The 144,179-nt window shown below is 40.8% G+C and overlaps 2 protein-coding genes and 5 non-coding genes across 7 annotated transcripts; 5 read left to right on the top strand and 2 right to left on the bottom strand.

Moving 5' to 3' along the window:
• Positions 1-21,362: 21,362 nt before the first annotated feature.
• Positions 21,363-21,434, bottom strand: TRNAC-GCA. The gene has a single exon. It is a non-coding gene; the product is annotated as a tRNA-Cys (tRNA).
• A 37,513-nt stretch (positions 21,435-58,947) lies between these two features.
• LOC120106132 lies at positions 58,948-60,112 on the top strand. The gene is made up of 2 exons (XM_039119030.1): positions 58,948-59,310; positions 59,703-60,112. Exons 1-2 carry the CDS (start codon positions 59,184-59,186, stop codon positions 59,843-59,845), a joined length of 270 nt encoding a protein of 89 aa, XP_038974958.1. The 5' UTR covers positions 58,948-59,183; the 3' UTR covers positions 59,846-60,112.
• A 13,202-nt stretch (positions 60,113-73,314) lies between these two features.
• Positions 73,315-90,189, bottom strand: LOC120106130. The gene is made up of 4 exons (XM_039119020.1): positions 87,359-90,189; positions 85,031-85,063; positions 80,218-82,536; positions 73,315-76,822 (listed from the first exon to the last, which is right to left on the bottom strand). The coding sequence occupies exons 1-4, from the start codon at positions 90,187-90,189 to the stop codon at positions 73,315-73,317; spliced, it is 8,691 nt and encodes a 2,896-aa protein (XP_038974948.1).
• Positions 76,238-76,345, top strand: LOC120106134. The gene has a single exon (XR_005508361.1). It is a non-coding gene; the product is annotated as a small nucleolar RNA R71 (small nucleolar RNA).
• LOC120106135 lies at positions 83,137-83,244 on the top strand. The gene has a single exon (XR_005508362.1). It is a non-coding gene; the product is annotated as a small nucleolar RNA R71 (small nucleolar RNA).
• On the top strand, positions 90,035-90,142 carry LOC120106136. The gene has a single exon (XR_005508363.1). It is a non-coding gene; the product is annotated as a small nucleolar RNA R71 (small nucleolar RNA).
• Positions 90,190-96,934: 6,745 nt separating the features above from the next.
• Positions 96,935-97,042, top strand: LOC120106137. Its single transcript, XR_005508364.1, has one exon. It is a non-coding gene; the product is annotated as a small nucleolar RNA R71 (small nucleolar RNA).
• The last annotated feature ends 47,137 nt before the right edge of the window (positions 97,043-144,179 follow it).

Here is a 144,179-nt window from a genome sequence, read left to right on the forward strand (position 1 = left end):
GAATAGCCTTCTAGTTTCAATTCTGATCCTCCATAAATCAGAAAAACATCTCTAGTCCTTCTCAAGTATTTGAGAATGCTTTTCACAATTTTCCAATGATCCTCCCCGGGATCTGCCTGAAATCTACTTACCATACCTAAGGCATAAGCTACATCAGGCCTGGTACATAACATAGCATACATGATCGACCCTACTGCTGAAGCATAGGGAATAGAACTCATTCTATTCCTCTCTTCAGATGTCTTAGGAGACATCTTCCTAGAGAGTTGTATGCCATGTCCTATGGGTAAGAAACCTTTCTTACTTCCATCCATGCTGAATCTCTTCAGCACATTATCTATGTACCTAGACTGGGACAAACCTAGCATCCTTTTAGATCTATCTCTATAGATCCTTATACCAAGTATATAGGATGCTTCACCCAAGTCTTTCATGGAAAATTTCTTTGATAGCCAAGTCTTGACCGATTGCATCATTGGAACATCATTTCCAATGACCAATATATCGTCCACATATAATATCAAGAAGACAATAGCACTCCCACTAGTCTTCTTGTACACACAAGGTTCATCTATATTTTTAATGAAGCCAAACTCTTTGACTATCATGTCAAAATGGATGTTCCAACTTCTAGATGCCTGCTTTAATCCATAAATGGATTTCTTAAGCCTACATACTTGATTTGCTCTCCCTCTTGAGACAAATCCCTCTGGCTGTGTCATATAGACCTCTTCCTCAAGGTGACCATTAAGGAAGGCGGTTTTGACATCCATCTGCCAGATCTCATAATCATAGTATGCAGCTATAGCAAGCATAATCCGAATAGATTTGAGCATAGCTACTGGCGAAAAAGTTTCATCATAATCAATGCCTTGTTTTTGCCTGAAACCTTTTGCCACTAGCCTGGCCTTGTAGGTTTCTACTTGGCCATCAGCTCCTATCTTCTTCTTGTATACCCATTTGCACCCTATTGGAATCACTCCCTCAGGTGCATCAACCAAAGTCCACACTTGGTTTGTATACATAGAATCTATCTCGGATTTCATGGCGTCCAACCATTTGTCAGAGTCCCTACTCTTGACAGCTTCCGAATAGGTCAGAGGGTCATCGTTATCAACGATGTGGGCTTCAGCATTCTCAATAATAAATTCATACCTCTCAGGTGCATTTCGCACTCTTTCTGACCTTCGAAAAGGAGTAGTGTGTAGTGGCTGTACCTCTTTCATGGGTACATCTGGTTGAGGATTATTATGTGTCTCACCTTGTAGGTCTTGAACTTCATCAAGTTCAATTCTTCTATCCTTGCCCTTTTCTAAAAAAAACTCTTTTTCCAAGAAAGTGGCATGCCTAGCAACAAATACCTTTTGTTCGGTAGGATTATAGAAGATATATCCTAAACTATCTTTAGGATAACCTACAAATATACATTTGTCCGATCTAGCACTTAGCTTATGTCCAAAATTTCTTTTGACATAAGCATGACAACCCCATATCTTAAGATACTTAAGATTAGGTTTCTTTCCTTTCCATATCTCATATGGAGTGCTAGATACAGACTTAGATGGTACTCTATTTAATACTAATGCAACAGTTTCTAGGGCATGTCCCCAGAAGGAAATTGGAAGATTTGTGAAGCACATCATGGACCGTACCATATCTAATAAGGTACGATTCCTTCTTTCAGCTACACCATTTAATTGTGGCGTATATGGAGGTGTCCATTCAGAGAGTATACCCTTTAATTTAAGATAGTCTAAAAATTCACTAGAAAGGTATTCTCCTCCTCGATCAGATCGAAGGATTTTAATACACTTTCCAGTTTGTTTTTCGACCATACTTTGATACTCTTTAAATTTATCAAAGGCTTCGGATTTATGTTTTATTAGATACACAAAACCGAACCTTGATAAGTCATCAGTAAATGTGATGAAGTAAGAGTATCCATCTCTAGCTTGAGTTGACATAGGACCGCACACATCAGTGGTACGAGTTCTAACAACTCACTTGCCCTTTCTCCATGTCCCGAGAATGGAGACTTGGTCATTTTACCCATAAGACAAGATTCACAAGTTCCTAATGATTCAAAATCATAAGGGTCAAAGAATTAATCTTTATACAACTTATGTAACCTTGTCTCACTAATATGACCTAATCGGTAATGCCAGAGGAGGGTATTATTAATATTTTCTCTTTTTCTTTTATTATCTTTGCCAATATGAAACATAACATTATTAAGACATAATACTAAAAGACCATTTTCCATAGTGCCATGACAATAATACTCATTAGATAAAGAAATAGAGCAACCATTGCTCTTTCCATTCATTTCGAATCCTTTCTTAAGCAACAAAGGAATTGAAATTACATTTCTAATGATTTTTGGCATAAAATAACAGTCTTCTAGCTTCAAGAACTTTCCGGAGGGTAGCTCCAGTATGTAGGTGCCAACAGCTGGATGGATTCTCCTCCAGCGCCATATAGCTCGAAGTCACCTTTCTTCAGTCTTCTAATTTTCTGCAGTCCATGCAAAGATTTGCATATGTGAGAACCACAACCGGTATCCAATACCCATGCATTAGAATCAGAAGAACTTAATGTCATATTGGCATGTAATAAAAACATACCTTTTGATGCAACACTTGCATCAGGCTTCACACTTGCAAGAATGCTCTTGCAGTTCCTTTTCCAATGCCCCGTCTTGCCACAGTGGAAACAGGTACCGGGTCCAGAGATTTTCTTTCCCTTCTTCTTTTTGATGCGACTCTTAGGGTTTAGTTTTTTCTTTGAACCCTTGTTGCCCGACTTCTTCTTTGAGCTCTCACCAACAAGAAGGATCGGACCCTTGTCCTTCTTGATGTGAGACTCTGCTGTTTTCAGCATATTTAGAAGCTCAGGCAGGGAGGAATTCAGTTTGTTCATGTGATAATTCACGACAAACTGTGAGAATGAGTCGGGTAGTGATTGCAGGATCAAATCCTGACTGAGCTCACTGTCCATAGCAAAACCAAGTTGACTTAATCGAGTGATTAAGTCTATAACCTTTAAACAGTGGTCTTGCACAGATGATCCCTCGATCATTCTAGCACGGAACAACTGTTTAGATATCTCATATCTAGCAGTTCTGCTCTGCTCACCATATAACTCCTTTAAGTTAAGGAGTATGGAGTGAGTATCCATGCTATCATGCTGCCTCTGCAATTCATTATTCATAGAAGCAAGCATGATACATTTGACAGTCAAACTATCATTTTTCCACATACGATATGTGGCCAATTCCTCCTCAGTTGCATCTTCCCCTGCTGACCCTAGGTCAGGGGTTTCAAGAATGTAGGAAAGTTTTTCTTGTGTGAGAATAATCTTTAAATTTCTCAACCAATCCACATAGTTGGGACCAGTCAATTTGTTTGTATCTAAGATACCTCTAAGTGAGAGTGAAGATGCCATTTTTGCAGAATTAATCTATAATTACAAAGAACACTAATATAAGCAGACCAATCATGATGACATGTATTCAATCAGACAAGGACTTTTATCTAATTGTTACTCCCACTATTTTTGTCGAATATCATAATCCTCAAGTATGATGAACGAGAAAATACTAATTTTCTTAGTGGGGTTGAGATCCAAATTCCTTATAAAAGACCTTGTGGGAATCACAACAAGCCCTTATAAGTTCAAAGGTAGGAAACTTTTTCCAATTGCATCCCATGCAATTCCCAACTTTATTCTGTCCTCTAGCACACATATAGTCTTGTGGGAATCACAACAAACTATTGTGTCTAGTTAAGTCAAACCCTTCATTTTTATACAGTCATATTTGAATAATGCTGCCCTTGTGGGAATCACAACAAGGCAACATATTAAAATATGCCATATGCATCATATGCACCAAGATATTACAATATCAATCCCTAATACTAGCCTTGTGGGAATCACAACAAGCTAGCGTAGATATTGACATAATAATATCTAAGCATGAAGGAAGGACCTTTATAGTGTTATATCAGCAATTAGCTTTTCCATGGAGGTCAATCAAATAGTTGGCCAAGTAAGCAGATGGGAGGCTCTCCTTACTTAGTAAGGTCCTAATTAAATAACCACCTGTAGCCTCTTTCCTAGACACCAACTTAGTCAATTGATTCAGAATGGCTCAGCTTAAAGCAATTAACACTACGACTTAATTATGAATTTAGTGAGGGCTTTCAAATAGTAGTATCTTACTAACATTAAGCTCAACCATAAAGGACAATCAAATAATTGGCCAGGAAAGCAGGTGGGAGGCACCCCTCACTCAGAGAGTGAGGTCCTAATTAAGTAACCACCTGTGGCTTCCTTCCTAGACACCAACTGAGTCGATTGTTCCAGAATGGGTCAGCCCAAAGTTTTCATACTATTATATTGGTCTCATTGCACATTCTATAATTTAGTACTAGCAATTATACTGTGCTACAACATGAATATAACACTATCTCATAGCATAAACTAATCATGCATACAAACAACCTAGCTATCTCATAGCATCAAGATAATAGCATGTATTTGTTGGGAATTGTATCCTAAATGTCAATCGTCAGCATATTGATGATTGAATATTGTAAATAAATTGACAAATTAATAAAGTATTATTTGGCATTATTCATCATTTCATCTTCAAATGAACTCTTATATGATGAAGTCTTTAGGACTTATGTTATGATAAAGGAGGATTTATCTTTGAGTCCTTAAACTTGTTCGCGACCAAATGATATGTTGTTATTAGGACGACAACATTATCGAGATTAGGTCGTTGTGTGACATATACGTTGGTTGTCCTCTTAACCAAGGAGTGTGGAGACACTGGTATGCCATACAGGTGAAGTGTAGGAGTACATTTCACTGAACGTGACCAATTCCGGAACGCTCTACTGTCGAGAGATGTTCCGAGTGGATATGGGTATAAGTTTGGCCCTCTGACCTGAGACCGCAACCTGTGACTAGCAAGCAACTCACTGTACTTTGGTACCGGACTACCTGAATTTCTAATTCAGTGACGGAAGGTCACTGGGTGCAGTCAAGTACTTGCGTAGTCAGTTGTGAGTCAAGATGGAATTGACCCCTCCTGCAAACAGGAGATAATGTCTTGTGACTAATTTAGCAAAACCTTGGCCAGGGTAATCTCAGTGAGAGTCACGGGATATCTAAAGTTAATCACATAATGGATGTACTAATTATAGGGTTGACAGTGAGCTCTAAGTCATCCTGGCATTAAGAGTCAAAGGGATTGAATTATACAGTAACCATAGTTCAGGGTTCCAGAATATTTGCTTCGCATATATTCGGCCTATTCGGACGTCGGGTACCATTGCTAGATGGTCACATCGATTAGTGTAGGAAGTCGTTCCTATACTACCGGCTTAGGTTCGAACCTATGAGGTCACACGCATAGAAGATTCCTGATTGATCAAGAAGGCTGATGAATGATTAAGAATCATTCAGGGGTAATTTGGTCAATTCGATTGGCAAATTATCTTATAAAATAATTAAAGTAATTATCGGAGGATTAATTAGTAATTAGATTGCTAATGAACTCAATTGGATTGAGTAATTAGACTAAGGATGTGCCAAATTGAATTAGATTCAATTCTGGGCTCAATCAGGGTTTTTGACCTGATTGGATTAGGTCTGAATCAAGAGGACTTAGGTTGACCAAATTAAATTAGATTAAATTTGTGCTTAATTAGGGATTGACCTAATTGGATTAGGTTCAACCCATGGTAATTGAATCATTCTAATTGTTAGGATTTAATTAAATTAAATGGGTTTGATCTGAAACTATTCGGATCTTGAAATCCACTTGTCACATATCCATGCATGGCGCCATAAATTAATTTTTAATATGATTAAAAATTAATTTAATTTATTTAATGGTGCCATGGGACACTTGGCAACATCAGGGACCTCTTTCATCATTAGATGGGTCGAAATGGAGAGATAAATTCATGAAAAGAATTGGATAAGATCAAATTCTCTCTCTTCATGACATATGCCATCCTTATCTTTATCTCACTTCTAATTAAGGTTGAATTTCGAATTTAATCACCACAAAATCACCACGTGACCCTCTAATCTGATTAGGGGCATGGGAATTTCGAAATTGAAAGAGGAAAGTGGCAACATGATGAATGGTTTAGATTAGATCAAGCTTCATCATGTAATGGCACATGAACTTGAATTTTGAATTCAAAATTCAAAACCCCACAAAATCCTCCACAAATATGGGATGGTTGGCATGAAGTTAGGTAGGAGAGCAACATTAAAAGGACCTCCATCATCTGGTGGTCGAATTCAAGGAAAAAAGAGAGAAAAAGAAGAAGAAAAAAGGGAAAAGAAAAGAGAGGAACCCTAGTTCATGCATGGAAAAATTCTGCATTCAATCTAGCTGACTTCTTCCTCCTCTAAGTCCACCGCGCCATTAGTGTTAGGGGTCCCTGATAAGAGTCTTTAGATCAGATCTAAGTCCTCTTCAATCCCTTTAAACCTTTCCTCCAAGTTCTTCCAAGAAGGCGGATCAAAAGTTGATAGTGTTTGGAAGATCAAATTTCAGCCTCAAGAAATTCTGCGCAAGCTAGCACTTCCGCAGGATTGGATCTCTTCAGGAACTTCGCGTGGACTTCTCGTAGAGGCCATTCGTGTGCGTGGCTGCGAAGTCGAGGATCAGATCCACAAGTTTCATCCATCATAAAAGGTATTAATCCTACATTAATCTTTTATTATGGTGTCAAGATCTAGGTTTGATTCCCCGAGGTTTTACCCTCTTTTGGGGCTCCTCACGGAGATATCTCCAGAATCCATTCAATGGATATTCGGAGATTAATCGGAATAGAGTTCTTAAGTTTCAGATCTGATAGTTAATCATGCATGAAAGTTTTAGCATAATTGTTTAAACGATTCCGGCATAATCCTATGTGTTCTTAAGGTGCTGATTTCTAGATTTGATCTTGTAAGCATGCATGAATTAAATTGTTTGATTCGATTTTTTCGCTGCGTTTTAAAACTTAAAAAGAACTACGTATGGCTTGATCCCCCTTATGAAGGGGTACGTAGGCAACCCGATCAGGTTCAGCCATGGTTTTAAAAAAAAAAAAAATCCGCATGCTTAACACCGAAGAACCTAGGATTTACTTTCAGTGGTATCAGAGCCAGGTTCATGTTTAAACTTTTTTGTTTTAATTCTTGTAATTAAATCTTAAATCATGAGCATGCTTAGATTAGATCTAAAGTATTTTTATGATTGATTTAATTGCTGATTATGCATGATTAACTAGATCTGAAATTTTGAATGCATATGATGCATGTTTGTGTTAAGATTTGTAACATAAATAAATCTGAAATCATAATATTGTTTAGATTAGATCTAAATAAAATTTATGATTCATATGATCTCTGATTTTAATGAACAAATCAGATCTGAAAATAAAAGTGAAAAAACAAATACATAAGATGTATGTTGTTTGTATTAATTCATGTTGTTATGTATATGTGATGCATGAACATTAAATATAATGACTTAAACATGAATTTAATCTGATTACATGTGATTAATTACAAAAACTCAGATCTGAAAATATGTTTTAAGAACTGAAAGATTGTAATTAATATGTAATTAAAAAGAAATATGCAATGATCAAAACTTTCATAAGTCTAAACTTAATTGAGAATTAAGTGTTATGAAATAGAATTGTAACTCAATTAATTGACATTGCATAATTCTTTGGGCATATGGGTTAGCTTGAATCAAGTTCCTAGGATTGGGTTAGACCTAAGGTTAGAATCATACATGGACAAATAGAATTAATTGATCAAATCTAATTAAGTAGTAACTAGATTAGGTCAAGAAAATTCTAGATCAATTTACAATAGTTGTAGATGGATCAAGTCCATGTCTTTGATTAGACCAAGATGGAACTTGATTTAGGCTCAGAGGTGTAGCCCGAGTCATTTGAGTAATCAAATCGAAATTGATTAACCAGTCGGTGTCTAAGGTAAGTTTGGCAGTTTTGACCGGTGGTTTTTAATTGGGAGCTACTCGCACTGATTCGTCTTTGCCGAGTTAATGGCATATCCCTTCCACCGATCTCACTTACCTGGCCGACATGGTCAATCACATTTTGATTGGATCACTTAATGATTCGAGTTAGCCCATGCCTATAAGGAAAATCAGTTTGACTGATTTAGGTGTCTCCTTAACCGGTTTGAGTCTAATCTGATTTGGTGAAGTCAGTGGGAGAAATTAGACTAACCGGATCTTCTCATCTATCCTAATTATGAAATTCTCTAAAATTATTAGGTCCTTAAAATGAAATGGTTATGGGGATAACTAGGTCATAGCCTCCCATTAAGTTGGGTGATAATGGGTCCAATGTTTTGATAATTATTGGAGGCGCGACACGCCTGGTACTTATCAAGCATTGGAATTGTCATTCAATATATGATGAGTTAAGTGTACCTTCAATAGGCGGTCAGGTGAGCCGAGCCACACTCGGGCTTGGTCGTCTATTAGTTGATTAGACTTAACCCTATCATTTAATGGTTGGACCTGACTAGGGTATTCGGTGGAGGCGCCACACGCCTGCCGAAGAACCTAGGGCAAAATTATCACTAGAAGTTGCTTGGTGAAGCAACTGGTTTAGAACCTACCAATAGGTGCATATGGGTTAGCCGAGCCACACTCGGGCCTATATGCGATCTATTGGGTTCTAGTGCCCACTAAAGAATTAGGAGTAATTTTTCGAATTGGAGGTAGAGGCTACCAATTTGTATAAAATAGTGGGAGTATCTTTAGACTAAAGTCCAAGTCTACTGTGTTTAGTCAATTCATATACTAATAGCCAAATTTTCTTTTATATAGAAATGGCCACAAGTTTGTCACTTCGCTCATTATTGGATAATGACAAGTTGACTAGTCCCAACTTCAATAATTGGTATAGAAAGCTGAAAACTCAGCATAGTCAGACCAAAAGGATTAAGGATGACCAAAGTCAGGCAGAATGCTTCTATTGTAAGAAGCAGGGGCATTGGAAGAGGAATTGTCCTCAGTACCTTACCTCACTTGACCCGAACAGGCTAAGCAAGAGAAAAGGGCAATCAGTTGCTGATCAAGGTATTTATATGATAACACCTTGTAATTTCTCTATATGTGATAATTCAACCTGGGTATTAGATACTGGAAGTCCGTTTAATATATGCAATTCATTGCAAGGACTTCAGGTCAATAAGAGATTTGAAAACAGCGAGAGATTCCTGAATGTTGGAGATGGAAGATCTGTTCCAGTTCTAGCTTTAGGAAATCTCAAACTTGTTTTCAATTCTCATGTAGTTGTCTTGAGTGATTGTCACTATTGTCCTGCATTCTTATTGAATGTAATTTCCGTAGGCCTTTTGGCCATGAACGGTTATGAAATTTCAATAAAGAAATATTCTTGTGATATCATTATGAATGGTGTTACTGTAATGAATGGACAATTGAGCAATGGCATCTACTTGTTATCACAACCTGTTAATGTAATGTACACGTCAAGTAAGCGTCCTAGAATAGATAATGTCACGGATGTCTACCTTTGGCATCATAGGCTAGGTCATATTAACAACAACAGGATGAACAGGTTAAGTAAAGAGGGAATCCTCAATATTAATGATTGTGAATCATTGACAACCTGTGAGTCATGTCTTCTTGGTAAGATGACCAAATCACCTTTTACCGGAAAAGGTGAACGAGCCAGTGATTTATTGACCCTTGTACATTCTGATGTATGTGGGCCAATAAGCACAGATGCTAGAGGTGGGTATTCATATTTCATTACGTTTACAGACGACCTTTCTAGGTATGGTTATGTCTATTTAATGAGACATAAATCTGAAGCATTTGAAATGTTCAAATTGTATCGTAATGAAGTAGAAAAACAAACTGGAAAGAGTATTAAAACTCTTCGATCAGATCGAGGAGGCGAATACCTTTCCAATGAGTTTTTGACATATTTAGGAGAGAATGGGATTCTCTCCCAATGGACTCCTCCTGGTACACCACAGTATAACGGTGTATCAGAAAGAAGAAATCGAACTCTGTTAGACATGGTTCGATCCATGATGGGGTTTGCAAGTCTGCCCATATCCTTTTGGGATATGCACTTGAGTCAGCCTGCTACATTCTAAATAAGGTTCCAAGTAAGTCTGTAAATAAAACACCACATGAGATGTGGACTGGACGTAAGCCAATGCTGTCTCACCTTAGGGTTTGGGGGTGTCCAGCATATGTCAAACGTTTGAAGACAGACAAACTTGAACCCAAGTCTGACAAATGTTTCTTTGTTGGTTATCCTAAAGAAACTAAAGGATATTACTTCTACTTTGCTGAAGAACAAAAGTTATTCGTAAGCAATAGAGCTGTTTTCTTAGAGAAAGAATTCCTTAGTGAAGGAACTAAAAGCTCTAATGTTGAGCTTAGGGAAGTTCAACATGTAGAAGATCCGACACCATCTACTGAACTAGTTGAGTCAGATTTGATTAGATCAGATCCAGAACCCATCTTAGATGCACCATTAAGGCGATCAGGTAGAGTACCACGTCCGCCGGACAGATACTACGGTTTCTTGGTCCAGGACGGGGATCCTGTCGAACTTGATGAAAACAATGAGGATCCGATCACCTATATGGATGCTATGCAGAGGCATGACTCTGATGCATGGCTTGGAGCCATGCAATCCGAAATGGAATCCATGAAGGTCAATGATGTATGGACATTAGTTGACCCACCCGAAGGGATTAAACCCATAGGGTGTAAGTGGATTTTCAAAAGAAAACGGGGCACAGACGGAAAAGTAGAGACCTATAAAGCCCGTCTGGTTGCCAAGGGATATCGTCAACGTTATGGTATTGACTATGACGAGACGTTTTCTCCTGTGGCAATGCTCAAATCCATTCGGATTATGCTTGCGATAGCAGCACACTTAGATTATGAAATCTGGCAGATGGATGTTAAAACCGCTTTTCTAAATGGAGATTTAGAAGAAGAGGTGTATATGATGCAACCTGAAGGTTTTATATCTGCAGATGAGTCTAAGGTGTGCAAGCTTCAAAAATCCATTTATGGATTAAAGCAAGCTTCACGGAGTTGGAACATACGATTTGATAAGGTGATCAAATCATATGGCTTCATTAAGAATGAAGAGGAACCTTGCATTTATAAATGGGCAAATGGTTCAGTTATTATATTTCTTGTTTTGTATGTGGATGACATTCTTTTAATCGGGAATGACATTCCTGCATTACAAGGAATAAAGGTTTGGCTATCATCTCAATTTGCCATGAAGGATTTGGGAGAAGCATCTTACATCCTAGGGATGAAGATCTATGGAGATAGATCTAGAAGATTGCTTGGATTATCCCAATCCACATACATTGATACTATACTGAAAAGGTTCAGTATGATTAATTCCAAGAAAGGCTATCTTCCAATGGGCCATGGAATTAACCTCTCTAAAAGGGATTGTCCGACAACCTCTCAAGAAAGAGAGACTATGGATAGAATTCCATATGCTTCGGCAGTGGGATCTATAATGTATGCCATGACATGTACTAGACCAGACGTGGCATACTCACTAGGAGTAGTGAGTAGATACCAGTCTGATCCAGGTAGCAACCACTGGAAGGTTGTCAAAACCATCCTTAAGTATTTGAGAAATACTAAAGATCAGTGGCTTGTCTACGGTGATTCTGACTTAAAACTTGAGGGATATACCGATTCAATTTTTCAGTCAGATCAAGATGATAGCAAGAGCGTGTCGGGATATATCTTCACTCTTAAGGGTGGGGTCATCTGCTGGAAGAGTTCCAAGCAGCATACAGTGGCAGATTCTACATGTGAAGCAGAATACATTGCAGCATCTGATGCAGCCAAGGAAGCCGTATGGTTGCGCAAGTTCATCACCGAGCTGGGAGTGGCACCTTCCATTGATGGTCCAGTTCCTATATTTTGTGATAACACTGGAGCCATAGCTCAGGCAAAGGAACCTAAAGCACATCAGCGGACCAAGCATATTCTGCGACGTTATCACCTGGTTCGAGAGATTATAGAACGAGGTGATATTGATCTTCAGAAGATTGACACAAAAGAAAATCTGGCTGACCCATTTACCAAAGTCCTCGGCATCAAAGAGTTCAACGAACACAAGTCGAAGATGGGTATTAGATACTGTGCCGATTGGCTTTAGGCTAAGTGGGAGTTGTTGGGAATTGTATCCTAAATGTCAATCGTCAGCATATTGATGATTGAATATTGTAAATAAATTGACAAATTAATAAAGTATTATTTGGCATTATTCATCATTTCATCTTCAAATGAACTCTTATATGATGAAGTCTTTAGGACTTATGTTATGATAAAGGAGGATTTATCTTTGAGTCCTTAAACTTGTTCGCGACCAAATGATATGTTGTTATTAGGACGACAACATTATCGAGATTAGGTCGTTGTGTGACATATACGTTGGTTGTCCTCTTAACCAAGGAGTGTGGAGACACTGGTATGCCATACAGGTGAAGTGTAGGAGTACATTTCACTGAACGTGACCAATTCCGGAACGCTCTACTGTCGAGAGATGTTCCGAGTGGATATGGGTATAAGTTTGGCCCTCTGACCTGAGACCGCAACCTGTGACTAGCAAGCAACTCACTGTACTTTGGTACCGGACTACCTGAATTTCTAATTCAGTGACGGAAGGTCACTGGGTGCAGTCAAGTACTTGCGTAGTCAGTTGTGAGTCAAGATGGAATTGACCCCTCCTGCAAACAGGAGATAATGTCTTGTGACTAATTTAGCAAAACCTTGGCCAGGGTAATCTCAGTGAGAGTCACGGGATATCTAAAGTTAATCACATAATGGATGTACTAATTATAGGGTTGACAGTGAGCTCTAAGTCATCCTGGCATTAAGAGTCAAAGGGATTGAATTATACAGTAACCATAGTTCAGGGTTCCAGAATATTTGCTTCGCATATATTCGGCCTATTCGGACGTCGGGTACCATTGCTAGATGGTCACATCGATTAGTGTAGGAAGTCGTTCCTATACTACCGGCTTAGGTTCGAACCTATGAGGTCACACGCATAGAAGATTCCTGATTGATCAAGAAGGCTGATGAATGATTAAGAATCATTCAGGGGTAATTTGGTCAATTCGATTGGCAAATTATCTTATAAAATAATTAAAGTAATTATCGGAGGATTAATTAGTAATTAGATTGCTAATGAACTCAATTGGATTGAGTAATTAGACTAAGGATGTGCCAAATTGAATTAGATTCAATTCTGGGCTCAATCAGGGTTTTTGACCTGATTGGATTAGGTCTGAATCAAGAGGACTTAGGTTGACCAAATTAAATTAGATTAAATTTGTGCTTAATTAGGGATTGACCTAATTGGATTAGGTTCAACCCATGGTAATTGAATCATTCTAATTGTTAGGATTTAATTAAATTAAATGGGTTTGATCTGAAACTATTCGGATCTTGAAATCCACTTGTCACATATCCATGCATGGCGCCATAAATTAATTTTTAATATGATTAAAAATTAATTTAATTTATTTAATGGTGCCATGGGACACTTGGCAACATCAGGGACCTCTTTCATCATTAGATGGGTCGAAATGGAGAGATAAATTCATGAAAAGAATTGGATAAGATCAAATTCTCTCTCTTCATGACATATGCCATCCTTATCTTTATCTCACTTCTAATTAAGGTTGAATTTCGAATTTAATCACCACAAAATCACCACGTGACCCTCTAATCTGATTAGGGGCATGGGAATTTCGAAATTGAAAGAGGGAAGTGGCAACATGATGAATGGTTTAGATTAGATCAAGCTTCATCATGTAATGGCACATGAACTTGAATTTTGAATTCAAAATTCAAAACCCCACAAAATCCTCCACAAATATGGGATGGTTGGCATGAAGTTAGGTAGGAGAGCAACATTAAAAGGACCTCCATCATCTGGTGGTCGAATTCAAGGAAAAAAGAGAGAAAAAGAAGAAGAAAAAAGGGAAAAGAAAAGAGAGGAACCCTAGTTCATGCATGGAAAAATTCTGCATTCAATCTAGCTGACTTCTTCCTCCTCTAAGTCCACCGCGCCATTAGTGTTAGGGGTCCCTGATAAGAGTCTTTAGATCAGATCTAAGTCCTCTTCAATCCCTTTAAACCTTTCCTCCAAGTTCTTCCAAGAAGGCGGATCAAAAGTTGATAGTGTTTGGAAGATCAAATTTCAGCCTCAAGAAATTCTGCGCAAGCTAGCACTTCCGCAGGATTGGATCTCTTCAGGAACTTCGCGTGGACTTCTCGTAGAGGCCATTCGTGTGCGTGGCTGCGAAGTCGAGGATCAGATCCACAAGTTTCATCCATCATAAAAGGTATTAATCCTACATTAATCTTTTATTATGGTGTCAAGATCTAGGTTTGATTCCCCGAGGTTTTACCCTCTTTTGGGGCTCCTCACGGAGATATCTCCAGAATCCATTCAATGGATATTCGGAGATTAATCGGAATAGAGTTCTTAAGTTTCAGATCTGATAGTTAATCATGCATGAAAGTTTTAGCATAATTGTTTAAACGATTCCGGCATAATCCTATGTGTTCTTAAGGTGCTGATTTCTAGATTTGATCTTGTAAGCATGCATGAATTAAATTATTTGATTCGATTTTTTCGCTGCGTTTTAAAACTTAAAAAGAACTACGTATGGCTTGATCCCCCTTATGAAGGGGTACGTAGGCAACCCGATCAGGTTCAGCCATGGTTTTAAAAAAAAAAAAAATCCGCATGCTTAACACCGAAGAACCTAGGATTTACTTTCAGTATTATCATTTGGTTAAACTGATTAAGGGTGGCTCTGATACCACTGTTAGGGTTTCCCAGTGCCCTAGGGCGCAGCGGAAGATACGGAATTATAAAATTTTCTTATAAAACCCATTATATGAAACCCTAATAAGCCAAGATCGCCTTAATAGTATAACCAAATAATGTAGAAAATATAATCTTGGTATAGAAGAATACCTATCACGCTATATCCAATATATCTGAAGATGTCCTAAGGTGCCCAAATGTTCACCCTCCGATGTTGATGCACACAGGAATGGGTTCAAGACTCTAGCTCCACCAAAACTTGATTCTAATTGTTCAATCCTTCTAAAGAATTTAATTGGCTAATTTTCCTTCACTTCCTTCTTCCTTTCTACCTCTAAAACATTCACTAGCCTTTTTGTCCTAAAGAAGACCCTCTTGTCTTGGGTTAGGACAAAAGAGAGAGGCTTGTAAGAAGAAGGGATAAGGGAGAGAGAAGGACAAGCTTTTTCTTGGATGATCTTTAGAACCCCAAGGCACCTCCTTATTTATAAGAGATGGAGGGATGCATCATAAAGGGATGCATCCCATCCACACACCTCATCATGATGAGGCATGTGCCAAGAGATGCATCCCATCATGATGGGGTGCTAAGGAGAAGGGTGTATCAACTTCTTTCTCACATCTCCCTCTTAAATCATGATGATCCAAGGGCCCAAATGCAGTGAACCAAAGCCAATGGTCCAGATCTAGGTGCCATCTAATGGTCCAGATCAAGACATCATCATCCAGGGTGCCATCCAATGGTCCAGAAGTAAGATGCCATCACCGATGGTCCAGATTCAGGCGCTGAGCAACGGTCCAGATCTTTCATCCAGAGAGCCATCCAGTGGTCCAGATTCAGGCGCTGAGCAACGGTCCAGATCTTTCATCCAGAGAGCCATCCAATGGTCCAGATTCAGGCGCTAACCAGTGGACCAGATCCTTCATCCAGGAAGCCATCCAATGGTCCAGATGAAGGCGCCAACCAGTGGACCAGATTCTTCATCCAGGAAGCGAACCAATGGTCCAGAAGTGAAGGCCCTATCAAACCCAATCCAATTGGGTTTAAGCAACTTAAAGAAAACATTAAACCTAATCAAATCAGGTCTAATTAAAGCCAAATGGGTTTCAACTCTTGGCTAACCCATATTAGGTCATGATCTAATCATATTAGATCAACCAAATCTAAGAATCATATTCGAATTTAATTTGAATCAGGAGCTAGGGTTTGCAACACGTGCTAGCATGTTCATCTTGCAAACATGATCTAATCCAATTAGACCCTTGATCAATTCCCTTGTGTGTGACCCATTGGGTTCCTTATCTTAGCCAGCAGTAGGTGCAGGTGCAAGTTGACCTAACCTGATTAGAATACCTCTAATCCAATTTAGGTTCAATTTAGTGCTAAACCTGACTTAGCAATCAGAACCTTTCTGATGCTTTGATCTAATCAAACTCTTTGATCCGATCAACCCACAAGACATGATTGACGTCTAGCAACGTATCATGTCTACCCGGAAGATGAGGAATGTATTGGACAAATCCAAACATACCCTTCAGTGGAAAGTTACTGTGCAATTCAATCCCTCAGTCATACTACATCCTGAATAAGTGCTCGAGTATGGATCAATATCAAACTCAATCACTTATTCATGTCTCTCTCAATCTTTTATATGATAATTCAAACAATGAAACATTAGAAACTCTTTCTAATATTCATTTTGCTTTGATCAAAGGCTTCGTGAATCATCATAAGATTAGAGTAAGTAGGATGTTACCTTCTCTTACTAGAAGTGACTGATTCCTTGTTGACCTACTCACAACCTTCGTACAAAATCCACCATATCCAGAATATCCCGTACACAACGCAATGTCGTGAATGAGGATAAACCAAAATATAGCTTCAAGTGCACAAGGTACCATGGTGATCTCAGGTCTAAGGATCACTTGCACAACTCCCACTATGAGAACCATCTTTTGATAATTAAGTAAGAATCCATAAGATGTTCTCATGGCTGGTCATTTCAGTGAACTCATTCCTCTAATGAGCACCCACATCTTTGTATTAGTGTCTCACACAAGTGATTGTGAGATCAATCACCCTCTACATTGAGCATACATAAGATGTGCCAGTCTTTCCGGTAATATTGATCCCCGACTCAATATACCAATTTGACTGGAAATATTCTAAATTAGGATTTTAGGATTTTAGGTCTCACTGGTATGATCTCATCATAACCCTTAAAACCAATGTCCTAATTTATGGGGTTCATCATCCAATAATAAAATAGATAAGCAGCAAATGATGAAACACAATGCCTTTATTGATATATATCGAGTGTCAAAGTACATGATTTGGAGGATTACAAAGAGAAACCCATCAAATGATTGGCTTATAGGGCATCTACTCTTTCATAGCAATGATGCCTTTCACTTTCAGATAGTTTCTTGAACAATAACATCACCAATATGAGCATATGAGCATCCTCGAAGACTTCATCAATTCTTGAGCCTCGTTGATATCTGCTACATCTTAAAGGGTCTGAGTGAGATGGTGGATCAATCTAAAGTCTAGGACACTTCCTTGGCTAGCCTGGTTGAATCGCTCTCTATTGTCAATTTAGAGGGTGTCGTAGCTATTCAAAATGCATATGCTGGCACAATAGTTCTTCAACTAGCTCGTTTTAGAACAACATCACCATCTCACTGTCACTGTCTCTGCAATTGCTAATGCCACATCTACCACACATGCCTCCATCACTACCTTTGCCACACCGCAACTATCGTCGCCATTGCCTCCATTTCATCCCTACTACTATCAAATTGTAGCCACTATTGCCATCAGTGCCACAACCACCAGTATGACTACCACTACCATTGTCATTGTCACTTTTGTCAATATTGATACAACTACCGCCTCCATTGAGTTTCCATTAATCTCGCCATATCAGCCACCATCATCATATTAATATTTTTAAAAATAATTAACTATTCAAAATATATTTATATTAAAAATAGAATTATAATTTTTATTATTTTAATTCTAAAATTAATTATATAAAGAGTAAAATATACTTTGATCCCTTCAAGATTCCACGAGAAACACTTGCATCACAAAGCTTTAAAGATTTCAATTAACACAACAAAGTTAATTTAGCATAGCACTGTGTCCCAGTCGTTCATCCACTCCTTCACATCGTTGATGGGCAGATGCCAAAAAAAAAAAAAACAAGAATGCCCTGTTTAAGATCTCTCTGAAATTCCATGAGAATTATAAACAAGATGAAGGCTATCTGGATCCATCTCAGCAGCATGTTTGGAGCTACATCTCCTTTCTACTGTAATACTGGGGGAACAAATAAACCATATGATTAGAAGAAAGAATGAGGACACTGTAAGCTAGGAAGAGAGTTACTAATTTATTTAACATAGAAAACAAGGTTAAAAAAAAAAGAGCAAAGAAAGACTAATAGTAAACTTGAGATGCTCAAAGACAGAAAAATTGTTGTTTTATAGAAAAGGAGTCTCCTTTGCGGTGAAAAGATGGGAACAAAATTAAAGAAACAAAGCATGCAGCTAATTTCTACTTGATTTGTTTTGACCATAGTAGGGTAATGATTAAGGAAGATTGAAAAGCTATCACATCCCCAAAAAAAAGTATTAATGATGGGAATCATCCAAAAAAAAAAAAAAACAAAAGAGTAGAGGTGGTAATTTATGATCTTATCCGCCAATTCGATCTACAAATGATCCGCTTTAAATAAATTTAGATTTGATGAAAACGAATTTAATTCAAAATCAATCCGTGTAGACCTGTTTATTAAATAAATTTGGTTCAGATTTAGACTTAACTTTTTTTGATCTATCTAAAAATTAGGATGGATCATAATCTAATCTATTTATTACCTCTTTAATCCGACATGCTGAATCTGTTTAAATCCATTTAATCTAATAAAAACATGCGTAACCTGAATTGAGTTATTTAATAAATAGATAATATGGGTTGAGTCAGGTTATCTGTTTAATAAATATGTCAGATTCAGATTTAAAATTTTGACCTATTTAATAAATGGGTCAAGTTCGATTTGATGAATTTTTGATCTGATCTACATCCAATCTGCATATGACTCGACCCAATTTTTACCTATCAAAAAGTATTATTTGAGTTTCATAATTCTCTATAAATATTCAGAATTTATACATTGTAAGGCTAAAAATGTATTTATATAATTTTTTACATATTGATAAAGGAAAAAGAAGGAAAGAAAACAAAATAAAAATAATAAAAATAAGAAAAAAAGAAAGGCAAGTAATGCTGGTTCTTGAAGCGGCTCACAGGTAGCATCAGATTTCAGACACATAGACACCGCTACGACCAAAAAGCCCTGTTCCAACAAAATACCAAGACACGCCAAGAGGCCAAGCCGTCCACAACCATGAACGGAACAAACAGAGCTCCGCTTGGAAGTGACGGCTGAGGCAAGGAACCATCCAAGATTGGGTTCTTTTTTTCCCCTCCATTTATTACTCTCTTTTTAAGGATACGAAGATGACAAAAATCACAGCCAGCGCGAAAAGGTTGATGTGGTTGAAGCCCTTGCAGAGGCCAGAGAAGGTAATCTGCCACCGCATTGGAAAACAGACACTCCATTATTAGATCGCCTCTTGTCAAAAAGACAAAAATTCCCCTGGGAAAAAAAGAGTAAAAGAGTGGATAAATTTGGATTAGTTTGGTTCCAGCAGGTTCTCTCAACCGTTCAATGAAATATCTCTAAGAAACTATATCGACTCGTTTGGTTTTTAGCATTTTGTTAAAAACTAAATATATAATATCTAAAAAAATAATTTTTATATATTTAGTTATCATAAAAAAATAATATTTTTTGAAGTGATTTATATTTGATTGAGCACCTACTTTTTTTTAAAAAATTATATAAAATATGTATTATTTTTTTAATAAAAAAATAAAATTTTACTCGGCCCTATCTAAGAGTTTATAGGGTACTTTTTTTAAAAAATAAAATATCTTAATTCTCAGCCGATGGGAATTGGGCTTTTGCATATGCTATATGTATTTTTGTGCCCATAAAATGTGAGAATTTTTTTTCCATAAAAATGCTATTTTTCTAATTTTTTTATAAAAAAACTTGTATTAAACATGAGATTTTTGTTTTTTTACCATATTTTTTCACATCATCTTTCCACGAACGAAACTGAGTCCTTTATAATTTCAAATGGTATAAGCCAAGAGTACTTTGGAAATAGAAATGATTATTTATTAATTTACTTGACAGAAATGAATGGCTGAACAATTGTTCATCTAAATTAACTACATGATGCTAATTAAAAGTTTTAAAGTTTTGGGGTCCAAATGTTTCTCAGAAACTTAAAAGGACCAATGTGTACTTTTCTCACATCTTTAGATTATTCTGTTTTTCAAGGATAGAAAAAAAAGGACAATCATATAATCATACAAATATAAAACATTTTCTTTCCAAAAATTTAAAAATATAAAATAACTCGATAACCGCAATACTTTATATTATTATTGTAGCGTGACCTTTGATTATAATCCATAATCTTGATTATAGATGAATAATCACAAACATCTAGCCGTATACTTAAACCCTAATCAATGGTATTCTATATAACTTGTATTCGTGCAAAAACCATAGATTATTCTATTTTCTTGGAGATAGATAGTCAGATAATCATAATTATGCAGTCATTTACCAAAAAAATCTCACCAATGAAATCTATGAACAAGTCAAAACTAAATTGAATGGTGGCACAATCAGAATAATCATATCTATGTAATCATATGCCAAAATTCTAAACTACGATAACTGCAGAAAAATCAAAACAAAAATAAAAGTAAAATGACTACAAAAAATTGAAAAATATAAAAATAGCTCTATTTACCAAATATATAAATAATTGCAATGCTATAGTTGCATGATCATATTAATTATGCAAAAAAATGTGCCAATCACTTAACAAAATTCTATTACCGCAAAATCCTTAGATTATTCTATTTTCTAGGATAAAAATCTAACCAACAAAATTTGGCAAAACAAAATTAAAATAACAAGATAATTGTGTATTGCAATGCTATAGTTGCACGATCATATTAATTATGCAAAAAAATGCGCCAATCACTTAACAAAATTCTATTACCGCAAAATCCTTAGATTATTCTATTTTCTAGGATAAAAATCTAACCAACAAAATTTGGCAAAACAAAATTAAAATAACCACTTAACAAGATAATTGTGTATTGCAATGCTATAGTTGCACGATCATATTAATTATGCAAAAAAATGCGCCAATCACTTAACAAAATTCTATTACCGCAAAATCCTTAGATTATTCTATTTTCTAGGATAAAAATCTAACCAACAAAATTTGGCAAAACAAAATTAAAATAACCACTTAATAAGATAATTGTGTAGGGCCTAACCGGGTTCGAACCGGTGACCTATTGATCTGCAGTCAATTGCTCTACCACTGAGCTATAGACCCATGTTGTAGCTACTCAAATTAGTAATGCTAAAGACGAATATACATTCATTAGGTGTGGCACTTCACTCTCTCGTCCAACTCTTGGAGACCAGTTACATGTCTCTCTCACATACCTTTATCTACCAGGTGGGATGGCGAAGGAGATCTATGCAGCAGCTTTCCAGGCGCCTGAAACACAAGATAGGAACACCAGATCATGCACCATCCAAAGAGCCATGAGAGAGATGAAATATATATATATTAGGGTTTCTCATAAAGATTGGCTTCTATTGATTATAGATTAATTTTAATTTAATTTATTACGTGATACAAGCTAAATTGCCGTCTGACTGAATATTAAAAAGAACATAATTAATTTGTGTTCATATAGTTATTTTGGGCTATATTGCTTTCTTTTTTTTTTTGGTAAAACAGTCGCTCATGGTAATCTGGCGTGAGTACAACCAACTGAGTCAATATCCAAAATGTGGCCTAAAGGAGGCGGTACAACATCTGCCCATATCCATAAAATCTCTCCAGAGTGATATGATGAGAGCACAAAAGCGCAATCTACATACTGCTTAAATTAGTATTATTGCTAACAAGATAATGATAATATCGCTGAATTAATATTATATTTTTATTGGATACAGGTGATCGTAAATCAAAGCTAAAATGCGCATTGGGTCTAAAAAGATGCATTACTGTAGGCCAACTGCAGAGCACCTGGATCAGGCCATGGCGCAGAAGGATATAGCCGGCTTAGCTCAACCAGATTAGAGAGGACCCAACCGCATGGGTCAGCCCCAGTTGCACACTAGAAGAAGGCTAAGTTCAGCTGCATGAAAGATCAGCCGTGAACCATGCGAAAACAGGGGAGGGGTCCGCGTTTCCAGCCTTCCTGAGTTTGTGGTTCATCCTTCCTTCCGCATCAGTTTCTCCCGCATGCGATCTTCCAGCATCCTAGCTTCCTCCCGCATTCTTCCTCGCATTCCACGCGTCTGTTCGAGTTCGCGATCAAATCTCCCGCGATGCATGCCAAAGATCCCATGGTTGCCTTCTTCTTCAGCCGTTCCAGCATCCAGCTGCGTCCACCTCTTCCAGATTCGCAATCATCCGAGTCCCAGGTCCCCGCATCCACGCCCCATTCTCCACGTGCGATCCAGCCCCATCTTCTGCGTGCGATCCAGCCATCCATTCTAGTCATCCGCGTCAGAGTCCCATCATCCCATGCGTCCATTTGAAGGACTTCGTCTCAGCCTTCTGCCCTTCTTAGAGTCCACGTCCCTCCTCTTCTCCTAAGCATGTCTACGTTCATCCATCCGTGCGTCCAGCTCATCCGGGTGTGATCCCACGCATCCACCTGATCTGTCCGCTCATCCTGCCCGCTTCGTCCGCTCATCCCACGCGTCCACCCGCTCCATCCGCTCATCCCGCGCGTCTCACATGTTCCAGCTTTCGGAGATCGAGTCCCAGCAATCCTCAGCATTCGAGCCTTCCACATCTCATCTCAAGCATCCACTGGAAGGGGTCTTCAGTTTGGATATGAAAGCAAGGGTGTTGCCCAAGGTGACAAGCCCAGAGGGGGAGGGGGGGGGGGTGAATTGGTTTCTCTTAATTTTTACTATCTTACTTATGTCAATTGATGAGTTAGTGAAATAGAACAAAGCACAATACAAACATACAGGAAGTATAGTGGTTCGGTGCTCTCCTAAGCACCTACGTCCACTCCCCAAGCGACCCCTTGGAAATTCACTATAATCCCACGGATTACAGTTGGATTGTTTTCCGGGCTCACAATCCAAAAACCTTTACACTTTGGTTTTCCGGAATCACCAAGAACCTATATTGGTTTTACGGGCTCACCAACGAACCTTCACAATTGGTTTTATGGATTCACCAATAAACCTACACCGTTGGTTTTACGGGCTCACCAACAAACCTTTACAAGGTGATTAATAAAAGAAAGAAGAAACTTGAAGCTCCTAGTTGAGCAAATGTAACATTTATAAGCTACAAGGAAGAGTTTAGAGAATAGTTATCGCTTGATGAGACTTCTCTCTTCTTTGTCAAGAATGCTTCACTCTTCAAGGGTGGATGGAGCTTTTGATATCTCTTAGAGTCTGCTCAACCACTTCCTTTTTGACTCTTGAATGAAGCACTTGGATGAAGAAGATTAGGGCACTTGTCTTTCTTGTGTAAGCTTTGATATTTTGCAAAAGTATGTTTTCTCTGATGAATAGTGTCACTTTAAATAGTTTCCTTCATCCATTGGACAAGCCCCAATGGTTAGAATTCAAAAACTAGCCGTTACTCACTGTTGGAAGGTCAAAAAGTACTTCTGCAGAACTAGCCGTTATGCTTCTGCCCGTGCTTGGGTCGACTCAACTTTTACTGGGGTCGACCCAACTTTCACTTGGGTCGACTCAACATTTACTAGGGTCGACCCTCTCAGAACCACAGAACCTTGCATTTCAGCCTTCCTTCACTTAGGTCGACTCAACATTTTTTTGGGTCGACTCAAGGTTTAGTTGGGTCGACTCAACTTTCACTTGGGTCGACCCTCTCAGGGTTTCCAGAGAACCTATTTTTGAATGTCATTGCCTTTGGGTCGACTCATGTTAACTTGGGGTCGACTCAAGTTTCATTTGGGTCGACCCTCTCAGGGTTTCCAGAGAACTGTTTTCTTGAGGCTTGAGGATTGGGTCGACTCATTCTTTACTTGGGTCGACCCAACTACTGTTCATCCGTGCCATTTTTGCAAAAGTGTGACAGATGGTTTCTTGATGTGCCGGGGTCGACTCAATCAATCTTGGGGTCGACTCAATCCACACTTTGCTGCAACTTAAGGTTAGATTCATCCATATAAACAATGAAATGCATCTTTATCTTATTATACTAATGTACTGAGAGTGACAGACTTATAAATGATGTATCGAATTAACTTGTAACATACTCTTGATTATTGTATTAATCATCAAAATACCACTATCATCCTCAATCTCTCCCTTTTTGATGATTACAAAATATAGAGTATGAGCCTATTGATACTTATCTTAAAATTAGTTTTAAAAAGGGCTCAAGTTGCTGAATTTCAGCTTTTCAAATTTGAGAGTGAAGTCTCCCCCTATTTCATCCAAATGTTTCCAATCTGACCTTTTGAATTACTCTCCCTTTCTTTTATATTTCATTAAGGATGAAACTTCAAAAATTTGAGATAAAGCATGAGTTTCAGATTATGTATCGAGGTGTGAAAGGTATGTGCCAAATTCTGAAACTCTATGTGCCAAATTCTGAAATTCGATTTAAATTTTAGACTTTAACATTTTCATTGTTACAAATTGCTTCCCCTTAAATGTATATCCTTTCCTATTATAATTTTCAACTTGTTTGTCAACTTATTTCTCTTTTCTTGCTTCTCCCCCTTTTTATTATCATCAAATAGGTGTATGGAAATAGACACAATAATTAACAAACATTTCAGTTTCATTGATCAAAATGGAACATTGTAGTACAATAATGCCAAAACAAAACAAATACAATGTTCCTCAATCAAGGTACAAAGTACATGATCAACACAAAATACATATGAGAACTAGATACATATCCTAGGCTCTAATCAGAATGCTAATATCAGCCTAGGGGGTATCTAATGGCTGTGATCTAGTCCTCATCCTTCTAGCATAAGTGGCGAGGGGAGGTCGAGCCTGATGGGACTGAGTCTGGCGTAGAGCTCGGTGAGCTGGATAACTCTGTGCCGAAATATCTGACTCAGCTGCCTGGGGCACAGATGGTCCATGAACCTCTCTCTCTCCATAGAGCTCCTATCTGCTCTCTAAGATCGCTGATCTCAGCAGTCATAATATCCAGTCTGCTCGTCAGTCCATCAGTGATAGTTCTCGCCTGAGCTGACATAAGCTCAGTCATCCTACTCCAAAACTCATTTGTGTATCCCGCCGGAACAGATGACGAAGGTCCAGCCTCTGAAGGTGCTGTAGGATGATCCGTAGGCTCCTCATCCTCAGGGATGGGGTCTCCAATCTCTGGTGCATCACCCTCTGGTGCATCACCCTGAATCCCAGCTCCAGCACGTACCCACTGCCCGTTCATCTTCTCATAACCCATGCGAATAAGGGATCGTGCAGTGTATGTGTCAGTGAATAGTAGATGCCTGGAGATCTCTCCCTCTACAGATATATCATGCTGTCGGAAGATCAGGGTGAGTATCATACCATAAGGCAGGGAGACTCTGAAGTTGCATATAACCTTTCTCATCTGCCTGAGTATCATAGCCGAGAGATTCAGGGAAATGCCCTGAATAATGTGCTCCATGACAACCAGATCTCGCTCAGAAATGAGATCAAATCTCCCGCTCTTCGGAAATAAAATCCGACCTATGAAGTTGTGCAACAACCTCATTTCAGCTGAAAGAGAGCTTGCTATTACATTTTCAGAATAATCGAAGTCTTCATTCTCAAGAATCAACTGCAAGGCTCTCAACTTGTTTTCGGGCTTTTCTGGAGTTGCTCCTTTACAGGGGAGATGAAGCAACTCACTTAAACTTTCTTCGGAAACCCTAACCCTTACTCCTCGAACTTCAGATATAAGCCCTCCCATTCCAGTTTTGAGGAAGGCATAGAACTCACGGACCAATCCTGGGTAGATCACCACATCTAGGGAGCAAAGATACTCCCATCCTTGCCTTCGGATCCATTCTCCCAAACGGAACCCTTCTTGATCCAAAAACTCGGAGTGGATCCTTCTCCCCGTGGTAACCGGTCTCCCCGCAAATTTCGCAAGTTGGACTGAAGGGGAGGGAGGAGGAGGAGGCTCTACACGTGTCTCACCTTGTGGAGACATTGTAGAAGGCTCTGTAGCAGCCCTATCCGCACGGGTGATCCGTGAAACCCTTCCGGATCGCTTGGCTACGGCTCTCTTGGGTCCCATTTCTTCAAGATCTTGATGTAATCTACTGTTTGGAGATGATTGGAGGAGATTTGAGAGTGGGGAATAGGGTTTTCGGAAGAGGACAAAGTGAAAACAGTGCCCTAGAATGCTCACGGGTCCCCCTTTTTAACAGTGGGGTCCCATCGTTGGGTCGACCCTGGATTTTTCTTGAGTCGACTCAACATTGGGTCGACCCTATTCTGGGTTGGGTCAACCCAAGTTCAGAAATCTTTCTTTCTCTTCCTTTTCCCTTTTAAAAATTTTTCTTTCTTCCAATCCTTACAAATTCTTACTGGGACAATGATACATGAGTAAGGAATCTATAGATGACTAGTTTGACTAATGTTTCATGGGTTTTTAGAAATGGGAGGAGTGTATCATGAGACTGCTTGCTCCCTTTTATATCTCCTCAATAAAAAGGATCACATATGCCTAATTCCCTCCTAAGCGTGCAAAATCTATCTTCACTCAAAGGTTTTGTGAATATGTCAGCTAATTGTTTCTCAGTACATACATGCTCAATACATATATTTCCATTTTGCACATGATCTCTAATAAAATGATATCTTATTTCAATATGTTTGGCTTTAGAGTGCTGAACCGAATTTTTAGTAAGGTTGATGGCACTAGTATTATCACACTTTATAGGAATGTTATCTAGTTTAACTCCATAGTCCTCTAGTTGTTGCTTAAGCCATAGTACTTGAGCACAGCAACTGCCGGCAGCTATATATTCAGCTTCAGCCGTCGACAGTGCTACTGAATTCTGCTTTTTGCTAAACCATGATACTAAGTTATTTCCTAAAAATTGACATGTTCCACTAGTGCTCTTCCTATCTAATTTGCATCCAGCAAAATCAGCATCTGAGTAGGCAAGCAAATCTAGACAGGAGTCTCTCGAGTACCATAATCCTATGTTTGTAGTTCCTCTTAAATATCTAAGGATTCTTTTAACAGCACTTAAATGTGACTCCTTAGGATCTGATTGGTATTTAGCACATATTCCTATACTAAACACGATGTCTGGTCTACTAGCAGTAAGGTAGAGCAAGGATCCAATTAATCCTCTATAAAGCTTAATATCAATACTCTTTCCTTTCTCATCTTTGTCTAGCTTACTAGTAGGATTCATTGGAGTGCCTACTCCCTTGTGATTTTCATTTTCAAACTTCTTTAATATTTCCTTTGTATACTTAGTTTGATGAATGAAGATACCTTCTTTAGTTTGTTTGATTTGTAATCCGAGAAAGAAACTTAGTTCTCCCATCAAACTCATCTCGAATTCTCCGTGCATTAAATTAGCAAATTCTTTGCAAAGATTATCATTTGTGGCACCAAAGATTATGTCATCTACATATATTTGTACCACTAGCAGATTTTCGTCTTTTCTTTTGAGAAAAAATGTTTTATCTACATTTCCTCTACTAAAGTCATTATTTAGTAGAAATTTGCTTAATCGATCATACCAAGCCCTAGGTGCTTGCTTCAATTCATATAATGCCTTATGTAGTCTAAACACATGATTTGGCAATTCATGATTCTCAAAACCAGGAGGTTGCTCTACATATACTTCTTCCTCTATAAAACCGTTTAAGAATGCACTTTTTACATCCATTTGATACAATTTGAAATCCATAAAACATGCAAAAGCTAGAAGTAATCTAATAGCCTCTAATCTAGCTACGGGAGCAAATATTTCATCAAAATCTATCCCTTCTTCTTGATTGTATCCCTTAGCTACAAGTCTAGCTTTATTTCTTATAACTATCCCATTTTCATCTAATTTATTTCTAAAGATCCATTTTGTTCCAATTACAGAGTTATGCTTTGGTCTCTCAGTTAATATCCATACATTACTTCTTTTGAATTGATTTAATTCTTCTTGCATAGCATTTATCTGTTGGGAACCCGCCCATGCCGCTGATATTTCAAAAATTAAATCAGATGGCAGCGGAAGAGGCATGTGCGGGATCGACGTTCATCGCATGAACGTTGTTTCATGAACCGTTCGTAGTTAGGCAAGAATTAAAACTTTTAAAACCTTTAGAAGATCAGATCTTCACCTTGTGCGGGTAGATGATCACCGCAAACTGATGATCGTGGTTTTAGGATGAAGGTTCGTTTGAAGCCGTTCAAACGTCCGGCCTCTACGGGTATCCACACGAAGCAGGAACCGATCCAAGCTCTCTATCTCACCGGGGTGCTAGCTCCCTTGCAGAGATAGCTTTTGATGGCTGATCTCCTCTCTTTCAATCAACCCTTGATTGTGCTTGAGAGGAGGAGGAAGAAGAAGGGATCTTGAAGAAGAACAAGAAGGCTAGATGCAGCCTTTGCTTTTCCCTTGCGTCGAATCCCAAACGAAGGAGGAAGAAGAGGACCGCCAAGAGATCTTTCTTGCTCCCTTGCTTTCGGTTGAAGACCAAGGAGGAAGAGGAGGAGGCCACGGCTGCAAGGAGAGGGATGGATCCATCTAGGGCACCGGCCCTAGCCTCCTTTTATAAGCATGAAGGGCTCCTACAAGTTAGGAGCCCTTGACTACTTTCCAAGAGGGGGCGCCGGCCCCCTCTCTTCATGCCGCACCTAATCAAGTATGAGAGGGGCTTATGCCCCTCTTACTTGGTTAACCCAATCCTCTTCCAAAGAGGATTAGGTGCCCTTCTCATGGTTTAGTCCTAATCTAATTAGGATTGACCAAATCATGAATCAATTGGGTTCAATCTATGCTAGTCCTAATCCAATTAGAACTTGAATGAACCATGACTCAATTGAACTCTTCAATCCTAATCCAATTAGGAGTCATGTTGATTCATTAGATTAATAATTAATTAGGACTTAAGGAATCCTAATCCAAATTAGGACATATTTAATTTTAGTCCTAATCCAATTAGGACTCTATTTGAATCCGAAGTCCTAATCCGATTAGGACTCTAGGAATCCTACTCCAAGTAGGAATCCAATTTTGATTCAAAACTCCTAATCTCATTAGGATTGCAGGAATCCTATTCCAAGTAGGAATCCCAGTCCTACTCCAACTAGGATTCCCAGTTCTAATCCAATTAGGACTCTAGGAATCCTACTCGAAGTAGGACTCTTGTTTCAAGTCCAATTAATTAATTCCCTTTCCTTCTTCAACTTCTTATCAATCGAATTGATTATTCGTGATTCATAATTACTTTTTCAACCATCGGATCGGTCAATACTTCTAGTGTGTGTGACCCCATATGTTCTACTCTGACTGGTAGTGAGATATATTATGATCTCTATCATAATATCATTGAAAACTCCTTTCAATGGATTGGAACGATTCCAACTCTACTCATTAGGGTTTATCGATCATCGAGATAATCCCTGTGAGTCCCACCATCCACCAGCGACACCTAGCAGCATGTAGTGGCTACCCAGCAGAATGGAATGATGAACCTCTAGGTGCAGTTAACGTGTGATACAATCCTACTATCGTGGATCCCTACGGGACGGAGGTCATGGATAACTCGTCAAACCCCTTCGTCTGTCATATGTCAAGATTTATTCGACTCGAGTTCGTTAGTGAAAAACTCTTTCTCCACTTTATATTACTGCCCTGGCCAAGGTCTTAGAACTCAGTCTAACAAATCACATAGGATCACTCCTCTTCTATCAAGGTCGATAGATTCCATGTGAGTGCATACCCTACTCCTACAGTGAACTTACTGCAGCCAATCTACACTACAAGGACCCATATGACTAGAGATCATGTATACGTGTAGTCAAACTACAATAACCTCACTGTGAGTAGCTGAAGCACCGCAGGTCAAAGGACCAGTCATACTACTGCAACATCAAGCAAGTCACTAACGAGTGGATAGACATCCAAGTGACTTCTTGTCCTGGTCACGCTCAGTACCCTTGTTCTCTAACAAGCACCTGCACTATCACTTCAGTGTCCCTACACTGTGGACTCAAGTCTCGTCCATCCAGAAGGAAAGTGATCTGTGCACTGATCGGATCGATCACCGTCCTCGTGATGATCCATTGATCAGGAGCATTTAGAAATTAATCACCAATGATACATGGCTCAAATTCTCAACTCTTGAGAATATGCATCATCATCTTATTAATTTCTTGGACGATTCATAGACACATAAATAATATGAATGAAAAAATGCCTTTTATTTATTCAATAATAAATAGTCAAGTACAAAATTATGTCCCTAGAATTAACAATGTGTCAGCCAGATTGGCTTCTAGGGCATACATCTAACATTATCCAATTGGTATCTTTTTCAGCTTCTTCATAAGTCTTAGGTTCTAACTGTGAAACAAAAGTAAGATAATCATTTAAATTTCTAAGAGAGGATCGAGTTCTTACCCCTTGAGTTGGATCACCAATGATTAAGTCTTTAGGGTGTCCATATGCATACCTCCATTCCTTTGGCAAGTCTTGAGATTGTGGTAGCATGCGATCATTTTCCTTATCTTGAATTGGCACGTCATCAAGATTTAATTTTTTAAAGTTAATAATTCCTGCATCATCATCAAGAATATTTTCTTTCGTAGCAGACTTACTATCAGACTCATCAAATATGATATTAACTGACTCTTTGACTACAAGAGTTCTTTTATTGAACACTCTGTATGCCCTGCTAGATGTGGAGTATCCTAAGAAGATACCTTCATCTGACTTGGCATCAAATTTACTTAGATCCTCCTTGCCATTGTTTAAGATGAAACATTTACATCCAAATACTCTAAGATATTTAGCGGTTGGTTTCTTATTCTTCCAAAGTTCATAAGGAGTTTTCTTGGTTATAGGTCGTATTAAAACCCGATTTAGAATATGGCAAGCAGTGCTTATAGCTTCAGCCCAAAAGTACTTTGGAAGATTTGACTCGCACAACATCGTGCGTGCCATTTCTGCCAAGGTCCTATTTTTTCTTTCAACAACCCCATTTTGTTGAGGCGTTCTAGGTGCTGAAAATTGATGTGAGATACCATTTTTATTACAAAATTCTTCAAAGTGTTGATATTCAAATTCAGTTCCATGATTACTTCGAATTGCTATTAAGGTGAGCTTCTTTTCATTTATGATATAATTATAATGTTTCAAGAATGCTGAAAATGCTTCATTCTTATGTGCCAAAAATGAAACCCATGTATATCTTGAAAAATCATCTACTATAACTAGTCCATACTTCTTCCCTCCTAGACTCACAGTTCTAGTGGGTCCAAATAGATCCCTATGTATGAGTTCAAAAGGCCTAGTTGTTGATACTATATTCTTTGATTTGAAGGATGATTTTGTTTGTTTTCCTAATGAGCATGGTCCACAAATTTTGTCCTTTTCAAAGATCAATTTTGGCACATCTTTTATTAATTCCTTCTTGACTAGTTTTGATATCAATTCCATACTAGCATGTCCTAGTCTACGATGCCAAAGCCAACTTGTTTCATTTTTTTTTTCTTCATTGGTAATTAAACATAATCCATTTTTCTTGCCTAATTCATGAAGATCTACCATGTAGATATTTCTTTGCCTTTGTCCTATAAGTACAATGCTATTATTTTTAGAATTTGTGATTATGCATACTGATGCTTCAAATGCGACTTTAAACCCTTTATCACAAAATTGACTTATGCTAAGTAGGTTATGTTTCAAACCATTAACTAATAAGACATTTTCTATGAAGGTAGATGGAGTAATGAAAATTTTACCCTTTCCAATGATATACCCTTTTCCATTGTCTCCATAGGTTACTACTCCACCCTTCTTAGACTCCAAGGTGACAAATTGGTCTACGTCACCGGTCATGTATCTTGAACAGCCGCTATCTAGATACCATCGTTTATCCACCTTATTAGCTGCAAGACACCCCTGCAATCAAGATCAAGAATGAGCTTTAGGTACCCAAACTATGTTGGGTCCTTTAGGGTTAGTACTTGATGTTCCTTTTGGAATCCAAACTTTCTTGAATTTAAGCTTATAATTATTACTCAATTTGTTGTGGCTAAACTTTCTATAGTTACATTCATATGCTTTATGTCCTAATTTATTGCAACAATGACAAGTAATATTTTCATTTTTAGCTTTTACAAATATGTTCTTTAAGTATTTTTGTTTTCTATTTATTTTATATCCTAATCCAGCCTTATCATATACAGCTTTTTGACTATCAAGAATCATATTTAATTTGGTTGAGCTAAGTGTAAACTTGTCTACTAAGGATTTATATTTTTCAGCATCTTCTTTTAACTTGACATTTTTAGCAATTAGATTCTTGGTTTCATTTGTGAGTCTCCTACTTAATGTTTCATAGTTATGAGATAGTTTCAGCTTATTTTTGATAAGAGATTGATTTTCTTCTTTTAGAACTTTATTTTTATTGATGAGTTTTTTGTGTTCTTCCATGAGTTCTAAAAATGCATCATGTAATTCATCAACAGTAAAATCACATTCAAGTTCAGAATCTACCTTATCGTCATTGGCCATATGGCATATTTGGGCCGTCTCTTGATGATCTTCCTCTTCCGAACTTGACTCCTCACTTTCACTCCATTCAGCCATGAAATTCTTCTTTTTAAGTTTTCTTGCCATCCACTTTAATTCCGGGCAATCTATCTTATAATGCCCGGGCTTGTTATACTCATAACAAATAGGTGTTTTCTTTTTCTTTTCTTTGTCCTTACCCTTTTCTTTGCTTGAGCTACCTTTGAAGAAGGGTTACTTTTTATGAAATCTCTTCTTACCTCTCATAAATTTTCTGAATTTTCTTCCAAGCATAGCCATTCCTTCTTCATCAAATTCATCATCATCATCAGATTCTTCCGACTCAGTTTATTGTTTTGGAGTGGTAGACTTTAGGGCAATGGTCTTTCTTCTCTTGACCTCATCTTCTGAATTTTGCCTCATGGTCAACTCATGGGTCATGAGTGATCCTAGAAGTTCCTCCAATTGCAGTGTATTGAGGTCCTTTGCTTCATGAATTGCTGTTACCTTGGCCTCCCAAACTCTTGGTAGAGACCTGAGAATTTTTCGCACCAATTCAGAGTTAGTATAAGACTTTCCTAAACTCTTTAGCCCATTTATGATTTCAGTGAAACGAGTAAACATTTCAGTTATGGACTCAGTGGATTCCATTTTAAACAATTCATACTTATGTACTAATATGTTTATTTTTGACTCCTTAACTTGATTAGTTCCTTCATGTGTGACCTCAAGTTTATTCCAAATTTCTTTTGCAGAGATGCATGTAGATATTCTATTGAATTCACTTACATCTAGTGAACAGTAAAGTACGTTAATCGCTTTAGCATTTAATTGTGCTAGTCTTCTATCACTTTCATTCCAATCCATTTCTGGTTTGGGTATGATAGTGCCCTCTATACTAATTGTGGGTGTGTGAGGTCCTCTAGTTATAATATACCACAATTCATAGTCTAGAGCTTGAATGAATATCCTCATCCTAGCTTTCTAGTATGTGTAATTTGTGCTATTAAATAGAGGAGGTCTATTTGTGGATTGCCCCTCACTCATAGAACATCCCACTTGGGTTGTCATGATCTTTCACTCTTGATTGTGAGATTAACAAATACTATAGGAGCACCTTGCTCTGATACCACTTGTTGCCCAAGGTGACAAACCAAGAGAGGGGGGGGGGGTGAATTGGTTTCTCTTAATTTTTACTATCTTACTTATGTTAATTGATGAGTTAGTGAAATAGAACAAAGCATAATACAAACACACAGGAAGTATAGTGGTTCGGTGCTCTCCTAAGCACCTACGTCCACTCCCCAAGCGACCCCTTGGGAATTCACTATAATCCCGCGGATTACAGTTGGATTGTTTTCCGGGCTCACAATCCAAAAACCTTTACACTTTGGTTTTCCGGGATCACCAAGAACCTATGTTGGTTTTACGGGCTCACCAACGAACCTTCACAATTGGTTTTACGGGTTCACCAATAAACCTACACTGTTGGTTTTACGGGCTCACCAACAAACCTTTACAAGGTGATTAATAAAAGAAAGAAGAAACTTGAAGCTCCTAGTTGAGCAAATGTAACATTTATAAGCTACAAGAGTTTAGAGATTAGTTATCGCTTGATGAGACTTCTCTCTTCTTTGTCAAGAATGCTTCACTCTTCAAGAGTAGATGGAGCTTTTGATATCTCTTGGAGTCTGCTCAACCACTTCCTTTTTGACTCTTGAATGAAGCACTTGGATGAAGAAGATTAGGGCACTTGTCTTTCTTGTGTAAGCTTTGATATTTTGCAAAAGTATGTTTTCTCTGATGAATAGTGTCACTTTAAATAGTTTCCTTCATCTATTGGACAAGCCCCAATGGTTAGAATTCAAAAACTAGCCGTTACTCACTGTTGGAAGGTCAAAAAGTACTTTTGCAGAACTAGCCGTTATGCTTCTGCCCGTGCTTGGGTCGACTCAACTTTTACTGGGGTCGACCCAACTTTCACTTGGGTCGACTCAACATTTACTAGGGTCGACCCTCTCAGAACCACAGAATCTTGCATTTCAGCCTTCCTTCACTTGGGTCGACTCAACATCTTTTTGGGTCGACTCAAGGTTCAGTTGGGTCGACTCGACTTTCACTTGGGTCGACCCTCTCAGGGTTTCCAGAGAACCTATTTTTGAATGTCATTGCCTTTGGGTCGACTCATGTTAACTTGGGGTCGACTCAAGTTTGGGTCGACTCAAGTTTCATTTGGGTCGACCCTCTCAGGATTTCCAGAGAACTGTTTTCTTGAGGCTTGAGGATTGGGTCGACTCATTCTTTACTTGGGTCGACCCAACTACTGTTCATCCGTGCCATTTTTGCAGAAGTGTGCCAGATGGTTTCTTGATGTGCCGGGGTCGACTCAATCAATCTTGGGGTCGACTCAATCCACATTTTGCTGCAACTTAAGGTTAGATTCATCCATATAAACAATGAAATGCATCTTTATCTTATTATACTAATGTACTGAGAGTGACAGACTTATAAATGATGTATCGAATTAACTTGTAACATACTCTTGATTACTGTATTAATCATCAAAATACCACTATCATCCTCAAAGGGGTCCTGGAGATATATATCAGGCCCTATCTTGGGCTGAGAGGCTGGCCGGCCACAGAACGAAAAACAAAAAAAAAAAGAAAAAAATAGGGGATGCTCTATTTTCGAAAAGAAAAAAGTGGGTGAGGCTGATGTTTGTAAGGAGAGGCTGATTTCTTATGTGAAGGATGATGGAGGAACCTTTGATGTATTGCTTCTTTAAAGTAAACTCTGAACTTTTGTTTTAAATGATTTATATTTACTGATATGTTCTTGATCCATGCATAGTTATTTTGTAGATAGTTCTTTAATAGCTTATGTCTGTTAATACATGGATTGCTTTAGTATTTAATTCATCGTAGACGTAACAAGCATAATGAATGCTTAGAAGTTGAGTTCATATGTTCATGAAACATATACCATGATTAGATCTATCCTACTATTAATCTTTAATCAGAAACCATAGAGTTTATTTCTTGGATGTGATATCATCAAGGAGGATTCCAGATCCCTAACCATCTCTATTTCATTGAACTTTGTTTATCTATCTATTATTCTCTGCTTTTATTTTCTGAAAATCATCTAAAATTACATATGAAATTATGCTAATAATACATAGATCGCTCCCTGAGGAATCGACCTCGGACTTCCGAGTTATACTACTTGTGCAATTCTCCTGCACTTGGGAGAGCAGTTTTGCAAACGCACCAAATTTTTATGGTGCGTCTGGGCAACAAAAGAGGCAACTTAATCAGCTGCTTTGTTCGCCTCTCGGTATATATGAGTAGCCAGAAAGGAGTCAATCTCGCACCATCCGCTATATATCGATAAGGAGAGAATGAGCATCAGCCTATTGCACAACATCCCGAATTCAGTCAATCACCATAGCAGAGTCTTCTTTCAGGGTGATCTTCACCTCCTCCTCCTCCTCTTCTCATCGGGGTGGCGGAATCGGCCCTCGACAACCACCTGGACGGACCGATAGAGAATCCCTCCGAGCTGCTGCGCCGAACAGTCGTGCTTCCCGGTCCCTGTTTGGAACCATTGGATCCCATTTTACCGGTAGTTTTTCAGATCAATCGCCAGAAAATCGGCGGCAGGTGGATGGGAAGAAGGCGGTGGTCCACCAATGGAAGTTTTCCGGCGGCCGCCGGACCAGGTTTAGGCTAAAGGGGTCACCGATTTTGGCCCCTTCTCCGCTCGATTGTAGGGAGCAAGAAGGGATTAATAGGTTTCAGGTTTTGGGTTTTGACAGAAAACCCAAATTCGGTTGGTCAATAAAAGAAAAATTTTTAATTGAGCCCCTTAAAAGTATATTATTTTACGGAGGTCCTTATGAAATTTTACTTTAATTCCTAGGTGAAATTTTATAACAAAAAGGTCCCTGAATATTTATTTTGTCCTTCTACTAAAGTTTTATTACGAAATGATACTTTCATAATTATGCTGTGGTTCCCGCAATATATTTTTATTGCATAAAGATTCTTAAATATTGTTGTTGCAAATTTTATTTAGTCTTATAATTGGACTGAATAATGATATATTTTGTGTAGATCCCTAATTTGGAGGGTTGTAGGTTTTAGTAGATGTTGACCACCAAAGTGACCTATTCATTGAGATTTGCAGGATCCCTCTATTTAGTGTTTCAAGAGATTGAAAATCATGTTAATTTTTATAAATTGCATTGTATTGGCGCGTTAAGGTTAATAAATGGATTTATGGGCATGGCTTGTTGATCCCTATTTTTCTTTGGAGGGTTGTGAATTTCAATGGATGGTGACCACCAAAGTGGCCCATTCATTTAAATTTGCCGGATCCTTCTGTTTGATATTTTAAAAGGAATTGGGAAGTGTTGTGGAATTATTGCACACAATCATCTCTCCAAAGGGAGTTTTCTGCATGCTATAATTCTGAAGAGGAATTTTTTTTTTGACTAGTGAGTGTGCATGGTCTAGGGATTCATTCTATCAAAGTAGATGAAGCTCCAAAATTTGATGATACCTTATTAGTTGATTCTACTATACATTGGAGAGGGTACCTTATATGGGTCGCTCTCTTTTCAAAGAAAGTTTGTGGCATTGCTCCAAGGGCTCTCATTGTAGTAGTGCTTATAAATATTTTCAAGCATACGGGTTACCCATATCTATCCATTAATTAACTGCATAAAGGTTGTCTAATAGTTAGCACCTTTGTTGTGAATAACACTAATGCTCCCATTGAAACTCTAACTGGAACAAACTATAAAATATGAAAAAGTGATATTGAGCTAGCTCCGGGTTTGATGGATTTGGATATCGTGCTCGGGGATGACCCTCCATCTAAGGTTACTAGTGGAAGTACCGTAGAACAAAAGGCTGTCTATGAAAAGTGAGAGAGAGTTTAGCCTAATTATCATGGAGAGGTCCATATTGGATTCCATTCTAGATGCTATACCTAACAATGATAATGCTAGGCAATTCTTTGATGCCATAAGTAAGAGGTATGTAGAATATGATAAGTCTGAGGCTAGAAAGCTAATAGATAAATTAATCAATATAAGGTATGATGGTACTGATGATGTTAGGTCTTGCATCATGAAATTAGAAGGTATTGCATCCAAGCTCAATAGTCTTGGCATCCCTATTCCTAATATTTTTCTTGTGCATCAACCTTTTAATTCTCTCCTTGTGCAATTTAGTCAGCTTAAAACTACATATAATATGCAGAACTATAAATGGAATGTGAATGAATTCATTTCTGTTTGTGTTCAACAGAAAGGAAAAATATCTTAGGAAAAAGGGTGAGAGTGATAATGTGGTGTATAATAATGCCATAAGGGTCCCCAACATAATAAAAAAATGGTAATGGTTTCAAAAGGAATGGTTAGACTCACAATTTTGGAGTAAAAATTAGAATCCCGGAGGCCCACAAGCTGCTATTATAAAAGCTCTCAAGTGCTTCTTCTATAAAAGAGGGTCATGAAGAAAAAAAAAAAACTATGCATGCAAATGGTATTGTTTCTAAAATGCGGTTGGCTAAGGATAAATTCTTTATATTGTGGCATAAGCGATTGGGTCACATTTTTTTAAAAAGAGAGGATTCAAAGGTTAATTGATGATGAAATTCTGCCTTCGCTTGACTTTGGTAATTTTTATATTTATGTTGACTATCTTATGGACAAATTTACCAAATCTGAAAGAAAGGAGTCCACATGTAGTAATGAACTTTTAGAACTCATTCATACAAATATAAGAAGACCCCTAGATCTTGCTATTTATGGTAGTAGGTATTTCATTACTTTTATTGATAATTTTTTCTCGCTATGGATGTGGGACAACCTTCTCAAGTAAAAAATTCAAAGCACTAGATAAGTTTAAAATTTTAAAAAAACTAAGGTTGAAAAGTAGTGTGGAAAGATAATTAAGGTGGTGAGTTCTGATTGTGGTGGTGACATGATAAATTTGGCCAATAAATGGGACCCTTTGCTAAGTATTTGTTGGAGTGTGGGATAGATGCTCAATACACTATGCCTGGAACCCCTAAGCAAAAGGTGTGGTTGAGAGGCGTAATCAAGCTCTTAAGGATATTGTTAGAAGCATGATGAGTCAGTGCTATCATGATATTTTTGGGGTAAGGTCTTAAAGACCGCTATGTATATCCTAGTAAGACAGTTTCCAAGACGCCTTTTGAGTTGTGGATTGGAAGAAAGTCCAATATTAATCACTTTCATATTTGGGGCTTCTCTACAAAAGTCAAAATTTGTAATCTATTAGAAAATAAGTTTGGACTTAGAACCATTTGTTGTTATTCCATTAGCTATCCAAATAATTCTAAAGGATGCAGATTCTTCTGCCCTGACGGAGGCATGGAGATTGTTGAGTCTATCCACTCTAGTCTTCTAAAGTCTAATATGGATGATCACAGATGTTCTCATACTGGAGATGTGACATTAGAGGAAAGATAAGTTTTTGTTCCTGTTCGTGTTGTCTATAAAAGGTCATATTTCATTTTGTTGAAGGAACAGTAGGAGAATAGCAACAGACAACTGAACCGATAATAGCACTTCCAAAGCCAGTTAATGAAATATCAATAAGAAGATCACATAGAGAATGGAGACTTGTCATTCTTAATGATTATGTGATCATTTAGGTAAGAATGACTATATTGGTCATGTGGTTGATACAGTCTTATATGATTAGGCTATTGCAAGTTTTCAGTCAAAAATAGTGGCTTGAAGTTATGCGTGATGAGATGCAGTCCATGGCTAGCAATAAAGTATAGAATCTTGTGGAATTACCAGAGGGGTTTAAACCTATAAGGTGTAAACCAAGAAGGCTCTAATGGTAATATTGAATGCTACAAGGCCAGACTGGTTGCAATAGGATTCACTCAAAAGGATGGCAATTACAATGAGATTTTTTCTCTGATATCTTATAAGGATTCTTTCATAGTAATTATGGCACTAGTAGCCCATTTTGACCTAGAGTTTTATCAGATGGATGTTAAGATAGCTTTTCTAAATGATGTTCATGAAGAACTCTACATGAATTAACCAGAAGGTTTGGTTGAAAGTGGCAAGAAGGATATAGTATGCAGACTTACGAAATCCATTTATAGTCTTGAGTAGGCATCAAGACAATGGTATCTTAAGTTTGATGACACCATGAGTTCTCTTGAATTTGTGAAAAATAAAGTGAATCACTGCATATACCTTAAGGTCAGTGGGAGTAAATTTATCTTTCTTGTCTTATATGTGGATGATGTTTTGCTCATACATGCGCATTTTTATTCAAGCACTTGATTACAATATGTGGAATGTCATAGTAAATGGACCTCTGATAGTGTGTCTTTTTCCAAACCCAAAGAAGAATGGGATGAATTTGATAAGTAAATAGCACAATTGAATGCTGTTGTGGTTCAAATCTGGCCCGAGGGTGACCATGCCGGAGGAGTCGGGGGAGCTGTCGGTGTGCAGAGGAAGACGAGGAGAGCCACCTCTTGGGATCGACGGTGTACCTGCACAAAGCCTCACCGGGGTTTTTGGTGAGGGCCCTCCGAAGATCAAGTTAGTGTGGAGTTTTGTAGATCCAGCCAAAAGTTTCTTAGGCATTATGAGGATGATAGTGTTATTTTGATGATTAACAAGCAATTATCTAGAGTATGCTATAAGTTAAATTGATACTTCATTTATAAGTTCATTACTCTCAGTATATTTGGTTAATTGAAAATAGATACATGACCTTGTTCATTTGAATGAATCTAACCTTGAGAATGCAGCAAAGTGTGGATTGAGTCGATCCAAAGGTTGATTGGGTCAACCTCGGCACATCAAGAAATCATTTGGCACACTCCTGCAAAAATGGCACAAATGAACAGTGAGTTGGGTCGACCCAAGGTAAGCATGAGTCGACCCAACCTTGAAGAACCTCAAAAACATAACTGAAGAATGCTCTCTGGATTTACTGAGAGGGTCGACCCAAACAGTGGTTGAGTCGACCCAAGCTTGAGTCGACCCAAACCTTGAGAGGGTCGACCCAAAGGCAAGACAGAAAGACAGACAGAAATTGGTTCTCTGGAATTACTGAGAGGGTCGACCCAAGAAGAAGTTGAGTCGACCCAAGTGGACTTTGAGTCGACCCAAAGAATGGTTGGGTCGACCCATGGGAAGGAAGGCTGAAATTGAGGTTTCTGTGGTTTCTGAGAGGGTCGACCCAAGGAATGTTTGAGTCGACCCAAGGCAAAGTTGCGTCGACCCAAGGACAGGTTGAGCCGACCCAAACACGGGCTGAACAGTAACGGCTAGTTCTGCAGATGTACTTTTTGTCCTTCCCAAGGTCAGTAACGACTAGTTTTTGAATTCTAACCATTGGGGCTTGACCAAAGAAGGTGGGAAGCTATTTAAAGGGGCACTATTCATCAGAGAGAATAACTTTTGAGTTGAATATCAAAGAGTACCCAAGAATACAAAAGTGCCCCAATCTTCTTCATCAAGAGCTTCATTCAAGAATCAAAGAAAGGGATTGAGCAGATTCAAAGAGGCATCAAGAGCTCCATCCCCTTTAAAGAGTGAAGCATCCTTGACAAAGAAGAGCAAAGCGACTTCAAAGCGATAAATACTTTCTAACTCTTCCTTGTAGCTTATATTGTTTCATATGCTCATTTAGGAGTTTGAATCTTTCCTTTTGTTAATTAAACACTTTGTAAAGGTTCGTTGGTGAGCCCGCAAAACCAACAAAGGTTTTTGGTGAACCCGGAAAACCAAAGTGTAAAGGTTAGTTGGTGAGCCCGCAAAACCAACAAAGGTTTTTGGTGAATCCGGAAAACCAAGTGTATAGGTTCGTTGGTGAGCCCGTAAAACCAACAAAGGTTTTTGGATTGTGAGCCCGGAAAACAATCCAACTGTAATCCGCGGGATTATAGTGAATTCCCAAGGGGTCGCTTGGGGAGTGGACGTAGGTGCTAAGGAGAGCACCGAACCACTATATATTGTTGTGTTTGTGTTGTGCTTGTGTTTTCATTTACTCTTGCATCATCTTCTACTCTTGCGTTAGTTTAACTCACTCAAATAGCTTAAGAAAGCATCCACCGTACTTAATTAAGAAAACGTTTAAAGCATCAAAAAAAAGAAGAAGAAGAAACCAATTCACCCCCCCCCCCCTCTTGGCTTGTCACCTTGGGCAACAAGTGGTATCAGAGCGAGGTGCTCTAATAGTGCTCATTGATCTAACAATCAAGAGTTAAAGATCATGACAACCCAAGTGGGATGTGCAATGAGTGAGGGGCAATCCACAAATAGACCACCTCTATTTAATGGCACAAACTACACATATTGGAAAGCTAGAATGAGGATATTCATTCAAGCTTCGGACTATGAACTGTGGCAAATCATCACTAGAGGACCTCACATACCCACACTTAACATAGATGGCACTATCATACCCAAACCAGAAATGGATTGGAATGAAAGTGATAGAAGATTAGCACAGTTAAATGCAAAAGCTGTAAATACACTTTACTGCTCTTTAGATGTAAATGAATTTAATAGAATATCCACTTGCACCACCGCCAAAGAAATTTGGGATAGACTTGAGGTCACACATTAAGGGACCAATCAAGTTAAGGAGTCCAAGATAAACATATTAGTACACAAGTATGAACTGTTTAAAATGGAATCTACTGAGTCCATAACTGATATGTTTACTCGTTTTACTGATATTATAAATGGGCTTAAAAGTTTAGGAAAGTCTTATTCTAACTCTGATTTGGTACGTAAAATTCTCAGGTCTCTACCAAGGAATTGGGAGGCCAAGGTAACCGCTATTCAAGAGGCAAAGGACCTCAACACACTGCAGTTAGAGGAGCTCCTAGGATCTCTCATGACCCATGAGTTGACAATGAGGCAAAATTCAGAAGATGAGGTCAAGAGAAGAAAACCCATTGCCCTAAAGACTACCACCCCTAGACAACAAACTGAATCGGAAGATTCAGATGATGATGAAGATATTGATGAAGAAGGGATGGCAGTGCTTGGGAGAAAATTCAGAAGATTCATGAGAGGTAAGAATAAGTTCCATAAAAAGAAATCCTTTCTTAAAGGTAACTCAAGCAAAGAAAAGGTTAAGGATAAGGAAAAAGAAAAGGAGACTCCCATTTGCTATGAGTGTAACAAACCCGGGCATTATAAGATAGATTGCCCAGATTTGAAAAGGATGGCAAGAAAGTTGAAAAAGAAGAATTTTATGGCCGATTGGAGTGAAAGTGAGGAATCAAGTTCGGAGGACGAAGATCATCAAGACACGGCCCAAATATGTCATATGGCCAATGACGATGAGGTAGATTCTGAACTTGACTGTGATTTTACTGTTGATGAATTGCATGATGCATTCTTAGAACTCATGGAAGAACATAAGAAAGTAATTAATAAAAATAAAGCTCTAAAAGAAGAAAATCAATCTCTCATTAAAGATAAGATAAAACTGTCTCATAACTATGAAACATTAAGTAGGAAACTTGAAAATGAAACCAAAAATCTAATTACTGAAAATGTCAAGCTAAAAGAAGATGCTGAAAAATATAAGTCTTTGGTAGATAGATTTACTCTTAGTTCTACCAAATTAAACTTGATTCTTGATAGCCAAAAAGCTGTATATGATAAGGCCGGTTTAGGGTATAGAACAAATAGGAAACAAAAACTCTTAAAGAATATTTTTGTAAAAGCTAAAAGGAAAATTATTACTTGTTATTGTTGTAATAAGATAGGACATAGAGCATATAAATGTAATTTTAGAAAGTCTAGTCAAAACAGATCAAGTAATAATCAAAAGATAAAATTCAAGAAAGTTTGGGTTCCAAAAGGAACATGGAGTACTAACCCTAAAGGACCCAACTTAGCTTGGGTACCTAAAGGTTCTTCTTGATCTTGTTTGCAGGTGTGTCTTGCAGCTGATAAAATGGAAAAACGATGGTATCTAGATAGTGGCTGTTCAAGACACATGACCGGTGACGAAGATCGATTTGTCACCTTGGAACCAAAGAAAGGTGGAGTAGTGACCTATGGAGACAATGGTAAAGGGTATATCATTGGAAAGGGTAAAATTTTCATTGCTCCATCTATTTTTATAGAAAATGTTTTATTAGTTAAGGGTTTGAAACATAACCTTCTTAGCATAAGTCAATTTTGTGATAAAGGATTTAAAGTTACATTTGAAGCATCTGTATGCATAATCACAAATCCTAAAGATAATAGCATTGTACTTGTAGGACAAAGGCAAAGAAATATTTACTTAGTAGATCTTCATGAGTTAGGCAAGAAAAATGGTTTATGCTTAATTACTAATGAAGAAAAGAAAATTGAAACTAGTTGGCTTTGGCATCGAAGATTAGGACATGCTAGTATGGAATTAATATCAAAACTAGTTAAGAAGGAATTAATAAAGGATGTGCCAAAATTGATTTTTGAAAAGGACAAAATATGTGGACCATGTTCATTGGGAAAACAAACTAAGTCATCTTTCAAATCGAAAAACGTAGTATCAACAACTAGACCATTTGAACTCATACACATGGATTTATTTGGACCTACTAGAACTACAAGTCTAGGAGGAAAGAAATATGGACTAGTTATTGTTGATGATTTTTCAAGGTATACATGGGTTTCATTTTTGGCACATAAGAATGAAGCATTTTCAGAATTTTTGAAACTATATAATAAAATCATAAATGAAAAGAAACTCACCTTAGTAGCCATTCGAAGTGATCATGGTACTGAATTTGAAAATCAACACTTCGAGGAATTTTGCACTAAAAATGGAATATCACATCAATTTTCAGCACCTAGAACGCCTCAACAAAATGGGGTTGTTGAAAGGAAAAATAGGACATTGGCAGAAATGGCACGCACAATGTTGTGCGAGTCAAATCTTCCAAAGTACTTTTGGGCTGAAGCTATAAACACCTCTTGCCATATTCTAAATCGAGTTTTAATACGACCTATAACTAAGAAAACTCCTTATGAACTTTGGAAGAATAAGAAACCAACTGCAAAATATTTTAAAGTGTTTGGATGTAGATGTTTTATCTTAAATAATGGCAAGGAGGACTTAAGTAAATTTGATGCCAAGTCAGATGAAGGTATCTTTTTAGGATACTCCACATCTAGCAAGGCATACAGAGTATTCAACAAAAGAACCTTAGTAGTAGAAGAGTCAGTCAATATTATATTTGATGAGTCTGATAGTGAGTCTGCTAGGAAAGAAAATACTATTGATGATGATACAGGAATTATCGACTTTGAAAAGTTGAAAATTGATGACGTGCCAAATCAAGATAAGGGAGATGATTGCGTGCCACCACAACCCCAAGACGTGCCAAAAGAATGGAGGTATGCACATGGACATCCTAAAGATTTAATCATTGGTGATCCATCTCAAGGGGTAAGAACTCGATCATCTCTTAGAAATTTAAATGATTATCTTGCTTTTGTTTCACAATTAGAACCTAAAACTTATGAAGAGGCTGAAAAAGATACTAACTGGATAAATGCCATGCAAGAGGAATTAAATCAATTTAAAAGAAGTAATGTATGGACATTAACTGAAAGACCAAAGCATAATTCAGTAATTGGAACAAAATGGGTATTTAGAAATAAATTAGATGAAAATGGATTAGTTATAAGGAATAAGGCTAGACTTGTAGCTAAGGGATACAATCAAGAAAAAGGAATAGATTTTGATGAGACATTTGCTCCTGTAGCTAGATTAGAGGCTATTAGATTGCTTCTGGCATTTGCATGTTTCATGGATTTTAAATTATATCAAATGGATGTGAAGAGTGCATTCTTAAATGGTATTATTGAGGAGGAAGTATATGTAGAACAACCTCCAGGATTTGAAAATCATGAATTGCCAAATCATGTGTTTAAACTACATAAGGCATTATATGGATTAAAGCAAGCACCTAGGGCTTGGTATGATCGACTAAGTAAATTTCTGCTTGAAAATAATTTTTGTAGAGGAAATGTAGATAAAACTTTATTCATCAAAAGAAAGGACAAAAATCTATTAGTGGTGCAAATATATGTAGATGACATAATCTTTGGTGCCACTAATGATACTCTATGCAAAGAATTCGCTGATTTAATGCATGGAGAATTTGAGATGAGTTTGATGGGAGAACTAAGCTTCTTTCTAGGATTACAAATCAAACAAACCAAAGAAGGCATTTTCATTCATCAAACTAAGTATACAAAGGAAATACTGAAGAAGTTTGGGAATGAAAATCATAAGGGAATTGGCACTCCAATGAATCCTACTAGTAAGCTAGACAAAGATGAAAAAGGGAAAAGTGTTGATATTAAGCTCTATAGAGGACTAATTGGATCCTTGCTCTATCTTACTGCTAGTAGACCCGACATTGTATTTAGTGTAGGAATATGTGCTAGATACCAATCAGATCCTAAGGAGTCACATTTAAGTGCTGTTAAGAGAATCCTTAGATACTTAAGAGGAACTACCACCATTGGATTATGGTACTCGAGAGACTCCTGTCTAGATTTGCTTGCATATTCAGATGCTGACTTTGCTGGATGCAAGTTAGATAGGAAGAGCACAAGTGGCACATGTCAATTCTTAGGAAATAACTTAGTATCATGGTTTAGTAAGAAGCAGAACTCAGTGGCACTGTCCACAGCTGAAGCTGAATACATAGCTGCTGGTAGTTGTTATGCTCAAGTATTATGGCTCAAGCAACAACTAGAGGACTATGGAGTCAAACTAGATAATATTCCTATTAAGTGTGATAATACTAGTGCTATCAATCTCACTAAAAATCCAGTTCAGCACTCTAAAGCCAAACACATAGAAATAAGGTACCATTTTATTAGGGATCATGTGCAAAATGGAAATGTATGTATTGAGCATATATGCACGGAAAAACAATTGGCCGACATATTTACCAAACCATTGAGTGAAGATAGATTCTGTATGCTCAGGAGGGAATTAGGCATATGTGATCCTTTTTATTAAAGAAATATAAAAGGGAGATAGTAGTCTCATGATACATTCCTCTAATTTCAAAAATCCCATGAAACATGAGTCAAATTTGTTATCTATAGATTTCTTACTCATGTATCATTGTTCCATAAAGAGTTTATAAGGATTGGAAGCAAGGAAAACTTTTTAGAAGCAAAAAGAAAGAGAAAAGAAAATTTCTGCACATGGGTCGACCCAACCCAGAACATGGGTCGACCCAACGTTGAGTCGACCCAAGAAAAATCTTGAGTCGACCCAACGTCGGGACCCCACTATTAAAAGGGGGCCTGAGAGCACATCTAGGGCACTGTTTGCCCTTTGTCTTCTTCCGAAAAACCTACTCCCCACTCTCCAATCTCCACTAAACTCCTCCAAACAGTAGATTTCCTAAAGATCTAGGAGAAATGGGACCCAAACGAGCCGTGGCCAAGAGATCCGGAAGAGTGACTCGGATCCAACGGGAGGAAAGGCAACCTACCGAGCCATCTCCCGTGTCTCCACGACGTGAGGCACGTGCGGAGGCCCCTCCTCCTCCTTCCCCCTCAGTGATTCTTGCTAGATTTGCGGGGAGGCCGGTTACAACGGGGAGAAGGATCCATTCCGAGTTTTTCAATCAAGAAGGGTTTCGGATTTGGGAATGGATCCAAAGACAAGGTTGGGAGTATCTTTGCTCCCTAGATGTGGTCATCTACCCCGGGTTGGTACAAGAGTTCTATGCCTTCCTCAAGACTGGTATGGGAGGGCTTGTTTCAGAAGTTCGAGGGGTTCGGATCCGTGTATCCGAGGAGAGCTTGAGTGAGTTACTACACCTACCCTGCATAGGAGCCACTCCGGAGAGGCCAGAAGACAAAATGAGAGCTCTGCAATTGATCATGGAAAACGAGAACTTCGATTTTTCTCAGAAGGTAATAGCTAGTTCTCTTTCCGCTGAGATGAGGTTATTGCTCAATATGATAAATAGGATTTTATTTCCGAAGACCGGGAGATTTGATCTCATCTCAGAGCGAGATCTAGCAGTTATGGAGTGCATGATTCGAGGGACTCCTCTAAATCTTCCGGCTATGATATTAAGGCAGATGAGGAAGGTGATGTGCAGCAACAGGGTATCACTACCTTATGGTATGATACTCACTTTGATATTTAGACAGCATGGTTTACCTCTCGAGGAGGAGGCATCCAAGAGTCTGCATCACACTGACACGTACACTGCACGGACACTTATACGCATGGGATATGAGAAAGTGAACGGGCAGTGGATTCACACAGGTGCAGGCATTCAGGGTGAGGCACCAGAGGGAGATGCACCAGAGGATGAGGATGAGGAGCCTATGGATCATCCTACTGTACCCTCAGAGGCTGGACCATCGTCATCCGCTCCTCCGACAGATACGGATGACTTCTGGAGCAGGATGACAGAGCTCATGACAGCTCAGGCGAGGACTATTACTGACGGGCTCACGAGCCGATTGGACGCCCGGTTGGATGTCATATCTGCTGAGATCAGTGATCTGAGGCAGCAGATAGGAGCACTCCGGAGAGAGAGAGAGACACATGGACCATCTGTGCCACAGGCTGCTGAGTCAGAGATATCGGCACAGAGTCATCCAGCTCGTCGTGCTCCACGCCAGACACAGTCTCACCAGGCTCGACCTCCCCTCGCCACGTATGCTAGGAGGATGAGGACTAGATCCCAGCCATTAGATTCTCCCTAGGCTAATCTTAGCGTCTATGTTTAGAGCCTAGGCTAGATATCTAGTTCTCACATGTATCTTGCTTTTCTCCTATGTATCTTGTTTTTATCTTATGTATCTTTAAATCTTGATTAAGGAACATTGTATCTGTCTTTGTTTTTGACATGAATGTATGAAAATGTTCCTATTTTGATCAATGAAGTTTGAAGTTTATTATTTATTGCATCTTTTCCCAAATATATATTTTTGATGATAACAAAAAGGGAGAGAAGAAAAGAAAGAGTATTTAAGAAAAGAAAGAGTATTCAATTTAAGTAAAGAAAGAGTATTAATTTTGGGAGAAGTAAAGAAATATAACAAAAAGGGGAGAAATAAAGATAAAAGTTATGTAAAGAAAAGAGAAATAAATGGGCAAACAAATTGAAAATCATATAAGAAAGCTTATACATCTAAGGGGGAGCAATTTGTAACAATGAAATTGACTAAATCAAAAATTTCCATCAAAGCTCAGAATTTGGCACGCACCTCTCGCACCCCGATACATAACCTGAAACTCAGAGTTTATCTCCAATTTTTGAAGTTTCATTGCTAATGAATTATAAATGAAAGGGGAAGCAATTCAAAAAGTCAAATTGGCAACATTTGAATGATATAGGGGGAGATTTCACAAGTATATATGAAAAGCTGAAATTCAGCAATTTAATCCCTTTTATAAACTGATTTTAAAAAACAAGTATCAATAGACTTATACTCTTTATTTTGTAATCATCAAAAAGGGGGAGATTGAGGATGATAGTGTTATTTTGATGATTAACAAGCAATTATCTAGAGTATGCTATAAGTTAAATTGATACTTCATTTATAAGTTCATTACTCTCAGTATATTTGGTTAATTGAAAATAGATACATGACCTTGTTCATTTGAATGAATCTAACCTTGAGAATGCAGCAAAGTGTGGATTGAGTCGACCCAAAGGTTGATTGGGTCAACCTCGGCACATCAAGAAATCATTTGGCACACTCCTGCAAAAATGGCACAAATGAACAGTGAGTTGGGTCGACCCAAGGTAAGCATGAGTCGACCCAACCTTGAAGAACCTCAAAAACATAACTGAAGAATGCTCTCTGGATTTACTGAGAGGGTCGACCCAAACAGTGGTTGAGTCGACCCAAGCTTGAGTCGACCCAAACCCTGAGAGGGTCGACCCAAAGGCAAGACAGAAAGACAGACAGAAATTGGTTCTCTGGAATTACTGAGAGGGTCGACCCAAGAAGAAGTTGAGTCGACCCAAGTGGACTTTGAGTCGACCCAAAGAATGGTTGGGTCGACCCATGGGAAGGAAGGCTGAAATTGAGGTTTCTGTGGTTTCTGAGAGGGTCGACCCAAGGAATGTTTGAGTCGACCCAAGGCAAAGTTGGGTCGACCCAAGGACAGGTTGAGCCGACCCAAACACGGGCTGAACAGTAACGGCTAGTTCTGCAGATGTACTTTTTGTCCTTCCCAAGGTCAGTAACGGCTAGTTTTTGAATTCTAACCATTGGGGCTTGACCAAAGAAGGTGGGAAGCTATTTAAAGGGGCACTATTCATCAGAGAGAATAACTTTTGAGTTGAATATCAAAGAGTACCCAAGAATACAAAAGTGCCCTAATCTTCTTCATCAAGAGCTTCATTCAAGAATCAAAGAAAGGGATTGAGCAGATTCAAAGAGGCATCAAGAGCTCCATCCCCTTTAAAGAGTGAAGCATCCTTGACAAAGAAGAGCAAAGCGACTTCAAAGCGATAAATACTTTCTAACTCTTCCTTATAGCTTATATTGTTTCATATGCTCATTTAGGAGTTTGAATCTTTCCTTTTGTTAATTAAACACTTTGTAAAGGTTCGTTGGTGAGCCCGCAAAACCAACAAAGGTTTTTGGTGAACCCGGAAAACCAAAGTGTAAAGGTTAGTTGGTGAGCCCGCAAAACCAACAAAGGTTTTTGGTGAACCCGGAAAACCAAGTGTATAGGTTCGTTGGTGAGCCCGTAAAACCAACAAAGGTTTTTGGATTGTGAGCCCGGAAAACAATCCAACTGTAATCCGCGGGATTATAGTGAATTCCCAAGGGGTCGCTTGGGGAGTGGACGTAGGTGCTAAGGAGAGCACCGAACCACTATATATTGTTGTGTTTGTGTTGTGCTTGTGTTTTCATTTACTCTTGCATCATCTTCTACTCTTGCGTTAGTTTAACTCACTCAAATAGCTTAAGAAAGCATCCACCGCACTTAATTAAGAAAACGTTTAAAGCATCAAAAAAAAGAAGAAGAAGAAACCAATTCAACCCCCCCCCCTCTTGGCTTGTCACCTTGGGCAACACATTATCTGTTGGGGTTCTTTATAGTCCCAATAAGAGCGCTTAGGTGGCGGAGGTATGGCTTGTTTCCATCATAAGTGGGAGTGGCGCACAGCCAGAGTCTGATTGTGGCATGCGATAGAGTCCGTTCTTGGAAACTGTAAGGCATTTGACAGCCGTGGCAGGATATGGCCGGAGTAGCACATCGTGGTGGCGTTGCAATGTACGGTCACGTAGGAGGGCGAAGGCACTCACATGGGTGTGGTGGTTGGCGAGGCCGAGCTCGTCGAGAGATCGCATCAGGCGTTCGGCGAGGTTGGCTAGACGGGTGCTGAGGCCAGCCTAGCATCCCGGATTCTGAGGTATGCTCGATGGAGCGCCCCAAGCTTGAGGGTCGGAGTGCATTACTGGAGAGGGCGCTTGCGCTTGGTCGTGCGCATCAGTGAATAAGGAAGGCGCCCCGAGCTTGGCCAGGGCACGTCGGCAAATAAGGCGCCTCAAGCTTGGCCTGGGCGCATCGGCAAATAAGGAGGGTGCCCCGAGCTTGGCCGGGAGCGCGTCGTCGAATATCCAAGGTTGAAGGAGCTTTCGGCGGTGTCTGAGGTCGGGCTGATTCTGGGCCGGACCGAGGACACTTCCGGTCGGCGTTGGTGTCTGTTGGGCCGAAATTAGGCGGCCCTTTTGTTATGGGCTGGACGATCCATTTCGCCCCCCATCAAATGCTAAGGCCATAAATGTTTTATACTGTTCATTAGATGCAAATGAATTTAATCGAATATCTACTTGCTACTCTATAAAAAAATGTAGGATAGACTGGAAGTAACTCATGAAGGGACTAACCAGGTTAAGGAGTCTAAAATCAACTTGCTTGTACATAATTATGAGCTATTTAAATGGAGTCTCGTGATTCCATATCTAATATGTTTACCCATTTTATGAATATTATTAATGGTGTTAAAAGTCTTGGTAAATCTTATACTAACAATTATTTAGTGAAAAAGATTCTTAGGTCATTGCCAAGAACATAAGAGACCAAAGTCAACAATCCAAGAAGCAAAAGACTTCAACGCCCTTTCTCTAAAAGAATTGCTGGGTTTACTAATGATTCATGAGCTGACTATAAAACAAAACCTAGAAGAGGGTGAATCAAAAAAAAGAAGGACTATTGCTCTCAAGTCAATGGTTCAACAAGAAGATACGAGCAGAAAATCTGACGATATAAAGGGTGATGAAGAAATGACCCTCATTACAAGAAGATTCAGAAGGTTTATAAGAAAAAGGCAAGAATTAAGAAGAAGGCTTTTGGCTAAGGAGGAGTAGAGTCGCTAATATGCTTTGAGTATAAGAAATCTAGTCACTTTAGAATGGACTTCCCATTACTGAAGAAGGCTCTGAAAAAGCAAAGAAAGAAGGCAGTGGTCGCTGTTTGGAGTGACAATGACGAATCGAGCTCAGAAGAGCAAATCCAAGAAATAGCCAATCTATGCCTCATAGTTTATGGGCATGAGTTAAATTCTGAACTTTTGAATGATTTTACTTTTGATGAATTTTAGGATGATTTTTATGATTTAATAGACAAGTTTAAAAAGCTTAGTCAAAAGAATAGGAAACTGAAAAACCAAACACTCTTAACTGAAAATAGAATATATGAAAAGCATAATAATCTTTACTTCAAAAAAAATAGAATCTGGGCACAGAAGTTAACAAGCCGAAACTAATTGCAGACAAATATACCTAAGTTATGAATAGTTAAATATGATGTTAGATAGCCAACATATTGTTTTTGACAAAGCTAAAGTTGATTATAATCCGTTGCAAAAGTAAAAGTCTTTAAAGAAAATATTTATCAAATCTTCGATCAATCATACAAAAAAGATAACCTATTTTAAATATGACAATATTGAGCACAAATACTTTATCTACAGTAACAGAGCAAATATCTTAAATGGTAAAGTTCCTGTTAAGAAAATTTAGGTTCCAAAAATAACCATAATGGCTAACATGCAAGGACCTAAGAGAGCTTGGCCTAGAAGGGACTTCCTCCAAAATATAACAAAGCGAAACTCCAATATAAATTATTAAAAGATAAATTTGGAACCACACAAAAAACTATAGAGAACTAAACAAATTATTCAATATATCTTCTGTTAGGAACCAAGATTGGGTACCCATGGAAGCATGCTCATGCCGGGTTTATATGGATTCAAGTGGGAGCTATTAAATAGTGACAACTACCTTATGTAATTATCATAACTTCCACAAACCACTTCAACTATTTACCTAATAAAAAGAAGGGGATTATAAATGGAAGAGATCATAAGGAATGTCTTCTCCTCTCTTTCATTTCCCTTTGCTACCTCTGAACCCAATAGACTCTTGGGCTATGAGAAAATGTTTCAGTTTCAATTGTAAACCGATTCCCAAACGCGAATTACTGCAACAAGGATGAAAAATTTAATAGTATAACAATGAGTTCAAAGCATGTAATCTTAGCCAAGGAAAGGTCGTGAAACATTGATCCCGTACGTTCTTTTAAAGGATATTTTATTGACCTTCCTTCCAATTAAAGATTTGATTTCTATCATTCTCCATTATCAATTAAATACAATTGTACCACTAAAAAGATCACTCTCTGTTCTCTCATAAGGGTTTATTCCTTTTTCTTTTTTTTTTTTTTGCTACCACATAAGGATTTATTCTTTGACACCCAGTATCATCGTATGTGAAGTATCAAGTACGTGCAAACGATCTATCTATAGAGCTGAAAGTGGGTCGGGCCATAGCCATACCCGAACCTGGTCCGAATTATTTTTAGGCTTTGAGCTATGCTTAGGCCCAAAAATTTGTAGATAATCTAGGTCCGAGCTCTACTTGAGCCTAGGACTAGACCCAACCTGAACCTAATTAGGCCGATCTAAATTACCCATTTGGGCCAAAAATAGATCTCGCCCGAATTTGATTGAAGTTTAATATTTCATAATATTGGTTTCTAAATAAATAAGCTAGCTAAAAATTGGGCTCTCTTTTATAGTACAGGTAAATAATACATGATACATTATTATTATCTAAACCTATTTTAATTTGTCCTTCGCTTCCTCATTATTCTCTTTAAATAACAATATACAAAAACAAATTGATTTGGGCTTGAATTTGGGTCTTGTTCGAGCTTGAGCTCGGGTAGGTCAATGACATATCCGAGCCTGATCCAAAAAACAAATGAGCTCTATATTTAAGCCCAAACTCGGCCTTAACTTTTTCGGACCTAGCATAAAGCCTGACCAAGTCAACCCAGCCCGATGGGCCCCAGGCACGCCCGAACCCGTTCGGGCCCCATCTTATCTATGCATGACGCGAGGAAGGCCAAACTCAAATAATCATCCACTAGGATATAGGTGAATTGAAAGGTGACACGTCAAATTTGGGAATTGCTTGGGAGTTGCGCTGCGGTTAGCAGGAATGGCACGACTCGTAATTACTAGTTGGTAGTGAAAGGAACCAATTTGTAAAAGTGTCCTGCGGAACAAGGAGAAGCAAACCAGCAAACAAATCTTTTCCAATTTATCGTTTCTACTTCAATTAAAATAGAAATAATCGAATAGTTGGGTTATCAACTAAGATAAATTAATCTTGGGTTGTTGATTTGGTTCAAATAGCATGTTGTATGATTGTTACTTTTCGGTTTCAGTTTTGTAAAAATTGAAGCCATTTTTTTTTCAAAACCAAAAACTCGAAACTTATTTGGCGATGGTGGTGATGATGATAGAGATGATGGTGATGATGGCTGATGACAACTAGTGGCGACGACAGCTGGGCGATGGTGATGGCCAACAATAGGTGTTACCAGTGATGGTTGGCCAGTGCAACTAGTGGTGGATGGTAGCAGTGAGTAGTGGCCATGGTGACGGCTAGTGGGAGGTGTCATCAGCGATTGTTAATCTATGCAGTTACTGGTAGGTGGTAGCAGCAAGTGGTGGCTAGTGATGATTGGTGGTAATGGCCGATAGATTGTACTGATAGTTGGTAACAGACAATAATGGTTGGCAACGACGATGACAGCCATTGATGGTTGGCGGTGAGTGGAGACGGTATCCGATGGTAGTGCTGGTAGCAAGCAACAAGTGGTGGGCATGGTGGTAGCCGCTTGCTGTTTAAAAAAAAGCTGAATCCATATTTTCTTTGGTTTCCATAGTTTCTACACTAGTAACTGATTTTCAGTTTTCAAAACATGGAAATAGAAAATTGGGTTACTAACCATCTGTTTTGCATTGTTTTCCATCTCATTGAAAAAATTTGAAAACTAGAAAAATGTGAACCATGCCAAATAGGTCTTGATTGTTGCTATTCATTGTCATAGATAATTTAGGATCTCGGTCACCCAGTATTGTTTAAGTCCTGGGGGGAAAAAACAAGTAATGAAAGAACTCACCGGTACTTTATTATCATTAAATCAATCAATCATTGACTGTCAATTTAGTCGAACATGATTACACACTGACAAATCAAACGCATGTTACGCATGCCTTCATTTTAGGTCAACATATAATTAAAGAATTTGGGACCATGTTGAAAGAATAACCACCAGGAAGTTCATTTTTGTGACGCCCATATCCATAGCGATATCATGGAGCGCCTAGGAGATCAGCTGAAACAGATATATCGAAGAATATAGCTATTTTGATTCTCATTTAATTTTAATTTTAATTTTGGCTGGGGACCAAACGCATCATTGTCGATCTCAGAACATGCCATGATATCCATGGCATATGGTGGGATACCATCAAAATGGTCCTCAAATCGGCTTCACACGATATTTATTGTCCATTGTCTCTTTCTCCTCCACTTGATGAAGCCTCACGCTTGCAGGCATGCAACTTGCCCTAGACAACTTTTTTGGGTGCCCGGCGTCCTGCGCTTAAAAAGCTAACATGAAAGCTACCCTTCATTCGTACGATATCTGTTCGAACAAATGGGTGACTCTGGAAGGAACCCGCATGGCATGGCAATAGTTCTCGATCGAATTACCTGGACCTTGTAGAACAGAGAACATACAAAAGTAAATTGGGTAAGTAATAGATTCCAAGGTGGGCGTGGGCGACTGAAAATAAGTAAACAGTGATTTTCAAAGAGTAAACATTTAATAATATATATTAGCAACGAGTTCCAAACGGACCTGTCTTCAAGTAATTCAGTCACCGGCTTCAAGACACACCATTGTGATTCGGGAGCTGCTTTATAAAAATTTTGTTGCTGTTGCACTCTTTTCAGATGGCTCAGCAAATTACAAGAGTTGATTGTAGCCCAATAAAAGTGATGCAATATTGTCTTCTTCACTCATAGGATTAAATTAATGATTAAGTGCTCTATCATATGCCACACTTTGTTTAGAACATTTTAATAACATTTGGGTGTTTATGTAGTGGCCCAGTTCTCTAGGCTAATTGGCCGACCAGCAGAGGCCAGGTCCATCTGCCCTATTGATCACGGTCGACTGATCGCAGAAGAGGTGGAGGGAACTTCCCAACTCTCCGATCGTGCCGGACTCTAAGAGCCTGAGGCGATCTAATTACCGGTCGGATAAGTTCTGAAACCCTCCTATTTAAATCTTCTCCTTCTCCTCTGTTAAAATCATCACATATCACCCAAGACAATGCCGTTGATTTCATGCTTTCTTCTAAGTTTTCTCCACCGATTTCCGCCAAGTGCGGTTGCCAGACCACCTCGCTAGACCAAGGTAAGTGCTCTTCATCTTCTTCTCTCCTTTCTTGATATATTAGCAATGTTTTGTCTTAAATTGGGATGGCAAATCAACAGAAAACCATCCAAAATAGTGGTACCCTGTTTCGGTCTTCTTCTTCCATGATCTCGCCGCCATCAGCCGCCGGATTAGGCCAAGCTTCGACTTGGTTGGGACCCCTAAGATTGTACAGTTGTTGACCTCGGTGATTGGTAGTGATCTTGACCGAGACTGGTGTGGATTGATTTTCTTCCTCCTCTCTTCTTTCTTATGTCGGCCAGCTACTGTTGCCGGCAACACCAAGGTTGCGGCCACTTGTGGCCGCCATCGGGTGGAGGGGGCCTGGGCCACTATGGCTGCCACCCTTTGACCTGCAAGGGAGAAGGGGAAAGAGGAAGATGAACTTCTCCGTTCATGAAGAGAGAAGAGAGAGAGGTTTCTTTCTTCTTCCCTCTCTTCTCTTTCTCCTCTCTCTAGTTTTTCTTTCTTATGGTCTCCTTGTCTCTCTCTAGTTGACCCGAGGTAAGTGACTCAAGAGAACTAGTGATGGACCCCTGGTAGACGCCGGTAGGCAGTCTAAATTACTAGTCCATGTATGTTTTTCTTATGATATTTGAGTTTGATTTTGTAAGAGAAGAGTCTTCTGCGGGAGAAGGTTCTGATCAAGGTACTCTACACCCCAACTCGTAGATCGTGAAGTGGGTCTGTGATTACTATATTTAGTCAGTCTTCGGTAGAGGTAAAGATCCCTAAACTTGGTTACCATTATAAATATATATATGTTATTGATTCGTAATGTTGGATTGACATCGTAAGATTTATATTGATAAATTTAGTTTGGCATGTGATGGTATGATTTATATAATTTCTAGTACAAATATACTTGTACGGATATTATATGTATCAGTTATTAGCAGCATGATTATGTGAACAATGATATCCTAAATTTAAGAGAAATGCACTATGTAAGTAGAAATTTATTTAACAAGAGTAACATATAAATCAGACAAATAAGATAAGGTTTGGACTAACCTTGTCATAGGATAGTCTCTATGGGCTTACGCGTGAGATAGCGTTCACGGGCTTACGCGTGAGATAGTTTCCACAAGCTTATGCGTGGGATAGCGTCCAGGGGCTTACGCATAGGATTTTGTCAGTCTTGGATTGGGCCATGATCTTTGTTAGTCCAAAGTGGAAAAAATATTGCTTTAATACGAAACGAATGATATGACATAAGAAACTATTATTGAACATTTGGTTAATATATATATATATATATATATATATATATATATATATATATATATATATATATATATATATATATATATACACTTCTTTGGTAAGGTGATATTGAGGGCTTATATGCTTGTTATTTGTATGAGTTTTTCGAGTATTTATATGGTATTCATTTTATCTGGTATTGTTCATTTGATTATTACTTATGGTGTAGTATTTCGAATTCTTACTAGGTTCGAAAAGCTCATATCCTTGCATTTTTTTTAGAGTCACCGAAGGTGTAATTGGAATGGGAGGGACGAAGAGTTTATATAGCTAATAGCTAGTTAGCTAGTTATCCTTTTTATTTTGCTGATACCGATGGACATTTGAAACTTTGTAATTGAATTAATTGATTATTTAATGTTAGTGGTTTATTGGATTGATTTGATTATTATTGTTATTATGCGGATATTGTTCATCTTAGGCTTTACATGATCTCTAAAGTTTCGCTTTAGGGATTATGCGGTCGTATTACATGGTCAACCCAGATGACGAGTTCGGGGTGTGATAGTTTATTTTCTTGTTAAGAGACCGCACTAAAAATGTAACGACGAAACTCCTTTGCTACTGACTTTCAACATATGAAATTTTGTGAATAATCAAGTCATCGACTCAAGTTAATCCATGTTCACCCAATTCAACTCTACTTGATTTGGTTGAGCACAACCCTTTGTTTAACCTAACACAAAAAGTCCTCTGGCCTAGTCAGATCCATGATCCCATCAAATCAATTGAGACTCAACCCTAGCAAGCCCAATTCCTATAAAATAGATCCAAATAACACACACTCATTAAAATTTTAATTAGCACCAGAGGCTTTGCAGTGCGTCACATAGCAATTAAGAGGGTTACAACCGTCACCTACTATTTAATTGGATGTTCCAGCTGTTATTATTGGACCAGGTCAACGGTCTGCAAAGGCAAAAAGGATTCTGAGGGAACGAGAGGCCACCTTGGTCATTGCCACAAAATATATCAATAAAACGAGGGGCCACTCCATGTCAACTTTGTCAACCGCCCGAGGGGTAGTTACGAGTTATCCCCCAGTCAAGTCCATTTAATTGAAACGGATCCCTTTGTTACTTCTGAGAACAGCCTTTCTCTTTCTCTTCATCTTTCCTCTCTCAAGTCCATATCCTTCTCCCTCAGCCATGTTTTCTTCCAACAGTCTTCCCTTCCTGGCCTCTTCATGAATTGTCTTGGAAGATGACCAGGGAATAAGAAGAGATCAGGAGAGGAAGAGAGAGTGAGATGGAAAGCTCCGGTTGCATGGGATTAGTGGCAGTCTTTGCGATTTCGAGCAGCGTGGTTCTCGTATCCCTTCAGGTCCAGAAGCGCCTCGTGTCGGAATTCAAGAAGAAGGTTGAATTAGAACTAGGTATTGGATCATCTTGTTTTCTTTCTTTTTCCCTTTTGGTTGGTTATTGGTTTCATACTTGGATCACCAAATAGTTTCATGATCCTTTATGGATTCTTGAATCCCACTTTTAGCAATTCCTTCTGCTCATAGAAAAGCCCAATTGGAGAATTGCTATTTGGTGTCATCACAACCTTTCCTTTTTTTTTTCTTACATTATCCTTTTCAATAACTGTACTTTTTGGTGGTGGTGGATGTGGAAACTTCAATCCCACAAAAGGTGGACTTCTCATGTAGAGTGTACTTTCCTTCCTGCAAAATTCCTATTCATTTCCCCCCCTACAATAATATCTCATCTTTAGTTCAATGCAACAAGCATGTATTGCATCTACTAATGCTGTGAAATTTGATAGGAAGTGTGAGAAACCAGCGAAAGAAGAAGGTGAGGTTTGCTGCCGATGTGATCGAGCCATCGTCGAACAACGAAGAGTATAGGAGGCGCAGGACGTCGCCTAGACCGGCTCCAGCAATGAAGGATTTCTCCTTATCATTGTGAATTGTGGATTAGCATGGAAGAAATCTGCTACTGTGTAAAAAAGAAGAAGTCCCTTGTGAATTTTAATGCTGCAGGTGGGAACTAATCTTATTGTGCCTTGTAATCTTAGTTTTCCTAGATTTTTTTATGCTGCTTTTTTTTTTAAGTTCATGGGCAGGCTTGTATCAATCCAATTGCACCTAACGTTGAAAGGAACGTTTTTGTACCTTCTGTATTATATAATTGAAATGTAGACCCCAAACAAGGTCCCAGATTTAGCTTTCATCATTTGGCATGTTGTTGTTGAGTGATTTCATATTATGGGAAAAGATCATTTGAGAGCCATTCATAGGAAAGGCTTTTGCAATCTAGTATCTATCTACGGTTGGGTTGAATTGATGACCTCACTAAACACAGAAAATTTGGATTATCTGGTCGGCCTTCTACATATACTGGATTTAACTTGGCCAATGCAATGGTTATGAGGAAAAATAAATTATATTGATTGGAAACCTATGATTCAACAGCTAGCCATGACCTACTTGATAGCTTTTCTTTTGTTTTGCTTCTTCTGTTCAATTTCTTTTTGATAATAGGAAAGGGGACCAAGAGTTGAGAAAAGTAATGGGAGAAACAGCCAGATGACATACCGGGGGGAACCACCTCTCAAGCTTTAAACATGATGCCTCACCCAAATGAAGAGGTGCAAACTATTGGGCTGTTGCCCAATTTGTTTCTTGAGCATTTTTTTACTTAAAAAATTTGGTTACTTTCTAAATCGTATATGAAATAGCTCGGCTAGGATCATTGATTTCCTTAATGACTGTATAGTAAGAAAAGAGGTTAAAAGTTTTTAGGGTTAAAAATAAATACCTCCAGAATTTTGCATTGAGTTGTGAATACCTCCCATATTTTGAATTGCTGCAATGTCAAACTTACATTTTCTATATTCCTCAAATAGGCCCATAACCCACCAAATTCTGATGACAAGCTCCTAGCAATTGCATATAATAATAACTAACATACACCTATGACTACTGTTTTGATGCATATATTGTAGCAATTGCATGCTTACAAGGGATTTCTATGAGTTGGCACTTGTAAATTGAGTAGATTTTGGACCTATTTGAGCAAAATGAAAAACAGAAGGTTGATATGCAGCAATTCAAAATGCAAGAGGTATTCGCAACTCAGTACAAAATGTAATGGGGTATTTATTTTTATCTCAGTTTTATCAACTTTCTAGCTACTCCTTTAAAATCTATAGCTATGCTTAGAACCGGTTTCTTATGACAAGCTCAAGGAGCATCATTGGCATTCTCTAATGAGATCTCAAGCTCCACTTATTCAACAACCTTCTTTGATGTTGCTGTTTCTCTGTTTGTATGGGACTGTGGAGTGTTTGGAAGTAGATGTTTGGTTGATTTGTACTTTGATCTTGTGGGTGTTCACCTTTTTTTGGTGCATTGTTTTGAGCTATTGCCTACCTCAGACATATGATAGGTTGGGATTTTGTTGGTTTTGAGCAATTAACCATTTTCCTTGTCTATGAATGTTGGGAATCTTTGCAGAACCTCAGCCCACTAGATGGTTTTCTAGAGAAGAGTAAAAAAAGTCATTGTTTTGGTGTATTGCTCTGGACTAGTGCCAAACTGAGTTATCTGATAGGTTGGGTTTTGTTGGGTTTAAAACAGGCAGGAGTCTTGCCAGAACCCCAGTGCATTAGATAGTTTCTCTCAGAAAAGTAACAAAAATTTAGAAGGAAGAAAAGCATAATACTCTGCAAAATTTGAAGTATATTATCTTTTGGGACTGAAATCAAATATCACTCTTTTTACATTTGAGTTCTCTAAAAAATTAAGATTTCAAAAACCCCATATCTGAACCATCTAGCCGGATGGTCGTGATTGAGATGGACTAAGATCTCAGTTATCACCACCCAGTTTGCAACTCGAGCCAAGGGTTGAGATATTTAGAGAAATTGACAAATATAGTAAATCATCAGGTAATTAATGATTAAACCTCTAACTTTGATATTAAATAGTTAAAGATTAATTTAAAATCACAAATGACTACTTCGAAAATACATAATGGTATCTTGATGCTGTATTGGTTAATATTTGAATTATGTTGGTCTGTATTCACAAGGATGAATATAGATAGTGTTATTCGTAGCGCACGAAGAGTTCTCTTTATTTTAAATTCCCTCTTCAACTGGCAACAACTCAGTCGCAATCACTAACTGTTTCCTAACAAATGCAATACTCAAGCAAATCCTCATGATCGAGAAGTGTTCGTTTGATTTTCAAGTGAGATATGCGATTTGTTACCTTATCAACCAACGTATAGCCCCAAATTACTTGGCGGATGGCTCTGGCCCTTGTCTATATATTGTATTCCCGGAGATCCTCCAGGTAAGTTTTCTTTCGACTCTCTTACCTTGCCTCTCTACTCCTCTCAGGCTTCCTCCTATTCTATGATAGTCGTATTTGACTTACATATTGGAAGGTCTTCTATCAGACACGTTCCGATGGGTAGATTATTTTATTTTTGCTGTTTCATATCGAATCAGCATCAGAGCACCAACCGAAGCTATTTCTTGACTATTTAACGCCAACACATGGATGCTCAGTATCGGGATTATCTCACAACCCCATCCGATCTCTCCAATTTGAATGACAAATGAGTTGAGATATCCAGCAACCCTATTAATTCGGTGCCTAGGTTGGGCTAGTTTCTAACGACAACGGTGTTAATTTATGACTTCTAGTTATTGCATCGTATACTGATGGAGTCAACTTAAACCTATCAATTTTCTTATTTTTATCAATCTCTCTCTCTCTCTCTCTCACTCACAGCAAACATGTTTATTCACTGTATATTAGAGATTAGAGTGAGTGAATGTGGTTGCAGGTCTAATCCCATTCCATTCTCCTATCCTGATCTTTTGATTGGAAAAAGGTAAATCCGGGTCTCTGCCCATTCTTTTAGGAAGCCGCAAGATCACCCTACATTTACTTATTTTAAACTTAATAAACCAAGGAGAGTTACCACAATAGGTGGTACAAATTTGATTGGTAGATGTATAAACATAGTATATTATCATATCTATATTTATATTGTAATTTGCCGTAGTTCTATAATCCACGCAACAAGTCTCCCTGCTAGCGTCTACTAGTTGGCACCTCCAAATTAGGATTTGAACATCGATGGGAACCATTGCACTACGGTAGTTGATTGATGTGTCTAACAATTGTGGATAACGTTTAGGGCCTCGTGGAATGCTTGAAAGTTTGTCTATTAAATATACCACATATGGGGCTATCAGGGGCGGCCCAATATATTTGGAGGCCTAAGGCGAATCCAATGAATGAGGCCTTTTTTTTTAATAATAATTTTTTTAAATAAATATAAAATATTTAAAAAAATGATATGAAAATGGATAGCTATCAAGTATACTATTTCAACAAAGATACATGAATCTAACAAAGATAGGCAAGAAATTTTTTTAATTTAATATTATTTTTGAATGGAAGTGCAGCAAAGTAATTATCCTAAAAAAAGCCATAAAACTGATTAAATAACTGAGATAATGTTTGGCAATATTGTTTATCATGTCAAGCAAAAGCGGAATAGGAAAAGGTCATCCCATGGCATTTTATGGTTAAGGTAAAGAAAAGAATTTGTCTAGAAAGGGGCTTCTCTATAAGAGAAAGTAGGGACATTATGGAAAATTGACTCCATCTAATTAATAAACGTCCCATCCCTCCATCTCCCCTTCAAGTGAGTACCCAAGCAGCAACCGCAACATCACAACACAGCAGCCATTCAACCCCCTCCCTCCTTCTCTCTCTACCACCCAAGAGGGGAGAAGAAACCGAGAGGAGAAAATTAAAAGAATCTCCACCCTCCAAGAAGTCCATTTCCAATCCCCCTTTCTTCCTGATGGCCCAGCTGGATCAGGAGTAATGTGAGGGAAGGAAAACCAAGACCAAAACCAAACAAGAGAAGGGATGAAAGATAATAGTGGCTTCAGGCGTGTATCAAGCCAACCAAATCCCTCCTCTCTCTCTCTCTCTCTCCATCCAAAACAAAACTACCGTCCCCAACTTCCTAAATTTACCCTCTGCAGGCCAAGAAACTCTCCACCTCCCTTCCATCAAGGGGGAAGACTCGATATGGGGCCTTTGCTTTTTTTTGGTCACGGTCAGACCCTCCCTCCCTCTCTCTCTCTCTCTCTCTCTCCACCTTCCGGGGCCTTCCATTGGCCCGGGGCCTTAGGCGACCGCCTCGGTTGCCTAAGGCTTGGGCCGGCCCTGGGGGCTATCACTCTGACCTACAAATCTAATATCCAAGCAGAACCTAACCTCAACCCTGACAATAAATGCGTTGAATATGGAATCAAAATTAAAACCCAACTTTTAGGTTGGATCTAGGTTTGAGATTTTCTTACCTGACCTAACCAGAATTTGACCCGAACCCAAAAGTACCCAGTTTAATACATACATACATACATAACATAAATTTTATTTATATATCTTTCATTTAAAAAATTAAAAAGGTACTAAGATATTGGATATGTATAATTTAAATAAAAGTATATATTTTCAACCTTTAGTCTATTATATTATATTGTTAACTAACAAAGTGGTTACTCATGATTTAAATTTTGTAGCACATATTAGATGTTTGTAACTTCTCAAGCATGAAAGGTTGATTAATTCTTCAAGATATTTTCAAACAAAGATTAATATTTAAGATATAACATCAAATACCCGTGGTCCCAGATTCAAAAATTCACCATTCTGAACCTAATACATATATTTGTTGCTCCACCCCAAACGTAACCCGATCCTTCAATAGAGAAGGTATGGAACACAAGTTAGAGCTGAAGCCTTAGCAATATGGTTCTGGATTCCACGAACTTGAATCCGACATGACTTGATAGCACCATAGTTTTGAGTGGCATAGAAGGGACTGATTTATAGAGGCTGAGAGCTTCTCACGTTTGTTTAGAAGAGAACTTCTTGACAGTTTTAGATGGCTTTCAGATCCACCTTAAGCTAAAATTCATCCCCTTCTACATAATTGCTGATGAATGATATACGCATTGCTCTCTATTAAGATGTCACATATGTACAGAGAGGCTAATAGTATTGCCGATTGGATGGTAATCTATATGGCCAATCATACTGGAACTATATTATGAAATTTTTCGACAGATCTTTCTATTTAATTTTTAAAAAATTTTATTTTTTGATTCTCATGGATATATTTGTTTTATTTAATTCATCATCCGAAATACTTGAGTTGTGGAAACAACCTTATAATAGAATCGGGCAGTCCTGATTTTCATTAGATTATGTGCTTAGGAGAGCACTTAGAAAAAGTCCCCTCCAATGAAAAACTTCTCATCTAATCAAACCACACCTTATTCAAGGGAATGGCAAAAAATTCTCATTTAAATCCCTCATTTTAATATAAACCCAATTTCGAAAAACACCTTAGTGTAGGGCATATCATGCGGCCATCCAAAATAGGCCCCTGTGGAATCATTTGTTGCAAGTAATTCGAACACTGCAGATTCATCAATCATCAGGCTATTATCAAATATATTGGAAATATAATTATGAAGCTAACAGTAACATTTATTCGTATGTACCGTACCAATTCAGTCATACTCCTACCAACAGCCACATCTGCCCACCCTCTCTCCGTGACCAGTCCTTGTCACAAGCTTGCTTGCACAGAACGCTCGGTTGCTTTTAAGGGGCCTCCGTGGCGGTTTAAACACGCCTCCGACTTAAAGTGTGCACGTTTCTAGTACATGGACTCATCTAGCCTTTCGCTTTAACTTTTTCAGGTTGTCAAAATTTTTTAAGGCTACAACTTGGCCAACATGAATCAACAAGGGCCAAGGGCATAGTTTAGGGCCCCACTAGCTTTAATTGAGGGTGCTACTTATGAATAGTTGGTAGTTGAAAATGTGGCTACCATGCAATGCATATCATAGGACAACATTGTGTATCTTAATGGGCACAATTCATTGGGACCATGCAATTTACTTCATGGCCCATAGGGTGTATATATCACAGATAAGCATTTGAGCAATTCAATAGAGTGAAAAATATCCACTGTTTCATCAAGGACAAAAGAGATATGAAGAAGTAAGGTTTAGAAAATCCTAACAAGAGGAGAGAGAGGACAAAAGAAAGAGAGGAAAGAAGGAAAGGAGAGGAAAGAAGGAAAGCAGTGATTGACCACCCAACTCAGCCCACTAAGGGCCCACTTAAAAAGAGACTACATGCAAAAGGGAACCCAGTAAAACCTATCCCATGGGATTCATGAAAATTCATCATGTGGTCTCTATTTGTGGAGAAATTATACCCTACATCACACCAACCGTGTACCACAAGAATAATTCGAGATGAGGTGAGGGGGCAGTAGTCTGAGTCAAGCATATGATGAATGTGGCCACAGAAATAAGATGAAATGATTGGTATAATGCACTGCTATATGGTGCATGTGGTGTCAGATATAATTTCTTCCATCTATGTCTCTCCTGTGTACCTACAAATTTTTAATTTTTATACCCTAGTATAGGTTTGCATTACATAAGTGGCAATATCAACATTCAATATAATTCTGCTCTTACATGGTTGTATCTTTTGGTGGATTCCATACCTGAAGGCTGGCTTTCTAATTTATTCAGGTACTTCTTTTGTTATTTTCCATACAACCATTTTTCGCTTTAGAAATATAATCAGGGAAGGAACTCTTTGAAAGGTACAAAGAAAGTTTCCATTATCAAAGTGTAAGTTTTAGGCTATATTATACACCCTCCACATTTTATCATCTCTAGGATTACATACTAATTCAATAGGGAGATATTGGTAACTAGGGATGGTCAAAACAAGATCATCTATAGATATATCAGGAGAAATAGTCTTAGATAGTAAGTTAGCAGCCCTGTTTGCATCTCTCTAAACATGTGCAACTTTGAAATTCTCCAATGAAGCCAAGTATTAAATATTAGTTTGTGCCTCTTAAAGAGTATCAGGCATGTGAACTAAAAGAATCTTGGATCCAGGCACAATACCACATTATGTCAGTAAGCTCAGCATATCAAAAGGAGCTACCACTAGGTCAAGTTTCCCATCCAAGAAGCAAAGTAGAAAGATAAAGCTTAACTCTCACTTATGTGCCATTCTCTTTACAAAACCCTAGTATCACATCTTGGGACATTGGCAAAGGCTGGTAATACCAGCAAGATATCCTATTTACTTATGGGATTAGAAAAAATGCATGTCCTGTTGAAAACAACTAGAAGGGAGACAGCTCAACACATAGAATTTGATGTTTGCATACATTGTCCAAGGAGCCGGATTTGCTATCCAACCTTGGCTCCTATGCAACTCTGAACAACAAGCAATATAAAACTTGCTGATTCCTCCATCACATCTTATCCATGAGTCTACTTCCGATTTCACTCGTGGCTTCTAAGTACATGACTTGTGGCTGCTCAGTACAACATAAGCTCACTAGTTAATGCTTTTGAAAACAAGCAGCAAATGGATATTCTGAACCGGAAAACCATGCCTTGTTAAGATTTTTGCTAGGAGTATGCGTTGTACAATTAAGACGACTCAAGCATGCATGCACATGTCAGAATTGTTCATCCCAGATCAAGTAGGGCATATGTAGACAATAAATGTTTTTAAAATCGGACCGTCTGGTCCGATTGGTTGAACTAAGACACGGTCGCACAACCGGTTGATACAAAAGAATTGTTGAAAGTGGTCACAACTCAGTCAAATAGAAAATACCGGACAAATTGGCTGATCCGGTCTAGTTTCACCATTTTTCTTGGAAAAAAACTTAGATTTTTTGCATAGATACCTTTATAAATATCGGACTTTACATGAACATCCTTCTAAATTGATATTTGCATGTATATCCTTGTAAAGCTCTGTTATTATACAAATACCCGTAATATAACGGTTGTTCTAACGGTATTAAGAAAAATCATATTCACATTAATTAAAAATAAAATAAAATTTTAAAATTACGCTACTATCCCTGTCTTCTTCTTTTGCTATCGGGATGGCGATCTATTTGCATGTCTATCCATTAAGGGTATTTTAGTCATTTTAATTTAAAACTGTTAATTTTTTAACGTCATTAGATAGCATGGGTACTGTTACGGGGGAACTTAGCCACCATGCCCCACGTGACCGGCACGCGCGCCCAGGAAGACTACGACTGCCCCTTGATCCAGCAATCCGACCTCGGATTGGATATCTTCGGCTCCGCAGCCCGACCCCGAGTCGGCTGCCCCTTGGTCCAGCAATCCGACCCCGGGTCGGATATCTTCGGCTCCGCAGCCCGACACCGGGTCGGCTGCCCCTTGATCCAGCAATCCGACCTCGGGTCGGATATCTTCGGCTCCGCAGCCCGACCACGAGTCGGGTGCCCCTTGATCCAGCAATCCGACCTCGGGTCGGATATCTTCGGCTCCGCAGCCCGACCCCGAGTCGGGTGCCCCTTGATCCAGCAATCCGACCCCAAGTCGGCAATCTCTTGACAACAACAGACTGTTCCCCTGAGGCACGCCGCGGCCCCCTGCTCCACTACTCCCTGCAACGGCCGTATCTGGCGCTGCCCCACGATCCCCTGTAACAGCCGTACAAAGCGGAGCTCCACTATGCCCTGCCATGGCCGTACCCAGCGCTGCCCCACGACGCCCTGTAACGACCATGTCAGTGGCAACCCCATCGGGCCACACGATAACCAATCCCCAAAAAACCCCCCAGCCTGATATATATGCGGCTGGGGGGGGGAAGGGGAGGGTAAGCAAGATTTTCCAGAGTATTATCTTACCTGCTACCTCTTCTTCTCCTTCGATCTCCCCTAACTTGATCGTCGGAGGACCCCCAGCAACAGTTGGCGCTAGAGGAAGGGCACGGATCTCAGAGCGATCGTAATGGCACGGCGAGGTGGTCGTGGAGCTTCCAATGCTCCCGGTCGCGGGGCCTCTCGCGCCTCTGGCCGGGAGGCCGCTGCATCTCCAACACACTCTCAGCAACACTCCACCGCCCCACCGCCCATTCAGACGGTCGAAGCCGCCCAGTTCGACCAGCTAACCCAGCAGGTTCGCACCCTCGCGGAGGCGGTGCAGAATCTGCAGGGTGCGATGTCCCGGGCGCCGCAGCGGGCTCAGGAGCCGCCGCTGCCTGAGCGTTCGCCTGTCCTCCTCAACCCGCACTCCTTCCTCTCCCATGGGGAGGAGCGCCGGCGCGAGGAGGATTCTCGAGCACGCTCCATTCTGCCGGGACCTTCCCACCGGAGCTGCGCGGGGTACGAGAGGCGGGCCCGGGCGCGTTCCCAGACCCCCCAGTCCTCGAGGAACCCGCGCTCCAGTCGGTCCCCCTCTCGCCGCTCCTTGTCTCCCACCCACCGGTCGCGCTCCCTGGACCGGCGGGTGGACGATCTCCACCGACAACTCCAGGTCCTGAAGGGCCATTCCAAAGATCCCTTCGCCGACTTAGAGATCTCCTCCCAGCCGGCGCTTGCCTCGAGGATCCTGCGGACCCCGAATCCGCCGGGGTTCAAAATGCCGGCGATCGAGCCCTATGACGGGGCGGCGGACCCGCGGGATCACGTCGAGAGTTTCAGGACCCTTATGCTCCTCCACGGAGCATCAGATCCCCTTCTCTGCAAGGCTTTCCCGGCAACCCTCCGTGGCCCGGCGAGGGCGTGGTTCGCCGGGCTGGAGGCTGACTCAATCCGGTCCTTCGACTAGTTCACCCGCCTCTTCATCACTCATTTCGCCGTCAGTAGCCGGCGGCGACTGGTCTCCGATTCCCTCTTTGATGTCCGGCAAAACGAGGGAGAAAGCCTGCGGGATTATCTTACCCGCTTCAACAGGGCTACGCTGGAGGTCCGGAACCTGAGTCAGGAGGTAGCTCTTTCAGCCCTGAAGCGTGGCTTCCGGAAGGGCAGACTCACCTTCTCCCTGGACAAACGCCTGCCGCGGAGCTTCCCAGAGCTGTTGTCCCGGGCGAACCAGTATGCGGACGCCGAGGAGGCGGCCGCCCACCGGAGCAAGGAGGCCGTCGAGATCCCTCCAAAGCTTGGGAAGAAAAGGCGGAAAGAGGCACGCCAGAGGAGGAGCCCGACGCCCCAGCGTCGGCGCAGAAGCCCGTCGCCAGCGAAGAACCACGGCGCCCCACGCCCTCGTTCTCCGCCCTGACGTTTCAACCGGTACACCCCTCTCCTGACTCCCCGGGCCCAGATCCTTATGGAGATCAAGGGGCGGGAGGACCTGATTACGCCTAAAGAATAACGCGGCTATCGCAGTATATATTGGGGTGTCGATTCCACAGGGAGAAGGTAGGAACACTAAAAGGAACTACAAAACTAAAAAGAAATATCAAAGCAGTAAAATGTGATGTGAATGTTTAAAAGTAAATTGACAATTAGATTGTAGTAGTGAAAAGATGTGACCAGAATTAATGGCAGCAAAGCATCGGGAATTCCTCACTTGAATCAGGTAATTCCATTCATATTTGATCCATTGGATAACTCAATTAGAGATCATAGCACCAGATTCTCTAATTGGAGGATATAGCATTACAATCAAAATATTTAGTGATAATTCTAGAAAATCATTCTCCTCTTTTAAAACCAAGGATTGCTATCCTTTTAGACTCAGATTCAAAGACAAAAATATACCCAATGGCAATATTTCAGCAAAAAATCACACTAACTGGATAAACAATCAAATCTAGATATAATCAAGCACCTCAACAATTCTATAGAAAAAGACATGGCTGAATCTATGAAAAGAATAGGTTCAAGATTATTCCAACACAAGAAAGATCTATGGATGAGAAATGATAAACAAAAATTGTATCAACATGAGAATCTATTACATAGATCAAATATAAATGAAACTACCATCATCCAAGCGAGTTCATCCCTAGCTTCACCAAAGAATTAGCTCTCCATGAATTTTTGGCTCCTCTTGATGATTTCTTTGTAATGCAGCCTTTTTTTTTCTTTAGAACGGCGTGCTCCCCAAGTATATATATGATTTTGGGGCTAAAAACCCTAGGAAACACGACTTAGACACGTTTGCATGTGTTTTTCCGACTTTACCCTCGAGCACCAACATCAGCATGAGGTTCGGGAGACTCTCCAGATCGCATCTGATCTTTAAATTTTATGTTCTTATAGTCATTTGAAAGCTCTGGAAGTCTAATTTCCAACAAAATTTGAATCATCTCAATTGGACTTCTGTAGCTCCCGAAATCATCAAAATACTACACAAAGGTCTGATTTGTCAGGGCCCAGGCTGGCGGTTTAGGGAAACCTAACTTTGCAACTTCATAACTTTCTCTCTAGAGCTCCAATTGACCTGATTCTTGATGCATATGAAACCTCAACATGTCTACTTCATCTCCACTAAGTTTCATTTCATTCGGACTGCAATGGGATATTCAATCTTCTTAACTCCATTCCTATAATAAAATCACCAAAATCAATTAAGACTTGGACACTTTGTGAAGTAAAGTTCAGATTAGAAAAATATCATAAAAATATCCAAATCATGCTTAAGTCTTAACAATTTAGCCTAAAGTGGTAGTGTTAAAAGGTACATTTTCATGCACCTATCACACCTCCCAACCAGCTTATTGCTAGTCCCTAGCAATTTAAGCGAAGAAAAAGAACGGACTATATCCAACCCAGTGTAGACAGCTTTTGCATGAGCTAAGCAATAATATTCAAGTATAACAAATAAAGTACTCGCAAGAGATCAACAATACTATCAAAATCAGTCCATCAAGAGCAACTCCCAGAATTCGTGTGTGTGTGTACTCTAAGCCGTAACCATCTTACCACCAACCCTGACACATACAACGTCGAGAACATTTCAAACAAAAGCTTCAACTCCATATCTCACAGGTATAATATTCAATAGTAGACTGGTGTAAGGGGTCTCTCTATGGAGTTGAGAAAGGGTGTTCACACAAATATATGAGAAGGCAAGTGTTCATGAACAAGCAACAAACAAGCATTGATCTTATGATAGGATCACCAACCATTGGGAACTCAACCATTCTTACCACAAACCCACTTAGGATCAAAAAGGTCAATAATAAAAGGTTGTAATGAGGCTAAAGTTAAGTAAAATAAAAATAATAAAAGGATGGATAAGAGAATTCAAAAGAACTTTCCAGTACATGCTAGAGGTCTTCACAAGATATAACATCAAGCACAACTTCCTCAAACCGCTTGTACCTTTTTTTTTTCTTTTCTCTTTTTTTTTCCTTTTTTTTTCACGCTAGTCATACCATTTGGTTATTTCATCAACAACTTCATACTAGCATTTTGAACCTGTGACAAGCAGTTTGGGAACCAATAGAATCATTTTCAGAATGGAGATTAGAGCCTGAGACATTTTCAAGGCCTGTGGTAATAGAAAGCTGAAGCTGCTGGTGGAGTTGATTTGTTTCTTTGTTTCTTTCTCTTTTTTTTTTCTTCTTCCTTTTTTTTTTTTTTTAACACAACCTTTGGTTGCAATTATGGAGTCCATTTCAGCAAACCTGCCAGCACCAATGAGAAACCACCACAGTACATCCCCTTTCTTGTCTTCATTATTTGTGGACCAATTATTTATCATCCCTAGCATGTACTTGAAAATAAAAGGTAGGAAAGATATAATAATTTAGGCTCAACTCCAATGTGGAGGGGGGGTAAGGACATATGGGTTTACAAAGGAAAGGGTTCTTTTTTTTTTTCGGCTCAAAATGGCTTCTAATGGATAAAACATGGGTTAGCTTGAAAGGCTCAAACGTTCATCCTAAATTGACCTTCATTATCTCCTAAGTATAATAAACCAACATACCACAAACTGTGCAATAAAAATTCCCAATAGAGCAACCAATTCAAAAAAATCAATGAACGCATGCCACAAGTCTCTGAACATGATGAACTCTCTCTCTCTCTAATACTCACCAATGCGTAAATACTTAAGTTTGAGAGTTCTCTAATTGTATGCATTGAACATCCATCAAACCACAAGTCTTAGATGCGTGCATAAAAAAAGAATTCAAAGGGTGTCTTAATAGTGTGACTAAGATAGAAAAATTGACTCCAGCAAAAATACTTTGTAATCATTTGTTTTTTTTTTAAAGCAAATTCATGCAAAAACATATACACATGGGCTGCCCTCCCCCAACTAAAACATGACATTGTCCTCAATGTATGGAAATAAAAGCATAGAAAACAAAATAGGATAGAGGTCACCTGATTAGCGGAGCACAAATCCATGGTAAAAACAGGAAGCTGGCAAACCTGAAAATTAAACTAAGGAAACCAAACAAAATAAAACAAAACAAGCAAAAACAAAAACTGAAACAAAGACAAAATAAAGAAAAACAAAAAGAAACAAGGAAAAAGAGAAACGTACCTGCATGGGTATAGCATCACTGTTCGTAGACGGGGTCCATGAGAAGAATATCTTCCTCTACTGGAGCCTCTTTCTCAAGGACCGGCTTGAGTCTCTGGCCATTTACCTTAAGCATCCGACCATCTCTAGGATCCTCTATCTCTACCGCTCCATTCTCAAATGTATGCTTTACCACAAAAGGACCAGTCCACCTAGATCGTAATTTACCAGGGTGTTTATGAAGCCTAGAATCATATAAGTATACTCGTTGATTAGGTGCAAACGTTTTTCTAAGAATATTTCTATCATGAAATGCCTTTATCTTAGCCTTGTAAATTTTAGAATTTTCATAAGCTTCATTTCGCAACTCTTCTAACTCGGTCATCTGGAACTTCCTAAGCTCACCGGCTTCAGGTAAATCAAAGTTAAAGTTCTTAATAGCCCAATAGGCTCTATGTTCTAGCTCTACCGGTAGGTGGCAAGGTTTACCAAAAACAAGCCTATAAGGTGACATGCCTAGGGGGGTCTTGAAAGCTGTACGGTATGCCCAAAGTGCATCAGTTAATCGCAATGACCAATCCTTTCGGTCGGGGTTAACCGTTTTCTCTAAAATACGCTTAATCTCTCTATTAGCAAGCTCTACCTGCCCACTTGTTTGAGGATGGTAAGCTGTAGAAATCTTATGCACCACCCCATACTTCCTCATCAATGCTTCAAAGGAACGGTTACAAAAATGTGTACCCCGGTCACTAATGATAACACGTGGTGTACCAAAACGAGACAACACATTTTCCTTTAGAAATTTAATTACTGTCTTATTGTCATTGTTCCTACAAGTTGCAGCCTCTACCCATTTGGACACATAATCTACTGCAACAATAATATATAGATAACCAAAAGAAGGAGGAAACGGTCCCATAAAATCTATACCCCAGCAATCAAAAATTTCTATCACTAAAATTGGATTCAAAGGCATCATATTACGACGGGACAAAGCTCCTAATTTTTGACATTTCTCACAAGAACGACAATAAACATTTGTGTCTCGAAACAATGATGGCCAATAAAATCCACACTGCAAAATTTTTGCAGCGGTTTTCTTCATAGAGAAATGGCCTCTACAAGCTTGGGAATGACAGAATTCTAAGACACTTGCTATCTCATCATCTGGGACACATCTCCTCATAATTTGGTCAGGACAGTACTTAAAAAGATGTGGATCATCCCAATAAAAAGAACGTACCTCTGTTAAGAACTTCTGCTTATCCTGTGCATTCCAGTCTGATGGCATCTCACCTGTTACCAAATAATTGACAATATGTGCAAACCACGGCATGGAGGTGATAGAAAATAATTGTTCATCTGGAAAATCATCACGGATCGGTGGTGTATCTGTAGTATCCTCAAATATTAACCTTGAGAGGTGATCAGCCACCCCATTCTCTAAACCCTTCTTGTCCTTGATGGTTAGATTAAATTCCTGCAAAAGCAAGATCCACCTAATTAATCGCGCCTTAGCATCCTTCTTTGCGAGAAGGTACTTAAGGGCTGCATGATCTGTAAAAATTGTAATAGGCGAGCCAATCAAATAAGCACGGAATTTATCTAATGCAAATACTACAGCTAGTAGTTCTTTTTCAGTAGTAGAATAATTCATTTGAGCACTATTTAAAGTCCTACTAGCATAATAAATGACAAAGGGCTTTCCCTCTCTCCGTTGACCTAAGACAGCCCCTACTGCGTAGTCACTTGCATCACACATAATTTCAAAAGGTAAACTCCAATCTGGTGGCTGCATAATGGGAGCTGAAGTGAGCTTCCCAATAAGCGTTTGGAATGCCGCTTGGCACTCTTGTGTCCACTCAAATAGGGTATCCCTAACTAGAAGGTTACACAATGGTCTAGATATGGCAGAAAAATTCTGGATAAACCTCCTATAGAAACCAGCATGACCAAGGAATGATCTAACATCCTTCACAGTCTTAGGTGTGGGCAACTTAGAGATCAACTCAATTTTGGATTGATCAACCTCTATTCCCCTAGAGGAAACAATATGGCCCAAAACAATACCCGAAGGCACCATAAAATGGCATTTCTCCCAATTCAATACAAGGCCTTTTTCTTTGCAACGAGCTAGAACCCTTGTTAAATTAAACAAACATTCATCAAAGGAGTCACCAAAAACAGTCAAGTCATCCATAAACACCTCCATGCAATTCTCAACCATATCACTAAAAATACTCATCATGCACCTTTGAAAGGTAGCTGGAGCATTACACAAACCAAATGGCATACGACGAAATGCATAAGTTCCAAAGGGACATGTAAAAGTGGTCTTATCTTGGTCCTCTAAAGGATTCCTAGAAGATGGGGCATGGTATGGAGGTGTAGAATAAGCTCTAGGCAGCTGTGGTTGTGCAGGATGTTGCGGGTCAGATTTCCAACTAAAGTTAGGATGGTTCCTCCAACCAGGATTATAGGTATCTGAAAAGGGTGTAAAAGGCTTCTTGTACATACCTAGGGCATTACAATGTTCCTCATACACACCCCTCATTTCAGCAAATGTGGGACAATCGTGAGCTAGGTGATCCACTCCACCACATACAAAACAGGGTCCATGGGACTCAACACGAGAAACAGTATGTGTAACCTTTGTATCCTTTGTTTTTAAGGCCTCTAACTCCCTAGTCAGAATTTCTATCCGGGCCTTGAGATTATCCTCCTCTCTAAGATGGTAAATTCCTCCACTAGAAGGAGTAGCTGTAGGTCGTGACCTACTAGTACTATCAGTCGCACTAGGTCCTGTCCAAGTATGAGCTTTCTCAGCTAGATCATTCAGGTACTCTATGGCCTCATCCGGATCTTTCTGCAAGAACTCACCATTACACATCATCTCTACAAATTGGCGCTCTCTAGGTGTAAGTCCCTCATAAAAGTAACTAACTAAACGCCAACTCTCATAGCCGTGATGAGGACACAAGTTCAACAAATCTTTAAACCTCTCCCACACCTGATACAAAGTCTCACTATCCTTTTGTGCAAAGGTTGAAATCTGTCTCTTCAAACCACTGGTCTTATGGTGGAGGAAGTATTTGTTAAAGAAAACCTGTGTCATCTCATCCCAAGATCCTATTGACCGCGGTCTCAGTGAATACAACCAAATTTTCGCTCTATCTTTCAGAGAAAATGGAAAAAACTTAAGTCTAACTGCATCTATTGTACCGGGTTGACTATGAAAAGTCGCCACTACCTCCTCAAACTCTCTAATGTGCACGTAAGGATTTTCATTCTCTAAGCCATGAAAGGTAGGAAGTAACTGTATCATTCCTGGTTTAAAATCCTGTTGTGGGACATTGGGTGGGAACATAATGCATGACGGTGTGGCTGTGCGTGTAGGATGGAGATAGTCCTGGAGAGTCCTAATGGGCTGATCTTCGTGATTGCTCATGGTGTTAGAATTAGATGGCGTATCGGGCAAATTCACAGGAAAAGTGTCAGGTTCTAATTCTGGTCTTCTTGCAAATCTACCTAACTCGTCTCTATGCCTACGCATGCAACACAAAATATATGTATATTATTTTTATTTTATTTTATTTTATTTTTTTTGCACAATCAAATCAAAACTATGAATGAAATAAACTGAAGACAAAAAGCAAGAGAAAAAAAAAAGAAGAAGAAGGAACGAGGTTACCGCTTTGACGAATTAATTCAGCAAACCTATTCCTTGAAGCGCTTCTTGTACCGTTCTCCCCGGCAATGGGGCCAAAATTTGATTACGCCCAAAGAATAACGCGGCTATCGCAGTATATATTGGGGTGTCGATTCCACAGGGAGAAGGTAGGAACACTAAAAGGAACTACAAAACTAAAAAGAAATATCAAAGCAGTAAAATGTGATGTGAATGTTTAAAAGTAAATTGACAATTAGATTGTAGTAGTGAAAAGATGTGACCAGAATTAATGGCAGCAAAGCATCGGGAATTCCTCACTTGAATCAGGTAATTCCATTCATATTTGATCCATTGGATAACTCAATTAGAGATCATAGCACCAGATTCTCTAATTGGAGGATATAGCATTACAATCAAAATATTTAGTGATAATTCTAGAAAATCATTCTCCTCTTTTAAAACCAAGGATTGTTATCCTTTTAGACTCAGATTCAAAGACAAAAATATACCCAATGGCAATATTTCAGCAAAAAATCACACTAACTGGATAAACAATCAAATCTAGATATAATCAAGCACCTCAACAATTCTATAGAAAAAGACATGGCTGAATCTATGAAAAGAATAGGTTCAAGATTATTCCAACACAAGAAAGATCTATGGATGAGAAATGATAAACAAAAATTGTATCAACATGAGAATCTATTACATAGATCAAATATAAATGAAACTACCATCATCCAAGCGAGTTCATCCCTAGCTTCACCAAAGAATTAGCTCTCCATGAATTTTTGGCTCCTCTTGATGATTTCTTTGTAATGCAGCCTTTTTTTTTCTTTAGAACGGCGTGCTCCCCAAGTATATATATGATTTTGGGGCTAAAAACCCTAGGAAACACGACTTAGACACGTTTGCATGTGTTTTTCCGACTTTACCCTCGAGCACCAACGTCAGCATGAGGTTCGGGAGACTCTCCAGATCGCATCTGATCTTCAAATTTTATGTTCTTATAGTCATTTGAAAGCTCTGGAAGTCTAGTTTCCAACAAAATTTGAATCATCTCAATTGGACTTCTGTAGCTCCCGAAATCATCAAAATACTACACAAAGGTCTGATCTGTCAGGGCCCAGGCTGGCGGTTTAGGGAAACCTAACTTTGCAACTTCATAACTTTCTCTCTGGAGCTCCAATTGACCTGATTCTTGATGCATATGAAACCTCAACATGTCTACTTCATCTCCACTAAGTTTCATTTCATTCGGACTGCAATGGGATATTCAATCTTCTTAACTCCATTCCTACAATAAAATCACCAAAATCAATTAAGACTTGGACACTTTGTGAAGTAAAGTTCAGATTAGAAAAATATCATAAAAATATCCAAATCATGCTTAAGTCTTAACAATTTAGCCTAAAGTGGTAGTGTTAAAAGGTACATTTTCATGCACCTATCACACCTCCCAACCAGCTTATTGCTAGTCCCTAGCAATTTAAGCGAAGAAAAAGAACGGACTATATCCAACCCAGTGTAGACAGCTTTTGCATGAGCTAAGCAATAATATTCAAGTATAACAAATAAAGTACTCGCAAGAGATCAACAATACTATCAAAATCAGTCCATCAAGAGCAACTCCCAGAATTCGTGTGTGTGTGTACTCTAAGCCGTAACCATCTTACCACCAACCCTGACACATACAACGTCGAGAACATTTCAAACAAAAGCTTCAACTCCATATCTCACAGGTATAATATTCAATAGTAGACTGGTGTAAGGGGTCTCTCTATGGAGTTGAGAAAGGGTGTTCACACAAATATATGAGAAGGCAAGTGTTCATGAACAAGCAACAAACAAGCATTGATCTTATGATAGGATCACCAACCATTGGGAACTCAACCATTCTTACCACAAACCCACTTAGGATCAAAAAGGTCAATAATAAAAGGTTGTAATGAGGCTAAAGTTAAGTAAAATAAAAATAATAAAAGGATGGATAAGAGAATTCAAAAGAACTTTTCAGTACATGCTAGAGGTCTTCACAAGATATAACATCAAGCACAACTTCCTCAAACCGCTTGTACCTTTTTTTTTTCTTTTTTCTTTTTTTTTTCCTTTTTTTTTCACGCTAGTCATACCATTTGGTTATTTCATCAACAACTTCATACTAGCATTTTGAACCTGTGATAAGCAGTTTGGGAACCAATAGAATCATTTTCAGAATAGAGATTAGAGCCTGAGACATTTTCAAGGCCTGTGGTAATAGAAAACTGAAGCTGCTGGTGGAGTTGATTTGTTTCTTTGTTTCTTTCTTTTTTTTTTTCTTCTTCCTTTTTTTTTTTTTTTTTAACACAACCTTTGGTTGCAATTATGGAGTCCATTTCAGCAAACCTGCCAGCACCAATGAGAAACCACCACAGTACATCCCCTTTCTTGTCTTCATTATTTGCGGACCAATTATTTATCATCCCTAGCATGTACTTGAAAATAAAAGGTAGGAAAGATATAATAATTTAGGCTCAACTCCAATGTGGAGGGGGGGTAAGGACATATGGGTTTACAAAGGAAAGGGTTATTTTTTTTTCGGCTCAAAATGGCTTCTAATGGATAAAACATGGGTTAGCTTGAAAGGCTCAAACGTTCATCCTAAATTGACCTTCATCATCTCCTAAGTATAATCAACCAACATACCACAAACTGTGCAATAAAAATTCCCAATAGAGCAACCAATTCAAAAAAATCAATGAACGCATGCCACAAGTCTCTGAACATGATGAACTCTCTCTCTCTCTAATACTCACCAATGCGTAAATACTTAAGTTTGAGAGTTCTCTAATTGTATGCATTGAACATCCATCAAACCACAAGTCTTAGATGCATGCATAAAAAAAGAATTCAAAGGGTGTCTTAATAGTGTGACTAAGATAGAAAAATTGACTCCAGCAAAAATACTTTGTAATCATTTGTTTTTTTTTTTAAAGCAAATTCATGCAAAAACATATACACATGGGCTGCCCTCCCCCAACTAAAACATGACATTGTCCTCAATGTATGGAAATAAAAGCATAGAAAACAAAATAGGATAGAGGTCACCTGATTAGCGGAGCACAAATCCATGGTAAAAACAGGAAGCTGGCAAACCTGAAAATTAAACTAAGGAAACCAAACAAAATAAAACAAAACAAGCAAAAACAAAAACTGAAACAAAGACAAAATAAAGAAAAACAAAAAGAAACAAGGAAAAAGAGAAACGTACCTGCATGGGCATAGCATCACTGTTCGTAGACGGGGTCCATGAGAAGAATATCTTCCTCTACTGGAGCCTCTTTCTCAAGGACCGGCTTGAGTCTCTGGCCATTTACCTTAAGCATCCGACCATCTCTAGGATCTTCTATCTCTACCGCTCCATTCTCAAATGTATGCTTTACCACAAAAGGACCAGTCCACCTAGATCGTAATTTACCAGGGTGTTTATGAAGCCTAGAATCATATAAGTATACTCGTTGATTAGGTGCAAACGTTTTTCTAAGAATATTTCTATCATGAAATGCCTTTATCTTAGCCTTGTAAATTTTAGAATTTTCATAAGCTTCATTTCGCAACTCTTCTAACTCGGTCATCTGGAACTTCCTAAGCTCACCGGCTTCAGGTAAATCAAAGTTAAAGTTCTTAATAGCCCAATAGGCTCTATGTTCTAGCTCTACCGGTAGGTGGCAAGGTTTACCAAAAACAAGCCTATAAGGTGACATGCCTAGGGGGGTCTTGAAAGCTGTACGGTATGCCCAAAGTGCATCAGTTAATCGCAATGACCAATCCTTTCGGTCGGGGTTAACCGTTTTCTCTAAAATACGCTTAATCTCTCTATTAGCAAGCTCTACCTGCCCACTTGTTTGAGGATGGTAAGCTGTAGAAATCTTATGCACCATCCCATACTTCCTCATCAATGCTTCAAAGGAACGGTTACAAAAATGTGTACCCCGGTCACTAATGATAACACGTGGTGTACCAAAACGAGACAACACATTTTTCTTTAGAAATTTAATTACTGTCTTATTGTCATTGTTCCTACAAGTTGCAGCCTCTACCCATTTGGACACATAATCTACTGCAACAATAATATATAGATAACCAAAAGAAGGAGGAAACGGTCCCATAAAATCTATACCCCAGCAATCAAAAATTTCTATCACTAAAATTGGATTCAAAGGCATCATATTACGACGGGACAAAGCTCCTAATTTTTGACATTTCTCACAAGAACGACAATAAACATTTGTGTCTCGAAACAATGATGGCCAATAAAATCCACACTGCAAAATTTTTGCAGCGGTTTTCTTCATAGAGAAATGGCCTCCACAAGCTTGGGAATGACAGAATTCTAAGACACTTGCTATCTCATCATCTGGGACACATCTCCTCATAATTTGGTCAGGACAGTACTTAAAAAGATGTGGATCATCCCAATAAAAAGAACGTACCTCTGTTAAGAACTTCTGCTTATCCTGTGCATTCCAGTCTGATGGCATCTCACCTGTTACCAAATAATTGACAATATGTGCAAACCACGGCATGGAGGTGATAGAAAATAATTGTTCATCTGGAAAATCATCACGGATCGGTGGTGTATCTGTAGTATCCTCAAATATTAACCTTGAGAGGTGATCAGCCACCCCATTCTCTAAACCCTTCTTGTCCTTGATGGTTAGATTAAATTCCTGCAAAAGCAAGATCCACCTAATTAATCGCGCCTTAGCATCCTTCTTTGCGAGAAGGTACTTAAGGGCTGCATGATCTGTAAAAATTGTAATAGGCGAGCCAATCAAATAAGCACGGAATTTATCTAATGCAAATACTACAGCTAGTAGTTCTTTTTCAGTAGTAGAATAATTCATTTGAGCACTATTTAAAGTCCTACTAGCATAATAAATGACAAAGGGCTTTCCCTCTCTCCGTTGACCTAAGACAGCCCCTACTGCGTAGTCACTTGCATCACACATAATTTCAAAAGGTAAACTCCAATCTGGTGGCTGCATAATGGGAGCTGAAGTGAGCTTCCCAATAAGCGTTTGGAATGCCGCTTGGCACTCTTGTGTCCACTCAAATAGGGTATCCCTAACTAGAAGGTTACACAATGGTCTAGATATGGCAGAAAAATTCTGGATAAACCTCCTATAGAAACCAGCATGACCAAGGAATGATCTAACATCCTTCACAGTCTTAGGTGTGGGCAACTTAGAGATCAACTCAATTTTGGATTGATCAACCTCTATTCCCCTAGAGGAAACAATATGGCCCAAAACAATACCCGAAGGCACCATAAAATGGCATTTCTCCCAATTCAATACAAGGCCTTTTTCTTTGCAACGAGCTAGAACCCTTGTTAAATTAAACAAACATTCATCAAAGGAGTCACCAAAAACAGTCAAGTCATCCATAAACACCTCCATGCAATTCTCAACCATATCACTAAAAATACTCATCATGCACCTTTGAAAGGTAGCTGGAGCATTACACAAACCAAATGGCATACGACGAAATGCATAAGTTCCAAAGGGACATGTAAAAGTGGTCTTATCTTGGTCCTCTAAAGGATTCCTAGAAGATGGGGCATGGTATGGAGGTGTAGAATAAGCTCTAGGCAGCTGTGGTTGTGCAGGATGTTGCGGGTCAGATTTCCAACTAAAGTTAGGATGGTTCCTCCAACCAGGATTATAGGTATCTGAAAAGGGTGTAAAAGGCTTCTTGTACATACCTAGGGCATTACAATGTTCCTCATACACACCCCTCATTTCAGCAAATGTGGGACAATCCTGAGCTAGGTGATCCACTCCACCACATACAAAACAGGGTCCATGGGACTCAACACGAGAAACAGTATGTGTAACCTTTGTATCCTTTGTTTTTAAGGCCTCTAACTCCCTAGTCAGAATTTCTATCCGGGCCTTGAGATTATCCTCCTCTCTAAGATGGTAAATTCTTCCACTAGAAGGAGTAGCTGTAGGTCGTGACCTACTAGTACTATCAGTCGCACTAGGTCCTGTCCAAGTATGAGCTTTCTCAGCTAGATCATTCAGGTACTCTATGGCCTCATCCGGATCTTTCTGCAAGAACTCACCATTACACATCATCTCTACAAATTGGCGCTCTCTAGGTGTAAGTCCCTCATAAAAGTAACTAACTAAACGCCAACTCTCATAGCCGTGATGAGGACACAAGTTCAACAAATCTTTAAACCTCTCCCACACCTGATACAAAGTCTCACTATCCTTTTGTGCAAAGGTTGAAATCTGTCTCTTCAAACCACTGGTCTTATGGTGGGGGAAGTATTTGTTAAAGAAAACCTGTGTCATCTCATCCCAAGATCCTATTGACCGCGGTCTCAGTGAATACAACCAACTTTTCGCTCTATCTTTCAGAGAAAATGGAAAAAACTTAAGTCTAACTGCATCTATTGTACCGGGTTGACTATGAAAAGTCGCCACTACCTCCTCAAACTCTCTAATGTGCACGTAAGGATTTTCATTCTCTAAGCCATGAAAGGTAGGAAGTAACTGTATCATTCCTGGTTTAAAATCCTGTTGTGGGACATTGGGTGGGAACATAATGCATGACGGTGTGGCTGTGCGTGTAGGATGGAGATAGTCCTGGAGAGTCCTAATGGGCTGATCTTCGTGATTGCTCATGGTGTTAGAATTAGATGGCGTATCGGGCAAATTCACAGGAAAAGTGTCAGGTTCTAATTCTGGTCTTCTTGCAAATCTACCTAACTCGTCTCTATGCCTACGCATGCAACACAAAATATATGTATATTATTTTTATTTTATTTTATTTTATTTTTTTTGCACAATCAAATCAAAACTATGAATGAAATAAACTGAAGACAAAAAGCAAGAGAAAAAAAAAAGAAGAAGAAGGAACGAGGTTACCGCTTTGACGAATTAATTCAGCAAACCTATTCCTTGAAGCGCTTCTTGTACCGTTCTCCCCGGCAATGGGGCCAAAATTTGATTACGCCCAAAGAATAACGCGGCTATCGCAGTATATATTGGGGTGTCGATTCCACAGGGAGAAGGTAGGAACACTAAAAGGAACTACAAAACTAAAAAGAAATATCAAAGCAGTAAAATGTGATGTGAATGTTTAAAAGTAAATTGACAATTAGATTGTAGTAGTGAAAAGATGTGACCAGAATTAATGGCAGCAAAGCATCGGGAATTCCTCACTTGAATCAGGTAATTCCATTCATATTTGATCCATTGGATAACTCAATTAGAGATCATAGCACCAGATTCTCTAATTGGAGGATATAGCATTACAATCAAAATATTTAGTGATAATTCTAGAAAATCATTCTCCTCTTTTAAAACCAAGGATTGTTATCCTTTTAGACTCAGATTCAAAGACAAAAATATACCCAATGGCAATATTTCAGCAAAAAATCACACTAACTGGATAAACAATCAAATCTAGATATAATCAAGCACCTCAACAATTCTATAGAAAAAGACATGGCTGAATCTATGAAAAGAATAGGTTCAAGATTATTCCAACACAAGAAAGATCTATGGATGAGAAATGATAAACAAAAATTGTATCAACATGAGAATCTATTACATAGATCAAATATAAATGAAACTACCATCATCCAAGCGAGTTCATCCCTAGCTTCACCAAAGAATTAGCTCTCCATGAATTTTTGGCTCCTCTTGATGATTTCTTTGTAATGCAGCCTTTTTTTTTCTTTAGAACGGCGTGCTCCCCAAGTATATATATGATTTTGGGGCTAAAAACCCTAGGAAACACGACTTAGACACGTTTGCATGTGTTTTTCCGACTTTACCCTCGAGCACCAACGTCAGCATGAGGTTCGGGAGACTCTCCAGATCGCATCTGATCTTCAAATTTTATGTTCTTATAGTCATTTGAAAGCTCTGGAAGTCTAGTTTCCAACAAAATTTGAATCATCTCAATTGGACTTCTGTAGCTCCCGAAATCATCAAAATACTACACAAAGGTCTGATCTGTCAGGGCCCAGGCTGGCGGTTTAGGGAAACCTAACTTTGCAACTTCATAACTTTCTCTCTGGAGCTCCAATTGACCTGATTCTTGATGCATATGAAACCTCAACATGTCTACTTCATCTCCACTAAGTTTCATTTCATTCGGACTGCAATGGGATATTCAATCTTCTTAACTCCATTCCTACAATAAAATCACCAAAATCAATTAAGACTTGGACACTTTGTGAAGTAAAGTTCAGATTAGAAAAATATCATAAAAATATCCAAATCATGCTTAAGTCTTAACAATTTAGCCTAAAGTGGTAGTGTTAAAAGGTACATTTTCATGCACCTATCACACCTCCCAACCAGCTTATTGCTAGTCCCTAGCAATTTAAGCGAAGAAAAAGAACGGACTATATCCAACCCAGTGTAGACAGCTTTTGCATGAGCTAAGCAATAATATTCAAGTATAACAAATAAAGTACTCGCAAGAGATCAACAATACTATCAAAATCAGTCCATCAAGAGCAACTCCCAGAATTCGTGTGTGTGTGTACTCTAAGCCGTAACCATCTTACCACCAACCCTGACACATACAACGTCGAGAACATTTCAAACAAAAGCTTCAACTCCATATCTCACAAGTATAATATTCAATAGTAGACTGGTGTAAGGGGTCTCTCTATGGAGTTGAGAAAGGGTGTTCACACAAATATATGAGAAGGCAAGTGTTCATGAACAAGCAACAAACAAGCATTGATCTTATGATAGGATCACCAACCATTGGGAACTCAACCATTCTTACCACAAACCCACTTAGGATCAAAAAGGTCAATAATAAAAGGTTGTAATGAGGCTAAAGTTAAGTAAAATAAAAATAATAAAAGGATGGATAAGAGAATTCAAAAGAACTTTTCAGTACATGCTAGAGGTCTTCACAAGATATAACATCAAGCACAACTTCCTCAAACCGCTTGTACCTTTTTTTTTTCTTTTCTCTTTTTTTTTTCCTTTTTTTTTCACGCTAGTCATACCATTTGGTTATTTCATCAACAACTTCATACTAGCATTTTGAACCTGTGATAAGCAGTTTGGGAACCAATAGAATCATTTTCAGAATGGAGATTAGAGCCTGAGACATTTTCAAGGCCTGTGGTAATAGAAAGCTGAAGCTGCTGGTGGAGTTGATTTGTTTCTTTGTTTCTTTCTTTTTTTTTTTTTTCTTCCTTTTTTTTTTTTTTTTTAACACAACCTTTGGTTGCAATTATGGAGTCCATTTCAGCAAACCTGCCAGCACCAATGAGAAACCACCACAGTACATCCCCTTTCTTGTCTTCATTATTTGCGGACCAATTATTTATCATCCCTAGCATGTACTTGAAAATAAAAGGTAGGAAAGATATAATAATTTAGGCTCAACTCCAATGTGGAGGGGGGGTAAGGACATATGGGTTTACAAAGGAAAGGGTTCTTTTTTTTTCGGCTCAAAATGGCTTCTAATGGATAAAACATGGGTTAGCTTGAAAGGCTCAAACGTTCATCCTAAATTGACCTTCATCATCTCCTAAGTATAATCAACCAACATACCACAAACTGTGCAATAAAAATTCCCAATAGAGCAACCAATTCAAAAAAATCAATGAACGCATGCCACAAGTCTCTGAACATGATGAACTCTCTCTCTCTCTAATACTCACCAATGCGTAAATACTTAAGTTTGAGAGTTCTCTAATTGTATGCATTGAACATCCATCAAACCACAAGTCTTAGATGCATGCATAAAAAAAGAATTCAAAGGGTGTCTTAATAGTGTGACTAAGATAGAAAAATTGACTCCAGCAAAAATACTTTGTAATCGTTTGTTTTTTTTTTAAAGCAAATTCATGCAAAAACATATACACATGGGCTGCCCTCCCCCAACTAAAATATGACATTGTCCTCAATGTATGGAAATAAAAGCATAGAAAACAAAATAGGATAGAGGTCACCTGATTAGCGGAGCACAAATCCATGGTAAAAACAGGAAGCTGGCAAACCTGAAAATTAAACTAAGGAAACCAAACAAAATAAAACAAAACAAGCAAAAACAAAAACTGAAACAAAGACAAAATAAAGAAAAACAAAAAGAAACAAGGAAAAAGAGAAACGTACCTGCATGGGCATAGCATCACTGTTCGTAGACGGGGTCCATGAGAAGAATATCTTCCTCTACTGGAGCCTCTTTCTCAAGGACCGGCTTGAGTCTCTGGCCATTTACCTTAAGCATCCGACCATCTCTAGGATCTTCTATCTCTACCGCTCCATTCTCAAATGTATGCTTTACCACAAAAGGACCAGTCCACCTAGATCGTAATTTACCAGGGTGTTTATGAAGCCTAGAATCATATAAGTATACTCGTTGATTAGGTGCAAACGTTTTTCTAAGAATATTTCTATCATGAAATGCCTTTATCTTAGCCTTGTAAATTTTAGAATTTTCATAAGCTTCATTTCGCAACTCTTCTAACTCGGTCATCTGGAACTTCCTAAGCTCACCGGCTTCAGGTAAATCAAAGTTAAAGTTCTTAATAGCCCAATAGGCTCTATGTTCTAGCTCTACCGGTAGGTGGCAAGGTTTACCAAAAACAAGCCTATAAGGTGACATGCCTAGGGGGGTCTTGAAAGCTGTACGGTATGCCCAAAGTGCATCAGTTAATCGCAATGACCAATCCTTTCGGTCGGGGTTAACCGTTTTCTCTAAAATACGCTTAATCTCTCTATTAGCAAGCTCTACCTGCCCACTTGTTTGAGGATGGTAAGCTGTAGAAATCTTATGCACCACCCCATACTTCCTCATCAATGCTTCAAAGGAACGGTTACAAAAATGTGTACCCCGGTCACTAATGATAACACGTGGTGTACCAAAACGAGACAACACATTTTCCTTTAGAAATTTAATTACTGTCTTATTGTCATTGTTCCTACAAGTTGCAGCCTCTACCCATTTGGACACATAATCTACTGCAACAATAATATATAGATAACCAAAAGAAGGAGGAAACGGTCCCATAAAATCTATACCCCAGCAATCAAAAATTTCTATCACTAAAATTGGATTCAAAGGCATCATATTACGACGGGACAAAGCTCCTAATTTTTGACATTTCTCACAAGAACGACAATAAACATTTGTGTCTCGAAACAATGATGGCCAATAAAATCCACACTGCAAAATTTTTGCAGCGGTTTTCTTCATAGAGAAATGGCCTCCACAAGCTTGGGAATGACAGAATTCTAAGACACTTGCTATCTCATCATCTGGGACACATCTCCTCATAATTTGGTCAGGACAGTACTTAAAAAGATGTGGATCATCCCAATAAAAAGAACGTACCTCTGTTAAGAACTTCTGCTTATCCTGTGCATTCCAGTCTGATGGCATCTCACCTGTTACCAAATAATTGACAATATGTGCAAACCACGGCATGGAGGTGATAGAAAATAATTGTTCATCTGGAAAATCATCACGGATCGGTGGTGTATCTGTAGTATCCTCAAATATTAACCTTGAGAGGTGATCAGCCACCCCATTCTCTAAACCCTTCTTGTCCTTGATGGTTAGATTAAATTCCTGCAAAAGCAAGATCCACCTAATTAATCGCGCCTTAGCATCCTTCTTTGCGAGAAGGTACTTAAGGGCTGCATGATCTGTAAAAATTGTAATAGGCGAGCCAATCAAATAAGCACGGAATTTATCTAATGCAAATACTACAGCTAGTAGTTCTTTTTCAGTAGTAGAATAATTCATTTGAGCACTATTTAAAGTCCTACTAGCATAATAAATGACAAAGGGCTTTCCCTCTCTCCGTTGACCTAAGACAGCCCCTACTGCGTAGTCACTTGCATCACACATAATTTCAAAAGGTAAACTCCAATCTGGTGGCTGCATAATGGGAGCTGAAGTGAGCTTCCCAATAAGCGTTTGGAATGCCGCTTGGCACTCTTGTGTCCACTCAAATAGGGTATCCCTAACTAGAAGGTTACACAATGGTCTAGATATGGCAGAAAAATTCTGGATAAACCTCCTATAGAAACCAGCATGACCAAGGAATGATCTAACATCCTTCACAGTCTTAGGTGTGGGCAACTTAGAGATCAACTCAATTTTGGATTGATCAACCTCTATTCCCCTAGAGGAAACAATATGGCCCAAAACAATACCCGAAGGCACCATAAAATGGCATTTCTCCCAATTCAATACAAGGCCTTTTTCTTTGCAACGAGCTAGAACCCTTGTTAAATTAAACAAACATTCATCAAAGGAGTCACCAAAAACAGTCAAGTCATCCATAAACACCTCCATGCAATTCTCAACCATATCACTAAAAATACTCATCATGCACCTTTGAAAGGTAGCTGGAGCATTACACAAACCAAATGGCATACGACGAAATGCATAAGTTCCAAAGGGACATGTAAAAGTGGTCTTATCTTGGTCCTCTAAAGGATTCCTAGAAGATGGGGCATGGTATGGAGGTGTAGAATAAGCTCTAGGCAGCTGTGGTTGTGCAGGATGTTGCGGGTCAGATTTCCAACTAAAGTTAGGATGGTTCCTCCAACCAGGATTATAGGTATGTGAAAAGGGTGTAAAAGGCTTCTTGTACATACCTAGGGCATTACAATGTTCCTCATACACACCCCTCATTTCAGCAAATGTGGGACAATCCTGAGCTAGGTGATCCACTCCACCACATACAAAACAGGGTCCATGGGACTCAACACGAGAAACAGTATGTGTAACCTTTGTATCCTTTGTTTTTAAGGCCTCTAACTCCCTAGTCAGAATTTCTATCCGGGCCTTGAGATTATCCTCCTCTCTAAGATGGTAAATTCCTCCACTAGAAGGAGTAGCTGTAGGTCGTGACCTACTAGTACTATCAGTCGCACTAGGTCCTGTCCAAGTATGAGCTTTCTCAGCTAGATCATTCAGGTACTCTATGGCCTCATCCGGATCTTTCTGCAAGAACTCACCATTACACATCATCTCTACAAATTGGCGCTCTCTAGGTGTAAGTCCCTCATAAAAGTAACTAACTAAACGCCAACTCTCATAGCCGTGATGAGGACACAAGTTCAACAAATCTTTAAACCTCTCCCACACCTGATACAAAGTCTCACTATCCTTTTGTGCAAAGGTTGAAATCTGTCTCTTCAAACCACTGGTCTTATGGTGGGGGAAGTATTTGTTAAAGAAAACCTGTGTCATCTCATCCCAAGATCCTATTGACCGCGGTCTCAGTGAATACAACCAACTTTTCGCTCTATCTTTCAGAGAAAATGGAAAAAACTTAAGTCTAACTGCATCTATTGTACCGGGTTGACTATGAAAAGTCGCCACTACCTCCTCAAACTCTCTAATGTGCACGTAAGGATTTTCATTCTCTAAGCCATGAAAGGTAGGAAGTAACTGTATCATTCCTGGTTTAAAATCCTGTTGTGGGACATTGGGTGGGAACATAATGCATGACGGTGTGGCTGTGCGTGTAGGATGGAGATAGTCCTGGAGAGTCCTAATGGGCTGATCTTCGTGATTGCTCATGGTGTTAGAATTAGATGGCGTATCGGGCAAATTCACAGGAAAAGTGTCAGGTTCTAATTCTGGTCTTCTTGCAAATCTACCTAACTCGTCTCTATGCCTACGCATGCAACACAAAATATATGTATATTATTTTTATTTTATTTTATTTTATTTTTTTTGCACAATCAAATCAAAACTATGAATGAAATAAACTGAAGACAAAAAGCAAGAGAAAAAAAAAAAAAGAAGAAGGAACGAGGTTACCGCTTTGACGAATTAATTCAGCAAACCTATTCCTTGAAGCGCTTCTTGTACCGTTCTCCCCGGCAATGGGGCCAAAATTTGATTACGCCCAAAGAATAACGCGGCTATCGCAGTATATATTGGGGTGTCGATTCCACAGGGAGAAGGTAGGAACACTAAAAGGAACTACAAAACTAAAAAGAAATATCAAAGCAGTAAAATGTGATGTGAATGTTTAAAAGTAAATTGACAATTAGATTGTAGTAGTGAAAAGATGTGACCAGAATTAATGGCAGCAAAGCATCGGGAATTCCTCACTTGAATCAGGTAATTCCATTCATATTTGATCCATTGGATAACTCAATTAGAGATCATAGCACCAGATTCTCTAATTGGAGGATATAGCATTACAATCAAAATATTTAGTGATAATTCTAGAAAATCATTCTCTTCTTTTAAAACCAAGGATTGTTATCCTTTTAGACTCAGATTCAAAGACAAAAATATACCCAATGGCAATATTTCAGCAAAAAATCACACTAACTGGATAAACAATCAAATCTAGATATAATCAAGCACCTCAACAATTCTATAGAAAAAGACATGGCTGAATCTATGAAAAGAATAGGTTCAAGATTATTCCAACACAAGAAAGATCTATGGATGAGAAATGATAAACAAAAATTGTATCAACATGAGAATCTATTACATAGATCAAATATAAATGAAACTACCATCATCCAAGCGAGTTCATCCCTAGCTTCACCAAAGAATTAGCTCTCCATAAATTTTTGGCTCCTCTTGATGATTTCTTTGTAATGCAGCCTTTTTTTTTCTTTAGAACGGCGTGCTCCCCAAGTATATATATGATTTTGGGGCTAAAAACCCTAGGAAACACGACTTAGACACGTTTGCATGTGTTTTTCCGACTTTACCCTCGAGCACCAACGTCAGCATGAGGTTCGGGAGACTCTCCAGATCGCATCTGATCTTCAAATTTTATGTTCTTATAGTCATTTGAAAGCTCTGGAAGTCTAGTTTCCAACAAAATTTGAATCATCTCAATTGGACTTGTGTAGCTCCCGAAATTATCAAAATACTACACAAAGGTCTGATCTGTCAGGGCCCAGGCTGGCGGTTTAGGGAAACCTAACTTTGCAACTTCATAACTTTCTCTCTGGAGCTCCAATTGACCTGATTCTTGATGCATATGAAACCTCAACATGTCTACTTCATCTCCACTAAGTTTCATTTTATTCGGACTGCAATGGGATATTCAATCTTCTTAACTCCATTCCTACAATAAAATCACCAAAATCAATTAAGACTTGGACACTTTGTGAAGTAAAGTTCAGATTAGAAAAATATCATAAAAATATCCAAATTATGCTTAAGTCTTAACAATTTAGCCTAAAGTGGTAGTGTTAAAAGGTACATTTTCATGCACCTATCACACCTCCCAACCAGCTTATTGCTAGTCCCTAGCAATTTAAGCGAAGAAAAAGAACGGACTATATCCAACCCAGTGTAGACAGCTTTTGCATGAGCTAAGCAATAATATTCAAGTATAACAAATAAAGTACTCGCAAGAGATCAACAATACTATCAAAATCAGTCCATCAAGAGCAACTCCCAGAATTCGTGTGTGTGTGTACTCTAAGCCGTAACCATCTTACCACCAACCCTGACACATACAACGTCGAGAACATTTCAAACAAAAGCTTCAACTCCATATCTCACAGGTATAATATTCAATAATAGACTGGTGTAAGGGGTCTCTCTATGGAGTTGAGAAAGGGTGTTCACACAAATATATGAGAAGGCAAGTGTTCATGAACAAGCAACAAACAAGCATTGATCTTATGATAGGATCACCAACCATTGGGAACTCAACCATTCTTACCACAAACCCACTTAGGATCAAAAAGGTCAATAATAAAAGGTTGTAATGAGGCTAAAGTTAAGTAAAATAAAAATAATAAAAGGATGGATAAGAGAATTCAAAAGAACTTTTCAGTACATGCTAGAGGTCTTCACAAGATATAACATCAAGCACAACTTCCTCAAACCGCTTGTACCTTTTTTTTTTCTTTTCTCTTTTTTTTTTCCTTTTTTTTTCACGCTAGTCATACCATTTGGTTATTTCATCAACAACTTCATACTAGCATTTTGAACCTGTGATAAGCAGTTTGGGAACCAATAGAATCATTTTCAGAATGGAGATTAGAGCCTGAGACATTTTCAAGGCCTGTGGTAATAGAAAGCTGAAGCTGCTGGTGGAGTTGATTTGTTTCTTTGTTTCTTTCTTTTTTTTTTTTCTTCTTCCTTTTTTTTTTTTTTTTTTAACACAACCTTTGGTTGCAATTATGGAGTCCATTTCAGAAAACCTGCCAGCACCAATGAGAAACCACCACAGTACATCCCCTTTCTTGTCTTCATTATTTGCGGACCAATTATTTATCATCCCTAGCATGTACTTGAAAATAAAAGGTAGGAAAGATATAATAATTTAGGCTCAACTCCAATGTGGAGGGGGGGTAAGGACATATGGGTTTACAAAGGAAAGGGTTCTTTTTTTTTCGGCTCAAAATGGCTTCTAATGGATAAAACATGGGTTAGCTTGAAAGGCTCAAACGTTCATCCTAAATTGACCTTCATCATCTCCTAAGTATAATCAACCAACATACCACAAACTGTGCAATAAAAATTCCCAATAGAGCAACCAATTCAAAAAAATCAATGAACGCATGCCACAAGTCTCTGAACATGATGAACTCTCTCTCTCTCTAATACTCACCAATGCGTAAATACTTAAGTTTGAGAGTTCTCTAATTGTATGCATTGAACATCCATCAAACCACAAGTCTTAGATGCATGCATAAAAAAAGAATTCAAAGGGTGTCTTAATAGTGTGACTAAGATAGAAAAATTGACTCCAGCAAAAATACTTTGTAATCGTTTGTTTTTTTTTTAAAGCAAATTCATGCAAAAACATATACACATGGGCTGCCCTCCCCCAACTAAAATATGACATTGTCCTCAATGTATGGAAATAAAAGCATAGAAAACAAAATAGGATAGAGGTCACCTGATTAGCGGAGCACAAATCCATGGTAAAAACAGGAAGCTGGCAAACCTGAAAATTAAACTAAGGAAACCAAACAAAATAAAACAAAACAAGCAAAAACAAAAACTGAAACAAAGACAAAATAAAGAAAAACAAAAAGAAACAAGGAAAAAGAGAAACGTACCTGCATGGGCATAGCATCACTGTTCGTAGACGGGGTCCATGAGAAGAATATCTTCCTCTACTGGAGCCTCTTTCTCAAGGACCGGCTTGAGTCTCTGGCCATTTACCTTAAGCATCCGACCATCTCTAGGATCTTCTATCTCTACCGCTCCATTCTCAAATGTATGCTTTACCACAAAAGGACCAGTCCACCTAGATCGTAATTTACCAGGGTGTTTATGAAGCCTAGAATCATATAAGTATACTCGTTGATTAGGTGCAAACGTTTTTCTAAGAATATTTCTATCATGAAATGCCTTTATCTTAGCCTTGTAAATTTTAGAATTTTCATAAGCTTCATTTCGCAACTCTTCTAACTCGGTCATCTGGAACTTCCTAAGCTCACCGGCTTCAGGTAAATCAAAGTTAAAGTTCTTAATAGCCCAATAGGCTCTATGTTCTAGCTCTACCGGTAGGTGGCAAGGTTTACCAAAAACAAGCCTATAAGGTGACATGCCTAGGGGGGTCTTGAAAGCTGTACGGTATGCCCAAAGTGCATCAGTTAATCGCAATGACCAATCCTTTCGGTCGGGGTTAACCGTTTTCTCTAAAATACGCTTAATCTCTCTATTAGCAAGCTCTACCTGCCCACTTGTTTGAGGATGGTAAGCTGTAGAAATCTTATGCACCACCCCATACTTCCTCATCAATGCTTCAAAGGAACGGTTACAAAAATGTGTACCCCGGTCACTAATGATAACACGTGGTGTACCAAAACGAGACAACACATTTTCCTTTAGAAATTTAATTACTGTCTTATTGTCATTGTTCCTACAAGTTGCAGCCTCTACCCATTTGGACACATAATCTACTGCAACAATAATATATAGATAACCAAAAGAAGGAGGAAACGGTCCCATAAAATCTATACCCCAGCAATCAAAAATTTCTATCACTAAAATTGGATTCAAAGGCATCATATTACGACGGGACAAAGCTCCTAATTTTTGACATTTCTCACAAGAACGACAATAAACATTTGTGTCTCGAAACAATGATGGCCAATAAAATCCACACTGCAAAATTTTTGCAGCGGTTTTCTTCATAGAGAAATGGCCTCCACAAGCTTGGGAATGACAGAATTCTAAGACACTTGCTATCTCATCATCTGGGACACATCTCCTCATAATTTGGTCAGGACAGTACTTAAAAAGATGTGGATCATCCCAATAAAAAGAACGTACCTCTGTTAAGAACTTCTGCTTATCCTGTGCATTCCAGTCTGATGGCATCTCACCTGTTACCAAATAATTGACAATATGTGCAAACCACGGCATGGAGGTGATAGAAAATAATTGTTCATCTGGAAAATCATCACGGATCGGTGGTGTATCTGTAGTATCCTCAAATATTAACCTTGAGAGGTGATCAGCCACCCCATTCTCTAAACCCTTCTTGTCCTTGATGGTTAGATTAAATTCCTGCAAAAGCAAGATCCACCTAATTAATCGCGCCTTAGCATCCTTCTTTGCGAGAAGGTACTTAAGGGCTGCATGATCTGTAAAAATTGTAATAGGCGAGCCAATCAAATAAGCACGGAATTTATCTAATGCAAATACTACAGCTAGTAGTTCTTTTTCAGTAGTAGAATAATTCATTTGAGCACTATTTAAAGTCCTACTAGCATAATAAATGACAAAGGGCTTTCCCTCTCTCCGTTGACCTAAGACAGCCCCTACTGCGTAGTCACTTGCATCACACATAATTTCAAAAGGTAAACTCCAATCTGGTGGCTGCATAATGGGAGCTGAAGTGAGCTTCCCAATAAGCGTTTGGAATGCCGCTTGGCACTCTTGTGTCCACTCAAATAGGGTATCCCTAACTAGAAGGTTACACAATGGTCTAGATATGGCAGAAAAATTCTGGATAAACCTCCTATAGAAACCAGCATGACCAAGGAATGATCTAACATCCTTCACAGTCTTAGGTGTGGGCAACTTAGAGATCAACTCAATTTTGGATTGATCAACCTCTATTCCCCTAGAGGAAACAATATGGCCCAAAACAATACCCGAAGGCACCATAAAATGGCATTTCTCCCAATTCAATACAAGGCCTTTTTCTTTGCAACGAGCTAGAACCCTTGTTAAATTAAACAAACATTCATCAAAGGAGTCACCAAAAACAGTCAAGTCATCCATAAACACCTCCATGCAATTCTCAACCATATCACTAAAAATACTCATCATGCACCTTTGAAAGGTAGCTGGAGCATTACACAAACCAAATGGCATACGACGAAATGCATAAGTTCCAAAGGGACATGTAAAAGTGGTCTTATCTTGGTCCTCTAAAGGATTCCTAGAAGATGGGGCATGGTATGGAGGTGTAGAATAAGCTCTAGGCAGCTGTGGTTGTGCAGGATGTTGCGGGTCAGATTTCCAACTAAAGTTAGGATGGTTCCTCCAACCAGGATTATAGGTATCTGAAAAGGGTGTAAAAGGCTTCTTGTACATACCTAGGGCATTACAATGTTCCTCATACACACCCCTCATTTCAGCAAATGTGGGACAATCCTGAGCTAGGTGATCCACTCCACCACATACAAAACAGGGTCCATGGGACTCAACACGAGAAACAGTATGTGTAACCTTTGTATCCTTTGTTTTTAAGGCCTCTAACTCCCTAGTCAGAATTTCTATCCGGGCCTTGAGATTATCCTCCTCTCTAAGATGGTAAATTCCTCCACTAGAAGGAGTAGCTGTAGGTCGTGACCTACTAGTACTATCAGTCGCACTAGGTCCTGTCCAAGTATGAGCTTTCTCAGCTAGATCATTCAGGTACTCTATGGCCTCATCCGGATCTTTCTGCAAGAACTCACCATTACACATCATCTCTACAAATTGGCGCTCTCTAGGTGTAAGTCCCTCATAAAAGTAACTAACTAAACGCCAACTCTCATAGCCGTGATGAGGACACAAGTTCAACAAATCTTTAAACCTCTCCCACACCTGATACAAAGTCTCACTATCCTTTTGTGCAAAGGTTGAAATCTGTCTCTTCAAACCACTGGTCTTATGGTGGGGGAAGTATTTGTTAAAGAAAACCTGTGTCATCTCATCCCAAGATCCTATTGACCGCGGCCTCAGTGAATACAACCAACTTTTCGCTCTATCTTTCAGAGAAAATGGAAAAAACTTAAGTCTAACTGCATCTATTGTACCGGGTTGACTATGAAAAGTCGCCACTACCTCCTCAAACTCTCTAATGTGCACGTAAGGATTTTCATTCTCTAAGCCATGAAAGGTAGGAAGTAACTGTATCATTCCTGGTTTAAAATCCTGTTGTGGGATATTGGGTGGGAACATAATGCATGACGGTGTGGCTGTGCGTGTAGGATGGAGATAGTCCTGGAGAGTCCTAATGGGCTGATCTTCGTGATTGCTCATGGTGTTAGAATTAGATGGTGTATCGGGCAAATTCACAGAAAAAGTGTCAGGTTCTAATTCTGGTCTTCTTGCAAATCTACCTAACTCGTCTCTATGCCTACGCATGCAACACAAAATATATGTATATTATTTTTATTTTATTTTATTTTATTTTTTTTGCACAATCAAATCAAAACTATGAATGAAATAAACTGAAGACAAAAAGCAAGAGAAAAAAAAAAAAGAAGAAGGAACGAGGTTACCGCTTTGACGAATTAATTCAGCAAACCTATTCCTTGAAGCGCTTCTTGTACCGTTCTCCCCGGCAACGGCGCCAAAATTTGATTACGCCCAAAGAATAACGCGGCTATCGCAGTATATATTGGGGTGTCGATTCCACAGGGAGAAGGTAGGAACACTAAAAGGAACTACAAAACTAAAAAGAAATATCAAAGCAGTAAAATGTGATGTGAATGTTTAAAAGTAAATTGACAATTAGATTGTAGTAGTGAAAAGATGTGACCAGAATTAATGGCAGCAAAGCATCGGGAATTCTTCACTTGAATCAGGTAATTCCATTCATATTTGATCCATTGGATAACTCAATTAGAGATCATAGCACCAGATTCTCTAATTGGAGGATATAGCATTACAATCAAAATATTTAGTGATAATTCTGGAAAATCATTCTCCTCTTTTAAAACCAAGGATTGTTATCCTTTTAGACTCAGATTCAAAGACAAAAATATATCCAATGGCAATATTTCAGCAAAAAATCACACTAACTGGATAAACAATCAAATCTAGATATAATCAAGCACCTCAACAATTCTATAGAAAAAGACATGGCTGAATCTATGAAAAGAATAGGTTCAAGATTATTCCAACACAAGAAAGATCTATGGATGAGAAATGATAAACAAAAATTGTATCAACATGAGAATCTATTACATAGATCAAATATAAATGAAACTACCATCATCCAAGCGAGTTCATCCCTAGCTTCACCAAAGAATTAGCTCTCCATGAATTTTTGGCTCCTCTTGATGATTTCTTTGTAATGCAGCCTTTTTTTTTCTTTAGAACGGCGTGCTCCCCAAGTATATATATGATTTTGGGGCTAAAAACCCTAGGAAACACGACTTAGACACGTTTGCATGTGTTTTTCCGACTTTACCCTCGAGCACCAACGTCAGTATGAGGTTCGGGAGACTCTCCAGATCGCATCTGATCTTCAAATTTTATGTTCTTATAGTCATTTGAAAGCTCTGGAAGTCTAGTTTCCAACAAAATTTGAATCATCTCAATTGGACTTCTGTAGCTCCCGAAATCATCAAAATACTATACAAAGGTCTGATCTGTCAGGGCCCAGGCTGGCGGTTTAGGGAAACCTAACTTTGCAACTTCATAACTTTCTCTCTGGAGCTCCAATTGACCTGATTCTTGATGCATATGAAACCTCAACATGTCTACTTCATCTCCACTAAGTTTCATTTCGTTCGGACTGCAATGGGATATTCAATCTTCTTAACTCCATTCCTACAATAAAATCACCAAAATCAATTAAGACTTGGACACTTTGTGAAGTAAAGTTCAGATTAGAAAAATATCATTAGAATATCCAAATCATGCTTAAGTCTTAACAATTTAGCCTAAAGTGGTAGTGTTAAAAGGTACATTTTCATGCACCTATCAGGACCTCCCGGCCCCGAGACAGATGCGGAGGATACCTGGGAAGAGGCCCTCCCGGGCGTACTGTGAGTACCACCGAGACCACGGCCACGACACAGAGGACTGCTTCCAGCTTCGGGACGAGATCGAGGCTCTCATCCGTCGGGGGCGTCTCGGTCGATATGTGAGCGACCGACGTCCCCCCGCAGACCCGCGTCCGGCCGACCCGGCTCCTCCGGAGCCTCGGGAGCAGAATCGACCCGTTGCGGGCGTGATCCACACTATCACTGGGGGCTGCCCCCGGCCCGTGAGGAACGCAGGGGGCTCGACGGAGGCGTCAGGGGCGACCGTCGCAAAGAGGCAGAGGGTCGGCAATGTAATCACCTTTTGTGATGAGGATGTTAGGGGGGTTCAGACCCCCCACGATGACGCCATGGTGATCTCCCTCACTATGGCAAACTATGATGTAAGGCGTGTTCTTGTGGATAGTGGAAGCTCAGCTGATATCTTGTTTTACGAGGCCTTCCAAAAGATGGGCTTGTCCAGACAATTGTTGCACAAAATATCCACCCCCCTCATAGGATTCACCGGTGACGCTGTCCCGGCGGAAGGTGTCGTTGAGCTGCCTGTGACTGCGGGCGTCGCACCCACAGAAGCCACGGTGCGACTCGGGTTCTTGGTCGTCCGTGTTCCCTCGGCCTACAACGCTATCCTCGGACGACCTGGACTGAACGCCCTTCGCGCGGTGGTCTCTACGTACCACTTGCTCATGCGGTTCCCCACGGCGGTCGGGATCGGAGAGGTCCGAGGCGACCAACCGACCGCACGGCAATGTTTCCTAGCGATCCTCAAAGGGAAGAAGCCCGCAGAAGCCCTAAGCGTCGAGTCCCTTGATGCCAGAGACGAGGTGGCCTTGCGGCAGGGGGAGCCGGCCGAGGGTGTGGTCGAAGTTTCCCTCGAGGAAGGCCGCCGGGACCGGGTGGTCCGGGTCGGCGCCAATCTCGACCCGGGAGCTCGGGCCCGGTTGGTGGAATTCCTCCGAGCCAATGCCGATGTATTTGCCTGGTCGGCGGCCGATGTACCTGGGATCGACCCGGAGGTCATTTCTCACGCCCTCAACGTCGACCCGACCCACCGGCCAGTGAAGCAGAAGAAGAGACACTGTGCCCCGGATCGGATCCGGGTGGTCGACTAGGAGGTAGACAAACTCTTGGAGGCAGGATTCATAAGGGAGGTGAGTTACCCCGAGTGGCTGGCAAATGTTGTACTTGTCCGGAAGGCGAGCGGGAAGTGGAGGATGTGCGTCGACTATACCGACCTGAACAAGGCGTGCCCTAAGGATAGCTTTCCGCTTCCGCGGATAGACCAACTGGTCGACGCGACTTCCGGATATCAGCTGCTGTCTTTCATGGACGCCTTCTCCGGTTACAACCAGATAATGATGGCCCCACAGGATGAGGAGAAAACTGCCTTTATAACAGACCGGGGGCTGTACTGCTACAAGGTAATGCCCTTCGGTCTGAAGAACGCTGGCGCCACTTACCAGCGCCTTGTCAACAAAATCTTCAAAGAGCAAATCGGCCGGAACATGGAGGTGTACGTGGACGATATGCTGGTGAAGAGCCGCCAGGCAGACCAGCACATCGTGGATCTGGAGGAGACTTTCACCACCTTGCGGAAGTTTCGCATGAAGCTGAACCCAGCGAAGTGCGCCTTTGGCGCTTCGGCCGGGAGGTTCCTCGGTTTCATTATCAACCAGCGGGGTATCGAAGCCAACCCAGACAAAATCAAGGCTATCCAAGGTATGTCCCCTCCGACCAAAGTGAAGGAGGTTCAGGAGCTCGCTGGAAGGGTCGCCGCGCTCGGACGATTTGTGGCAAAATCGGCCGAACGCTGCCAACCATTCTTCAAGGTGTTAAAACGCCCGAAAGACTTCCTCTGGACGGCCGAATGTCAAGCAGCGTTCGACCAGCTCAAGGAATACCTGGCGTCTCCTCCCCTGCTATCCAAGCCGCAGGAAGGGGAGATGCTCTACCTCTATCTGGCGGTCTCCCCAACCGCGGTCAGTGCAGTGCTGGTTCGGGAAGAGGCGAAGCTCCAGAAGCCTGTGTACTACATCAGCCGGGTCCTACGGGACGCCGAGACGCGGTATACGAAGGCTGAAAAGATCGCCTTCGCGCTGCTGACCGCGACCAGGAGGCTCCGCCCCTATTTCCAGGCCCATTCTGTCACCCTCTTAACTGATCAACCGTTACGACAGATCCTCAGCAACTCCGAGAATGCGGGACGGCTGGTGAAGTGGGCAGTAGAACTCGGTGAGTTCGACATCCGCTACCAGCCTCGACCCGCCATCAAGGCCCAGGTGCTCGCGGACTTCCTCGCTGAGTGCACGGTGCAGGAGGCGGAACCTAGACCGCCGGAAACGCCCAGCCTCGACCTCCCGACCTGGACGCTTCACATCGATGGGTCGTCGAACCCCGAGGGTGGAGGGGCCGGGCTGGTCCTTACCAGTCCTGATGGAGTGATAGCCGAGTATGCCTTGAGGTTTGGATTTTCAGTTACCAACAACGAGGCGGAGTACGAGGCCCTAGTCGCGGGACTCAAACTCACCGGGGAGCTCGGCATCCGGCATTTGAAGGTCTTCACCGACTCCCAGCTGGTGGTCGGGCAGGTCCGTGGGGAGTTCGAGGCCCGGAGCCCGACCATGCAGAACTACGTCCGGAAGGTGCAAGCACTCATTCCCGATCTCGGCAGTGTCGACATCCAGCAGGTCCCCAGAAGCGAAAATGCCAGGGCCGACAGGTTGTCCCGCTTGGTGGGCGCAGAGGCGCACAACTTGTCGAGGGCAATCTACCTGGAGACCCTGGATGCCCCGAGCATCGGCGAGGCTGGAGCGGTGATGGCGATTGATCCGGAGCCGTCTTGGATGGACCCGCTCGTCGCCTACCTCGCCGAAGGAATCCTCCCTGAAGACGAAGATCAAGCTCGGCGACTTGTCAAGAAGTCCGCCCACTACGTACTCTATGAAGGGAGGCTGTATCGGACCTCGTTTACCGCCCCCCTCTTAAGGTGCCTCCGCCCCTCGGAGGCGGCCTACGTCCTCGGCGAAGTCCACGAGGGCGTCTGCGGATCCCACTCGGGGGCTAGGTCCTTGGCGCACAAGATCATGAGGCAAGGCTATTATTGGCCTACCTTGTTGGAGGACTCAAAGGATTATGTACGGAAATGCGACGCCTGCCAGCGCCACGCCAACGTCCAGAGAGTCCCTTCTGTCCCCTTGGCACCAATCACCGCACCCTGGCCCTTCGCACAGTGGGGAATGGATATCCTCGGACCATTCCCCGTCGCTTCAGCCCAGCAGAAATTCTTGATTGTTGCAATCGACTACTTCACCAAGTGGGTGGAGGCAGAGCCGCTGGCCACTATCACGGAGGCGCAAGTCCGGAAGTTCGTGAAGAAAAACATCATTGTCCGATTTGGGGTACCCCGGGTCCTCATCTCGGATAATGGTCGACAGTTGGACAACAAGCATTTCCGTGACTTCTGCGAGGAGTTCGGGATCGAGCATCGGTTCACATCTGTGTCGCATCCCCAAACCAACGGTGAGGCCGAGGTGACAAACCGGACAATCCTCCAAGGAATTAAGGCGCGAATCGGTCGGACGGGGCAAGCTTGGGTCGAAGAACTCGAGAACGTCCTTTGGGCGTATCGGACCACGCATCGGACCCCTACCGGGGAGACGCCTTTCAGCCTAACCTATGGCACGGAAGCGGTTGTCCTCGTGGAGCTCGGACTCCCCTCGCCCCGGGTGGCTGCGCACCGACCCGAGGCCAATTTGGAGCAACTCCGAGGGAACCTGGACCTCTTGGAAGAAGCGAGGGAAATGGCGCAGGTCCGGATGGCGATGTATCAGCGGAGGGTGGCCCGATATTATAACTCCAAGGTCCGACCAAAACTTTTCAGAATCGGAGATTTGGTGCTAAGGCGAGCCAAAGCATCTCAACCCGCGGAAGGTGGGAAGCTGGCGCCAAATTGGGAAGGCCCGTATAGGGTTCGCTGGGTAAACCGACCTGGCTCCTACCAGTTGGAGGCCCTAGATGGTCGAGAAATTCCAAGGAGCTGGAATTCCGCTAACCTGCGGGTATATTGCCAGTAGAAAGACAAAGCCAGAAAGACAGTTCAAAAAATGTATAGTCCTTTTCATCTCAATAATTCCTGGTTACAATGGCGTGTTCGTGTGATTACAAAGAATTCCCGGAGGGGAATTGGGGAGTAAAGAAAGTAAGGAAGAGGTGGGGACTCCGTGGAGCTGAAGATCCGGGATCCCGAACCCTCCATCCGAAGCAGCTGCAATCCTACCGGACGTGGGTGCTTCCCCCCGGAGGCGCCATCGACGCCTCACGCAAAAGACGAAGAGCCGGCGCGGACGAAGAAGTTCGCACTGCTTCTAGAGGAACGCCACATCCAAGGGATATTCCGGTCCTCCCCAGGAGAAGGGGAGGAAAGGAATACAAGGGAGAAGAGCGCGAGGAGGCGCGATCCCGGATGAAGCGTCTAGCGCAGAGCTCAATCGGGAGGTGGGACTGAAAAGAGGGGGGATGTGATCCCGGATGAAACGCCTAGAGCGGAGTTCCACCGGAGAGAATCTCCCTGTTGATCCCAGATGAAACGACTAGTTGGCGGAAGTTGCGAGGGGCGCGCCTCCCGTTCCTCCGGTGGGGGTTTTCCAGCCACGCGCCGGAGAGGAGGTCCACGATCCATGGCAACCTGAACAGCTCCGGCTTGGCAGGCTCCACCGCACCTGCGCTTATATTTATAGCCAAACTGTGGCCCCCTGGTCGTTCCGATGCGGGTGGCTCCAATAAATGCGGGCACATCGAATCAGGAGCCGTTCCGGCCCTCGAGGTTTATCCCCTCACGATCTCCTAAGCGTCGTTCTCCTTAATTGCATTCTTCGTGCAGGACACTCCGGGCGGCGTGTATCCCGCGGCCCACATATCTCCGCACGCGTCCAGGCCGCATCCGCCTCGAAGAACGCGCGTATCGCGGCCGCTTAACTGGCACTTCCCGCAAGCAGCAACTGGCCGGTCCGATTTCCCAGGTAACGCCTCAATTAGCATTTAATGGCCTTCTGGTGTTCCCCAGGCGACGCTTCGAGAGGAGGAGAAACACGATCGCAGCTGGCCACGGAGAAACCCCGTCGAGCGGCAAGTGATAGGGGCGTGACCAACGAGCGGAATTCCCCGAGGCTTGGCCCTCGGATGCCAGGCTAATCCGATGATCATCCCGGGAGCAGACTAGCCTGAAGCCCCGACCGGTCGCCTCGGCTTGCACCAGCCTTGGCCGACCAACGAGCGGAATTCCCCGAGGCTCGGTCCTCGGATGCCAGGCTAACCCGATGACCATCCCGGGAGCAGACTAGCCTGAAGCCCCGACCGGTCGCCTCGGCTTGCGCCAGCCTTGGCCGACCAACGAGCGGAATTCTCCGAGGCTCGGCCCTCGGATGCCAGGCTAACCCGATGATCATCCCGGGAGCAGACTAGCCTGAAGCCCCGACCGGTCGCCTCGGCTTGCGCCAGCCTTGGCCGACCAACGAGTGGAATTCTCCGAGGCTTGGTCCTCGGATGCCAGGCTAACCCGATGACCATCCCGGGAGCAGACTAGCCTGAAGCCCCGACCGGTCGCCTCGGCTTGCGCCAGCCTTGGCCGACCAACGAGCGGAATTCCTCGAGGCTCGGTCCTCGGATGCCAGGCTAACCCGATGACCATCCCGGGAGCAGACTAGCCTGAAGCCCCGACCGGTCGCCTCGGCTTGCGCCAGCCTTGGCCGACCAACGAGCGGAATTTCCCGAGGCTCGGCCCTCGGATGCCAGGCTAACCCGATGATCATCCCGGGAGCAGACTAGTCTGAAGCCCCGACCGGTCGCCTCGGCTTGCGCCATCCTTGGCCGACCAACGAGCGGAATTCCCCGAGGCTCGGTCCTCGGATGTCAGGCTAACCCGATGATCATCCCGGGAGCAGACTAGCCTGAAGCCCCGACCGGTCGCCTCGGCTTGCGCCAGCCTTGGCCGACCAACGAGCGGAATTCCCCGAGGCTTGGTCCTCGGATGCCAGGCTAACCCGATGATCATCCCGGGAGCAGACTAGCCTGAAGCCCCGACCGGTCGCCTCGGCTTGCGCCAGCCTTGGCCGACCAACGAGCGGAATTCCCCGAGGCTTGGTCCTCAGTTGCCAGGCTAACCCGATGACCATCCCGGGAGCAGACTAGCCTGAAGCCCCGACCGGTCGCCTCGGCTTGCGCCAGCCTTGGCCGACCAACGAGCGGAATTCTCCGAGGCTTGGTCCTCGGATGCCAGGCTAACCCGATGACCATCCCGGGAGCAGACTAGCCTGAAGCCCCGACCGGTCGCCTCGGCTTGCGCCAGCCTTGGCCGACCAACGAGCGGAATTTCCCGAGGCTCGGCCCTCGGATGCCAGGCTAACCCGATGATCATTCCGGGAGCAGACTAGCCTGAAGCCCCGACCAGTCGCCTCGGCTTGCGCCATCCTTGGCCGACCAACGAGCGGAATTCCCCGAGGCTCGGTCCTCGGATGCTAGGCTAACCCGATGATCATCCCGGGAGCAGACTAGCCTGAAGCCCCGACCGGTCGCCTCGGCTTGCGCCAGCCTTGGCCGACCAACGAGCGGAATTTTCTGAGGCCTAACCCTCGGACGCCTGGCCTAGTGCCGGAAGAATTTCCTGAGGCCTAACCCTCGGATGCCTGGCCTACCGCCGGAAGAATTTCCTGAGGCCTAACCCTCGGATGCCTGGCCTAGCGCCGGAAGAATTTCCTGAGGCCTAACCCTCGGATGCCTGGCCTAGCGCCGGAAGAATTTCCTGAGGCCTAACCCTCGGATGCCCGGCCTAGCGCCGGAAGAATTTCCTGAGGCCTAACCCTCGGATGCCCGGCCTAGCGCCGAAAGAATTTCCTGAGGCCTAACCCTCGGATGCCTGGCCTAGCGCCGGAAGAATTTCCTGAGGCCTAACCCTCGGATGCCCGGCCTAGCACCGGAAGAATTTCCTAAGGCCTAACCCTCGGATGCCTGGCCTAGCGCCGGAAGAATTTCCTGAGGCCTAACCCTCGGATGCCTGGCCTAGCGCCGGAAGAACTTCAAGAGTCAGGAGTCGGCGAGGCGCTACCAGGAGTTAAAAAGAGGAAGGACGAAAGTGAAATGAGGAAACACTTTGTTTGCATTAACTTTCGTTGCATCAGGGTCGAGACCCATACAACGTGGCAAAACGCCAACATACAAAGAAAAGAACAAAGAAAAGTACAGAGAGTCAGCTTGGAGGAACCCCTGGGTCGGGAACGGCGAGCGCGCCCGCGAAGGGTAGGGAGACGGTTGGAGAATCGGCAGGCAATGGCATCGGAGGGGAGTCGAGGAGGGAGACCCCACTCAGGTCAATTCCGGGGTATTTAGCGGACACCCTTGCCAGGCCTTCATCGAAGCCTAAGGCAAAGGAGTCGGACCCCGCGTCCGACATGTCACGGATGAACTCGGCGGACTGACGATAGGCCTGTACCGCCTGACGCCCGATTTCCGCGCTCTTCTCGGCCAGCGCCGCCTCCGCTCGCTCCGTAATCTGAGCTTTCGCTTCCATGACCTTCGCCACAATCCGGTCGTCCGCCTCGGAGGAGACCCTCAGCAGATCGGCCCGAGCCTCCATGTGCTTCGCCTCGGCAGCGACGCGAGCAGCCTCAGCCTCCTCCAGACGGATCATGTATTGGGCGAGCTAAGAGGTAGGAAAAATGAGAGCGTCAAAGGAGGAGCGAACGAACAGTCCGACGGCAACGGCAGCAGCACAAGGGAGAAACTCGAGGATGCCTGTGAAGAGAAAGGCGGACGGGGGAGGGCCCCCGGTTAAATAGGCAGAAAGGCGGGTGACGCCTCGGTGACGCCAGAGGACGCCTGGCTACCGAAGGATCGTTCGCGCCCCAAAGGCGAATCGACGCCATTAAGGAAGGATGTCCGCCGAAATCCGCAGACCGCCAGATCAGCGACAACCGCCATACGCCATAAAGAAAGCGGGGAGCTCGGAGCGCGCGCGCCTTTCCGAGGGATGGCGGCAATCTCGAAGCATCACTCCCTTCACCCGTTCTCCTCCTGGTTTCAGGCTCGGAAGTGGGGGGCTACTGTTACGGGGGAACTTAGCCACCATGCCCCACGTGACCGGCACGCGCGCCCAGGAAGACTACGGCTGCCCCTTGATCCAGCAATCCGACCTCGGGTCGGATATCTTCGGCTCCGCAGCCCGACCCCGAGTCGGCTGCCCCTTGGTCCAGCAATCCGACCCCGGGTCGGATATCTTCGGCTCCGCAGCCCGACCCCGGGTCGGCTGCCCCTTGATCCAGCAATCCGACCTCGGGTTGGATATCTTCGGCTCCGCAGCCCGACCCCGAGTCGGGTGCCCCTTGATCCAGCAATCCGACCTCGGGTCGGATATCTTCGGCTCCGCAGCCCGACCCCGAGTCGGATGCCCCTAGATCCAGCAATCCGACCCCAAGTCGGCAATCTCTTGACAACAACAGACTGTTCCCCTGAGGCACGCCGCGGCCCCCTGCTCCACTACTCCCTGCAACGGCCGTATCCGGCGCTGCCCCACGATCCCCTGTAACAGCCGTACAAAGCGGAGCTCCACTACGCCCTGCCATGGCCGTACCCAGCGCTGCCCCACGACGCCCTGTAACGACCATGTTAGTGGCAACCCCATCGGGCCACACGATAACCAATCCCCAGAAAAACCCCCCAGCCTGATATATATGCGGCTGGGGGGGGGGAAGGGGAGGGTAAGCAAGATTTTCCAGAGTATTATCTTACCTGCTACCTCTTCTTCTCCTTCGATCTCCCCTAACTTGATCGTCGGAAGACCCCCAGCAACAGGTACATATGCAAAAACAAAAATTAGAAAATAGATAGAATAGCAAAATAAGTATTTTACGAGGGTATACATGCAAATATCAATTTGCAAAAAGTATTCATGCAAAATCGGATATTGAGGAGGGCGTTCATGCAAAAAAAACTCAAAAACCTTTAAGTTGAAATAGAAACCTAAGGCAATAAGCAACTCTTTCTTTCACTCGGGTTCCCCATTCCTGTGCTTCCCTAGCTTCCTTACCCTCTTCTCCGGCTTTTCTCCCTATGCTCTGGTCATCCTCTCCCATGCCTTCCGCTGCTTCCCTCCATGCTCCCTCTCGAGCTTTCCTCTGCACCTTGGGGGACGGGCCGATAGCAACCAGATGAACACTAACATGCTCGCAAAGCAGCCAGTAGTGGAGACAGGTCGCATGGTCATACGTCAAGCAGCAGTCGCACTCGTGCATCCGGGTGAGCATCCTGGGAATGAACTCATTCTGCAGTTTGACATCGAAGAGGCAGCCAAAGTAGAGCAAGGCGAGGAGGTCCTCGATGGCCTTGTCTCTTCCATTTGGTGGTTGCGATTATGCTTCTTTTGGCCATCGAAGTTGGACCAGTTGACCCGAGATCTGGATAGCTTACCGGATCGATATAAGATTCGGTTTGGGTCTATATTCATTAAAAGCTTAGAAAATGACACTCATGAGTAAAGGGAGCTGGGCACCTGGTTCTTCATCTAGAAAAATGGTGCAGAGTGATCTCTACTACATATACTTCAAAATATTGGGCAATCAACTTGGTAAATATGTTCAGGTATTTGGAAATCTATTTGCTTGGCATCCAAATTTTTTAAGGATGATTTTATTTGGATAGTAGGTGTTTAAATACGACATGTCTTAGCTTATAGTTGGAGCCTAAAGGCTGATTAGATGGCAGCCATGTGGCATTGACAAAGACCAAGTGATAATGAAAAATTGATTGCGATAATAAGAAATAGGCAAAGAGGGATGACAAAGCAAATTTGGAAGCCACTAGTCGGGGGATAGCTAGCTAGAGATCAGCTTAGATAGTAACGCATAATCAAACCTAAGGGTTGAGGAACAATAGTATGCCAATCAAGTCCTTATTATTTAACACGCAAAATAGACTGAGACATGACTTAAAAGAATTAGTCAGACCAGGTTGAGTGACTGCCTCAGACTCAGGCCGAGTGACTGTCTGAGACTCAGATCAAGTTCCAGAGATAGGGCAATTGGACAAGCTAAGGTTGGCACTGTTAGATTGACTACATGTTAAAAAACTGAAGGTTGCCTGGTCTTATGCCAAAAATTTTCAGTCTACGTCATTCAGATTTAGAGACCTACTCTGGAAAACTATACTTCCTATTAGATATAAAAACCCGAGATATGGGAAATGGTCTACTAATTGAGAGGGGCCTTACATTGTTGATCAAGTTCAGTCTGGAGGAGTTTATAGGGTAAGGAATATCAATAGGGAAGTGGATGTCCCAACGGAAAGTATTTAAAGAAATATTATCCAACACTATGGGAGGTGCAAGAAAAGATGCAAGATTAAAGCTTTACCAGTAGCCAGAAAGCTTGGTAGCATGCTCTCCTTCCATCCCCATCCTAAGGAGAAGGGAGAAAATAGAGCCATTAGTAGGGAATGGGATTGAAATAGACCTCTTTAATCGACCTTGGTTGTCTAAAATTTCAGTCAATTCTATGCCTATTACTATTAGTATGAGTACTTATGTGGATGGTCTCAAAGTTTCTGCTATGATTTTGGATGATAGAATCTAGGATGTGTACGTAGAAACTTTCTTCTATATTTCCTCAAGAAATTGTTTCTAATATTGTAAAGATGCCACTTGTTAGGGGAGGTTGGAAGGGCCAATTACATTGGGGTAAGAATAAGAATAGCCGGGTGCTGACTTTGCATGGATTTGGAGATCTCTTTCCTCTCCTCATATTAGGACTAATCTATGGAAATTGAAATGGCAAAGACTCCCATATATGCAAGTTAATTCTATCTAGCCAGGCCTTTACATTCAAGTTAGTGTTTCTCTGCTCTATATAAAAATTAAATTAGAGATGTGCAACATGAAGAAGCTATGTAACATGAAGAGCAATGAGTTCTTGCTTACTTTAGGATCGTTTATTTGCTTCAACGAGCACCCAGAGCAAGGAAGGCATGAATGTTGCTTTTAAGGATTTGGTATAGCCTCAAGGTATTGCCTTCATTTTCAATAATCAGTACTAGATAGCCTTTGAGAGTTGCAACATTGAGAAGATGAGGAGAGCTTTCGGAACATTGGGTCTCCTCCATCATTGTGGTCAAGCTATCCAATGGAAAAGCATGCTCCTGACATGTATAGGGGTGCGTTTAGGATATTTAAAGAACAACCAACTAGGACCACCTCATATGACATGGAAGACCTGGGGAAGAATATTCACCGTGTCATAGCTCAAATCATAGACCCAAAGCAAGTTCAAGTGGCGGCAACATCGATAATGGATTGCTATTGTATACTGATAGGGGTTGATATTCCTACTTGTACTAAATAAAAATCATCATCACTATTGCCCTTTAATGCATTGTGCAAAGAATAAGTGAAATTTGCTGCTGAAGGTTGCATGCATGGTGAGATCTATGGCTTGGTAGTGAAGATTATCAAGTTGGTTACACAACAAATCAACATCATGAATATTACTTTAATCTTACGTCCACTCCCCAAGCTCACTTGAAAATTCACTATAATCCTCTGATTATAGTCCGATTGTTTTGCGAGTTCACAACCCAACTTGTTGTTTTACTAAGATTACAACGAACCCAGTTGGTTTTTCTTGGATTACCAACTAGAACCAAACCCCAACCAACCATGGTTAAGTACAGTCCAATTCACAGGCTAGGACAATGCCTTAACCCTTTAATTCAATCCCCTGATTGAATCAAGTTACAAGATATGAAATGAATTGTTTTACACAATTACAAGCTTCTTGATATAAGCAAATATGACAATTTAAATAAAAGGGTAAAGGAAAGAAAGTTTGTAAGCAAAGATTTACTGTTGGTAAAACTTTGGCTTCTTTTTTACTTGACCCTTTTTTGATTTCACACGAAGTTGAGGATCACTGAGGTAGCTTTAATTGGAGAGAAAACCTTGAATTCATACAGGTTGCTTTTCTTCTCCCTCTATTTTTTTGAATGGCCCTTGAATGCTCTTATGAGGTGTTTCTCTTAATTGCTCTTTATGATCCCTTGATTTCTTTTTGAAAAACTACTAAACATACCTTCTTATAGTCTTCTACCACAGAAATAGCCATTAGAGACTGAAATAGAGCCATTCTGCCACTTTTGGATGTTGTGACAAACTAGCCATCAGAGTGCCAGCAGATTTGGAGACGTCTCAGCCTTTTTGTGAGTCGACTCGTCTTAGGTTGGAGATGTCTCAAGTCTATCTGGAGTCGACTCGAGATCGGGCTCTTCAGAAGTGACTTTCTGTTAATCCTGCGGGAGACGACTCGCGTATGTCGGGAGTCAGCTCGCACTCTGCCTCATTAAAATCGAGTTTCTGCTTTCATCTGCGGGAGACGGCTCGCAACAGTCTGGAGTCGGCTCGCGCTCTGCTTGCAAAATCCACTCTTCTATCTTTTCTCTAAAAGAGATGGCTCGCGTTCTACAGAAGTCATCTCGTGTTCTGCTTACAAAATATACTCTTCTATCTTTTCTCTAAAGGAGACGGCTCGCGCTCTATAGGAGTCGTCTCACGTTCTTCCCAGAGAAAAGTATTAATCTGTTCTTCACTGCGGAAGATGGCTAACGCTCAGCTGGAGACGTCTCGCGCACTGGCATATTGAGACAATCTTCTGTCTTTCTACGGCAGTCGACTCATCTCAGTCATGAGTTGGCTCGAGGGTGTGCCAGACTATTTTTTAAGTGCCAAAGACGTCTCGTCCATAGTGGGAGATGTCTTATGGACTGTCTAAATGTATATATGATTCAAACTGTACGTTTAACTCATCTTAATTCATTTGAACCTTTTCCTAATGGATTCCTCTTATGTTTTTATGTATTTTCTTCAAAAATACACACTTAAATTCATTAGTATAATAAGAAATGTAGTCAAGTGTTTTGGGCTCATCAAAATCAAATAGGGGATCAATACAATTGATCAACAAGATTACTAGTCCATTTCGCCTTTTATCCATTTTTGCAACTATATTTAGCCAAAAATAATGCAACAAAAGGCGCTTTTATCTTCGCATTTTTTTGTGTACCTCTGGATTGTGAAATTGCAACCATCATGTGAAATTTATTATACTACTACTAATATATATTTTTTCTTTTCTAGCTCAAATAATATAGGTACTTGGCAAACAACTATTTGACCTATAGTCCACATATGGGTCTCCTACCACACATAATGCTAGGTACGAAGCTGAATGGACTTTGAGGCCAAATTGACTCTTGTGTTACATGCCACCCTCTAGCATATAGCTCTGATATGTGTACCATTCAAGGAAAGCAAAGTCGTTTTGTTGATATATTTGCCATCCAACACTTTTGATGCAAACGAGCCGCATTGTAGGATGATAGTGATATTGCCTTCCATCCATTACTACCAAGGAATCATGAACTTCAACAGTAAATATCTATATTCGGTGTAGGTCCACTACTCTTGCCAATAATGATCTATAAAACACTACGACTGATAACTCCAAGTGCAAGTCCAGTATTGATTGAACTACCAATTTTTTATTCGGTTTGAAGTGATCCTACCTTCGTTGGAAGGATTTATGTCTTGCCTTAGCCTATGTAGTATGAAGACTCCATACAATAGACTTCAACCTCTTCCTCTTATTAGGCTGCAATTTGAAGGATGCAACCTCACCATCCTTATCTCTTCTCAGTCTCAAAGTCAAGCTAGGCGAGGGTTATCCATACAAGGAAGTCTTGGGACCTTCCATCATCTATAAAAGGGAGGGGGCATTCAAGAGCTAGGCATCCCAAAACAAAACCTCACACACCACAAGATAGAGAGAGGGGAGTGAGGCCAGGGTTTACCTTCTTCATTGGACAATGTGAGAGAAAAAAAAGAAGCTCATGAGACAAGTTTATCTTTATCAAGGATTATCCTCTCCAGACGTACAATTGCTGGAGACCCAGAACTAGACAAATCTCTAGATATCTAGATAGGCACATGGATTGAAGTGGCTGAGGATAATAATTTTCAAAGAGTATGTGCTTCGGTAACCTCGATGTCTCATAGAAGGTACGCATTTCTCATATTATACATTTAATCTTTATGTTCATTTATGTGAATGCTAGCAAAAGTTATGCATCTTTTCTGCTTGATTCACCAATTTTTATGGTGCTAGATCAAGGGTTTATCCCTAGCATCAAATCTTAGGTTTTTGTGGATTTTGCAAATTCATGTGGAGTCATGTATTTGATTCACCTTTGATGGCTGATCTATGGATCTGTGATGTTGTCCGTGGTATCAAAGCTAGGGCTTCTATGGATGCTAAGAGAATTTTTGTGTTTCTTGGCTTGATTCACCAATTTTTAGTGTGGGAATCTAAGCATTATCCCTAGCATTAAAATTGGGGTTGTCCATAGTTTTTTTTTGAAATTATTTATGGATTTCTAAGTATTTTTGTTTGGATTTTAGATTTGAATCAAAGGCATAAATTAACATATGGATTGTGGCTTAAATTAATGTCCACCTATATATGGATTCCCTATTATTATGGATTCCCTATTATTATGGATTTGAATCAAGGCTAGCTATTATATATGAATGCTATGAAAAACAATGGCAAGTACATTGTATCTCTTTCTTACACATTATTTTGGTATGATATGATGATGTACTTTAAGGTGACAAAAGCATTTAAGTTATTATGCTTATTCTCTATGTATATGTATATATGCATGTACATACGTATGTATGTAATGCTTTATGGCTAGATTAGATGAATTGGTTATTGTAATTCTCTTGTTATAACAATCTCAATAGCTATGGCAGATTATTAATTATTTACATAGAAGGCTTGCTCTGGGTTTATCGGTCTATGGATCTATTTATATTTTATTATGAACTTATATGGATGGTTTGGTTAGAATCTATGTGGGTGGTTTTATATGAACTTTTATGAATAATTTGACCAAGGTAGGGCTTTTATGAATGCTTTTATTGGAAGTGGCTCATCTTTATAATGCTATCAGTGTGACTCCATGTATGATGTTGCAAATTGGATGGCCACTTAGGTAACAACCTTTGCAACTACCAATTTCGATGCTTTTATGTGAAGGCCTTAAGCATGGATTTTTTTCACTATTTTTTGCAAGGTTTTTATGGATGCTTATGGGAAGGCCTTAAGAATGCACTTGATGGAAGCCATAAAGCTTTGATCTTAACAGAAGACTTGAAAATTGTTCGGTCATGCACTAAGATCATCATACTTTGGACATTTTGTTACAAGTTAGGGGAAGGCCAACAAAAATGTTGGTTTAGTATGCTTATTTTGAATGTTTCCAACTTGCCAAGGATGAGCAGTCGAACTGCCTCATAATTATTAGTGCTTTGTAGAACCACACTTTTGGCGTGGGTGTTTAGCTAGCCCACCTAACATGGATCAACTAATTCTAATAGCATTTGCAGCATCGTGGCCAACAAATCACCATTCTTGTTTCCTATCTATGGTGAAAGCATAAGACAGGTGATATGTTTCTCTTGTTATTATGTCTTAAAAAAGATTTTTGGATGCCAATTGCCAATAAATGACACAAAATTCACAGTGTTGATGTGGCAGTGATGGGGCACATCATTATTTGAAAAATCCAAGTGAATCATGATAATTTTGGTGAACTCTTATATTTTTGCTTTTATTGAGCAAGCAGCTTGTAATATTACTCTTATGTTCTTGCTTTTATTTAATTGTACTAGAGGTTGGCACATGCAATACCCATGAAAATGAGGAGATTCACATATTGTGAACTTTGGAGCTTGGAGTTTGTGTTTTACAATAAAATAGATGTTGAAAATAATGAGAGAAGCTTATGAAAACATAAAATAAAACTAAAAATAAATGACAAATATAAACATACTGTGATAATGAATAAGGTATGGATGCAACTAGGATAAAATTGTTATAATTTATAAATATTTTTGTATTAATTCTATTGCCATTGTATCCTCCCTTCTAAGCAAATAGCACTTGTTGTTCCACATTTGACAATAACACTCAAAAAATATATAAAATAGAATTTAATTTTCTCCTTTTGATACCTATCAACATACATAAATTTGTTTGGAGTATTGCATACTTACACTCCAAAAATTTTTATTTACATATTTGTTCCTAAAATCATCATATATTTGCAATGATAGCCCTCTCATTCAATCTTTGACTAATGATATTAGTAAACAACTATCTTAAGTATAAAATGACACAATTACCTTATTTTGTTAATACCCTCAAAAAATTTAACATTCAGTTAACATTCCAAAAAGCTGTATTTTTTGCATATTTTTTCAAAAGTATTAATAAAAAAGGATAATAAAATTATGGGTAAAATACAGTAGGACCTCTGATGGAGGACCACTGCAGAGAGAATAGAGAAGGAAGAGGAAGAAGAAAAGAGGAGGAGAAAGGAAAAGAGGAGGAGAGGAGGAAGGAAAAAAGAAGGCTAGATTTTATTCAATTCTTCAATACCCTAATTCATGAGAGGGGTGGCCTTTATATATACCTTACATCAGGTCAATCAATTGACGACATACCCAATTTAGATTCTCAATCAATTGACTAAGTCAACCGATTGATTATATATGAAAATCGATCTAATCGCTCGATCCAATTACACGACTTAATAGCTAACCCAATTGACTTGACTAAAACAAAAGCAAATGACCAAATCGACTCAAATACAGAAAATAAATATAAAACAAACTCAAATAGATCCAATCTAGGCCTGACTCAAATCGATGGCTCAAGACCATCTGCAAGCCATAATGATGTCAACTCCTGGTGCGAACGCGAGTGAGCGACCCTGATGGCTCGATTGTCAGAACGAACGGCTCTGATGTCCCCACAACTCCTTTCAGGTGAAAAAAATTTCAACCCCGTCGAGTGCGGATCTGGCCATCTATCATATTGCTCCAGAAGATTAGGATCAAGGTGCTGCAACTTGGCTCTAGAAATCCACGTCATGTCAGACTCTGGTCGGCCTTTCCATAATGTTGGTAACCACCATTCCTGGTTGACATAACCTGCTCATCTAATATATATTTTATTTGTTCTCTGTCTTGAAGTAGACGATCAAAATTGCTCGTAGGCTGGGGCGACGATCAAGGACGCAGTGCAGCTGATGGGCTCTCCAGTTGTCGTGTCTAGGGTTGAATTAAGGCAGCTCAGTAGGTCTGATTGCAACTTTCAAGTACTTGGTGGATGACGGGCCGGTGCGGCTGGACCCACGATCAAAGGAAAAAAAGAGGACTGGGCTTAATGAAGCGGACCCGTCAGTGTGAATGGGATTGGGGAGGGTAGAAGGGTGTGGTGTGAACAGTATTGGAAGGGAGAACCGATTTAGTGTGAACGAGATTGGGAGGGGGAATCGGTTTGGTGGTGCCAGATAAGTGTGAACAGGGTTGGGGGGAGTTGGTTGGGCTTGGGCCTATGGAGGGATTAGGCACGTGGGCTTGCACCTGTGGAGGAATCAAGGTGCATGGGCTTGGGCAATTATGGGCCGGTTGATGGAATTAGGGGGGGGGGGGGGTGTAAAGCGGGCCTGAGACACAAATTAGGCCCGCAAGTAGGGTGAGGGGAAGGGGGCTGCGGTGTGAAGTGTGAAAGGGGTTTGGGAGGGGTGGCTGGCAGTGAGGAAGATGGGAGGGTGTACGAGGCAGCCGGTGGCGTTAGCCGGTGGGCAGCGATGGAGGGAGGTGGGCAACGACGTCGGAGTGAGGCGAGGTGCCGGCGTCAGGGGATAGCGGAAATGGCGGCATCAGAGGAGGAGGCAGCCGAAGGGAGGCGGGGCGAGGAAGACGACGGCGGAAACTTTGGGCGGCAAAGGGCGGCGGTGGAGTCGACTGGGGTTCGACCGTTGATGAGGGGAAGGAGGGGCGATGGTGGAGTCCGGCTGCTGCGGTGAAGGTCGAGGCAGTCTGGCAGCTGCGGCGCGGTGACGATGGTGGTGCGGAGCGAAGGACGAGGCGGAGTTGCGGGCTGTGCGGTGCGGCGACGACGGCAGCGGCGGGGCAGTCGTGGAGAGGAAGATGAACATGTACGTTTTTTTTTTCAGCTGGCACGTGCGGTCACATGCAGAAATTTTTTTTTCTTCCGATGGCAAGTGCTATCACGTGTGAAATTTTTTTTTCAGAATGAATCCGGGCTACTGGTAGCAGGTTAATGGGTTCGAAACGTACCCTTTAAGCCGATCTTCTTCAACCTCCCAATGGATTTGGAAGGCCGTGTCGATCTTTGCAACGGCGGCTATGGGGTGGGGTGGAGGTTGCAGCAACTGCTGCGGGCTTGCAGCGATAGACGGCGGCCGACCACAAGGTTTCCATGGTGGCAGTCTCCTCTGCGGACCCGCCACAGGCGGCCGATGGTAGACGCGGCGGCTCGGGGTGCAGCGGTGCTCTTGTGGCGACAGTGGGACAGCGACCCATATGCAAGGTGGTGGTGCGGGATCTTCTCCGGGTGGTGCAGCCGAGTGGGCGGGACGACAAACCAGGCTTTCCCAGTACTTCACGGCATGGTGTTGGGCAGTGCGAATGAACCGGTGGTGGCGGCGCACGGCGCTGCCGGCGGCGAGTGGTGAAGAAGGCGACTGTGGGCTTGGCAGCTTGTGGGAAGGAACTGTCGAAGGAGAAGAGGAGGAAGGCATGCCGAAAAGGTTTTCCTCCTTTTGAAACCGAGCGGCTGTTCCCCTCTATTTCTTCTTGTGAGAACCGAGAGAGAGGAGAGAGGATAGAAAAATAATATTTTCCTTTCCCTTAGCCATGTGCACTGCGCGACGGCCTTCGACATGACCTGGTGTCCGCAGTGCAAGGGTTCCAGCAACAATCTCGTGCAGTAGGCGGACAAAAAGAATCGAGGGTGGTCCGTCCATACACCGAATCTGGGGTTTTGGCAACAAAGGCAAAGCCATAGCTCTGATACCAAGCTGATGGAGGACCACTGCAGAGAGATAGAGAAGAAAGAGTGAGGATGATAGTGTTATTTTGATGATTAACACAACTGTGGAGTGATTGATTAAAACCCTATTTGATTTTGATGAGCTCAAAGCATTTAAGTATATCTTATGATTACTAATGAATTCAATCTAGTGTTTCAGTGAAAATCTTATAAATTTATGGTTAAGTGCATCTGGTTTTGGTTCAAGATATTTTGGATAAGTTAAGAAGTCAAGATGAACCAAAGTCTGAGACTCGAGTCGACTCCGGAATATTACGAGTCGACTCCAAGCGTATCAGAAGCACTGGCACAGGCTCGAGTCGACTCCGGAACATTACGAGTCGACTCCGACTGAGAACAGACAGACGAGCAGAAAGATACAACTCAAAACCTGTCAGCGAGTCGACTCCTGAAGAGCGCGAGTCGACTCCGATGCTAGCCGAGTCGACTCCAGAGCAGTATGAGTCGACTCCAGGGAGTTACAGACAAAAAGTCAGAGAGCAGTTTTCGGACCCTGAGAGCCGAGTCGACTCCTGAGGAATGCGAGTCGACTCCGATGGTTGGCAGGTCGACTCCAAAGAAAGCGAGAGTCGACTCTCAGTGTTATACAAGGCAAAAGTCAAAGACCAACTTTCGGGCACTGAGAGGCGAGTCAACTCCCGCAAAGCCCGAGTCGACTCCGAGACAGCGCGACCCCAAAAAGACAGAAGACAGTATTGTTGTCTCTGAGACGCGAGTCGACTCCAAGACAGTTCGAGTCGACTCCAAGGCAGCGCTACTCCAAAAAGACAGAAGACTGCTTTTCGGATACTGAGAGTCGAGTCGACTCCGGAACAGTTCGAGTCGACTCTAAGACTGCACGAGCCAAAAGACAGAAGATCGGGAGTTCGGCCTCTGAGCGCCGAGTCGACTCCCAGAATTCACGAGTCGACTCAAGTGAGCCAAGTTGACGAATACATCTATGGATTCCTTGGGATGAGCCGACTCCAAAAGTGCAAGGTCAGCTCCAAATTTTGGCGAGTCGACTCCGGGTTAAGTCGAGTCGACTCCCAGTCGAGAAGCTCACTTTAATTCAAATCCGGAACAGTTGCCGAGCCGACTCCAGAAAAGCATGAGTCGACTCCTGCTACAGTCGAGTCGACTCCAGATCGCGCGAGTCGACTCCGACCCCAACGGACACATTGTCAGGATGTGCAGAATGTGCAGAACGGCTAGTAAAGTGTGTCTAACGGCTAGTTTCCATGGGGAATGGCTTAAATAGCCACAGAGGACTGTAGCAAAGTAGAGAAGTAACATTACATTAAAAGAAAGCAAGAATCCTTCATCTGCGAACTGATTTCAACGGAAAAGAAGGAAGAGGCCCATTAACTCCAGTCAACCAACTCTTTCCAGCATTAAAGAAGTCTCCTCCTACCTTCAAGTCTTCCAGACATTCAAGAGGAGACCCAAAGTTCAAGAATCCCTTCTCTACTTCATCTCAAACGTGTTTGAGGGCTCTTAACTTTTCTCTTATATATATCGCTATATATCTGCTTTTTAGAAGCTCTATTTTTCTGTTTGTCTTTGTTCTTTCCATTTGGTTCTTACTTGATTCAATCAGGGGATTGAATCAAGGGTATATAGGTTTGTTGGTGAGCCTAGGTTGAAACCAACGGTGTAAGGGTTCGATTGTGATCCCGGAAAAATAATCGGGCGGTTCTAGTCGGTGAGCCTGAAAAAACCGACCGAGTTCGTTGTGACCTCGTAAAACAACAAGTTGGGTTGTGAGCTTGTAAAACAACCGGCTGTAATCCGAGGGGTTATAGTGAATTCCCAAGTGAGGCTTGGGGAGTGGACGTAGGAGCAAGGGTTAGCTCTGAACCACTATAAAATCATTGTGTTTGTGATTGCATTTGTCTCTCTCACTTTCATTTCGTTCACTGCACATAGCATCTAATTAATCAACTTGCAAAAAGGATTAATTAGTATCTCACAAACCATTTAATTGTAAAAATTATTTTAAAACCCAATTCACCCCCCCTCTTGGGTTGTCTATCTGGGCAACAAGTGGTATCAGAGCCTGAACTCTTTTTACCCAAAGAGTAAAAGATCAAAATGACAACCCCATTTGGATCTTCCCACATTGAGGGCCAGTCTACCCAAAGACCTCCATTCTTTAATGGATCTGACTACTCATATTGGAAGGCTAGGATGAGAATATTTATCCAAGCCCAAGACTATGAGATGTGGACCATTATATTAAATGGACCATACATCCCATCCATCTATGTAGAGGGTGTCACTGTACCCAAACTTGAAAAAGATTGAGATGACAATGACTTTAGGAAGGCACAACTCAATGCCAAAGCAATGAATGTGCTTTACTGTGCATTAGATAGAAATGAATTTAATAGAGTCTCTACTTACAATTCTGCAAAAGAGATTTGGGATAGACTTGAAGTGACCCATGAGGGCACGAATCAAGTCAAAGAATCCAAAATAAATATATTAGTTCATAAGTATGAGTTATTTAAGATGGATTCTAATGAAACAATCACTTGCATGTTCACTAGGTTTACTGACATTGTCAATGGCCTAAAAAGCCTTGGCAAAAATTATACTAACAGTGAACTTGTCAGGAAGATTCTTCGCTGTCTACCAAGGTCATGGGAAGCCAAGGTGACGGCAATCCAAGAAGCCAAAGACTTGAACAAGCTTCCACTTGAGGAACTTCTTGGATCCCTAATGACGCACGAGCTCACAATGAAACAACACAGCGAAGAAGAGTCTTCTCACAAGAAAAAGGTAATAGCATTAAAATCTATTTCTACTAACAAAGACTTATCTTGCAGTAGTAGCAGTGAAGAAGAAGACAATGAGGGAGATGATGATGAGGCTCTCTTTGTAAGAAAATTCAGAAGATTCATCAACCGGAAGAAGTCCTCACATCAAAGAAGAGGCCCCTCAAGTTCCTATCACAAGGATAAAGGTAAGGAAAGGGAAAATGAGGGGATTGGATGTTATGAGTGTAAGAAGCCAGGGCACTTCAGAGCTGAGTGTCCTTTGCTGAAGAAGGGGAGCAAGTACAAGAAGAAGAAAGTCCTCGTCTCCACCCTATCAGACTCCGACACATCATCATCATCATCGGATGAAGAACAAGAAGAAAAGGCCAATTTGTGTTTTATGGCTAACGACAATGAGGTAACATCCGCAACATATTTAGATTTTACTTTCGATGAACTATATGATGCCTTCAATGAATTAATGGACGAGTACAAGACAATAAACTTTAAAAACAAAGAATTAAAACTAACTAACCAAACTCACCTCCGGAAATATGATACATTAGTTAAAGAAAAAGATATTAGTATTAAAGAAAATTCAGAACTTAAGACAAGCAATCAAATCTTAATTCAAAAGAATAATACCTTAACTAAAGATAACAAAAGGCTGAATAAAGAAATAGTAGAACTTAAAAATAATAAACATATCTTAAAAGAGAGTCTCACAAAAGAATTAAATAATATGAAAACAGAAAAACAAAAATTGACACTCGAACTTGAAAAGTACAAGCCTATTGTAGAAAAATTTACATATAGCTCAGAAAAATTAGAGATGATACTTAATAGTCAACGAGCTGTATTCAATAGAGCAGGTTTAGGGTATAAACCTAAAAATAAGCAAAAACTCCTTAGTAACTTCTTTGTTAAAGCAGGGAAAAGTAAAACTAAGAAAATAACCTGTTTTTGTTGTGGAACATTAGGACATAAAGCAAATGTATGTGATTATAGGAAAGGTAAAACTAAAAGAAAAATTAAAAAAATTTGGGTTCCAAAAGGAACCAACATTACTAACCATGAAGGACCCAAGAAAACTTGGGTACCTAAATGTATATGATTTGCTTGTGTAGGAGTGTCTTGCAGCCAAGGTCGACAAAAATTGTTGGTACTTGGATAGTGGCTGCTCAAGACACATGACGGGTGACAAGGATCAATTCTTCACCCTTGAAGCTAAGAAGGGAGGTGCTGTGACTTTTGGAGACAATAACCAAGGTCACATCATTGGTATAGGTAAAGTACAAATTACCCCTTCAACCTTTATTGATAATGTTCGATATGTTGATAGTCTTAAGCATAATCTACTAAGCATTAGTCAATTGTGTGATAGAGGTTATGATGTTATGTTCAAACCATCACTATGCATCATAACAAACTCAAATGACAATAGTTTAGTTTTTAAAGGAATAAGACGTGGGAATGTGTATGTTGTAGACCTTGAGGATCTTGCCAAACATAACCCATGTTTAGTTGTTAATGAAACTAAGGATAATGATGCTAGTTGGTTATGACACCGTAAGTTAGGTCATGCAAGCATGGACACAATTTCTAAACTAGTTAAAAGAGATTCCGTGATAGGTTTGCTAAAACTAAAGTTTGAAAAGAATAAAATATGTGAAGCTTGTCAATATGGCAAACAATCAAGGAACTCCTTTAAATCCATAAAGTGTGTCTCTACCTCTAGACCTCTAGAACTACTACACATGGATCTATTCGGACCAACTAGAACCACAAGTCTAGGTGGAAATAAATTTGGTCTAGTTATTGTAGATGATTTTTCTAGATACACTTGGGTCATGTTCTTAGCTCATAAAGATCAAGCATTTTCAGCTTTTAAGAAATTTCATCAGGAAGTAACCAATGCTAGAGATACTTCAGTCATAGCTATTAGAAGTGATCATGGAACCGAATTTGAAAATCATTTATTTGATGAGTTTTGTAGTAAAAAGGGGATAACTCATAATTTTTCTGCACCTAGGATACCACAACAAAATGGAGTTGTGGAAAGGAAAAATAGAACTCTAGAGGAAATGGCTAGAACCATGTTATGTGAAAGTAACCTTCCTAAGTACTTTTGGGGAGAAGCCATCAATACCTCATGTCATATATTAAAAAGAGTTTTATTGAGACCCATTATAAAGAAAACACCTTATGAACTTTGGAAAAACAGAAAACCAAAGGTAAATTATTTTCATGTCTTTGGATGTAGGTGTTTTGTTCATAATAATGGGAAAGATAATCTAGAAAAATTTGACTCTAAATCTGATGAGAGTATATTCTTAGGGTACTCTACAACTAGTAAAGCCTATAGAGTCTTTAATAAAAGAACCCTAGTTATAGAAGAATCCATACATGTTGTTTTTGATGATTCTAGTGATACCTCTTCTAGTAAGAGAGTTAATCTTGATGCTGAAATTCTTGAAGAAAAGATAGATGAGATGACGTTACAAGATGATAATCAAAAATTAATTGGAGATGCATCATCAAGCCAAGAGACTATTGTGGATCATGGGCTGACTAAGGCATGGAGGTTTGCTCACGGGCATCCTAAGGAATTAATTTTAGATGATCCATCTCAACCTGTTAGGACTAGAGCATCTCTTAGGAACTTAAATAATCATCTAGCTTTTGTCTCACATTTTGAGCCCAAACACATAGAAGAAGCTGAAAAAGATGTAAATTGGATAAATGCAATACAAGAAGAATTAAACCAATTTACTAGAAACAAGGTGTGGAATCTAGTTGAACGACCTTCTGAATACTCAATTATAGGCACCAAATGGATATATAAAAACAAACTTGATGAAAATGGAATTGTAATAAGGAATAAGGCTAGACTAGTAGCAAAGGGGTATCATCAAGAAGAAGGTATAGATTTTGATGAAACCTTTGCTCCTGTCGCTAGACTAGAGGCAATTAGATTATTATTAGCATTTGCATGCTCCAAGGATTTCAAATTATTTCAAATGGATGTAAAGAGTGCATTTTTGAATGGGTATATTAATGAGGAGGTGTATGTAGAACAACATCCTAGTTTTGAAAATCATCAATACCCTAATCATGTGTATAAACTGAACAAAGCTCTTTATGGTTTGAAACAAGCACCTAGAGCATGGTATGAAAGGCTTAGCAAATTCTTACTAGGACATGAGTTCTCTAGGAGAAATGTAGATACAACATTGTTTCTAAAGAAGAAAAACAAAGATATGTTAGTAGTGCAGATTTATGTTGATGATATTATTTTCGGTGCTACTAACAATCGCCTCTGCGAAGAGTTTGCTGACTTGATGCAGGGTGAGTTTGAAATGAGCATGATGGGAGAACTGAACTATTTCCTCGGGCTTCAAATCAAACAATCAAAAGAAGGAATCTTCATCAATCAAGCTAAATACATCAAGGAGATGCTTAAGAAGTTTGATATGGAGGGAAACAAGTCAATCAGCACACCCATGAGCACATCATGCAAACTAGACCAAGATGAATCAGGTAAATCTGTAGATCAAAAGATGTATAGAGGTATGATAGGATCTTTATTGTATCTCACTGCAAGTAGACCTGATATCATGTTTAGTGTATGCATGTGTGCAGATATCAGTCTAATCCTAAGGAATCTCATCTAATTGCAGTAAAAAGAATCTTTAAATACCTAATAGGAACAAAAAGTATAGGTTTATGGTATTCTAAAGAATCTAGTCTGAACTTAATAGGATATACAGATTCAGACTTTGCTGGTTGTAAACTTGATAGAAAAAGCACCAGCGGGTCATGTCAATTCCTAGGAGAAAACTTAATTTCATGGTTTAGCAAGAAACAAAACTCGGTTGCATTATCTACTGCTGAAGCTGAATATGTAGCTGCCGGGAGTTGTTGTGCTCAAATCATGTGGATTAAACAACAACTTGAAGACTATGGCATTAAGCAAGACAAAATTCCATATAATTGTGATAATACAAGTGCAATTAATCTAACCAAAAATTCAATTCAGCATTCAAGAACTAAACATATTGAGATAAGACATCACTTCATTAGAGATCATGTTCTGAATGGTGATGTGACACTCCAATTTGTTTGCACTAATGATCAATTAGCTAATATCTTCACAAAACCTTTGAGTGAAGAGAGATTTAGTGTGCTTAGGAGAGGATTAGGAGTGATTGATCCATCCTAGTGATGTTCTCCACTAGTCCATTGATTTTGATGATTAGGTGGTGTTGAATTTAGAGTCTCTCATCGATGATTATCAAGTCAGATCATAAACTTAATGCTTATCCCTTGTTTGGCACGAAAATAGCATGATTTTTAAGTGCGTGCCAGAGTTCGAGTCGACTCGGATACGTTTCAGAGTCGGTTCATAAGGAGGAGTCGACTTGCACATAGACGGAAGTCGACTCGAGGAAGATGAAGCATAAGGGGAGTCGACTCGCACATAGGCGGGAGTCGACTCGAGGTCGATGACAGCATTAGGAGAGTCGACTCGCGCATATTTTGGAGTCAACTAGAGGTCGAGTCGACTCGCGACTCAGTGGAGTCGACTCGAGGTCGGGATCCGGGTTTTTTTTTTAACCCTAATCCAAGCGTTTAATCAACACTTCTATTCACCGCCGCCACTATTCATAAACCCTAGAGCCGTCTCCTACGTCGTCTCCGACCGTCCTTAGGGCTTTTCCGTCGACCCTCTTCCGTCCCTTAGGGTTCATTCCTCTTCCCTAGGTCTAGAATGCCTCGAAAAATCGTTGTCCCAAGTCGGAAGAGGCCCCAACCCGCGACCGGTGCCGAGCGACGGTCCAAGGCTCGGAACGATCCCGTGAGGCCACAACCTCTGGCTCGTTCCCCGCCGAGGCCCGTTCCCTCGCGTCCGTGCGCTGGGAAGGCGGTCTCCACCGGGAGATATGTCAACTTTGACTATCTCTCCCGGAAGGGCTTCACCATAGGAGAGAGGTTGCGGGCCCAGGGTTTAGAGTTTTTTTGTTCCTTAGATCTTCCCACATACCCTGGTCTAATTAGGGAGTTTTATGGTACTGTGCATAGGGGCAATGGGGGTATAGAGGGAACCGTAGCGGGTGTCCCATTATTTATTTCAGAGGATTTCATAGCTCAAATCCTCCATCTTCCCCAAGTAGGGGTATCTCCTACACACCCCGAGGATAGGACTGAGGCCCTTACGGCCATTTTAGGGAGTCCACCCCAGTCCCCATTAGATGAGGTGTCCGCCAGCTCACTGTCAGTTGAGATGCGGCTCCTCCTGAGCATCATCTCTAGGACCCTTTTCCCTAAGACCGGCCGATTTGATTTTGTGTCTGAGAGGGACCTAGCCCTCATGTACCACATTCTCCAGGACACCCCTATCAACTTCCCCAAGATGATCTATAGATACCTATGTGAGCCACTAGATAGACCTAGGCTCACCCTTCCTTATGGGATGCTGTACACCCTGATCTTTAGGGAGTCCGAGATCCCTATACCTGAGGGGGAACCCTCTCGCGCATTGCGATGGACAGATCGCATGGGTGAGGGAACCCTACACAGGATGGGGTTTCATAAAGTAGAGGGAACATGGGTTAGGAAACCATCTTCCTCCACACCTACTACCAGACATTCCCCCAGTCCTGACCTAGATTCAGATTATCCTACCTTTCCCTCCACCTCAGCTCCCACCACCTCAGCCGGACCCTCCTCCTCAGCTCCACCCACTCAGCAGATGGAGGTTCGGATTTCTCCTGAGCAGCTCCGGGAGTTGCGGCAGGAGATTGTCAGAGATCTTCGGGACAATCTTCTGAGGGAGCTCAGAGGTCCACCCACTGCCCCCTCTTCTGCGTTGGTTCCCTCCCTATCAGTTGTGACCGAGATGACGGCTCATCTGAGAGAGGAGATCTTCAACGTCAGGAGCCTGATCCAAGCCCAGTTTTCCAACATGAGCGATGTCACAAGCAACACACGGAAGATGCGAGATGACATCCGACATGATATGGGAACCACTAGTCAGGGGGCCGAGCGCTTGGCGAATGTCCTGATCGCCAAGCTGGACACACTTCAGGAGACTCTGACCGAGCTCTCCACGACACACAGCAGGGCCACCTCGGCCATTATCACACAGTTAGGGCACGTCACCGATGCGGTCACCGTACTCATGGAACATCAGTCCAGACTGCCCAAGGGAGCCGCATCCTCCTCGAGGAAGCCCTAGCTTATTTTGTTTACTTTGACATGTATTTACTGCTTTACTTATTGTATTCACAAATGTACTTACATATACATCAATACAATGAGTAGACAATTTTCTTCAAAATTGTGCAAATTGATCTCCGCTTGCTTGTGTGTTCTGCTTACTTCCTTTTTGATGCAATGACAAAAAGGGGGAGAAATATATTTAATAGATATGTAAAAGGAAAAAGGAATCAATGAAAATCAATAAAAAGGAAAATTTTTAAAACACACAATAATTTGTTCTAAGTGGATTTGATACCTCGAGGCTCATTATCTCTCTGTTGGGGCTCCTAATGGAGTAATCTCCAGAATCTATTCAAGGGATATTCGGAGATTAGTTGAATCCTACTCAAGAACAAATTAACAGATTTTCCCTCTAAAAACCAAAAATTTAAGTTCAAAAGCTTCAATGCATTAAAAGAAAATTCAGAGAATCAAAACAAAGTTGAATGCATATGTTGAGGGGGAGAATCTGAATTTTTAAGAGAGCAAAATCATTAAAGACATATAAGCCAAACAATTGATTGCATGACATGAAGGCTTATATAATTCCAAATGAAAGGGAGAGCTTTAACTCCAAAATTTATTGTTTCACACCTTTCAAGTATGGATAAATTAAATAACCAGACACTTGAATTCATTTATAGATTTTATTTCCGTGTTTGTTGTGCAATTCACTTTACATATACTCAATGTTTTGTCATCATCAAAAAGGGGGAGATTGTGGAGTGATTGATTAAAACCCTATTTGATTTTGATGAGCTCAAAGTATTTGAGTATATCTTATGATTACTAATGAATTCAATCTAGTGTTTTAGTGAAAATCTTATAAATTTATGGTTAAGTGCATCTGGTTTTGGTTCAAGATATTTTGGATAAGTTAAGAAGTCAAGATGAACCAAAGTCTAAGACTCGAGTCGACTCTGGGATATTACGAGTCGACTCCAAGCGTATCAGAAGCACTGGCACAGGCTCGAGTCGACTCCGGAACATTATGAGTCGACTCCGACTGAGAACAGACAGACGAGCAGAAAGATACAACTCAAAACCTGTCAGCGAGTCGACTCCTGAAGAGCGCGAGTCGACTCCGATGCTAGCCGAGTCGACTCCAGAGCAGTATGAGTCGACTCCAGGGAGTTACAGACAAAAAGTCAGAGAGCAGTTTTCGAACCCTGAGAGCCGAGTCGACTCCTGAGGAACGCGAGTCGACTCCGATGGTTGGCAGGTCGACTCCAAAGAAAGCGAGAGTCGACTCTCAGTGTTATACAAGGCAAAAGTCAGAGACCAACTTTCGGGCACTGAGAGGCGAGTCGACTCCCGCAAAGCCCGGGTCGACTCCGAGACAGCGCGACCCCAAAAAGACAGAAGACAGTATTGTTGTCTCTGAGACGCGAGTTGACTCCAAGACAGTTCGAGTCGACTCCAAGGCAGCGCTACTCCAAAAAGACAGAAGACTGCTTTTCGGATACTGAGAGTCGAGTCGACTCCGGAACAGTTCGAGTCGACTCCAAGACTGCACGAGCCAAAAGACAGAAGATCGGGAGTTCGGCCTCTGAGTGCCGAGTCGACTCCCAAAATTCACGAGTCGACTCGAGTGAGCCAAGTTGAAGAATACATCTATGGATTCCTTGGGATGAGCCGACTCCAAAAGTGCAAGGTCAGCTCCAAATTTTGGCGAGTCGACTCCGGGTTAAGTCGAGTCGACTCCCAGTCGAGAAGCTCACTTTAATTCAAATCCGGAACAGTTGCCGAGCCGACTCCAGAAAAGCATGAGTCGACTCCTGCTACAGTCGAGTCGACTCCAGATCGCGCGAGTCGACTCCGACCCCAACGGACACATTGTCAGGATGTGCAGAATGTGCAGAACGGCTAGTAAAGTGTGTCTAACGGCTAGTTTCCATGGGGAATGGCTTAAATAGCCACAGAGGACTGTAGCAAAGTAGAGAAGTAACATTCCACTAAAAGAAAACAAGAATCCTTCATCTGCGAACTGATTTCAACGGAAAAGAAGGAAGAGGCCCATTAACTCCAGTCAACCAACTCTTCCCAGCATTAAAGAAGTCTCCTTGATCGGTTATTTCAATTTCAAAAATAAACCACGCAATAGCACGTATCCTGTAGGATAGTGATTACGGGTGTCGGTCCACAGGGATTGAAGAATAAGTTATTTTTCTTTAAAAAATAAATCAACAAGAAGGATTTGCTAACTTGATTTAACTAAATCAAACTATGAGTACGGATTGAAATTTTATCAAAGTAAATAGGTCTAGGGTTTGGAATCCACCACATAGCATTGCATCAAGGATTGTGTTCTTAATCTTATCTTTTGGAGAGGCATGCAATTTTGGCTACAAGCCTTATAAAATAAAAACATAAAGAGTTCTAGGAAGATCCATCTTCGGTATAGCATGAAGTGTCTACCTAAGTATGCTAATCTAGGGTGTAGCACATCTCATCTTCCTAGGCATGGATCATCTTAGACTACTTTAGCAACATGAATAGTAAATGGCATGCTCAAGGTTTAAACATCATAAAATAATTTTTCATTGAGAATGAGAATTTAAACAAACTCCAAAAAGATTAAAAGAGTAAGAACTACAATGCCCTGTTACATTGCTAGGGCTTCATCCAGCCCTAGACTAGGTGTTCAGCCGCGCATGGTGGCCGGATGTCCTTCCATCTTCAAATGAAAGCCTTCACCTCTCATTCTTCCCAGAATAACACAAACTCTTCTCTTTCCTCCCCTCTCTCTTCTTTTTTTTTTATTTATTTCTCTCGGCTTTTCTTCTTCTTCTTCTTCACCGAAACAGGGGTTCTCCCCTGTTTTCTTTCTTCTCAACCCAGCTCCCCCTTCTCCTCTGCCGTCCTCTTCTTATAGCTCGCCGAAGACCAGCGATGGATCCCGAGAGAGAAGGAGGGTGTGATGCTGGGAGGATGATCTCGCGGAGGCTTGATTCCTGTTGCACGCGAGGGCGTGATGCTGGGAGGATGGCATGATCTCGGGCGAAGATGGGGATGAAGCTCGAAACGGGTGCCGATCCGGAAGGAGCTGGGTTACCGTCTCGTTGAATGCAGTTGGCTGGGATCGCGGTGAAGGCTGAATCACAGGGATTGGAGCTGGGAATCGATGGGATCTCTTCTTGGAACGAATCCGGGTGAAGCTCGGGATGGCTGGCTGATTTCCGACTGCTGGGAGGTGGAACGGGTGGCGGATGGCATGCGGTTGATGCGGCTGGCACGGAGCTGATGCGGTGGTGCTGGATCTCGGCTGAAGACGCGGGCTGTGATGGCGAAGGGGCTGGATCTTCGCTGCCGGGAAGAGTCGACCGCACGGGCACGGTGGGCACGCGGCTAATTGCGGCCGACTGGAATCACGGAGGACTCGTCGCCGGCAGATTTGATCGCGGGATCGTCGGGAGGGAGCCGCGGACGGTGGGCGGCCGCGGGATCAACGGGAAGACGCCGGAGGGGGCGTCGGTGGGCACGCGTGAGCTGTTCATCGGGGGAGGAAGAAGATGAACAGTAAATGAGTTTTTTTTTTTCTTTTCCTAACACTGTTCATATGAACAGTGTTTTCACGGAACACTGTTCATATGAACAGTGATTCCAGTAATTTTTCTCCAAATTACTGTGGATATTTTATTATTATTTTTTTAATTTTAAAATTATGAATTTTACACGAAGGTAGGTACGAAATTGGTTGGGAATTGGCTTTGGATTTGAGATGGGTCATGATCGTTGATTTGCTTGAACTTGTTCTCGAGCCCAATGTTATTTAAATTTAATTCTTGCTAAGCTGCTTCAGATCGAACTCGACCAGACAAGACTAAAAACCGGACCGTGACCTAATAAAAAGGGTTAATCAAACCTTTGCCCCATACATAATTAATTATAACTTTCGATCGAATTAGGACCAAAACCCATTTAATTATAACCTTAGCTTGATTACAACTCCATCAGGTTACCAAATCGGGTCAACACAATCTCCTCCTTATATGTTTTCATGAAAGATTATAACCAGGAGAGAGACAAGTTTAGAGTCTGTTTTGAAAAAGAATTATTTACCTCTTACCATATTTTAAATTTATTTCAATGTTTATTCAATTTCATGGTAAAACAAGTAGTTATCCGTTTAAGAACATTGATAAGTGCTGGAAAAAGAATATTAAATTATAGATTAATCAGCACTTATCACACCCCCAAACCTATGTTTTGCTAGTCCTCGAGCAAAATGAAATTAAAGAAAAGCTCTAACTCACTTTCGCAGGCATCGCGATTGCATTTACCATATGCAACAAGGCTTTAAACCCCTAGGTTACCCTAGTGGACGAGTTATAGTCTCGTGAGGGTTTCCAGTGAAGATACCCACAAACTTCATTTATTGTTATGATTAATTTGTTGTTGTTGTTGTTTTTTTTTTTTTTCGATTGATGAAACTTCAAATTCCAAGTGCATACTAGCTAGAAAAAAATTTTTTTTTTAATTAAAATCTAATTTAAGATACATAAATGATAAGAATTTCAAAGCACACACGGTTTTATTTACTAAGTTAGCCCAAATTCTAGATTAGTATGCAATCTAAGTTAAAGTCATTAAGTTTCCGTTTAGGGAGTTGTAAGACTTATTTATATTGGAGTGCTCGGTGCAATCTGGACCGTACACAAGCTAAGGGTTCGGATCTCCAAAATATTGTTAATACTAGTAGTTTCCAAGGATTGGTCGAAAAGACCTACTCACTGATTCAAAATCATCTTATCTGCAGGATTTCGAGAGTTGTGGATGTTTACTTTAGTACCTCACGGGCTTTATCTGTAATATTCCAGTTTACTCGAATTTTACAACGACGGCTTTCACACTATTGTCTTTTCGGTCAATACAACATTTTTTTTCTTTGTTTTTTTTTTTTTTAAAGACAGATATATAAATTGTGCACTTTTACTCTTGTGGTGATTTCTCCGTGTAACGAGCAATCAGTCGACAACTCTCACACCAGTTGGCATAAGGTGTCGGGCATCAAGACTCCCCTACGGACTTATGCTCGGAGTTCTCATCACAAGCCCACTTGACCTTTGACAATAGGTAGCCCTTTTCGATGTTCCTGACTAAATCCATTTTTATTGATTTTTTTTTTTTTTGGATTAGATAAGTATGATTCATCAGGGTCCAAGGTTGCTACCATACTCTCAACATAATGTCGAGCCTAGACCTTAGAAGAGTCGGCCAGTGTGTAGTGAAATTCCAAAGTATTAATTAGCTTACAACTCCCTAAGAGAGACTTAATAAAAAGAACTTAAATTTGTATTACTTCCCACTAGTCATTGGGCTTTTTAGATTTTATATACCTTGTGTGTTTATCATTCTCGCATAAATGTATATAAATTAGGTTTTTTTTTTTTAACAAAACTTTTTTTAATAATTTTTTTATTATTATTTTATGAAAATAAACATATTTTAAATTTTTTATTTTTTTTTTAAAGATGATTTTTTTATTATATTTTTTTTTTTAAAACTTTTTTTTTGATGAAAATCAAGATGAATACCCCCAAACCTAAACCTAACATTGTCCTCAATGTTAAGAAATAATCTAAAAGAATTGGGTTGCCTCCCAACAAGCGCTAAGTTTATTGTCTTCAGCCAGACACAGTGGGTCCTTAATTATTTTGATAAACAGGGTTCGTTAAATTAAGGGATTCGATCAATTGCCCGTCGGCAACACAGTCTACATAAGGTTTTAACCTTTGACCATTGACTTTTAAAACATGTCCACTATTGAGGTGTTGGATCTCTACTGCACCATAAGGAGAAACCTTTTTCACTACGAATGGTCCATCCCACCTAGAGCGAAGTTTACCCGGGAAGAGTCGCAACTTGGAATTGAACAGCCAAACCTTTTGACCAGGTTCGAAGGACTTACGGTTAATATTTTTATCATGAAAAGCCTTAGTCCTTGCTTTATAAATTTTAGCATTTTCATAAGCCTCATTACGCAATTCTTCAAGTTCACTTAGTTGGAGTTTTCGGTGAGGACCAGCTACTGCCATGTCTAAGTTAAATTTTTTTATAGCCCAGAAAGCTCTATGTTCAAGTTCTACCGGTAAGTGACAAGCTTTACCAAAAACTAATCGGTAGGGGGACATGCCAATAGGAGTTTTGTAGGCGGTACGGTAAGCCCAGAGTGCATCATTTATCCTTTGAGACCAATCTTTCCTATCGGGACGTACCGTTTTCTCTAAGATGTGTTTTAACTCTCTATTGGACACCTCGACTTGTCCACTAGTTTGGGGATGGTATGGGGTAGCAACTTTGTGGGTGATGTTATATTTGCGAACCAAAGCCTCGAAAGATCGGTTGCAAAAATGAGATCCCCCATCACTGATAATGGCTCGGGGTGTACCAAAACGACAAAAGATGTTTTCATGTAAAAATTTAATCACAACCTTGTGGTCATTAGTTTTAGTGGCGACAGCTTCTACCCATTTTGAAACATAATCAACCCCTACCAGAATATATTCGAAACCAAAGGATGGTGGGAAAGGGCCCATGAAGTCAATACCCCAGACATCAAAGATTTCTACAATTAAAATAGGATTGAGAGGCATCATATCTCTACGAGAGATGGTACCCATCCGTTGGCACCGTTCACAAGTTTGGCAAAAGTTATGGGCATCTTTGAAAAGTGTGGGCCAATAAAATCCACTTTGTAAAACTTTTGCTGCAGTTTTTCTACCCCCAAAATGTCCCCCACAAGCTTGTGAATGGCAGAATGAAAGAATACTTTGAAATTCGCATTCGGGGACACATCGACGGATTACTTGATCAGGACAATACTTGAATAGATCGGGATCATCCCAATAATAGAACTTTACTTGTGAAAAGAATCGGTTCTTGTCTTGAGTTGACCAATCATCAGGAATTCGTCCTATGGCAAGGTAATTTACTATGTTTGCAAACCATGGCGTTTTTATTCTTTGTACCTCAAATAATTGTTCATCTGGAAAAGAATCGTGCAAGGGTGAGGTATTTTTACAAGAGGGCTCAAGAAGAATCCTAGATAAGTGGTCCGCTACGACATTTGCAGTTCCTTTCTTGTCACGAATTTCTAGGTCAAATTCTTGTAGTAAAAGAATCCATCGAATCAGACGGGGTTTGGTATCCTTCTTTGCAAGAAGGTGTCGAAGGGCAGCATGATCAGTGAATACAGTAACCTTGGATCCTAATAAGTAAGATCGAAACTTGTCTAGTGCGAATACTACCGCTAGCAACTCTTTCTCAGTGGTGGTGTAGTTTAATTGTGCATCTGAGAGTGCTTTACTAGCATAGTAAATGACATGAGATATTTTATCTAGCCGTTGCCCTAAGACTGCCCCAATAGCATAGTCGGATGCATCACACATTAGTTCAAATGGAAGGGTCCAATTAGGGGGCCGTATGATAGGTGCAGTGGTCAATTTTGAGCGAAGATTTTCAAATGCCTCCTCGCATGTTTTATCAAAGACAAAGGGAGTGTCCTTGGCAAGAAGATTGCACAAGGGTTTGGAAATCTTACTGAAATCCTGAATAAAGCGACGGTAGAAACCAGCATGGCCAAGGAATGATCGGATTTGTTTCACAGTTTTTGGTGGAGGAAGATTGGAAATAAGATCGACTTTGGCTTTATCTACTTCAATGCCCCTCTTGGACACGACGTGTCCTAAAACTATGCCTTCTTGAACCATAAAATGGCTCTTTTCCCAACTTAGTACTAGGTTGGTCTCCTTACATCTTTTCAAAACTAAGGTCAAATTGTCTAGACAATCATCAAAAGATAGGCCAAAAACTGAGAAATCATCAATGAACACTTCTAGAAAGTTTTCTACCATATCTGAAAAGATGGCCATCATGCATCGTTGAAAAGTTGCGGGTGCATTACATAGTCCAAAAGGCATCCTCCTATATGCAAATGTCCCAAATGGGCAAGTAAAGGTGGTCTTCTCTTGATCGTCCGGGTAGACAGGTACTTGGTTATATCCAGAATAACCATCTAAGAAGCAGTAGAAACCTTGACCAGCCAACCGTTCCAAAATTTGATCTATGAAAGGTAGAGGGAAATGGTCCTTCCTAGTCATTGAATTAAGTTTTTTATAGTCAATGCACACGCGCCAACCCGTGGTTGTGCGTGTTTGTATTAATTCTCCTTCCGTATTCTCAATCACAGTGATACCTGATTTCTTGGGTACCACTTGTGTCGGACTCACCCACTTACTATCAGAAATTGGATAAATGATTCCGGCATCTAATAACTTCACCACTTCTTTCTTGACTACCTCCTTCATGTTAGGATTGAGTCTTCTTTGCATTTCTCGGGTGGGCTTTGCATCATCTTCGAGATGAATTTGATGCATGCAAACAGAGGGGTCAACCCCTTTCAAATCGGCTACAGACCATCCTATGGCATGTTTATTCTCTTCTAGCACCCTCAAAAGTTTACCCTCCTGTTCAGTAGATAAGTTGGCTGCGATGATTACAGGGAGGCTATCTTCTGGTCCTAGAAAGGCATACTTAAGATTTGTTGGAAGTGGCTTTAACTCAAGTTTAGGTGGTGAATCAATGGAAGGACAAAGTGGCGCGCTAGCAATGGGAGGAAGAGGTTCAGGTCGGCTCTTCCAAGGAAGGAAACTCACAGGAGATTGATTGTCAAGTAAGATGTTAACTTCTTCTATGGCCTTGTCTATATCAAAGTTGTCAATGTCAAAATGGGCCAGACATGCCTCTAAGGGGTCATCTGCTAAGATATAGGGAAGGGCTTCCTCTACAAGATCATCCATTTCGTCAATTAGGCAACACTCGTCTTCCCTCACATGTTGGTCAGCGGCATGAAAAACATTTAATTTAATTTTCATGTTCCCAAATGATATATCCATTGCCCCAGTTCTACAGTTGATGCATGCATTGGCTGTCGCTAAAAAGGGACGACCAAGAATCACAGGGATTTGTTTTTTTAGGTTGGGCACATGTTCCATGTCAAGGACGATAAAATCTACTGGAAAATAGAACTTGTCTACCTTGACAAGAACATCTTCAATCATCCCCCGTGGTATCTTCACAGATCGATCAGCCAATTGTAAGGACACTGAGGTAGGTTTTAATTCACCTAACCCAAATTTCTCATAGACTGAATAGGGTAGAAGATTCACACTTGCCCCTAGATCTAAGAGTGCTCGGTCAATGGAGTTATCTCCTATGACACAGGAAATAGTGGGGGCGCCAGGATCTTTGAATTTTGGAGGGGTGTTGTATTGGAGAATGGAACTTACCTGTTCAGTAAGTAAGACCTTTTTAGGCACATGTGTCCTAGATTTTCGCTTTTGGGTGCAAAGGTCTTTGAGAAATTTGGCATAGGAGGGAACTTGTTTGATGGCATCAAGGAGTGGGAGGTTGATTTTAACTTGTTTGAAGACCTCCATCATCTCTTCTAATGAAGTTCCCTTCTTGTTAAAGGGAGAGGGTGCATTAAGTGCTTCAGGAAATGGAGCCTTTGGAGTATGGGTTGTGACAGATGGTGGACTAGCTGAAGAAGGTTTTGGGTTTTCATGTGAAACATTCCTCTCCTCTTCTTCATCTTCCTTATTGTTACTCTCCCCAACCTTATTATCTATTATACGACCACTCCTTAGGATAGTCAAAGCATTGGCTTGCTCATGATTTAGTCGGGTTTCTTGAGCCACGTATTGTCCCCTTGGATTACTCATTGGTTGACTTGGAAGCTTACCTTCCTCTCGTTTATTTAATGCATTGGCTAGTTGACCCATTTGGGATTCTAGCTTAACAATTGATTGTGTGTGAGAGTGCAATAGTTGTGTATTTGCCTCCAAACCTTGAAGGGCAGTCAACACCTTCTCCTCAAAGGCTGTATTTCTTTGGGTTGGAGGGGGAGGGTATTGAAATTGAGTTGAGGGACGGTAGAGATGAAAATTCTGAGGATTTTGAAAATTTTGAGAGTGGGGTTGGGCAGAGTTCGAAGCTTGCTGTCTCCAAGAGAAATTTGGATGATTCCGCCATCCCGGATTATATGTATTGGAAAATGGATCATTACCCGGTCTGGGCTGTGTTTGGGCAGCATTGATGTGTTCTTGCACGAGTTCGGGAAATTGGGGTGCTGAGGGGCACTCATGAATAGAATGTGATGGGCTAGAACAGATAGCACACACTTGTGCTTGGGAAGAGCTAACGACATGTCCTCCTATCATTAGTTGGTCAATCTTATGGGACAATGCATCTACCTTGCTAGACAGGTCCATAGAATGACTTATTTCACAAATGGCCCCTTTTCTTTGAAAATTCGGGGGTGCTTGACGAGAACATGAAGCATGGTGGAGGGAGTTTTCATTAAGATTTTCAAATAATTGCCATGCTTCATGCTCATTTCGAAGCATGAAAGTCCCCCCGCATGCAGCATCAATCATATGACGGTTTCGTTCAGTCAATCCATCATAGAAGCATTGCACTAGCTGCCACTTAGGTATTTGATGATGTGGGCATTTACGGATTAGGTCACGAAATCTCTCCCAAGTTTCATGAAATTCTTCTCCCTCGGTTTGGGAGAAGCTTGTAATGGCACGTCTAAACTGGTTCGTTCTTCCTATGGGAAAGTATTTTTTAAGAAATTCCTGTTGCATTTGACCCCAGGAATGAATCGAATTGGTCTCTAAAGAATTCAGCCATTGCTTAGCTCTATCTTTAAGGGAGAAGGGGAATAATCTCAGTTTTAAAGCATCATCAGTGAAATTTTGAATCTTGACAGTGGTGCAAATCTCAAGGAATTCATCTAGGTGTTTATATGGGTCTTCATTGGTGAGTCCATAAAAAGATGGAAGCATTTGGATCACACTAGACTTTATTTCATATTGTACCGCTGCTACTTCAGGTAATCGAATGCAAGATGGGGAAGTGTAAATGGTGGGAGTAAAGTACTCCCTCAGGAGTTTGGGTTGTTCTTCAGCCATCTTAAGAGGTGGGGATGATCCTAATGTTTTGATCTTAGCTCGAATGTTCCTAAGGGTTCGTTCTATTTCAGGGTCAAAAGGTAATAGGTTTTGTACTCTAGAACGACTACCGTGCATACACTAGTACTCGATCAATCAAGCATGCAATAAAAGAAAAACACATCAGTCCTTGATTTGTCCTAAAATCACTAGACAGCTCCTAACTGGTTTGAAGAGGGCACCTAAGCCTCCAATCCGGTCTAATGAACCGAGTTGACCAGGTAAGCTCCCAGGTAAGTGGAGGGGTCACGATGCGTTCGCAAAGGTCCCACTTAAAACCCACTTGCCTCGAACAGATGAACTGTCTTCCTTATAGGGACAAAGCTTGCCTAGACATCAACTAAGCCACAGAGCGAAATTGGTGCAACCTTCGGTGATCTTCGTCCTATTGAGCTCGAATGTCCCTAGGGGCCAACGTCTAATTGATTTTAATTAAAGATGACACTATGTGATATTGAGTTCACCTAAGTTGGGCAAGAGTCCGGTGATGAAATTCGGCTCTTATCTTGTTGGGGTGATTGCCCTTACTATGTGCAAATTGATTTGTGTATGTGTATCAAGCATGCATTCACAATTTTGCTATAATTAAAATCAAACAATCACCACAAAATTTCAAACCAATAATTAATTTAAATAAGAAAAGTTTAGAGGTTACCAAAGGGAATTTCTCCAGCAATTTAATTTTTTTTTTTTTTTTGCAAACCTCTACAGCATTTCTTTTCCGGCAGTTCTCCTTTTGATCATCCCAGATTTTTTTTCTCGATTCCTGATCAAATAATATATATATAAAAAAAATAAAAATAAAAATAAAAATAAAAATAAAAATTAGTAAGGGAGAAAAAGAAGATAAGAAAAGTAACAATAATAGAAAATTTTTTAAAGAAATTTTTTTTTAATTTTTAAATATTTTTTTTTAATAAGAAAAATAACTATGTTAGCGATCCCCGGCAACGGCGCCAAAAATTGATCGGTTATTTCAATTTCAAAAATAAACCACGCAATAGCACGTATCCTGTAGGATAGTGATTACGGGTGTCGATCCACAGGGATTGAAGAATAAGTTATTTTTCTTTAAAAAATAAATCAACAAGAAGGATTTGCTAACTTGATTTAACTAAATCAAACTATGAGTACGGATTGAAATTTTATCAAAGTAAATAGGTCTAGGGTTTGGAATCCACCACATAGCATTGCATCAAGGATTGTGTTCTTAATCTTATCTTTTGGAGAGGCATGCAATTTTGGCTACAAGCCTTATAAAATAAAAACATAAAGAGTTCTAGGAAGATCCATCTTCGGTATAGCATGAAGTGTCTACCTAAGTATGCTAATCTAGGGTGTAGCACATCTCATCTTCCTAGGCATGGATCATCTTAGACTACTTTAGCAACATGAATAGTAAATGGCATGCTCAAGGTTTAAACATCATAAAATAATTTTTCATTGAGAATGAGAATTTAAACAAACTCCAAAAAGATTAAAAGAGTAAGAACTACAATGCCCTGTTACATTGCTAGGGCTTCATCCAGCCCTAGACTAGGTGTTCAGCCGCGCATGGTGGCCGGATGTCCTTCCATCTTCAAATGAAAGCCTTCACCTCTCATTCTTCCCAGAATAACACAAACTCTTCTCTTTCCTCCCCTCTCTCTTCTTTTTTTTTTATTTATTTCTCTCGGCTTTTCTTCTTCTTCTTCTTCACCGAAACATGGGTTCTCCCCTGTTTTCTTTCTTCTCAACCCAGCTCCCCCTTCTCCTCTGCCGTCCTCTTCTTATAGCTCGCCGAAGACCAGCGATGGATCCCGAGAGAGAAGGAGGGCGTGATGCTGGGAGGATGATCTCGCGGAGGCTTGATTCCTGTTGCACGCGAGGGCGTGATGCTGGGAGGATGGCATGATCTCGGGCGAAGATGGGGATGAAGCTCGAAACGGGTGCCGATCCGGAAGGAGCTGGGTTACCGTCTCGTTGAATGCAGTTGGCTGGGATCGCGGTGAAGGCTGAATCACAGGGATTGGAGCTGGGAATCGATGGGATCTCTTCTTGGAACGAATCCGGGTGAAGCTCGGGATGGGTGGCTGATTTCCGACTGCTGGGAGGTGGAACGGGTGGCGGATGGCATGCGGTTGATGCGGCTGGCACGGAGCTGATGCGGTGGTGCTGGATCTCGGCTGAAGACGCGGGCTGTGATGGCGAAGGGGCTGGATCTTCGCTGCTGGGAAGAGTCGACCGCACGGGCACGGTGGGCACGCGGCTAATTGCGGCCGACTGGAATCACGGAGGACTCGTCGCCGGCAGATTTGATCGCGGGATCGTCGGGAGGGAGCCGCGGACGGTGGGCGGCCGCGGGATCAACGGGAAGACGCCGGAGGGGGCGTCGGTGGGCACGCGTGAGCTGTTCATCGGGGGAGGAAGAAGATGAACAGTAAATGAGTTTTTTTTTTCTTTTCCTAACACTGTTCATATGAACAGTGTTTTCACGGAACACTGTTCATATGAACAGTGATTCCAGTAATTTTTCTCCAAATTACTGTGGATATTTTATTATTATTTTTTTAATTTTAAAATTATGAATTTTACACGAAGGTAGGTACGAAATTGGTTGGGAATTGGCTTTGGATTTGAGATGGGTCATGATCGTTGATTTGCTTGAACTTGTTCTCGAGCCCAATGTTATTTAAATTTAATTCTTGCTAAGCTGCTTCAGATCGAACTCGACCAGACAAGACTAAAAACCGGACCGTGACCTAATAAAAAGGGTTAATCAAACCTTTGCCCCATACATAATTAATTATAACTTTCGATCGAATTAGGACCAAAACCCATTTAATTATAACCTTAGCTTGATTACAACTCCATCAGGTTACCAAATCGGGTCAACACAATCTCCTCCTTATATGTTTTCATGAAAGATTATAACCAGGAGAGAGACAAGTTTAGAGTCTGTTTTGAAAAAGAATTATTTACCTCTTACCATATTTTAAATTTATTTCAATGTTTATTCAATTTCATGGTAAAACAAGTAGTTATCCGTTTAAGAACATTGATAAGTGCTGGAAAAAGAATATTAAATTATAGATTAATCAGCACTTATCACTCCTCCTGCCTTCAAGTCTTCCAGACATTCAAGAGGAGACCCAAAGTTCAAGAAGCCCTTCTCTACTTCATCTCAAACGTGTTTGAGGGCTCTTAACTTTTCTCTTATATATATCGCTGTATATCTGCTTTTTAGAAGCTCTATTTTTCTGTTTGTCTTTGTTCTTTCCATTTGGTTCTTACTTGATTCAATCAGGGGATTGAATCAAGGGTATATAGGTTTGTTGGTGAGTCTAGGTTGAAACCAACGGTGTAAGGGTTCGATTGTGATCCCGGGAAAACAATCGGGCGGTTCTAGTCGGTGAGCCTGGGAAAACCGACCGAGTTCGTTGTGACCTCGTAAAACAACAAGTTGGGTTGTGAGCTTGTAAAACAACCGGCTGTAATCCGAGGGGTTATAGTGAATTCCCAAGTGAGGCTTGGGGAGTGGACGTAGGAGCAAGGGTTAGCTCCGAACCACTATAAAATCATTGTGTTTGTGATTGCATTTGTCTCTCTCACTTTCATTTCATTCACTGCACATAGCATCTAATTAATCAACTTGCAAAAAGGATTAATTAGTATCTCACAAACCATTTAATTGTAAAAATTATTTTAAAACCCAATTCACCCCCCCTCTTGGGTTGTCTATCTGGGCAACAACAACCATTGAGGAAATATCTAATTAAGTACTACAAGTTAACATGATACATCATTAATGAGTTCGACACTCTCGATACATTAGAAGAATGAGATCAAGATGCCTTTCAATGATTAATAATGAGATAGAAAAGGGATAGAGAATTCTAAATTCTAATTCAGCAAAGTTTCAAGTGAAATGTACTCTTAAGGGCAAAATAGTAATTCTCATTGTTAAGAGTATGTAGCACTACCATGGCATACATTCAAAATTGCTTGAAATATATTTCATTGATTGTATGGATGAGTCTAACCTTAAGATGCAGCAAAGTGTGGAATGAGTCGACCCCAACATAGGTGGAGTCGACCCTGGCACATCATGGAACCATCAGGCATACCTCCGCGACAATCGCACGGATGAACAGTAGTGGAGTCGACCTCAAGTATGCTTGAGGCGACCCCAGGAATGGAGCCGACCTCAAAGAACCTTGAGTCGACCCCAGCTTCAAGCCTCAAGAAAACAAGTCTCTGGAATTTACTAAAAGGGCCGACCCTAACTTTTCTTGAGCCGACCTCAGATTGAGCCAACCCCAGGAATGCTTGAGTCGACCCCAATGGAGTCGACCCCAAGTAGGGGTGCAAATGGGTCGGATCGGGTTGGATCCTGGGTGACCCCGATCCGACCCGATTTTTTGTTCGGATCCTAATTTTGGACCCAGACGCGACCCGATTGGAGATCGGGTCGGGTCCGGGTCCGAGTCGGGTCGGGTTCGGGTCCGAATCGGATCCAATTTTTTTATATTTTTGGGAAAGAATTTGGGCAAATCTAATTTGGTCATATCATAATTATGAGGTGCTGGGTGACCCATGACTTGAAAGACTTGCAATTGATCTCCAGTTAGAACAGATGACCTCGACTTACTAACTAAGTCGGTCTACAAGCCAAATTTCATATCACACTATTTTTTGTCCATATGACAGATTGGACGGAACTTGGTGTCTCCCAGCTCCCCTCTCACGAGGATAGAAAAAATCCCAGACCTTCTTCCAAAATCCAATTCCATTGCAGAAAACTGGCACATGACCCATATTCAGTTCGGTGTTCCCTCACTTCCTCCCTGTAAAAGTTAAAAAAAACAGAAGCCAAAAAACCGAAGAAAAGAAAAAAAAAAAGAAAAGCCAGCTACCGAGACACCAGTGGTATCAACAGTGTAATAGACCGAGAAAGGATCCTAACGGACCAATAGTGCCACAACCCACACAAAAAAAAGAAAAAAAAACTCTCTTTTGCTTTTTCCCCCTCTCTCTTTCTCTCTTCGGGTCCATTTAGGTCGGGTCGGGTCTGTTCAGTAAACCCAGATCCGATCCAGAAAATGATTCGGGTCCAATTTTAGGACCCGACCCGGACCCGCGGATCCTAAAATTCGGGGTCGGGTCGGGTCTACGCGGGTCGGGCCGGGTCGGGTCTCGGGTCAACCCGACCCATTTGCAGCCTTAACCCCAAGGCTATGTCGTTCAAAACTGTGTCTCTGGAATCCCTGAGATGGTCGACCCCAATGAAACTTGAGTCGACCCCACTGTAGTTTGAGTCGACCCCAGTGAAAAACAGCTGAAATACAATGTTCTGTGATTCCTGAGAAGGCTGACCCTGCTGTAGTAGGAGTCGACCCCAGTGAAAGTTGGGTCGATCCCAGTGGAAGTTGAGTCGACCCCAAGTATGATGAACAGTGGTTTGAGTCGACCCCAGAAAAGTTTGGGTCGACCCCAGCACGGCCAGAAGCATAACGGCTAGTTCTGTAGAATTACTTTTTGACCTTCCAACGGCTAGTAACGGATAGTTTTTTAAATCTAACCAATGGGGAGTAACCTAAACTTATGAGAAAGTATTTATAATGACACTATTCATCAGAACAAGTCATCCTTTGCATGTAAATCAAAGTTTACTCAAGAAAGACAAAGTCCTAGTATTCTTCATCGAGGTGCTTCATTCAAGAATCAAAAGAAAGTGGTTGAGCAGATCAAAAGAGGCATTAAGAGCTCCACCAACCTTTGAAGAGTGAAGCATTCCTTAACAAAGAAGAAAAGAGCCTTATCAAAGCGATAACTATATTCTAACTCTTCTTTGTAGCTTATAATTGTTATATCTGCTCATCTAGGAGTTTCAACCTTCTTCTTCTTCTTAACAATCTTGTAAGGTTTGTTGGTGAGCCCGTAAAACCAACGGTGTAGGTTTGTTGGTGAACCCGTAAAACCAACGGTGAAGGTTTGTTAGTGAGC

The sequence above is a fragment of the Phoenix dactylifera genome, unplaced genomic scaffold (assembly GCF_009389715.1).
Source record: "Phoenix dactylifera cultivar Barhee BC4 unplaced genomic scaffold, palm_55x_up_171113_PBpolish2nd_filt_p 000474F, whole genome shotgun sequence".
Taxonomy (NCBI): domain Eukaryota; kingdom Viridiplantae; phylum Streptophyta; class Magnoliopsida; order Arecales; family Arecaceae; genus Phoenix; species Phoenix dactylifera.

What these genes read in the sequence shown, in the direction of transcription:
- LOC120106132 (XM_039119030.1), top strand. Translation starts at nt 59,184, where the DNA reads ATGGAAAGCTCCGGTTGCATGGGATTAGTGGCAGTCTTTGCGATTTCG. An exon ending in GAAGGTTGAATTAGAACTAG is followed by an intron (nt 59,311 to 59,702) that starts GTATTGGATCAT and finishes GAAATTTGATAG; the next exon opens with GAAGTGTGAGAAACCAGCGA.
- LOC120106130 (XM_039119020.1), bottom strand. Translation starts at nt 90,189, where the DNA reads ATGACACAGGTTTTCTTTAACAAATACTTCCCCCACCATAAGACCAGT. An exon ending in AGAAATATTCTTAGAAAAAC is followed by an intron (nt 85,064 to 87,358) that starts GTTTGCACCTAA and finishes AGACATGTTGAG; the next exon opens with GTTTCATATGCATCAAGAAT. An exon ending in CAAGAATCAGGTCAATTGGA is followed by an intron (nt 82,537 to 85,030) that starts GCTCCAGAGAGA and finishes CCCATCTTCTAG; the next exon opens with GAATCCTTTAGAGGACCAAG.